Raw genomic sequence first — 144179 nt, 5'->3', positions numbered from 1 at the left:
GCATGAAGCAGGATGAGATGAACAAAAAACAAAAAACAAAAAAAGTCACAGTCTGTGACGTCTTGTTTGAGCTCTAGACACAAACTCACCTGCAGCATGCAGCCGTAGTCGGCAAAGCCTTTGAGCTCATCGGCTATGCACATGCCGAACTGCTTGGTGCCGGTCTCCATCGAGCGGCGAATCATGAGGCGGTAGCGTGGCTCAAACACGTGCAGCGGGCAGGGGATGGTGGGGAAGGCCATGGTGCACACGAAGATGGGCACTCCCTGGTTCAAGCTGCAACACAGAGCAGAGAGATCGGTGTCACCGGTGTTTCATGTGCATCGGAAAGGTTTCGATATTGACAATGTCTCATTTTATGCGTGCAGAGTCACGTCATTTATAATGCACATTTATATATCTTAGATTGACCAGAGTGCAACGCGACATCAGGCAGAAATAAAGCAAATCGGACACACTTGAAACAATTAAGCGACTCAAAACAAATTAAGCAAGAAATCCAAATTGAAAGAAAGCCAAAACAACATTCAGTCAAAGCAATACAAAGCATAAACATGAGCAGTGACTAATATCCCCCCCAAAAAACTAAATTCAAATTCAAACTGACTTGGACAACTCCTTCATCTCCTCTTCATGGATTTTCTTCCTCTCCGCCAGCTCATCTCCTAGGTAACGCTGAAGGATCTCCTCCATCAGCAGGGTCTTGCTGTAACCCCTGGTGGCCAGATACTGTAATAACAACACACAAAAGACCATGAATATGCTATTTCCACCATCATTTAATTTGTCAAAATGTTCTTGATTCAATGTAATAATTCTTTAGCCAACAAAACACAATGAAAACAGTCACTACAAACCAAATTATTTTTGTCCAATAAACAGTCCGTACCTCTACGATATTACTTTTACAATGACATAAAACAGAGAACAACAACAAAAAAATGCTCACATTTTAGAACCTGTAACCAGAAAACTTTGGTGTTTTTCACAGAGAAATGATGAACTTTTATCAAGCGGTGGCATCCCGTTTTGAATAATGAGTATTCGACCATATAAAATATGGGTGTGTACCTCAGACATATTCTCCTTGCACAGGGGGCAGTTGGGGTTGTGGTCCAGGCAGCGCTCCAGACATTTGAGGCAGAAGGTGTGTCCACAGGGAGTGGCCACGGGCTCATAGAACAATCTGGAGGACAAACGACCACGAGCTCACAACCCAACGCCAACATGCTGCACCTGCTACCACCGAGCCAGATATCCTGACCGTACGTACATACACGTGGTCATGATGCAGTCGATAACACTTAACAGGTATATTTTTGCTCTTAGTCGTGAGAAGTATAAGTGCGGGTTTCCGTGTGTGGGACTGTGTGTAGTCACCTCATGCAGAGTGAACACTCCATGTCTCCGCTGTCCAGCAGCTCAGCAGGGAACGTCCTCCCTCCACAAACTGCAGCCGACTGACAGCCGGTCGCCTCGTCTGCGTGACAAAACCACAAATCAGCCCGGCTTCTCGTGTGTGCTGTACAATCCACCCGTGAAGCGTTCGAGGTCATTTTAAAACCATAGTTTGGTGTCCTATCCTCTTCTTTTTTTTTTTGACTCACACGAAAGTCGCATTACGTAGTTGATTTTTTTTTTGTTGCGTAAGCAAAAATGACCAGGATTTATCCCTCTTGTAATAACCATTTATTGGAATCGTATTGTGATTATAATGAGGTTCAGATCACAGCAGTCATTTTCAAAGTCATTTAAAAATAATAAATGACAGAATTACATATAAATGGAACTGATCGACTAGTAAAATAAAACTAATACAATTTTAGCTATTTGGTCAATTTCAAAGCAGATCAAAACAACAATTTTGGTGTAGATTAAAAAGCTGCACTGACAGTGAACATGATGTTTTCTGGCAAGAATAGTACCAAACATGCAGGCAGATCACAGGATGACGCAGCATTTAACCGTTACAGCCAAAAAGGGCATTTCCATCAACTTAATGACAATACTCAGTGAAGAAAGTCGGTCCTTGTCCTACTTGTACCGTTTCCTGCATTCACTGGGTCATTGCTAATGATTGTCGACAACCTTTAATGATTTATTTTACTGATTGGTAGTCTGCACTGGTGGATACATTAAACAACCTTAGAAAAAAAAACAAAAAAAACTAAAGCTTAAAGATAAAGTGGCACCTCATCAGTGACACCACTCAAATATAGTCAATATTACATTACAATAAAGTCATTGAATTGGAAGCAGTGATGGGATAGTTATGGATTATTACTGGATGTGGATTGGTTGTCTTGTAAAGGCTGAATAATTTAGTTTGAAATTGCAACACAAACTCACGAGGTCTGAGAAGTTTGGAGGGGGGGTTGAAGGTTGCCGAAGGTCTGTCGCTGCTGTGTTTCCTCTTAAGGCCACTGGGGGGTGCTGGCAGTGCAGCTAAAACGTGGGACAGGCTCTTGGTGCTGCCCTCCCTTGCAGCTGGGTCCAATTTACCAGGAGACAGGACACAGAGTCTGGAGGACGAGTCGTCCACTGGAGCACTTTTACTTGCACTGAATTCCGAGTCCTGGATAAAGAGACGCGCATGCGCACACACACACACACACACACACACACACACACACACACACACACACACACACACACACACACACACACACACACAGAGAGAGAGAGAGAGAGAGAGACACCGGTAAGCGTGTTAGGCAGGGAGTATTATGAAGGGATGATCATTTTGACGGGACCTTCATTCAACATGTTGAAAAGTGTCCATGTATCGAGACACAATACATTTTTCTATATGTCTCAAATGAAATGTTATACTTTGCAAATGTGGAAAATGACCCTTTGAGACGCTGAAGTGCATTCAGATTACTGGGGTTCAAATAATGGGGTGGATGATGTGGTCCTAAAATAATATCACAACATTTCAGCAGTATTTCTGCGATGACCAATATTCTCACTGATATGACAAAATGCCAAAAAAAAAAGAAGTAATTATTCATTTCAAATGCATACATTTGCAACTTAATACGTGTTATAGATATAGGTTAGCACAAAAGTAACAGTTTACCTTCAAATGTTGAGTACAAACTAAGATATTACTGTTGCTTGTTGCACATGTGCAGCGGTCAAAATACACTCGGTAAAATGTGCTCAAATATAAACTGTCCAACAACTTGTGTACCTTTTGTGTGTGTGTGTGTGTGTGTGTGTGTGTGTGTGTGTGTGTGTGTGTGTGTGTGTGTGTGTGTGTGTAGTAACCTGTGAGGAGGATCCCGGTTTCTGCGTGAGCGGCCTCAGGGACCTGAGCAGGGCCGGGGGTTTGATGAGCCGGGTGGCCAACCCCCCCTGCAGAGGGTGCAGCGGCGTTGGCAGATCCTCATTGTCAAACACGGAGTTGAAGAGCTCGCTAAGGACCTGCAGAATAAAACAGGACAAAGCACTCGATTCATGTTCACAACCCACGCACATAAGAATAAACAAGTGCCACTGATGACTCAGACTTGTCTGTACTTGAATGTGTGTCCTTTCTCTATTTCTCTGAATAGATGCAACAGCAGCCACACTACGCATTGTAAAATTTACCAACAGCACTCACTACATTTATTTTAGAAATTAAAAGTTTTTTTTAGTTCTAAGGCAATTATTATTGGGTTTTATTATTATCATTTTCCCATAAAAAGTAGTTTTAAGGATTCTGCCCGATATCCTGAGTGAGTTATTGGTTGGCCGAGTTCATCTGATTTAGGCCGATCACAGATATATTGGGATCGGTGTTAATGTTGTATGTGCATCAAAAGGTATATGAACATGTTATATCAAGACATTATTATTATGATTATGATTTTTATTACTATTGTAAGACCACCATCAGATATTTCTATACCTTTCAAAAGAGTTGGCTGTCTTTTTCATATCTTGTTTTGCATGACCTCGAGAAATCCTGGACTGGGCTCGACTGTCGTGACGATACGAGACTATGAGACAGTATTTTTAAAGCTCAGCTATCTGACTCACTGAATCAATAAACATAGAAACTTCTTTGTTTCTCTGTTGTCTATTTCCAACAAAACTCATTACAATATTGAGATATATGTTTTGTTATTTATTTAATTTTTTTAAATGATTGTCCTTTTTGAAGGCAAATGAGACATTGAATGGAACCGGCTTACCTTCTGAGCCTCCAGTTTCACTTTGGTCCAGTCAGGCTTCAGAGCAACACACAGGAAGTACTCCTGCAAGGCCTCATCGTTCCGGCCGGCTTTACTCAGCGCCGTGGCTTTCAGACAGTGAGCCTAAAATAAAGAAAATAAGTGTGATTAAGGCGCTCAGTGACGTGCAAATACACAGAGTCAACCTCATAATCACGCATGTTGAGCGGATCCAAACTACTGGGTATGACTTTACTGCTGCTCTGACAGAGACCACATCTCTACCATGGGATGTCAAAAGCTACTGCCAAGATACACATTTACAAGTTGCAGCATCTTGTTCTTTCTATTGTAAAAAAAACATACTGCGATTTAATACATTGGAAACTGTTGTAATGTGACTGACGAGAGAATGTTTTTGTTGCTTTATGCCAAGGTGGTTACCTTCAAGCTAAGCAGTTAATATTCAGACTGGGGATCATTTGCAAATAGACCAAATTTTGGCCTAAAATTAAAAGAAATTACACATTCAATACAGTCCAACTCCTCCACTTTTTAAAAAAAATGTATTTACTTAATAAAAATGTATTTCTATCCAGACTGTGTCTTATGACACTACTACTAAATTTAAAATAAAAACTAATGAAAAACAAATGAATAAAAGTTTGTCTTTGAAACTTATTGGGAGAACAGTCAGCACACAGTTTCATTTTCTAATGAATATGAAGAAGCTTGTTGATCTTGTTGAGCAATTTCTCCACATGTTTGTGTTATTTTAGTGAAAGCGTACTCTGCTGGCCTGTTAACTGTTAACCTGCAGCAGACCGGGTCGTCTGGCAGAAGTGGAAATACATTTACTGATTCTTGTCAACATGCAATTCAAGGAAAAGATGAACAATCATTTGTATAGTAAAAACAAATGATTTCATCATGGGAAAAAAAAAAATAAGAGTAGGCCTTGAGCGTGCACGCCGGGTCTACATCTGACTCAAGCATATTTCATTTTCAAATTTTAAACTTGTGTCTCACCTTTGTCCAGAGAGGTTTTATCCTACAAAGGCTGTTGGCATCTTGCACTGCCTGGGTGAAGTTCCTCATCTCCACGTGCAGCTCAGCCCGCTGATACAGCAGTCTGCCTGACGAGGGCACTACATACCACAGGAAAACACACATCAGCTCGGGGGATAATGCTCCAGGGGATTGACTGGTTATTCAAGGTCTGGTAGAAGTAGGGCAATAATGTAACATGTGGCATAAGACCGGTTTCACGTGTTAGAGCTCTTTGTAACTTCGATGGCGACTCCAATTACTCTGATATCAATCCGACCAGTGGGACAAGTACAATTAGTCTTGTTTACGTAAAGCCTGGTCAAATGATCAAACTGTGCGTCACATTAGCAAATGTTACACAGTTTATGCGCCCGTGTTGCACTGACGTCTCTCACCGCCATCACAAGGTCCAGCCTGGTGAGTATTGAAACCACTTCGATGACATGGGTTTAATCAACAGCTGATCATAACATTTTGAAAAGTGTAAAAACCCATCTGACAGTTAAAAATAAACAAATAAATAATAAATATGTATAATTAATAAATAATCGTGATTTCAGAACACTATTAAAAATTGAACAAGACTGCAAAGAAACAGGAGAAAAGTTCTGCAGGAGTTTAGCTCTCACCGTTTCTTTTCTTCTTTTTTTTTAGTAGATGTTTACATTTCAGTGTCTGTGTGGGTGTCTTGTAGCTTTAATCATGAAACCAAACGAGTGTGCACAGGACAATGTCTCTCGGGAGCTCACTAAATTTATGACCTTTAGTGGTTCAGCTTCAAAAGAAAAACATGTTTTTGCCTTTTGGCACTTTGTGGCTGGAACTTTGGGTTCTTTGGAAAGTAATTAGAGAAACCATTTTCCAACAAGCTGGCTCGCTCATAGAGAGACCGTCTAGCCTGAACAGAGTCAGCTGAGGTCCGCCCAAACAACGGTCCAAACACCAACAAATATGTATACATCCCCAATAGATGATGCAGAAACACTACCGAGAGAAACCTGCTTCTATCAGCATAGTTTCGTTACACCTACATCGGATTTTTCTAGTTCATTTTTATCAATCTAATATTATTTCAAAAGTGTGTAGCTGTTCACAGAATTCATAGTTTGGTCTGTCTTTTGGAAAGTTTGTACTTGTGTGTGTTGTATTGCATATAAATTCTGGCAGATGAAAATTGTTTGTGCCCACATGCGGTAAGCCTAAAGGACATATTTAACAAGCAGTACCATCACTGTTGTTACAAACGTAAATCTGAAACCCGCCCGGGTATTTTCTGGGGCTCTGAATCTACAACTCTGTGTTGTATGGATGGCTCTAACCTTTCTGGAGGTTCACGTGATATTAAAAAAAATACATCAAAAATAAGTCACATAACACGGCCCTGTGTTGCATTTTCTTCATGTAGCTCTAAATCTCCAAATGCTGCAGTTGGATGAAAAAGGGCTGCAGTCTTCTCGATGTAAACAGGAGGAGGTGTTCACTTTAATCAGGTACTTACAGATTAATCCACAGTTAAGATTTTGGCCAATGTAAGCTTTACAGATACCAACCACTACTCCTCCAAAATAATTACAGATGTATATTTGCCTAGTTTACTGTATTTTGCCACTGCATCAGTGCACATAATTGACTTTTCTTCTTTTTTAAAAAAAAATTATTATTGTAACCATCAATAGGGGTGGGACAACGTCAGATATTTACAAAGACTTAAAAAAAACAAAAAAACATCTTGGTTCATATCTAGTCATAATCTTATGTTAACAAACAGTAATCTGATCCATAATAATGTCCTAAAAAACACACAGACGGGATCACTGTGAACATTATGCCAATACATCAACTTGTTTTTATGATTTTAGAAAACAAAGAAGGCTCAGAAGTAATGTCAGTGGTTATGGGTGTGAGATGTAATCATGGGCCGACATGGCATAATTACAACAGTTATCGGTCGACCTCAAAGGCAGAACAAATCCAAACAAGACGGCATTGTTCAAGTCTGTCCCAGTTGTCTCAGCTGCACTTTACAGGTACGCTGAAGCAAAATAAACTTGGAAGGGATTCTTCACTGTATCGAGTTCACTGCATGATTGTGGCAATGTATTAGATCAACTATGATGGAAAGAGGAATAAGGTAGTTCATTGAGCTGGATGTGTTTTAACAGAAACTGTTCCTGACCTACATAACCCTCATACCTTCTCACCAGTTGTTTGGCAACACAAGAGAAAATGAGTAGGAAAGATCTAGAAAGAGCAGTCACAAGAAAGTACCCTTGTACCCAGGAAGGATATCTTTTTTTTAAATTTTTTTTTTTTTTAATCATGCCTTTGCTTTTCTCCTTCCTGAAAAGTTCCAACAGTTTATTTCTTTTTGATTTTTAGGGAATATAGATCACTTATGTAATCCTAAAATTTCTGATATAAATAATCTAAAACTACAAGAAAAAGCTGTGGCTGTAGGTTGTATGTTGCACCTGTTCATTTAGCTCCCTCACACACTAGACATATCAGGACAAGTGGCAGATTACAACCACAGGGAAAAAGAATTTGCCTTAAAAGGCAAACATTGGACAAGAGGTGTATTTCTGCAGAAATGATGAGTCCGTTCCACTCATCCTACATCACAGATACCAGAAGGCCTGCCGTCGTTGTTGGCAAAACATAGGCTGGCAGTGACCAAGCTGTGAAAGCACTCTGCCCTCTTGACACCCGGAGTCCTTCCCAAGACAGAAAGCGTGAATTAATATTGATTTGGGGAGAGAAATATCTGAAATGGTGCCACTGGTATACCGGTGTATGTTCCTGTTTACCGAGCTCCGATTTCAAAATGTTCTGAACCAAAATGAGTGAATACCTGAGCTAACCGGTGGTTTGGCAGAAGATGAATCTTAAAAAATGCCTCTAATAAGTAGGCCAAACTGTGAAACAGGAGATAAGCCCTGGCCAATGATTAATGAAGCACGCTGGCATACTTTATTTAATGAGCTAATATTACAGAACGTTCTGTATTTTGTTCGGGAAGCATCTGCTTAAGTGCTTAAACAACTCTAAATTAAAAGCAAATTAAAGTCTTAAACCAAGTTCTTTTCTAATGTAGTATAAGCTACATATAGCTCATGACCATTACTTTTCCCCAAATGTTATCCAAAACAGCTTATGAAACATACCCAGGAAGGGGAGGGGTGATGTGCGAGCCAGTCTGTCACAGCTAAGGAACGCATTCATGCATTTAGCACTCGGAAAATAAAACAACATTTTGTTGATATTAAACAGATCAAACAACAGAGGACTTGTCGTCCAGAGAACTGCACATACGTTACTTCCTCATAGCGGCTCTATGGAAGCACAATAACGCTGCAAAACATAAATAGACCGCGGGGTTTGAATGTGGCACTGAAAAGCAGAAGATCAGATGTGTGCCACTTAGGTAATGAAGGTCGTGCGTCATATAACGCCTGACTTCAGAGCAATCCAGAAAGGTGGGAGTGGCGCCGCCTGTCGGTGACACCGGGAAGTTAGACTGCAAAAACTAGGTCACTTGTGCACAACTCTACAGTTTGAACTGCAACCTTTCCCATTTAACACAAAAAAAACAACAACAACCGGGTACATGAAATATGTGTGTTTGCTGTGCACTCTTACCCAGGTCCACTGCTGCATCGTACTTCTCCAAGGCATCCGAGAGCTTCTGCGTTTGCCAGGAAAGCTCTCCTTCGATCCACAGTTTTCTGGCTTTACTCTCCTTTGCAAACAGTTTGTCCAGCAGGCTGCTGAGAACCACGTTGAGTCGTCGGCCGTTCGGCAGCCGCTCTTCATTGCTCCAGTTTTGTTTGCAGTGTATACAATCTTTGACGGAGTCGTCCTCGATGCAGCGTTTGCAGAAAGTGTGTCCGCACTCCACGGTTGTGGGCTCGTGGAGCAGACACCTGCAGAGGCCACAGGAAAACAAGTCCAGGGCTTCACCCTCCTCACTGTCCCCGTTGTTTTGAAGCCCGTCTTCCCCGTCGTGTCCGTCGGACGTCACCGGGATGTTCAACTCTTTCTCGCGCAGAGTCCGAGCGATGGTTTCCACCAGGACGGGAAGCTCCTCCGGGCGCAGTTTTCCGAGGCTGGCCGCTGTGCAGTACGAGTCCAGGGCCTCGGAAACCCGCCCGGCGCGGGCGAGAGAGTCGGCCTTCCTCAGACACAAGCCCCTGTCCGGTGTCTGGAGGTCTGCGAGTTGGGAGCTGTAGATCTCCGCGGCGAAGTTAAAGTCCCCGGCCCGGCCGGCCTCCTCGGCCACCTCCAACATTTCGGGGCAGAGCCCCGAAGCCCCGGGGTTGGACAGCGGGTGGACGAAAAGCTCGCCCTGATGAGACCTTATTCCCGTTTCCATCTTCTTGGGAAAAAAAAAATCAAATCTGACACTTCAGATGATGAAAACTGTTCAAAGATAGTCTGGCAGACGAGACTCCCCGCGGTCAGAAATCATCCCTCCCACACACACACACACAGACTACCGGTACCGGTCGTTGAAAAGCAGGTGAGGACTACCTCCGGTCCGTGAGACCTCACCGGGCCGCCGGTGTGACATCGCTGCTCCGCTCACACCGGCTCCACCTTCGTGGAGGTCGAAGGTCGGCGTTGTTTACTGTCCGAGCCGGGAGCCCTTCAACAGCGAGGAGGGAGTCTGGCAGCACACAAAACACGCGTTTTATTACACGGAACCGAGTCGACATGTTGAAATCAAATCCTCCGAGCTCAGAGAGTAAGAAGCTTATTTTACTTTTGTAGTTAATCGTCCTACTTTGTGAAGACAATACAAAGTTAACGAAGACCGAGCTCAGGGTTACAACAACTTTACACGTCATGATATTATCCTGATATTATCTTGATATTATCTTGATATTATCTTGATATTATCCTGATATTATCCTGATATTATCTTGATAATATATTTATAATATATGTATAATATCTTTATATTATTATGATGTCTACAGACCTCCAGGCTCGTCTCTGCTCCGTGAAGCGGCACCTGATCACCTGTTTTCACACAAGAGTCTCCGGGAGAGAGCCAGCGGACGCCGGCCGCCGCTTTGCCGCCGGTTGAACTCTTTTCGACCGGATATTCCTAAACCTTCGTGTCTCGACGGGTCCGGGTGTCATGTCCCCCTTTTACAAGACCAGAAAAACCCACGTAAACAGAAAGCGGCCACCGAGGGACTCCATCTTGGCTGCCTCGCCAGCTAGCTCCATCCGCTAAAGGTTGCTGCTTCGCGTTTCATATACGATTCGCCTAAGCGAGCGCCGGGAGACACGTGACACGCCAGACGGGTTCCTATTGGCTCGTTATGTGGCCCACTTATATAACGCCTTGATATTGTATAACCTCCCGGAGACGCGCTGCGGGCTTTAACCAAAAACAACTTCACAGTTGTTCCTTCTTTTCGATGTTTTTACGCGTGATATCGCAATGAGATGCCTTCAGGTACAATGATAGCGAGCGATTTCGGAGGATTTATCACTGTCCTCGGTTCAACTCTTAGTTGGCCTGTCGTGGGATTGATTCATAGTTTTATGTAATGTTTTATATAAGCACTGTCTCGGGTCTGGTTTAGGAGTTTAAATGCGGACAACATACCATGACTCAGCCACACCGAAAAAAAAAAAAAAAAGAAGAAGCAGCCTGGTCCCAGATCTCTTCTTTTGGATCATTTAAGCTTTTTGTGGGGCCAATTAAATACGCAGGAGAGCTGTGACCCAGTTCAGAGACTTAGAATCCAAACGGATTTGGATCCTTTCAGAGGCTGCATGGACTGAGCCTGCCACTACCTAGTGCCCCCACCACATCCACACATACAGAAAATGAGAACGAAATTATAATCAGTTTGAAAATGGGTAATAATGATGTCTTGAGCTTGGTTGAGGCTTGGTTTGCGTGGAGATTCACAACTCATAAAGCCTCTTCCAGCTCCCAAAGTGAAGCGGCCCGAGTTGCAAGACCTGTGCCCGACTTAGGTTACCTCAAAAGCAGCCTGCTTAAATTTTATACATTTTTGAGGGGGCTGATGTGCACTTTAACGCAGGAAGTGATGTAGCCAGAGGAGCAAATCATAGCTGAGAGCAAATAACCTTAACCTTAACCTCGGCAATTTCTCAGAAAACCTGAAATAACAAAAAAATGTTTGGAAATTTGACATTAAAACTGTGTGGGTGATTTCTAAGCATAGTGTTGCGCAAAATGGTGATTGAAATGAATAATTCTTATTAGAACATCCATTCATCATCTATACCAGCTTTATCCTGAACAGGGTCAAGGGGGAGTGTGTGTGTGTGTGTGTGAGAGAGATGCATGTTTTTGGATGGTTGGAGGAAGCCGGAGTCCCCGGACTTGAACCAGGAACCTTTTTGCTGTGAGGCGACAATGCTAACCACTGCACCATGCCCTTATTAGAACAACAGTGCACATTTACTTTATCGCTTTATACATTATGGAAATGGGGCACATGTAAAGTGTATCACTGTAAATGAACTGGGACAAGTGTGCTACCAGGATTTGGTTGACATGTGTTCAGCTTTATCACAGAGAACAAACGCTCCACGTGATGACTGTTTTAACTCTTTAAAAAAAAAAAAATCTGTAATTCACAGATGTTTGAAGTTGTAAAGTCTTTTAGAAAGATTAAAATCTTTAATCGGAATGAAATCAGGAGTTTAAAATCACTTTATAGCCTATTTCTCACTCCGATCTTGGAAGTATCCACTCTACTTTGCAGGGGAGGAATTGATTGAATTAATTAAAGGAATTATTAAATTTGTTTCCCCCCATTTTTTCAACTGCATTTATCTATTTCTTTGTATCACAAATGACTACATTGATCATTGATCATTGCTGAATGTCTTGCAGCCAATCTTAGAACATAAGCTGCAATTTCTGGTTAGCGTTTTGAACTGCTGCCATGACATCATGGTCAAACGGTAATCCTGCATGGAATCTGTAAACACGCAGGTCTTGAAGTAAAGCTGGTCACCGATCAGTGAAAACCCACGAGGTTGTAATACATTTTTAAATTCAGCATATGTAATCTCATAATTATTATTCTGTCAGCCTTATGTTATTTAAAGATGCTGTAAAGTAGAAATGAAAATGAGTTTTAAGTTCATCACACCACAGAAGTATGGGTTGTTAACTACCCATCCAAATTTTAATGAAAAAAAAAACAAGTATATTAAATTAGGGTTCATAAAATCATCAGTCTTCTCTGCTCTGAGACTGAGGGGGCGTGTCCTGAAGGAGCTGAAGCTCCGCCCCCTCCCTGGGAGGTGTTCAGTGTCCTGTAGGACAGTCCTGTGGCTGCAGTTCTTTTCCCCACTAAGTGGTCCGTCTGACATCCAACCTCTCGGTGACTTTATGCATGATGTCCCACTGGTCCTCTGTCTCTCTGGTGGACGGAGCAGCCTGCTTTATGAAAACAGAATAGAATTAGAATTTATTTGTCCAATGAGGGAAACATACAGATGCAATCAAATCCAGCTTGTCCCCCTGAGCTGTAACACAGGAGTCAAACTGGACACCAGAGACAGAAGACAGTGAGTCTCCAGCTACTTCTAACGCACCTGAATTACAATAGTGGAGATAATAAGAGAGGAGGAGTTGATTTAGTTCTGTAACGACTGCAACATGCACAACGCTGCATTATATCACCTCAATTCATTATATCACCTCAATTCATTATATCACCTCAATTCATTATATCACATCAATTCATTACATCACCTCAATTCATTATATCACATCAATTCATTATATCACCTCAATTCATTACATCACCTCAATTCATTACATCACCTCAATTCATTATATCACATCAATTCATTATATCACCTCAATTCATTATATCACCTCAATTCGTTATATCACATCAATTCATTATATCACCTCAATTCATTATATCACCTCAATTCGTTATATCACATCAATTCATTACATCACCTCAATTCATTATATCACATCAATTCATTATATCACCTCAATTCATTATATCACCTCAATTCATTATATCACATCAATTCATTATATCACCTCAATTCGTTATATCACATCAATTCATTATATCACCTCAATTCGTTATATCACATCAATTCATTATATCACCTCAATTCGTTATATCACCTCAATTCATTATATCACCTCAATTCATTATATCACCTCAATTCATTACATCACCTCAATTCATTACATCACCTCAATTCATTATATCACATCAATTCATTATATCACCTCAATTCGTTATATCACCTCAATTCATTATATCACCTCAATTCGTTATATCACCTCAATTCATTACATCACCTCAATTCATTATATCACCTCAATTCATTACATCACCTCAATTCATTACATCACCTCAATTCGTTATATCACATCAATTCATTACATCACATCAATTCATTATATCACATCAATTCAAACTTTGAACCTGCTCAAGTCGAGCCGAAAGTCTTTCTCTTCCACTGATGTCCCTCCACCTGCTCTCTGCAGCCTCCTCCACATGTAGTCGGGCTCGTTTATCCGGACCGGTGCCGGTACATGTAACCGAGAGGGTCGCTGATTGTAATGTTACACCGGAGTACAAAAACAACAACCCTCATTAATCGGGAGGACTAGATATCCTCTGGTCCATGTTCACCATCACCCCGACATGTAAAATACAGAGTTACATATATTATAGCTCCTTATCGTAGCTATATTGAGCCCCGCATAAAAAAAACCCTGAGCTGAAGACAGATGAGAAACTGTTCAATGGTCTAACTCCACATTTCAGTGCGACAAAGTTTTCTAGCTTTGCACATGCTTTAAGCAACTCATTTCACACGTATATAATGTACTGAGAAGCAAATCATGGAATTTGATTTACAGCATCTTTAAGCCTCAATTCCAGCTAATGTCATTACCTGAGTTCAATACAGTTCTTTCAACTTTTGAGTGTGAACTCCAACATGTAAACCATATACTGGATACAACAAGGTCTACATCAGCACATGTAGGCTCCAGCACACTCTGGAGTTAATGATTGGCTACTGATCTGAATGTTGACCCCAAATATAGCCCACTGTAGATCTTTGGGGATAAATAACTGATTCATAAGGCATGTTTACAGTCACACGCTGTAGATGACTTTTCATAACTTGATTAAATGTAAACTTGCACCATTAGATACTCTGTAAATTCCCACAGTAATTTAAAAGAGAAACGTGGAGTCAGGTCTATACTGATTGTTTTCTTGGAGTGCAGACTGCTGTGTGTATTTGTTGGAAGGTTGACGACAGCAAAGATCTGAAATGGAGGTTTAGTTTGGGGTCCATGGTTGTTTTTTGACTAAGGGCCTACGGGTAAGATTCATGTTAAATGTTTTGACTGCCAACGGTTTCAGCTTTTTGGACTTCTTTATTGGGCCGGTCCACCCAAATTACAAAAACAAAGAAGCATTTTTCCTTCATCACACTAATGGTATCAGATAGGCTCATCGCCTCTATTCTCTCTTTCACTCTCCATGCATTATTATGCCACCACTGCATCTCATTAACTTTATGCCTTCTCTCTCCTGTAGTTTTGTGCGTTGTCTGCTGGTATCTGATCTATGGTACCGGCTTTACTAACCTACCCAGTGTCTATTGTTTGTTGTCTGTCTACGCAGATGGCTGCCCACCTCTGAGCCAAGTTCTGTTGAAAGTTAAGGCAGTTTTTTCCCTCCAGCGGTTGCTCATGCGGGAATTATTGGGATTTTCCTCTATAATGTTGTTTGGTTCTGTGTTAAAGTGCCCTTATATGACTTATGTTATGGTTTGGTGTTTTATAAATAAAACTGAATAGAATTGAATCTTAATTAGACATGACTCTTTGAGGTCTTCTGCTTTAATCCCAATAAAATGATAAACAGGATCTTGTTTGTTGACCTCAAAATAAATGAAAATTGACACTTAAAACACCGGTTGTATCTCCTCCCAGAAACAGTGACCTGATTGATTTGGATTATAGTCCTCAGTTTTCATTGCAAATATTTCTTTAATAGAATGTATTATAATTATAACTCTTAACAACAAGGTGTGTGGAGTAATCCAGATTGTCTTTCTGGAAATATATTGTTGGAGTTTTCAATGTTGTGAGCAGAAATCTGAATTATTGTCAGTCTATTCAGTGTATTTCAGATGATGCAGAAACATACAAATCTCAAAATCTATAGGTAAATACAAGTAAAACATAATACTTGTAGAAATACACAATAATACGTGTCCTGTGAAAATGTTGCTAAAATCAACAGCCATAAAGATGTAAACTGCAGGTTTGACAGCTGATATTTTAATATATTCATGTAAAAATGCTTCAGTGAAATGAACATCATTGCAGTGCAGCAAAGAAATGTGTACCAATAAATCTTGTCAGTATATAACAGCTCAGAATAAAACTTCCCTCTTGAGGAACACTTGCAGAGTTGTATAAGGATCACAAGAGTCTCTGTGACTCATTTCCCAGACACATCATAAATCTGTAGCTTTCCTTTACAGTATAACCAACACACTCTGCAGGAACTGTGTTTGTGTACTTGTACTTTATTTTTGAGGACTAGTTGCGGTTTAAGACCATCGTAGTGAGAACATTTTAAGAAAGTGATGACATTTTGGCGATTCTTCACTTCCTCACTCTCATTCAAAGAACTGTTTGAGGGTTAAAGACTTGTTTAGGGGTCAAGTTTACAGTTATGTTTTGGTTATGGTTCAGCACCGATTGTGATTGTTAAGGTTAGGGTTTATAAGACACGACCACATGCATGGCATAAAGATAGCCGTCCGTCCGTGTGTGTGTACACGTACAAGTCTTCATGGGGACCAAAGTCTGATCCTAATGAGGCATGACCTCATTTCTGAAGTCCTGGTTAAAGTTTGTGGTAATATTTGAATTGAGTTTAGGTTAAGGTTACACACACACACACACACACACACACACACACACACACACACACACACACACACACACACACACACACACACACACACACACACACACACACACACACAAGGTTAGGCAGGAATTGGTTATTGTTATGGTTTGGGTTAACCTGTTCATATTAAATTGGAAGTCAATGTCCTAACAAGGATATCAGTGCAAACTTGTGTGTGCTGAGGAGTTGTAACCAAAAGGAGAGGCAGCTCTAACAGGATGAATGTCTTGATATGATAAAACATAACAACATACTCTAACCTGAGCAGTAACACAGGCACAGATATGTGTAGAGACATATACCATCCAGGCACGCACCTGCATTGATATACAAATACACACCTCAGGGAGAGACAGTCATTGGTTGATGGTGATAGGGAGTGTCGCGATAATAACCATTTTTCGTGCTGCCTACTTTTGCTTTCTATCAAATGAGACAGCTTGAGTGACCCACAATTCAAATATTAATTCTTGGGGTTTTGTAATTTCTTGACACAGATCTTGTAAACAGGATGTCAGGATCCCTGTCTGACCCCGTGTTTTAAACTTTGTTCCTCTCTTCTCCTCGTGTGTTCTGTCATTCCCGTTTGTTGTGGTCTGCCATGTGCTTGGTGTTTTGTTCCGTTTTTCTCCACTGCCCGCCTCCAGACACGACCCATGGCCACTCCCCTGATCGGTCTGCTCAGCTACCGGCCATCGAGTTGATCACCTCGGAGGTCACCAGTCAGCTCTGGCCTGTAAGTCCTGCATCAATCCACGGAGATCGTAATCAACGTCAAGCCTGCTGCTCCCAGTGTCCCGCCTCTGGTTCCTCCACATCCGTCTCGCTGCTGCTCCACCAGTGCAGTTCGGACTCAGCCCCAGCAGGAGAGCTCTCTCTCTCTCTCTCTCTCTCTCTCTCTCTCGCCAGCACACACACACACACACACACACACACACACACACACACACACACACACACACACACACACTCCGGACCACTGGACTCCGCGTCACTGTTAAACCCTCACACTCGGACTCACCTTCAGCCTGGGAGACTTCCGGTCTTCTCCGGCCTCCACAGCCTCAGCTCAGAAGAGACTGCGGATTATACATTCACACTCCAGCTACAACTCCTGTTTACGATAAAACATTCCATTTTATTCTCACCGTCTGCGCCTCTGTCTGCTCTTAGGTCCACCACCTGCCTCATAACACAGAAAAGGTGGAACGCTTCGTGCCAAAGCCTGTCAGTTAATTGTGTCAGCACATGAGGTGTCAAAAATTAATCATTTTCCTTCCATTACTCAGCCAAACTGAGGGTGAAATTACACCAAGGCAAGTAGCAATTCAGGAGGATGTGAAGGCAGACGCTTTCTCTGTGTACGTTCAACCTAAACACCTCTGCTCTCCCAAGAATCGAAACAACCAGCTGCCAGCAACAAGGCATCTTCACCCATATTTATAGATTTTTCTCCTCTTCAGGTCAAATTAAGTACTTTGACTGTGAAACTCTACAGTTGTTATAAAAAAAAAAAGAAAGAAAAGAAACAAAGTTTCTGATTCACTGGTAATACCAGAATACAAAAGAGCATAGGCTAACGTGATAGTGTAAATCTTAAAGTCCCAAAGTTAATATGATGTTAAATTGCTGCTAATTATGCTGATTTACATGGTACAAGGTGTTTACCAAAAGGTATTCTATAATGTAGTGCTCAAATATGGGCTTTTCAGTGTTTTCTATTATTGATAAGAAGTTTGTTTATTTTTATTTTTTATTGTAACTACCCTGGTAAACATCAGGTTACCATACAGCAGCAACACTGTCAAATGCTGCTCATATAGTCGTGTAGATTTATGTAAAGTTACAGGGGAAATTTGATCAGTGTTGGGAAGGTTACTTTTGAAATGTCATAAATCATTAGTAATGTAACTATTTTAATTTCTTTAATTTCTTAAGTTCTTCAATGTAAATTGAAGTTAGACTGCCTCCCTGCATTGACAGTCTGTACTTTGTGGGTGTAAAGCCTGTGTGTGAGTGTGTAAGCTTTTTTTCCCCCCAAAGGAATTACTCTTACATTAATTTACAAATAATAAAATTGAGAGTTTGGACATGAACATTGGAAATGTTCCTGAAAAATACAGAAACGCTTAACAGGTTTTCTTTAAGTTAAGTTTAGCTTTATTTAATCAAGAGGTCTTATTGAGATTAAGATCTCCTTTGCTAGAGCGATCCAAAAACAAATGACATAGATTATACATGAAATTACAACAATATACACCAAACATTCACAACAACGCACACACGCACGCACGCCCGCCCCCCCCGCACACCCGCACGCCCGCACGCACACATTATTGAAAACTCCCACAAACATCGTTACTGTGATAGAAATTAACCTGTGATTTAAACGGAGTCCCCTTGTTTCTTCCACACTGATTAGCAGGCCACAAGATTAACACAATAATTCCATCATGGATGTAATGTGATCAGTTAAAAGTATACAGGACACTTTCATTTCTGTTTATTTTGTTTTGCAGATGTCAATAGGAGAAGCTGTAAAATGCAAATGCACATGTTAATCTTCGACTAAAATGGGTCAGTTAATGTTTATCTGTAAAGTTAAAGACTGAAACTTGAGCACACCTTTTCATTACATCACATTATATCCATGGTGACACTGGCTGATTGGTGGAGGGTTTGAGCTGCATGCATAAAGTAAGATTCAGGCATTTAAGCTTCCAAATATGAGATATCACAAATGTTACACTTTACCTACATTATCACTTCACACAAGAATCCCAGCAGTGAACAATGATGTTTAGATAATCAATCTACAGTCCTTTTTGTTTAGTCAATGTCTCAATGACTCCTTGTAGCACTGTGTCACAAGATCTATGCACAAGACTTTTTGGCCTAAATGTTTCTGACTTAAAAGCAGTGTTCACAATAGTTATGGTAATAAAAGGGTAAAAGTAGAATAAGGGAGACAATTTATATGAGCTGTTGTTTGATATCTGAGTCCTATAAGTAGAGTATAGTAGAAAAATGGTTATTAGTTCACTGAAATTTTTTAAATCAGATTTTTGTTTTTATTTTCTTTGTCAGATTAGTTTTCAGAAACCCTCAAACAAATAGATATAGTTTCCCATTTTTTTAGTCCTTATTTTAAAGAAAGAAACAAGAAATTATGACATGTATCCTTTCTCAGCCACCTGCTGCTTAATGATTATCACGGCAGCTGCATGACACTTCTTAGTTAGGACCTATTTGTTTTAATTTTTAGATTCAGGATGTCAAGCCTTGATTAGACATCTATATACGAGTTATGAGGATCTGAAGCTGCTGCATACTGCCAACACTTCATGTCTTAACCCCTGTTATACCAGAGATTACCTGAAGTCCCTCTGCAGGGCAGTGATAGGATTCTCCAAACAGTCGCTGCCAACCGAGAGAAACCCTGCTGGCAATGACTCAAAACAGCACCCAAGTGCACTTTCCACCCACAGCCTGATCTAAATCTAAAGCACTGGAAAGATTCTTTATATTAAGCGGTCTAAACTGAAATCACCTAGATAAGCATTGGGTTTACTGACAGATTGTCTGCAGTGATTTGAAAACAACAGTTTCCTCACTATACACTCTGGTCATTAGGTTTGTGTACTTCTTATTGGTCTTAAATACAAAAAAAGAACCCACACTTTATTTATTTGTTGTAAAGAATAAGAAATACATTTGTTAGAAAACCCCTTGTTGCCACTCTGAACTTAAATTGAACATTTAAGATGAAAAAAATAAAATATAATAAAAAAAACTGCCTCTAACAAACAAGTGGAGTGTTGTGACAGAAAAAGATGTTTCTTCTATTCAGGCCAGTTGGAGAGGAAGCGCTGTACGACATGAAATTAACATGAAATTGTGATAAACTGCTACTTTATTGATTATTTTGGTTTGAAGTAAAAAGCAAGTTGCCTAGAGGATGTAACAAGTGGATAGTGTTGTGTTTAACTGATTAGCCAAGCGGTGACACGTGACAGCTCGCTCTGCTGTCCTGGTCTGATGGCCTGCAGTTATTCTGCAATCTCTTACAAGACGGAAGTCTAATAGTCTCTTGAAATTCAGTATCCCTCCATTTTCGCAGCTCCTTTGTCCTGTGTGCCGCTCCCAGGGTCACAATACAATGTCAGCACACAGGGAAAGGCAGCACCTCAACAAACACATGACAGAACACGGTGACTACAAAAAAATGATCTTTGCGAAGTTAATTTCAAACACAATGGCAATTTAAGCTTCCATAATTCATAAAAGATGTACACGAGATCATCAAAAAAAAAAGAAAAGAACATGGAGAAAAACTATTTTTTTTCAGTAGTAACACATTTCAGAAAGGACCAAAAATACTTTTCACAGTAAAGTCATCAACATAAATCCTGCATTTAACTGGTTGACTGTGTGAAACGACAAAGAAAAATGTATGTAAATTCTTTTGAAGCTTAACATTGTAACGTTCATAACTTGAAGACAACTTCTGTGTAACACTGCTACTTTAATCTCCCTCCTTAGCAAACATGAACAACCTTACTACCTACCAAAACATGGCCTCATCACCTTACCACATATCACTCCGCCCAATCAAAATCAACATTACCAAACAAATAGTTTTGGTACGTGAAACAAACAAATTGTGTCTAATTTATTCCAAACCACAATCTTTCCTAAATCTAAGACTCTGTGCCAGGGCAAAATCAGAGTCAGATCACTTTCATAAAGGAGTCTCTTTCTTGCCTCCATTATTATTAATATTATTGCTTAATAAGTAATTCCATAAATAATTGCAGCCTGGAGATCTGACCTTTTTCTGTTCTGTAAATATCCACTGAATGCTCCTTTCTTTTCCTATTAATATCAAATAGCAAAAGCTGGTTGTATAACTAAAAGTCTCTGCCTCCTATCATCCATCTCTGCCAAGTGCACAGTGTCCCTCACCACCAGCACGTGGCTGCAATACCATTCAGTAAAAACATGCACACCCAGGCTGCTGACTGCCTACACACACACACACACACACACACACACACACACACACACACACACACACACACACACACACACACACACACCCAAACACCCCCCCCACACACACACACACACATAACGAGAGCCGTCAGCAGCAACACGTGAAGGCTCTTACACATGCAGCAGGAGGAGAGGGGGGGGGGCAGAGGAAGGGATGTCATGGTTGCCATGCCGCCTGTGCCAATTGCGTACCCCTCCCACAGACACACATATATACACTACATTACTACAAGAACACTGATCTACAAACCAGTATGTTGGAGTATTGGGGGAGAGATGTGGTGCATTGCAAAACATCTATTTTGAGCCAAACAATTCGGATTTTGCTTCAGTTTATTTACACGAAATATAACCTGACAATACTCATAATTAGGAAAAAAATGGATAATTAGGTACATAAGGCCAGCCCATAATAGAAAATGAAAAAAAGACCAATATGATTTGCAAGGGCAGCATACAACACAAGAAAATTGTTAGAGGGTTGAAGATAATGGATAACAGCTAAATATAAACACAAGAGTGAAGTCATTATACGTTAAAAAAAAAAAAAAGATAATATAATTTTCTATGTATTGACGTTTTAAATAGTTGAATAACTGTGTTTTTTGGACTTTATGCATAGGTTTTTCTTGAAGAAAAGCTGAAAAGACATGAATGGACCACAAGATGGCAGTGGCGAATCTGGAAAAGCTGTTTGATTTAGACATATCTGTTAGAGGTAAAGATTAGTGCACTGCATGTGGTTTGTCTGAAAAAATGCTTTGCTTTGCGTGCTTTAATAATCCTCTGAAATTTAAACTGGGTTATGCTGATGTTGCTCCCACATAGGGATCAGAAAAACTTAAATTTGAGATATTTGCCATGTAAGATAATGTTGCAGGCTTTATTAGTTTTTACTCAAAGAAACACAATTTTACTTTATATTTTTTCTGCCAGATAAATGGACTTAAAGTATGCTTAAAATATGAAATCTTCTTTAAAAACTGTCTGCAACACGTAGTATTTGTTTCTTAAATCTGTCTATATTTGCAGTCCCTCCTTTTCTTTTTCCTTTTCTGGTCACGGGTTAATTAGTTAGTCAGTTCCATTTCCTTCCCATATGATTGAATTTTTCCCCTAAATACATTTGTATTTAGACTTTCTTTGTCTTTAGTCTCAGTTTTTGGTGTTAAGACCTCCAACCTTTGACTTTATCATCACCAAAGACAAAATGCTCCTTCTCATTTTGAGCATATTAAAGTAAGACAGGTCAATGCATCTGAGACAAATTTTGAGCTGTATTTGATTATCTCATCTAAAATTCACCTTTCAGTGATTAAAAAAATATTTCCCACACAGGTTTTTTATTTTTATTTAGGGGTCTAAATTTTTGGGTTCATTATGAATTCAAATCAAATATTTAGTTGAAAGAGAACCATAACATTGGGAAATATCAAATGTTGAAAGAAAATGAGGAAACCATGAAGTTTATATTTACCTTTTGTGTTCATAATCTTACATTTTCCTTTGTAGGATTGATACATTTGATCTTGTCTTACATTTCTAATATATATTATAAAATTAACACCAGTTCTTCATTCAGATAACAGAAAACCAATTCTTCATTTACTCTCGAATAAACACAGTGAACTATAAATGTTTAAAATGTTCCCGTAGAGCGGACAAAGTCATCAAGCTGCCAATAGCTCGTGTACCAATAACATTCCTCGAGTTTTATGGTAACTTGTGTGAGCTGTTATTGATCGACGGGGATTGCTCACAAATCGATTCTTTCCAGACATACATTCACAACAATGCTGCTTCTTGGAAAGTGCTGTCACTAATTAGGATGTAATGACTGACTTTGTTTTGCTCAGCCGTGAGTCACAGCATGACTTTGTGCATTAGTAGAACACAGTCAGGAACACAATGTATATTTGACACTCTCAGGTATTATCTGTATCGGCGACAAAAAACAGTTCAAGCTGCTCGAGGCTATCAGGCATGATCAAATTGAGAGGTAACTTCACCAGTGGTTTATATAGACATAACTCCTTTGGCCTTTGACCTCTTGGTGACTTAAACCTTGGTTAAATGGTGTGTACATGCACACATTCATATTTATACACACACCACCTGATTATAAAGAGAGTCATTACACTTTATAATTAAAAGAAATCAGCAATCAAAGACAGTAACCCACATCTGCCCTGCAGATACAAACTAGAGACCCAGACATGTGAAAACTAATCCTGAAACCTTAAAAAAAAAAAAAAAAAAAAAAAAAGTCAAATTGTTTTTTATTTGGTCACAGATGAAGACTGTATTTCACCTGACGTTTGTTCCAGAAAATGTAATCATAAACATGAATAAATAATAAAACCCTTTTGGCCTTAAATGAGGAGATTTTCTTTCTTGTGGAAACAAGTTTGTGCACAATAGTTATCCATCTGCTGTGTGCCTAAAGTTTTCCTAAAGTTTCCCACCAGACATATTTTTTATAGAAATATGACAATTATTTAGCTGATATGTTTTTTTTTGCTAATAAATTCAATTCCCTTGTTAAAATTAATCTAATCACATCTTCTCATTTTCTCTCATTCAATAATCCAGAATCTATATGAATATACATATACAGCTGAAACCAGAAGTTTACATACACTGTGCAAAAAGACACATAACACTTTTTTTCTCACTGTCTGAAGTTAAATCAGACTAAACCTCTCCTGTTTCAGGTCCGTTAGGATTACCAAAATTATTTAACTTTCGCTAAATGTCACAATAATGAGAAAGAGAATATTTTAGAGAATTTTTCATTACTTTCTTCAAGGTCAAAAGTTTACATACAGTTCCTTAGTATTTAGTAGCATTGCCTTTGAACTGCATGACTTGGGTCAAACGTTTTGGGTATCCTTCCACAAGCTTCTTACAGTACTCTGCTGGAATTCTGGCCCATTCCTCCTGACAGAACTGGTGTAACTGAGTCAGGTTTGTTGGCCGCCTCGCTCGCACGCCTTTTCAGATCTGCCCACAAATTTTCGATGGGATTCAGGTCAGGGCTTTGTGATGGCCACTCCAAGACATTGACTTTGTTGTCCTCAAGCCACTTTTTAACTATTTTGGCAGTATGCTTAGGGTCATTGTCCATTTGGAAGACCCATTTGCGCCCAAGTTTTAGCTTCCTGGCTGATGTCCTGAGATGTTGCCTTAATATTTCCAGGTAATGTTCTTTCTTCATGATGCCGTCTATTTTATGAAGAGCTCCAGTTCCTGCTGCAGCAAAACAGCCCCACAACATGATGCTGCCACCTCCATGCTTCACAGTTGGGATGGTGTTTTCAGGTCTACAAGCTTCCCCCTTTTTCCTCCAAATGTAACGGTGGTCATTATGGCCAAACAGCTCCACTTTAGTTTCATCAGACCACAGGACATGTCTCCAGAAGTTAAGGTCTTTGTCTTGGTGTCTTTTTGCAAACTGTAATTTGGCTTTTTTATGTTTCTTTAGGAGTAATGGCTTCCTTCTTGCTGAGTAGCCTTTCAGCCCATGTCGGTGCAGGACTCGTCTTACTGTGGATAATGACACTTTCTTACCAGCTTCAGCCATCATCTTCACAAGGTCTTTAGCTTTTGTTCTGGGGTTGATTTGCACATGTCGGACCAAAACACGTTCATCTCTGGGACACAGAGCCCGTCTCCTTCCTGAGCGGTGTGATGGCTGGACATTCCCATGTTTATACTTGCGTATAATTGTTTGCACAGATGAACGTGGCACCTTCAAGCATCTGGAAATTGCACCCAAGGATGAACCAGACTTGTGGAGCTCCACGATTCTCTCCCTGATTTCTTGGCTGATTTCTTTTGACTTTCCCATGATTTCAAACAAGGAAGCAGAGTGTTTGAGGTGTGGCCTTAAAATACATCCCCAGGTGTGCCTTCAATTAACTCACATGTTGTCAGTTAACCTATCAGGAGCTTCAAAAGCCATGACATCATCATCTGGGCTTGCCCACGTTGTTTAAAGACATAGTACTTTTGGTGTATGTAAACTTTTGACCTCAAAGAAAGTAATATAAAATTCTCTAAGAAATGCTCTTTCTCATTATTGTGACATTTAGCAAAAGTTAAATAATTTTGGTAATCCTAACGGACCTGAAACAGGAGAGGTTTAGTCTGATTTAACTTCAGACAGTGAGAAAAAAAGTGTTATGTGTCTTTTTGCACAGTGTATGTAAACTTCTGGTTTCAACTGTATTGTTTTTCTGAAGCTTCACTACTGGACACAAGAGGTCTCTTTTTTCCCCCGGAAAAGTCCCTTCTCAGTGTGTGTATGATGGAGGTTTCAAGTTTTCACATCACTTAGAAACTTGAAAATGCAGCGATGTGGTCTAACTTATCTTGTATAATGATCAAGAAACTACACTGGTTGGCCTATTTTCCAATTTAGGTCATGGCAGTTTTGCAGAGAATGAACAGCTGCTAGTTGGGAATGAATAATATTATCATCTTTATTGGTGGAAATGGAATATCGGATCCACCCTCATCAACACTAATGTACAGTATTTTAGTGAAAGCGGATGTGTTTTCTCAATGACCCTTGAATCATGAGAGATCAGGCTCGAGAAACATCACTGTTAATGAACCTGCTGTGAGTCACCACTCAACACTGTCGTCGAAGATCACACTTTCCTTTCTTTCATTTCTGTTGCTTGCTACAATGGCTTCTGACTGAGTGTGTGAGCCTAATGAGACCAAATGTGATAGGTGATGGTGACGTGAACTTTAAAAGAAGCTGAACTGTTCAGGTTTGGAGATGTCAAACGCATCCTACAACGTGTTCCTGCACACGCGATGGACTGGGACTGGAATGCAGTAGAATTCACATCAAAGAGAAAAAAACAAAACTCAGGCGAACCCAAGAGCTGGACAGTGTATATAGCACTAGAGGGCATTTCATTCAAAACGAAGGCTTTTCATTTTAAATGGATGCAGGTATCTTTGAAGCAAAATACTCCAACTTCCTGTTTTTGTGGCCTCACAACTTTATCATAAGGAAATACACCTGCCAAGTACTTTATCAGGAGCCCCACTGTAGTTGCTTCTGCTTATTCATGCAATTATCCAATCAGCCAATCACATGGCAGCAGTGCAGCACATACAATCAAGCCTGCAGGTCAGGAGTTTCAGTTCATGTTTACATGTCAGACATAAGAATTGCAGAAAACATTTGATCTCAAGTGCTCAGTGAGTGTATTCTGCTTTCTACCCAATTCATATATATAGTCATATTATCACATATTTCAGTTCTTATCAAACAGATCTGCATCAATGTCACACAGTTTGGGGATATTTACCCTCTTGGTGACAAAGTTTGGTTTTGCCTCTGTTTCCCTAGTAAAAGTGCTTTTATTGAAGCAGTGAGTGAGGTGCTTCATCAGCTCGACTAATATTGTATTTATGTGTAAACCTTTACTGCTCATCTGAGCGAGCGCCAAAGATTTGCTTATTGAAAGTTCAAATCATGCAGCAGGTTGGAGATTTCACAATTTGCTTGCAAGCAAGTCTGTCAAACTGAACTTCTTCCTTTTGTGCCCTGATAGGCTGCTGGGGCGTTGATAGAACAAAACCTAATTGGATATGTGATCATTTACTTGACAGGGAAAAATAATGGGAAAAAAAATAATCTACGCTGACGCATGCCTATAGAGCACACATACTATCTATACTTGTTCCACACATCATTTTCAAAACTTTCTGCTGTTTTTTGGATGTAATGAACAATCACTTGAGTTGGGTTGAAATGTCATTTTTCAGCCAAATGGTCTCAATAACCAAGTCATCTTTGCACACTACTGTTTGTGTTTCCACTGCATCTAAAGGACTTTGATAATTATTTTATATTGAATATAATCAAACGCAACAACATTTTGTCAGATTTTTTTGTAATGAAACATATTTTCATCATTTTGTTCTTTATAGTTTATTAATGTGTGACCACAGTATTTCTAAATGTTGGAAAGTCACCATTTGTAGCCTGTAACTCAAACTGGAAAAGGCTCAAAGAGACTGATGAATATGTTAGTTTTAGTCTCTAAAGAACAGTGGTTAGAATCAGAAAGTGCAATCTTTACAACACACAGCAGGATTTATGTTGTTCTGAAGTCAGAATTACCCAAATTAAATATTTGTTTTAGAAGGGATTAATTGTTGTTTTATGGCTTTAAAGTGTGATTTGTTGACAAAAGCCCTATCTCTCCAGTTCAGAACCTACAGTACAGTATATCAGTGGGGCAATAACTAAATAAGGAAAACATACCTCTGGATAAACTAACTACTGTTACAGCAGATAAAGACTACATAATTTGTAATATTCATAGATTTGGATCACCAACATGCATCAAAATGTAAGGTTTTGGTAGAATATTACTTTAAGGAATACAAGTAGTGCAGTGGTCTATCGACCACTTGTTAAAAGCTAAAACTAGTGACACATACAGGACTATTTAAAACAGATCATTATTGTCCTTTTTTTTTAAATTTATTTTTTTACAGTTGATTTTAGTTTATGAACTCTTTTTTTTATTTCTTTAAAAAAAAAAAAAAAAAAATCATTATTGACTTCATTAAGTTCAGGAGCAACAACTCCATTTAAATTTTTATCAACTTAGTATGTTTGTCAGTTCTCTTATTCATGCATCCCCCTGACCAGCGGAGGGTGTTGCTGCCCTCTGACTCATGCTGACTGAGCTGCATCTGTGTGTTAACAAAGGACATCTGTCTCCCACCACAGAGCTGACTCAATGTTAGTTTCTCCGCTGTTAGAGCAGAATCATGATGATGCAATGTACCCAGAGACGCATCATCAGACAGATTAAAGTGATGTAACTTAATCAAACACGCATTTATATGTACAAGCGCAGTCTCCTGGGAAAGGAGGTTGATTAGTTTGGCTGTTTTAATTAGGTACTCATGAAATAAAAAAAACTAAAAATCACATGCTGCTTTGTGGCACAAAGGCATACATGTGTGCAAAATTTTAATCAGACAGGACGAGCATTGAAATGAAGCTCTGAACACAACAGTGCTTGTTGTTGCTCTGCACAGTCAGACTTCAATATCTTACAAACAAATCACAAGTTTACCATGTTTATTACATGGATACGTGATCACATGTATGACATGTTACCACAAGTTGCAACATATGATAACATAAAAATATGTGTAAAAGGTTTTCCAAATGTTGTATGTGGTAGCAGGTGCAGCATGTGGAAAACAAGTGCGGTTTTGTGAGCACTGACAAACACAACGGTTCAGCAATGTTAATAAATTATATCAGTACAAAAAAAACCTTTATAAAGACAGGACATATACTACATCTTCTCAGGAGAAAAGGGAAGGGAGAGAAGATAGAGCCTTGACAAAGGCAAAGTGAAGCTATAGTGAACGGTGAAAATGCCAGAATTCTTTACCTGCTTAATTAGATTTTTGGGTCATTTTGATGGACAGTTCTGTCAGTACATCTCCATTGCATGCTTAAAAATAAAAACTTGATTTGGCTAACATACTTGTTTCATGTAATCCCATGGGTTTCACCTAGGTAACTGTATTGTGTTTCACTTGGGAATATACATGGGCTTAGTGCACCATTAAAATGTTCCAAAAACAATGTTTTCCATGGGTCAAATACATGTTTCACATGTGGAAGCACATGTGCTTTAAATATTTCACCTGTTTTCAACATGTTGACACATGTATGCAGTCACATGTGATCACGTGTTTTTGCACATGTCAAATTCATGTTTTTCTCAGACTCCTGTAATTTGCTCCATAAGAGAGGTACAAACTAAGTCATTTTCCCAATTGTAATTTTAAAGTATGTGAACATAGTATTTCTATTTTATGCTATCTTATACTCCCTGTTGTTTGAAGCTTCATCATATATTTTCTCTTTTTAACCCTCCTTAATTATAATGACCTTACCTGACCTTTAATGAAAGAGATTAATACTAATGTGCATCAAATTCTTGTCTTTTTCCTCCATAATCAAATCGGAAGAAGTTCGACAGGTGGAATTGACATTGGTACTACCAAGTGAACTTCCTTCAGTGGATAAAAAAGGTAATTTGATCACAAATCATGGTCAATGAAAAGTGTTGAGCAATGCGCTCTCAACCGAGTGTGCTTTCATGTTCCCTGAGCTGCACTTGAGCTGCATCGACCATGTGCGATGAGAGACAGTGGGTCATTTTAAAGGTGAAATCGGCTGCCGAGGCGAGCTGAGTTATGGTGCTAATAACGGGTAGGCCATTGATGTGCCTCAACAACAAAGTGATGTGGACTCGCTCATTAATGCCACAGCCTGATAAAACACCCCGACAAAAAACAGCAGACCACCAGGAATCCTTTTTCTCGTAAAAGTCACCTCAGGAGAAGGTTTACTGGTACCTTTCAGAGACAATGGTACAATTAAGGCTTCCGACACACTGTCACTCAATTTTAACATATAAAGCCTGACAGTGGGTACTTTAAGGGTAAGGCTGGCATTGTCTGATATTTTTCATATTGTTAAAATCCTACATCTCTGAATGCATTCAGACTTTGTGGTGGCTGATACAGCCTCAAGCCAATTATTCACTACTGAAAATCTTTACAAGTGTCTCAAATGGTGGAATTAAATCCATCCATCTATTATCTATAACTGCTTATTGCTGCACAGGGTCACCAGCAAGCTGTAGTCGATCCCAATAAACTTTGGGCGAAGGCGCGGTAGCCCCCGTATAGGTCGCCTGTCCATCACAGGGCCAATGCAGAAAGATGGAAAACCAATCATGCTCACATTCACACCTACGGACCAATTAACCTAGCGCCTTTGGAAAGTGGGAGGAAGCTGGAGCACTCGGAGAAAACCCATGCAGGCACAGGGAGAACATACAGAAAGGCCCAGGTAATAGGGGTGTAATTAAAAAAAAAAAAAAAATCCAAGTAATTTTCTAAAACAGTTGGATGCAGTACACAGCAAAGGTTACTCAATTATGAGTAAATTACACATCTGCCAGGGAGTTTTTTCAGTGGCTTGTTAATACATATTTGATGCTCTTGTGAGTATTTCCAGCAGCATGCAGGACATTAAATGTGTAATTGACTCAAAATTAACTTCTGTCACGGTTTGTGTCAAGACAGCAGGGAGGAGGAGTGACGCTCAGACTGAACATAGCAGTCAGGAAGGGTTGTAAAGTGGTACCATTGTAAAATGCAATAAACAGAAGCTCACAGGCAGGTAATCAATTTCAGAGCAAATAAATCCAGAGGGCAAGGTAGAGATTGTGGTAAAAAAAAAAAGAGGTCAAACAGGTGAGGAGGGTGTGGCAGACAGGTGACGTGGAACAGAATGAAAGTCTGAGGACAACTGGTGGATAAATGGGTTCAAGCATGGAGTGAAACAATGAACATAAAACGGAGCTCAGGAAAAACGTTTTGTGTATTCGCTCACGGTAATGAAGGAACCTGTCAACTAGTGCAATAAGTTTGCTCACGGAGCTCTGATGCACAGAGGCATTGGACAAACGCACACACTGTTGTGATCTTTTGAGTCTCTGACCGATGCGCTGGAGAAAAACCTTGTGTTTATTTGCACAAACATATGCAATCAAACAGCAACACTTCAAAACTTTGGGATGATGTGGCAGCAAATCAAACATACGTACACACAAAGGGAGGCAGCAATCAGAGACTATCCAAAAGCAGAACATCTCGACACATCCACGGTGATGAAGCAGCTTCTGCAACGAACCAATCAGTCTAAAAGGCTGTACTGGAAACGACCAGATTGCAGAAGTCTTCCCCATGGCGCCATTTTGCTGGTGAGTGCATCTCACAGTCGCAGCCGTACCAGGCATCACACACGTGTCAACAGTATGTATTGTATATGACCAGAGGGAGATAGCTTGCGCAGCTAATGGGCAATATTTGTTGAGGAACGTATCAGCCATCATGTTGTCCCGAGACACCGGTACTAATCGTACAATCACACATGCTTCCAGTGTGTCATCAAATAGATTTAAAAAAAAAAAGGAAAGGAGAAAGCGAAAGGCAGGAAATGTCAGCGTGTCCTCTTTGTCACGGCATTAAATATTGCCGTTTGGTCAAAGCTGTTGGCATCAGAGATGTGCAAAACGCTCCCTTTGGCATTAGCACCGTGGTCAAAGAAGGAAGTCACGTGATGGAGTGGAAAGAGTGACAAAGTCCATGCAGGGACGAGGTTGGGGTGGGTAGATGGAACAAGCGCAGGGACATTTGTCCAAGAGACCATTGTTGAAATTCATGAGGAAGCAAAAGTCATCAAAGATTTATTTTCGTGGTGTGACATAAAGTAACTTACAAAATGTACATAATATTACTCACGTAAAATGACTTATTTGAACCCAAACCAAGATCTTTCTCCAGTCCTACCAAAGTAGCTGTGGTGCCTAAACCATAACCAAGTAGCAATGATATCACATTTACCCCAAACTATAATCTTTTCCTAGCGTGGCTCCACAGTTTTCCACTGTGTTCACAGTTTAGATATGCTGTTTGCATTAAGGTGCTCTCACACACTCTGAAGTGCTGATTGGTCTCAATCAGCGACCAGTGTCAGTGGTGAAGTGCAATGATGAGGAAGTTGAGCGGTTTTTTTGTAGTTGCAGCGGTGGTAGAGTTTTGGCCAGTTTTGTTGCATACCGATTGGTTAAAACGGCTTCAGCTAAAAACGCTCCAAACTTTTTAAATTATCCAGAGGTCTATGACCAGGATGCAACGACTGCAAATGATTACCAATTGAGCGTAGCCAGACTCATGTATTCACACTTGGGTCTGGAAACACAAAGCTAATCTTTTACTCGACGTAACCACAATGTTTTTGATTAGTAATTCTAAGACACCGTGTTTGTGGCTGAGACACCAGCATGGTGTGACAAAAAGGCACGAGAATGGGTTAGAAGGGTTCAGTATCCATATATTGGCGCTGAAAGTTTTTAATGAATGTTGGTAGAAAGCTATAGAGCTGAATTTATATTCTCACCTAGACTACATGAGCAAGCGGTAAAAAGTCAGATCTAGAGGTGAGAGAGGGGCAGATTCTCTGACAGAGACTAAACAGTTTCTTACTATGGCTGACTTGTTTAATACAGTAAACTATACATCATGGGTCTGCAAGAGCTCCACCCAAACCAGCTAAATAAGCTTCTTTTATGTAAACAATAACAAATTGATACTCAACACACATTTTGCATCACAACAGCTTAAATTCAATAGCATGTGCGTGCTTTTTCTTGCATGCTTTTAATTTGAAAACTCAGCAATATGCAGACCAGCAGTGTAACATTGATCTCTTACTCACTCAGTGACAGACACTCCTTGTATAGTCCTGGCCCTGCTGTTGTGGTCCATCTATAAATATTATATTTTTCCAATTGATGAGCACCCGTTTCCTTCCAGTTCAGAGTGAGAGTCTCTGCTGTGTTTTGCAAGCATGTTGCAGTCTGTAGTTTCTGTCCTCTGATCTCTGTGTTTCATGAAGGGTGGAGCTCAACTCTGCCTGTTTCCCCTCCGTTTCACTGACGGTGCGGCACAGACACAGGTGAAGGGAGCGTGGGGAGATTGTCCTCTCATTAATCGATCGTGTTGATAGTGTCGTTCTCTCGGACATGTTAAAAAAATAAAAAAATAAATAACCTTGGCGACCCACCCTAGAAAGTCTATTGGAAACACTGCATATTGTTTGAACCTTCAGCGAGCTACTCAGAAACAGGTAACGAGCTACTGGTAGCTCGTGAGCGACAGGTAAGAGAACCGTGCTTTAAAGTATATCCTGGTGCTCGAGTTCTTTTGCTCTTAAACAGTCCAATGGCACACATGAGAGAAAAATCATCAACTTTACTTTGTCTCTGTCAGAGGAAGCCAGACGATGTACTGCTATGTACCAAAGCAAATTTTCCAAGTACCACTTGTAAATTCACAGATTTAGTCTCACAGTAGCCTCAGAAGGGCTAAATAAGAACAACATAAAGCTCCTCAGAAGTCTAATCCAACTGCATCAAGCTACCATCAGCATTATACGATGTCAGACATGATGTGACTTCACCCTACCACAGGAACACTTTCTAGAGTATTTAAATGATTAACAACAACAAAAAATGTTTACGTTATTGTAATGTGACGTGTCCCTGTAATAATTTGGTGTTTGTAATAAAATATAATTTAAATCAAATTATTAATAAAACAATTAAATTACAATTATTTTGGTCTGCAGTTGGTGACCGTGACAAACAAACATGGGTATGCTCCAGCAAAGGCCGTGAACAAGAAGACTGTCAGCCAGCACACAAAACAAATGCATATTTTCACAGATTTAAATATTCACTTTTGTAAATGTTTTATGGGAAATCCACTGAATATATTTATTAGACCTTGAGGAAACCAATAAATCAATTTGGAGAGAAAAACTTACAGCAAAAGTAATGTTCCTTTGTTTAGAGATGAGAAAGACTCTACAGAACACTTAATATTAATGTGCACTTGGACTTCCTGGAAAAAGCTATTCATCTTCAGTGGGGACTTCATGTTGCACTAACAAAAAGCCTCTCCCTCACCTCTGAATCACCACTGACATCCAATATTACTTCATCCTTTTCAACAGGTCAGGTGTTGCATTTACTGTCTGGTGCTGCATTTACTATCTAGTGCGTCCACAGTTGGAAAAACAATTCACCAATCAGAGGTTTTTGAGCATGGCAACCTAATTTTTTGCGCCAGTGAATCTAAACCTGACAAAAATGGCTATAAATGCTGTTTAAAAAAAAAAAGAAAAAAAAAAAGAAATGCTGTGGAAAAAATATCCCCTCTCCCAAACAGAAAATGTCCAACACGACCTTGTGTTCCCTGTTAGCTAAAACATTTGCCTATTTGAAGATCACCTGAGAATTTCCTAATCATGGCTGTAAAGTCGAAGACTGTTTGACAGGGTGACATCTATAAGCGGCTCAGTGAAACTTAATGAAACACTTTTCTGTTCACACATATATGTGTAACAGTGAAAGGCAGTTAATGAGAACTAGACCCTAGAGCAATCTCTGGTCTGTAAGTGGCCACCGCGAGAAACCCTAGCATCCTTTAATTCACAGCAGCAAGAGAAGCTGTTTAAGGAGCCTTTTTTATATATATATATATATATATATATACTTATATTGCTACTTACAGTCACATGAAGTCACAGAGTCAACAAGAACATCTGCTGCTACTCATTAACTTTAATGTTCTGGACAATATTTTATACAGCAATAAATTACACTGGTTGTTTTGTACACAACTAGTTCTTGTCTTTGACATCAGGATCTGAAGCTTAACTGCAGTTCATTTTACAGCAGAATTAACTCTAATATTAACTACTCATGCACTATTATTAGTTTATGGCTTTGATCCACTCTGCCTGGCCTGGGTGACCACCCACAGATGGAGCCCCCAATAATTCAGTGGCTCTGATGTTTGAAGTCATGTTTTAGTAATGTAAGGTAAGATAATGTGTATTGTATCTGATTGCACTCACGTGCACAATTCATTTGATATTAGACCTTAAACATTGGTATGTTTGTTGTCTGTTTGATTGACAGGTCTGTGGTGCAGTCAGGTTTTCACTATATATTCTGGCTCCAAACCACTCCACACTAGCAAGATGGCCCAGGCAGAAAAGTCAAGCTCCAGGCTCCATAACCGCAGTACACAAACCAATGGGTGACGTCACTGTTGGATGCCACTTGATCAAAATATGTTCTGCTTGCTGGTCATTGAAAAGGATCCTTCAAAGTTGCAACCAACAGAAATGGTAGCCAAAGTAACATATATTGATTTATATAACAAACAAAAAGGTAAATGCAAAAATGGGTATGGAAATAATACATAAGTACACAGTAGACAGATAGAACTGCTGTAGTAGGGACTTGCTAAGTACAACCAGTGATGCTGTTTTTCTCATTAGGACCGTCATCACTTTATATTCTACATCAAACACTTGTTTTTGTGAAAGTACCGAGGAATGGAGCATGTCCATTTTTCAAAATGAGAAAGTCAATGAGAAGCTCTTCAGCTGCTACTCTGGGACTCAGTAATTCCTATTTCCTCTGTTTTTGTACAGGCCAATCATACAAGATGTCCTGTGATTACCAGATCTTCAAATATGACGCACATTGACTGGGAAGACTCAAAGGTCAACAGTGTTTAAGGCTATTGTTTTATTTTTATTTTTATATCTCTGTCACATGACAGGGAAGCTGGCTCAATCAATCTGCTCAACGGCTCTTTTTTACTTTGATTTGAGTGTACTGTTACGCACAGTCAGGCAAAATAAGATATAACCAGTGGCATTAATAGACAAATAGGCAAATTTAAAACAAAAAAAACTGATAGGAATAAATATATTTTTTAATACTTTGAAAAAAAAGTTGAATTAAATTTTCATTAAGTTTTAGAATGTCCTTTTTCGAAGGCATTAACAAATGATGTCATCCTGTCATCAACATGATCAGAAAACACACTGCCAAGGGCCGCATTGCAACACACTGCCGGGATAGGTGGCGTCATGATAAGATGCTTCTATCTCTTGCTGACACACCAGAGCGGGAGAGTTGCAAGAAAAAGCCAGGCGGCGTGGACTTGAGGAAGGCGATCAACTTCATCAAGGAAGGAGCCATGGGCCTTTTTCAAACCAAAAGACCAAAGTCCAATTCTCTGCAAACTGCCAGGTCCTGGGAGATAAGGGCCATTGTGAAAAGGAGGCAGCAGTTCAAAAGGGGGTGCACACTACCCTCCATCCAGACATTGTATTGTGGTCAACCAAAGACCAAAAAATAATCCTAGGTGAGCTGTGGGAGTAAAGATGAGAAGAGGTACATGGAAGAAGGAGCTTGAAGTAAGAGCCTTTAGTCCAGGAGTGCGAGGACAAGGGATGGCCAGCACCGTTGTTCCCTATGGAGATTGACAGCAGAGGTTTCCCAGCCAGATAAGCATGGGGATTTTTGTCAGCCCTTCATGGGCCTGGATAAAAAGAACAGAAAACAAGCAGCTCAAAGGCTGGGGAGGAGGCAGAACAAATCTCTTGCTGGATATGGAGATGGCGAGACCAAGAAAGCTGGAAGTCAGGGGCAGATGTGTTGTGATTTGACCACCACTGCCGGCCCACCAACTGGAGAGTGTGGTGGTTAAGGGTCAAAACAGTTAACCACAACAGTGAAAGTTGGGTTCCACCTGAAGACATCTGCTCCTGGCTGAGGGTTACCTCATCAGGCAGCGAGAGAAGTCACCCCAACAGGTGTATGTCTCAGGTTATGTGTCTTTGTAGAGGGCAAGAACAACAGTGTGTTTTAGTGGTTGGGTTGATGCTTCGCTTTCTTGATAGTCACCAACATCTTAGAGGTTACAGCTGCCTGATGCTGGTTTATGAGAGAGTGCGAAATTTCACCTTGATTTTAATATACCAAAAAAACAAAACATTGAGTTAAAAAAAACAATCAGCTCCAGAGTTAGATAATGACTCTCTACTGAATTATATGTATATGTCACCACAAGTGACCATTACTAATGCTCCAAGCAATATAAATGATATGACATGGTGTGATTATTGGATAAAACTGTTATGGTAACACAGAGGCTACTTATATCACTAAATAGGGTAAATAAACACACGTGGTATTTTAGCAAAGGAAGCTACTGATTAGTTGTGTTTCAATTTACTGGGAGTCCGATTCAAAGCAATGGATTCTGGGTTTCACCTTTGCCAAACTCCCTCTGAACAAACAATGCAATGATTCATTGATTGTATTGATTGGCGGCTCAAGTAGCAGTCAATCTTTCATGTTTTTCCAAGTACAACTTGTACATTAAAAGCATGAACTTACCTCTACATGTACCTGTTTCCTTCTCCCAGTGTGTTTAAGGGGATTAAGCACCTTCTTATAGTTCCGCAGGGTATAACAACAGGAAGTGGATAGGGGGAAGTTTAGTTCTTCCGTGCTGGGGTATTTATTTATGTAAGATATTTATTGATATTTATTAGATTTTAAGTGTGTGTAAATTGTTGTTAATATTGTATGTATGTTTGGTTATTGGTTATGTGTAAATATGTATTGTACATTGTATATATTAGTTTAGTTCAGTGTGTGTAAATTACCTGAAGATGGTAGGTGCCAGCTGATTAGAGCAGACTCTGGTATATAAGGGACTCAGTGTGTGTGTTTGGTAAGTTGGTAGGTGATGGAAAACCTGTGTGCTTATGGTGCAAGAACTTAAAAAAAAAGAAACTGATGATAAAAAAGATTTGTCTCTTCCTCTTGTTTGCATTGTGGCTCCGGAAAGTCTCTCGTCAAGCAGGCTCCGAAAAGTCTCTTTTGTTTTCGCTCTTATTTGCAAGTGATTCCTTTTGTTTTACTTTCCACATCTAATTGACGACTCCCCGGTGTCCTTATCTTGTGACCTACAACCAATTCTGTATTACCATACGAAAGCAGATACAAAGGGAATAGGGGTGACTGTCAACTGTTTGTCACACTGTATAAAAGCTGCTTTATGGAGGAGATCTGGGGGCACTGCTGGGGGGACCACTGCTGGACACCTCTCTTTGAGGGTGCATGTATTTGCTCCTTCTTGCAAGAATAAATGTCCGATATGTTTGATTTTGAACCAAGCCTCTGAGTAATTTTTCTAACAGAAACAAAAAAATTTCAGCTGAACTCCTGCCCTGCTCATTTGCCTCCTTGAACAGAGGCATGCTAGCATTACATTGGATTCATTTTTATTACACTAATTTATTAGTGAATGTTTTCTCATTAAAATGGGAAAATAACATTTTATTTAAAGCGTTTCTCTTTTTTATACTTTTGATAAAATAAAATAAAAAAAACGACAGAAAGTCTGTGGTCGCACCATATATCTATGGTAGGCGATAGTTTTAGAGTCATAATGGTCCCTCATTATCAGATTTTAAAAAAGGGGTGCTGACGAAAAAAGGTTTGTGAAAGGCAAAAGGTCAGAGGGCAGAGATACTGCCTAAAATATGACTCAAGGTTATTTTTGTAACCAAGGGAGCCACTTGTCTATTTTAATATACTGTTCATGTACTAAAAGAAAATTAAACATGTAAATACATTTTTCACTTTCATACCCACAATCATCTTCCAACAAATACATTGAAAAGCAGAGCAGTACGCAGTCTGATGTCGAGCGAAAATGTGGAGTGACCTTCACTTTCTCGAGACAGATTTTGGCGTAGAATCAGGCCGAAATGTGAGCGCCGAGCCGCCTGCAGTCTACCAGATCAGAGCAGTTAATCCCTGAACAGAACAACATACAGTGTCCACATCAGGGACACCTGACAACAGTGATCAGTTGAATAAAACAAGCAATCAGTCTGCCGCATTCACATGCAGCAGCAGAGGAAGCCTTTCTTTTGTTTTTTTTTTTACCCCACAGTAGGAGGGATATCGCTTTACTTAACATTTTAACATAAGGACAATGCACATAAATTAATTGCATTTTAATAAAAATGTGGCCATTTAAATCTTTAGGTTAAAGTTGGAAGCAAAGCTCAAGTGGCAAAGAAGAACATTGAAACACATATAGCAGCGAGATCAATATTGAAACACTAACTGGGAATGGTGAACCTTCATCCCTGAAGAGTTGTGGCCAGATGGTTGTGGGGGCTTGAACTTAAAAAAAACTGCTGGTGGATAGTAGCAGTGAAATACGTTGTCAATATGAGGACCATGTTTTCTGGATTTTCCTAAAGCAGATAATTATGGGCAGACTTTGTCAGATTAAGCTCGAAAACATTGCAAGGCCCCAGGTTTGCTGTGCGGTAAATTGATATAGCACAAATATTTTAAGAATATGAATAATCTAGCAGAAGCCACTTTAAGGCATTGTCAGTTTATATTATACTTCTGTTGCTTTTAAAAGCTTTTTATCCACTGTGTCAAATCGTCATCTGAAATGAAACTAAAGCTGTTAATAAATGTAATGAAGTAGGAAGTACAATATTTCCTTAGTGGATGGAAGTAAAAAGCAGCATCAAATGAAATGACTCAAGTGTGATACAAAGTAGACCTACCTCAAAATTGTACTAAAAAAGTACAGTTGTACTTGAGTAAATGTAGCCTACTCATACTTTCTACCACTGTCCATTTCCCTGAAGCTGAAGGACACGCGTCATCATTTCCACACCAACATACTGACGTCAGTACGTAGTTAAATCAGTTGTCTGTGTAAAAACAACAACAACACACTATTCCCAGTACTCATAATCAAAGTGCACGAGTATTTTATTGTCTGTGTATGTGTGTGAGTGTTTGTGTGGAGAGAGAGAGAGAGAGAGAGAGAGCAAGGTTTGTTGGATTTGCGCAAACCGGTGCGCTGAGACCTGATCGGTGTGTGATTGGTCACCTGAGAAGATGCATGTCAGCACAACAAAGTTGGCTGCTTTTAAAGTGCTGCGGGCAGAGGGCACAACATTCACACCACACAACTGTTTGGGAGCCGAGATCAGCTAACCGAGCCGAACCGAGCCGAGCGGACCGGTCCTCTCTAAACAGCGCGCAAATACAGAGGAAGAGGAGCGAAGGGAGCAGTGGAGACATGACTCTGCCGACTGTGCGACAACTTTATCTTTTATGTTTATTCGGCTTCTTTGGATGTTGGAGCACAACAGGTAGGTGAAACAAGGACTAACTCAGTTAATGCAGGCTTATACCTACTTTCAGTAATAAAACAAGCAATACAATTTGGATTTACGAGTTTATGTGCTCTTACCTGTAAATTAAGTCACCAAAAATAGGGGGGGGGGGGGCTTAAAAAAAAATGGGTTGACGTATTTTGTCTTCAAGGATACAGTAACCTGCTTTGTGTTTGATTTGTTTACATTTGTTTTAAATTCATCAGATGGACATTTTAAACTCTTATATCCTGGAAATCAAGTAATCAACAGCCGATTAACATGAACAGCTGTAAATATATTACTGCTGTGGAAGGTTTACTACTAGATTATGTGATTATTCATAGCGTTTTAAATTCTATCTCTGGAAGAAAGGTGCAATTCAAACATTGTCCTACATAAATTGACAAATGGCAATGTGAGAAACATCTATTATTCCTTAATACCACCTAATACCACCATGTCTGCAGTTACAGCTCATTAATACAAAGTCACGGGTTTCCTACTTTAAAGCAGACATTAAGCAATTTCAGTGCATTATTTAAAGTGCCTCTGTAGTCTGGATGCTCTGCAGTTAAGTGGTCCAATCGAACTTCTTTGACATCATATCAGAGTAAAAGAAGTAGGATACTCAGATTCTCTACAGTCCTTTATAATTTACAAACTCTTTTTTGCTTTACAAATCAATATAAAATCGACTTTATTACAAACATTAATTATAGTTTATTAATACTAACAAAAGTCAGTAAATTCATGAAGTAGATACTTCTTTTTGAAATGAAGTAGACAGGCTACTGTAAGGTGCTTAACAGTGATAATTACAGTAACTTAAAATGCATATCTCTGACCTCTTCCTGTGGAAAGTTTGAGCTGCATTAGACCTCCACAAAACCCACAGCAGCAATGGTGTTAGGATACTAAACACATCCTGAGTACACAGCGACATCACTGCAACAAGATGAGAGCTTCAACCAGAGAGTCCGACAAATGTTAAGTTACTCTGAGGGAATTCCTGAAAAACACAATATTTGGATTTGAGAGCATTATTTAAAAGGTTTAAAGATGCTGTACTGACACTCTTTGCCTCCGAATCTTTATTAATATGTAATTTGTTATGTCCATCTGTTCAGCAGTGGCAGCTACGTTCCTAACTGCTCATACAAACAGAATAAACTATAGCATCAAAGATACACTGGCAGGCTCTGAAGAGGCTGTTAGAGTAGGTTTTGATTGAAATGTTCTGTTGAAGTGATAGTGTAATTGAATATTTTCGTCAGAATAATTGAAATGCTGCCCTACAGACTGAATATATTAACATATCCTCACATGTGCTCCTTATCCAGATGCCAGTCCTTTGGATGAGTGGGAAGACGGCATAGCGTTACGAAAGGTAGTAAATCCTCCCGTCTGCATTCACATTCATCCACATTTTAAACATCTCCTCATCACTGACATCTAAGTCTGATTTCTACATGTGATCTTTAAGCCTGTTAATGAGAAGTTATATTCAGGCTATGAGTAAAAAATAATGTTGTAACGTTGTAAAGAGAAGGGCAGTAAAACAAAATCAATCAATCACTTGAATTGATCAACAGCTCTACCACAGCTTTAACTTCTGGCCATACAGTCTTTCGTGATCATCATCACTAATGGCCAGTTTGAAAAACAATATGCAAGACTGTAAGCAACAAATATTCAGTCGAAGGAGCAGCTCCAAGGAAATAATCTGGCGCTGACTCTGACGTTAATGAAAGATTTTCCTGTGACTCGACTTCCAGTCCGGATGTCCTGAGCACGGATATGATTATTGATTATTGATTATTATGATAAATAATCGTTCTTTTTTTTTCTCTTGGAAAAATCACCGGTCAGTGTTGAGACTCAGATGCTGTGTTGCATTAATTCCCAATAAATAATTCATAAATTGTTTGTCTGCAGGTGCGAGGCATCCAAAGCGATGGCCTGGGTGATGTGTTGTGGAGAGGCCAGAATGAGGTAGGCACCACTAACACTCTAAAGTCACTTAAAGGCACATTATACATAGTTTCTACCAGATGTAACCTATCTCAGTCTTGGTATAATTACTGTAATTTGAGACTATGGTGCATATGAGAAGACTGAGATGTTACCTGTAACCCTCAGCAGTGATTCTGATAACATTAAAGTTTAAAACAATGAGGTACTACATTTCCCAACAGCCTTGATGCTGACTCTTTGTTTACGGGCAATTAATGTGAGCATCATGTGCCGATCATCTAATGATACACAGAGCATCTTTGAGGCTGGTGGGCGGGGTCTTTACGAAGTTTAGCGTGGCGCAGCGTAGTCTGCGTTGTTACATTGGTGGACAATGCAAAACGGGTACTTTCACAATAAGAGCTCTAAAAGTGGGAGATGCAGATGAGACTGGGTTTTCGAAGGTCATTATAAAAGGGTGAAAAGGGTGCAGATTGGAGGTGGTTGGATGTTCAAACACGAGACTTTAACCCTGGGGACACGTGTTCCAGACTGTGTGAAAGCAAAAAAAAATCAATGAAGATTTATTTTATGTAACATAAGTAAGTTAAGGTTACATAATGTACTTAACTTAGATACGTACCATATGTCAGTAACATCAACCTAAACCATGATCTTTTACTGACATGATTTTAGGCACCTTGTATCTCTGAAACACTAGCAGGCCTTGCTGTCAGACACATTATGTGGAAGCGGGACGGTAGAAAAGAATGAGCCAAGAAAACAAAGGCATCTCATAATTTGTGAGCTTTTATTGTGAAAGTACTTCCACTGTGAAATAACGTAGCTGTTACATATTTTAAAGTGAGTCTAGGTGTTTGCTTATTACTATAAAATAAGGGGTTTGTTAAGAAACATGTTTCAGGATTCTGGTAATCAAAACTTTATGTAGGATTTGGATCTGCTACGTTAAAGGCCAGCGACTCGGCTTCGTAACTCTAATATCAAGGTCTCTTCATATGATCATGGAAATGTTACACTACAGCTTGTTTTTTTTAACTGACTTGTAATTTTGACAAGCAAAATAAAATAAGAAGCATCCAGACATCAAAACAAATATTTACCTTCAACTTTTAGCTTAAATTTTAAAATAGATCTTAAAATATCCAACAAGTTCAATAAGTATTTAACTGTTCTCAGTGTAACTATAGAAGCAATGAGAAAAAGGGGGGAAAAAAAAAAATCTTCGCAATATAACGGAACACTTCTGTAACCTGCATGTCAGAAAGGACAGAGTTGAAATCAGTAAGCGGCTTCCTAGGTATTGTGGGAGTTGTTGTTATCGTGTTCGCCTATTATTAAAAGTAATGGTAATGCATGTGGAAGTAGGAGAGTGGGAGCAAGTATAAGTGGATAATGGTGTTTTTCAGGAATGTTTAAACTGTGATTTTTACATACCACAGGATCAAGCCCAGAATGTTTTCAAAAGAGTAAGTTTTCCTCTCCAATTTATTTAAATTTATTTTTCTGGTTTTGATATTTGTTCCGTTGCAGCTCTTTGACTTTGGTATTTCTCCTTTTTTTCAGTTCCTGTTTCATTACTCCAAAGCACGAAACTCTGTTGGAGCTGTACAGCATGAGGTGAGCGGGGAAATAAACAAACCACTGATAGTGTCTTCTTTTCCATTAATGTGCGTCTTAAAATGTCATTTTCAGAAATATCTGTGTAAATATGAAGGTCCCCTATTGTAGTCTATACATTTCCATTCTTTCTTACACATAAAGCAGGTCCAGGTGTGTGAAAAGTGCTGTTTGGCTTCTGTACGTTCGTGGTGTCACAAAGCACGCTCAAAAGTTGGATGTCCACCCTCAGCACAGTTGATACTAGATTGGATCAGCCGGAGTGATGCACGCTCTAAACTCTACGTTGCTGTGATTGGATGTTTCACTGTCAATCAACTGCTCCCTAACCCCCATCCCTAATCCTAACCTTAACCTTCCCACAACATAATAACCAATCACAGGCAAAGCAGCCCTCCCATTGATCCAATCGAGCCCATCCCAATGTCAAACCTTTTCTGCGGAAGAAAACACGGAGCCTTCATTTCAAATCGGTGCAAGCAAGCGATAACCTGTGATTGATCTGGGTTAGGGGGCGGGGTCACTCAGAAGAGTCAGCCAATCAGAAGAGATGCTCATTGACATCAATGTCATCAAAGTCACAGAGGTAAACTCCAGCCCCCCCCCCCCCCCCCCCCCCCCCCGTGACCCTGTACATTGTAAAGCGGGTGTAGATGGATATAGGAAGTCTGCAAATACAAACTCAGGAAAAGTGTAAAATATGGGACCTTTAATGACTCCATGTGGTTCCACACTAACTTTTCTCTTTCTTCTCTAGTCTCACTCAGTTCACCCTCTGCTACGACTTTCAACCAAACTTCCCCAGAGGAGGAAGAAGAAGGTGATACTTCTGGTGAGAAAACTTAACACACACAAACTCTTTAACTGTTGGCTTCTTAGAAGATAGTGATGCACAGGGGAAGTGTTTATAGAAGATGAAACGGGACTCTGCATATGAAAATACAGAAGAAGGAAGATGGTACTATCCATAAGAAACAGACGTGCCAAAAGCAAAGCAAACACTGTAAAAACATCACAGGCACCTGAAGAGAACTCTTATTTTTACAGCTGAAATATCTTGATTTAAGAAGTTTCACAACCGAAGCTCCAAACATTTAAAAAAAAAAAAAAAAAAAAAGAGGCAATTCTGACAGATTGGATATGTCTCTAAGTTTTGAGCTCAGCTGGGAATACTTTTCTTCTCTCATGGTTTGTTTCATCTAAATATCTGTTAGGAAGCCTAAAGAGGTAAACTGATCCAGTATTTAAAATAGCTCAAAATTTGGGGGAAATACTTGATTTATTTTCTAAAGAGTTCAGTAGATGAGAACATCAATACGACACAATCGATACCACAGCCCGACTGTCACCTGAAGACTTAACCTTTTCAGGAGGCCTCATTGTCAGGGAGTGAAGAAGCAGTGAATGAGGCAGCATTAATCACATTACTGTTCAGGATCCGTTTAATGCTGACACTGACTTTTCTCTTTCTCTTGCTAATCAAACAGAAGATTCGAGGTCTGCCGGAGGGGCTGTTGTAAAAGAAACATCTAAACAAAACAAACAGGAAATTACAGCGTGCAGAAGAAGAGCAGCTGGGAGCTCCGCCTCCGGACGCTCAAAACGACGCTCTGACACGACCCCCCTGATAGAAACATTACTTTTTGTTCAAAGAAAATTAATTATTGTACAGATAAAAACCATCCTGCTCCTTCCAGATGTGAACTGGGCTACCTGAATGAGAGCTGTTTCCGAAGTGCAAATTTGGCATGTTGTCCTGCTACACAAGAAACAGGTGTTGTAGGGGAAAAAAAACTGGCATTGATTTCTGTGGCAAAGAGGTGAACTCACGTTTAATTTAACAGAGGTGAACGTACGTGTACATTTTGTGACATAATTCTCATGAAACGCAATAAAAAAAAAAGTTAAAAGTCGCCTCTGATGCTTTTGTAAAGATGGATTACAGATGACTGATTGTTTCTGAAATGTACAGGTGGTTTGATTCCCTCCAGCCTGTCCAGGTGCCCTTGAGCAGGACTGAGCTCTGCACATGAGCGCCACCTACATGGTTAAAATACGACATGAACCTGCTGATGAAGGAGATGCTGTCCTCTCTCTGTCCCTGCTCGGGAGTTTTAAGGTCTTCTGAGTGTTTTCCATGTAGCAACCAGATGCTCTGTCTGGTTTGGAGTGACGTTTTTTTTTTTTTTTTTTTTTTAATAGTCCTCGTCCTCAGAGTCACCATCCTTTTGTGTAGGAAGCGAACTTCTGATGGATGACATGAGTTTGTCTTCGATTTGTTTCTTGGGGTTTTCCTCCAGGTCTGTCTTCACCGCCCCGGTCTCTGATAGCCTCCATTCCAGCTCTGGGTGGGACACACGAGACAGATTATACAATATGGTGAAAATAAACAGAACGCAAATGTTATACTGTCAGTGGTGTAAAATATCAGGAGCGCAATACAGTCCAAAAAACATGACAAACTAAAGCTCCCAAAAACGGTCCTGAATTTGAATCCACAGCTCTTTAAAACCTGATGAAAGGTCTCTGCAGAGTTTAAATAAAACTCAACTAAAATCTACATTAGTGACTTAATTTCACTTACAATAAATACTGGGGGGAAGGGTGCTGATGCTGCACTTGTTTTCTTAAGATTTCTGTTCCATTTAAAACCAATTTCAGTTAAAGTAAAGCTTCCTGAAGTTAAAAAAACAAACAAATGGTTATCATCACAGAGGCTTTTAAGGTAATAACAACTGTATTTAGGAAAAGATGCAAAACTACTCAAATTCAGCAGAAACAACTCAAGTCTACTCAAAAAAGCTCCCATAATAATCTTATTTACCTTTTCATCACCACAACATCAGTCGAGTCAGAGTTTGTTAGATGATCTGAAAACTAGTTCAGATCATCAGTAGGTGGCGCTGTGCACCTTTAAAGTAGGCTTGCGATCCACCAATAACTCAAAAAGATGAGGACATTGTTGAAGTATGTTCTCTTTACAAGAAGCAATATGGTGTTCTGTGGCTTGTGACAGGTTCCTTCTGTCATGCATCCCTTTACACTGGTAAATTGTTTGAGCATATTTCCGGGATAAGGAGCATCTTTGTTTCAGACAGGACTATAAAAGGTTTTTTTGTTGATGGCTGATCAGGTACCAATGAGCCCGATGGCCAGTACACAACTGATCGCAGAAAGACATAACTTTGTGTTTCGCACAAGTAACCGGTGGAGGCTGCACAGGGAAGGACAAATATCTACTGACAAGGATCATTTGTAAAATGCTCTATCGGGGCTGATTAACTGGCCAAACTGAATTATCGGTCAACCTTTAAAAACAAGTCAACATTTTTGAATCCTATGAGAAAGCCCAAATTGTCTGACGAAAACTGCAACAATTGAAAGATTCAGATGAGACTACACGAGCGCTTTTTCACACCAAATCAAAATTAAATGCTAAAAATAAGGTGAGACCTTTACGGTTTTGAAGTAAGTTATGAAAAACTTTCGAATCACCTTCCACCTAATTTTTTCCAGTTAAAAACAGACAAACATCTATTGAGAGATGTTTGTAGCTTTGCTGGATTTCCACTGGATTAGAAGACGGCACTGTGCGAATGACGAGCCCTGAAGATTTGAACATGCACAAAGTCCCGGTTTTCTAAGTCAGCAAGTCGTGTCGTACCGTCAACTTTGAGGTTCATGCCTCCAAAGACCAGCGGACCGATGAACTGGCCCTTCATCCCCCCCTCGAAGTAGACGAAGATGGTGGGCAGGTTGCGGTCGGGGTAGTTGGGGATGCAGGTGGTGGAGATGGACTTGAGGAACTTGGTCTGAGGGAATTTCCTGGCCAACACACTCAGGTGCTGGTTGATGAGGGTGCACAGAGGGATGCTGGGAAATGAACGGAGAGAAACCATCAGACAGACTGCTAGTGCTGAACTTTGTGTTTGAAGAGCATCGGGACTTTGATCGTAACGGAAACACTGACAGACTGACAGCTACAACAAATAATCATTTTGAATATCTTTCATGGTTTTGACCGTTTAGGTCACATGTTATCAGAGCTCCACATGATCTCTCCAAGCTGCTTATTTTGTCTGACCAACAGTATAGAATAAAAAAAGAAAGAGAAAGAGTCAAGTAACAATATATCAAACAAACACTGAGATTTATGCAGCTGGAACCAGAGAACATTTATATTTATGCTCAATAAACAAATATCATTATCCATATTGTTTTTTGTTATTTAAATAATTACAAAATTAACTTTTGGCTACTACAAATAACAACATTTAAAGTGTTTGCAGGTCACCTGCTTAATATGTATGGATTCACATCTCACTATAAAGTATTAGAATTAAGATTACACTTTTACACATAAACACATGCTAATTCTAACTTTATGTCAATGAACATTTCAAATAAACAAATAAAAGACTCAAAAATATAGCCTACATATCCAACATATAAAATGAAAAAAATAAACGGCAGTGTTCTCCTGGAAAGATTAAAGAAGACGCAAGATAACCAAAAATACTCATACACGCATGTAATCTTTACTGAGATGAAATGGTCTAAAGGGTTAATACAATCTGATCAGAGAGCAGCAGCAAAAACGGACATGAAAAACCTAATGGAACTAAATTCTCCGTCCTTTGAGACTAAATATATTTCCCTCTGTGTTTCCATCTCGCTCTTGTTCCAGTAGTTACTGCGGCTGGATGAACGTACCCCTGTTTGAAGAGGTGCAGCACCACCCAGATGCCTTCTCCGGCCTTGTTGACCTCCTTGACGTAGTCCTGGCCGGAGATCTCCTCCAACTCCCCGAACACGTTCTTCATCTGAGTTGCTTTCCACTCAGCGAGACGTTTCTGTCTGGAAGGAGGCAACGCTCACACATCAGTGTCAGTCACAGATTCAAAGAGCATCTTAACATTTCCTCAGATGACAAGATCTGAAACTGATGATTCAAAACCCAAACCTCAACACCTGATTCCCATTATTTATTCATTAAACCGTGCTGGCATCAGAATGAGTGAATAAAATATTAGACATGAAATAGAAATGTTCAAAAATACTTTAGTAATGATTAAATGACAAACCTATCAGACCTCAGTGTCAAAGCAGGGCCTCTGGTGGACAAACAGGGTACTGATCAAACTGGACCAGCTTGCGACTGACTGATTTGGTGACCACCAGCTAAAGGCTGCAACTATTACCTTTGCTGTTTTACTCTACTGGTATCACTTTAGGAAGCACAACAGACCTGCTAATAATCTCCACCTACCTGTACATCTCGATGGCCGCCTCGTCCTCCTCACCGAACTCATCTTCATTCTCCTCCAGTTCCTCCAGACTCATGCTCTCATATGTTTTAACTGTTCAGAGAAACAACAACAACAACAGTTAGCAACTGATTACATCAACTGAAAATAATGCAACACTCAGTGATCAGATGAATAGGGTCAAATTAGCCTTAAATTAACTATTAAAACATTAAATATTATATTTCAAATATGTAAATATGCGGTAAAATTATTTGGGAAACATTTTAAACCGTGTTTATAAAGTAAAAACATTTGTACGTCAGATTAAGCCACAAACAAATACTGATATTTATCCCAAACGGTCTCTCTTACCGACAGACTGCTGTTGGAGGGCCAGCTCGTCCTCTTCCTCATCTTTCGGGATCTCTTTGGGAGGAAGGATGCCCTTCTTCCTCAGGATATCGTTCCACTCGGTGTCTTCATTCGGGTCCTTTGGAGAAAACCAAGTATTCACACTGCTGTTATTCTGAGGTGTTTTGTTTATTTTCATTTGCAGCTCAGGTATGTGATGTATTTCTGTTTTTGTTAGCAGAAGAGTGAAACATATCTCAAAACTTAAAGACCAAGTTACCAAGATTAGGGGGTGAATGTTTCAGTCTTTGTGCAAAAATACTTCCTCCCCGTGTTGAATTATTCTGACACATGAGCAGGAAATGAGTCACGGTCTCTGAGCGTGTGCACCAAATGTATGAAATGAGCTTGTGTTCGGTCTGGTCGTCAGATTTGTAAAACTGGACTGAAGACGGAGAAAATGTAACCGAGGCGCTGCGCCTAAAACTTTAAGGTTTAGAAGTTGCTGAACATCTCTGTGCTTTGCTTATTATAGTAACACCTGCCGATGAACAGCTCAACAATGATCACTGAAGATGAAGGACGGTAGCTCCCTGATATTCTGCAGACGGAAAGCCAATATTGAAACGTCGCCGAACCATCTGACCCATTTCACAGAAAGCGAGTATGTGAGGACTTCAGTGTGCTCCTGCACTCAGGCGGGTCCCATTTTAAAACTACGTCCTCGGGACTTTTACATATTGTGATTACACATTGGAGCATCTTCCTCACCGAGGAGGAAATGTTTGCAAATGTTCACTTGATTCTTCTTCTCTGTGTTTTCTTTTCAGTGAACTCCTCAGGAGATGAGGCCCGAGACGAGAGGCCCACATTAAATCACCTACTACCAGGCTTACAGAGTACATATCTGCTGACAGGTCAAATTGTCATCACTTATATTCCTGTCTAGTAACCAGTAGCAGCTAATTACACGGCGACGTGTCTTTCTTTGTGTCTTTTTCGAGGTTTGTGGGTTTAAACTCCGAGCGAGCAAAGAGGAAATGTCCCATTTGAGCTGTTGACCCGCCCGACGACACAGCTCGCTGTGTCCAAACTCTGCTCTCAAAAATACACAACTACGACATCAACGGATGTTTAATCGTCTCTTTAACCCACGTTTAACCACAGCTTTTTAAAAGACTGGCAAAGTTTCACTGACCTGCATTTTGAAAGATAAAACGAGTCCTCTGAAATCACACCGCTGCTCTCCTCCCAGACACGGAAACAGAAGGACCGCACGCGGACTGATTCCGGCAGAAAACAAAAAAACCTGCGACACTTTCAAATAAGCACACAAAACGGCCAGTGTTCAAATAAACCCCGTTAACTGAACAAATGTGTTAAGTCAAATATATACGGTATGTTTATATTTTCATATGGTGATAAACGTCGGTAAATATTTGTTTAAAAAGATTAGGAACAACTATTTTATCGATCGGACAATAATAAAAGCAACACCAACTTCCTTTTGAGGCTCAATATGACCATATAAGGAGAGGGACCGGAGCATTCCATTTGTGGGTGCTCGGAGCGCGACCAAACAGGTGCTGCTCACACACACACACACACACACACACACACACACACACACACACACACACACACACACACACACACACACACACACACACACACACACACACACACGATGTGAGAAGTTTAGAAGTGTAAAATATAATGGACCTGATCTTTGTATTACTTTTTAAACAAGTATCAAGAGTGTTACTGCATGTTGCAAATTTATTAAACACTGGTAAACTCCGTCATCCTTTCTTTGTGTGGAAATGTTTTGTACTTTTGGTAGACTGGAAAGCAATTTCAAACAAATCTAATGGAGAAAAAAATACAATATTTACTCTTAAAATGTAAAAGTACAAAAGGACAAAACAGCTCTAGGCTACATTACTTATATTAAAGAGACATAGATTAACATCCTATTAACAATTAATTTAAAGGAAAAGATATTTGTCTCATTAAACACACAGAACAATACAGACATTTAAACTGGAGAAAGAAAAGATTTTGTGATGTCAGAGATGTCACAAATTTTGTGTAAAATCACAAAACTCTATAAGCTTCAAAAGATTGTGACAACATGTGTTGCCTGGTGAGTTTATAAATAGGACCCATAACATTCAAGAAGTACTTGAATGTTTTCTCTCTCTCTCTTTTTTTTTTAGGTGGAGTCCAAAATAGGAAGACCTGGAAAAACCTCTAAATATTTTGCAACAACCAACTCTCACACCTCTGAGAACAGTTTTACAATGTTTCAGACTGTTTTACATTCAGAAACATTCAGAAACAGTTTAAAACAGTTTAAAACAGTTTGAAACATTCTGAAACCGTTTGAAACATTCTGAAACAGTTTAAAATAGTTTAAAACCGTTTGAAACATTCGGAAACAGTTTAAAACAGTTTAAAACAGTTTGAAACATTCTGAAACAGTTTTAAATAGTTTAAAACCGTTTGAAACATTCGGAAACAGTTTAAAATAGTTTAAAACCGTTTGAAACATTCGGAAACAGTTTAAAACAGTTTAAAACAGTTTGAAACATTCTGAAACAGTTTAAAACAGTTTAAAACAGTTTGAAACATTCTGAAACAGTTTAAAACAGTTTAAAACATTCTGAAACATTCTGAAACAGTTTAAAACAGTTTAAAACAGTCTGAAACATTCTGAAACAGTTTAAAACAGTTTAAAACAGTCTGAAACATTCTGAAACAGTTTAAAACAGTTTAAAACAGTTCGAAACATTCTGAAACAGTTTGAAACATTCTGAAACAGTTTAAAATAGTTTAAAACCGTTTGAAACATTCTGAAACAGTTTAAAACAGTTTAAAACATTCTGAAACAGTTTTAAATAGTTTAAAACATTCTGAAACAGTTTAAAACAGTTTGAAACATTCTGAAACAGTTTAGAACAGTTTGAAACATTCTGAAACAGTTTAAAACAGTTTAAAACAGTTTGAAACATTCTGAAACAGTTTAAAATAGTTTAAAACCGTTTGAAACATTTGGAAACAGTTTAAAACAGTTTGAAACATTCTGAAACAGTTTAAAACAGTTTAAAACAGTTTAAAACAGTCTGAAACATTCTGAAACAGTTTAAAACAGCTTGAAACATTCTGAAACAGTTTAAAACAGTTTGAAACAGTCTGAAACAGTTTAAAACAGTCTGAAGCATTCTGAAACAGTTTAAAACAGTTTGAAACATTCTGAAACAGTTTAAAACAGTTTGAAACATTCGGAAACAGTTTAAAACAGTTTAAAACAGTTTGAAACATTCTGAAACAGTTTAAAATAGTTTAAAACCGTTTGAAACATTCTGAAACAGTTTAAAACAGTTTAAAACAGTTTGAAACATTCTGAAACAGTTTAAAACAGCTTAAAACAGTTTAAAACAGTCTGAAACATTCTGAAACAGTTTAAAACAGTTTAAAACAGTTCGAAACATTCTGAAATAGTTTGAAACATTCTGAAACAGTTTAAAATAGTTTAAAACCGTTTGAAACATTCTGAAACAGTTTAAAATAGTTTAAAACCGTTTGAAACATTTGGAAACAGTTTAAAACAGTTTGAAACATTATGAAACAGTTTAAAACAGTTTAAAACAGTTTAAAACAGTCTGAAACATTCTGAAACAGTTTAAAACAGCTTGAAACATTCTGAAACAGTTTAAAACAGTTTAAAACAGTCTGAAACATTCTGAAACATTCTGAAACAGTTTAAAACAGTTTAAAACAGTTTGAAACATTCAGAAACAGTTTAAAACAGCTTGAAACATTCTGAAACAGTTTAAAACAGTTTAAAACAGTCTGAAACATTCTGAAACAGTTTTAAATAGTTTAAAACATTCTGAAACAGTTTAAAACAGTTTGAAACATTCTGAAACAGTTTAGAACAGTTTGAAACATTCTGAAACAGTTTAAAACAGTTTAAAACAGTTTGAAACAGTCTGAAACAGTTTAAAACAGTCTGAAACATTCTGAAACAGTTTTAAATAGTTTAAAACATTCTGAAACAGTTTAAAACAGTCTGAAACATTCTGAAACAGTTTAGAACAGTTTGAAACATTCTGAAACAGTTTAAAACAGTTTAAAACAGTTTGAAACATTCTGAAACAGTTTAAAATAGTTTAAAACAGTTTGAAACATTCTGAAACAGTTTAAAATAGTTTAAAACCGTTTGAAACATTCGGAAACAGTTTAAAACAGTTTAAAACAGTTTGAAACATTCTGAAACAGTTTAAAACAGTTTAAAACATTCTGAAACATTCTGAAACAGTTTAAAACAGTTTAAAACAGTCTGAAACATTCTGAAACAGTTTAAAACAGTTTAAAAGAGTTCGAAACATTCTGAAACATTTTGAAACATTCTGAAACAGTTTAAAATAGTTTAAAACCGTTTGAAACATTCTGAAACAGTTTAAAACAGTTTGAAACAGTCTGAAACAGTTTAAAACAGTCTGAAACATTCTGAAACAGTTTAGAACAGTTTGAAACATTCTGAAACAGTTTAAAATAGTTTAAAACAGTTTGAAACATTCTGAAACAGTTTAAAATAGTTTAAAACCGTTTGAAACATTTGGAAACAGTTTAAAACAGTTTAAAACAGTTTGAAACATTCAGAAACAGTTTGAAACAGTTTTAAACAGTCTGAAACAGTTTAAAACAGTTTAAAACAGTCTGAAACATTCTGAAACAGTTTAAAATAGTTTAAAACCGTTTGAAACATTCTGAAACAGTTTAAAATAGTTTAAAACCGTTTGAAACATTCTGAAACAGTTTAAAACAGTTTAAAACAGTTTGAAGCATTCTGAAACAGTTTAAAACATTCTGAAACAGTTTAAAATAGTTTGAAACATTCTGAAACAGTTTAAAACAGTTTAAAACATTCTGAAACAGTGAAAACAGTTTGAAACATTCTGAAACAGTTTAAAACAGTTTAAAACATTCAAAAACAGACAGTTCATGTTTTTTCTCTCGCTCTCTCTTTTTTCGGTGGAGTGAAAAATAGGAGGATCGCCCCAAAAACCCCAGACTATGGACTCTGAGGAAGTACCGAGTCCCCAAAGGATCACATAGAGCTTTTTTTTTGGGGGGGGGGGGGGGGGGGGGGGGGGGGGGCTTTGTTCCCTTACAATATGTTTTTCTTAACCTCAGAATGTTTTGAATTTCCATGTAATGCTTTTGTGGTACCTTGTATTACTTTTGCATGGATGAAAAGAATGAAATGGACTGCCATTTTATTAAAAAGACCACAAGTTTAATGGACACTTGACGTCTGCCAGCTGGGGACCTGCAAGTCTTCCTGCGCATTGTCAAAGTTAGACTGGCACTACAGGGAGGCAACACCTTATGATGTCATTGATTATGTTACAATTATTGTTACATACTTATCATTTATGTGATGTATCAGTATTTGTGACATTTTGCAGTTATCATATTTTTCAGATTCTGGTTAGCATGTCAGTAGGTACATGGGAATCTTTCCCATCTCCACCATTCACCCATGGTTTATGTTACATTATCACATGTGGTGGGAGCCATTTTTCACATGGACAAGATCAAATGTCAAAGTAGTTTTGACCAAGTAGATCAATATTGATACTGCAATACTGATCCAGTTTTGTATGGATGACAATTGGGGATGTCACTAAATATTTACACATTGGGATTTTTAAAATTTTTTTTTAGCAATCTCATGACACAAGATATTAAAAAAAGCCACAACAGCAACATTACATAATGTCAAATCCCTGTAACACAAACACAAATGTGACATCATAGAATCCTATAATATATAAGGAATTGTGATATCATCAGTGACATTATAAATATTCTTGGAGAGTTTATAATTAAGACTCATTACGTACAAGAACTGTTTTAAAGTTTTTATTTAGTAAGAGATTTACTTATACTGTCAGTTATGTAGAAAGGTTAATATAGCTATATAAAGTAGACCATACAACGTGCCATTTGTGTTTGTGTGATAATGATCGTACAGAGCACCTGAACATAGTTGGAACAACCAATGACAGAACGGCCAGTGATCTTTACCGGAACTGGCTGAAGCGAAAGTTGGTGAAATACGGAACAGAAGAAAACAAAATGAAGATCTCTCACTCTGTCCCTGTTTTTCAAGAACCACACACATACCATGTTTTCACAAAGATTTGAAAGAAAAAAAACAGACTTTGCAAATTTCTGTTTGAGCTGCTTCCTAGTGTAGAGGTTGATTTGTTCTGCTTTAGTTGCTTGGCTTCAAAACTATTTTGTTTTCAGAATGACGTTGTGGTCCAATTTTTGGGCAAATAGATGAACAACACTTTGGTTGAAAATGAAATAAGAATGACTTGTAGATGCTTACACTGAAAGTTTTAGAGAAGCGCTCTTGGCATGAACAAAAGCTATCCAAATTATTGCAACAAAAACCTTTCATTATTTTATTTGATCAAAACAACACAGAGGAGCTGTAATGAAAATCACAAATTTAAGTAACAATAAAAAGAAGATAAACTAAAACTTTTGTTCGAGCAGTTGCATGTTTGGATTTATTTTACTACCCGTATAGCCTACTTTTTACATGAGATTAGAAAACTGTAAATCTGGCATTCTAATAATTTTGAGATTAAAATTATTTAGCGCATCACGTGCTGCAGTCATTGTAAATCTTCTAATACAGCATTCTTTGGGAACTTCTGCTTATCCTTTTTTTAAATTGTTTTTTATTGAGTTTACTTTCAGTTTGTGATTTAAAAAATTCTACTCTTTTGAAGTTAGTGAAAGTAGAAGCAGAAGTTGCGCAGACGGTGCTTACTTGTTCCTCAAACTCAAACAGAAAAAAACAACCTTATTACAGTTTAGTTTAGCATTTCATTGCCATCCAACAGAAGGTTTTTTTTTTTTTAAATAACAATTATATTTACACACTAACAATTATCAAAGAGAAGATGGTCAATAGTCTGGAACAAGATTTGATATAATGTTTATAGCTTACTGCTATCATCATAGCCCATCTATCAACAAAAACATACTAAGAGCTACATTTGCAACATCCTTTTAATTTCTTATTAGGTGTATACTAGGCTATAAAATAGACTGTACAATACTCAGATAGGCCTAATATTGCATTTTATTCATAAAGACACCTTCACTCTGACAAACTTCGGGATTCAGCTACAGAGTGAGACATTCTCCTGCACAGACGATCTTCGTCTGGTGTGTACAGCTGCTGTAAATCGGGCGTGAGGGAGTAGACGTGAAGCGAGCAAGTCTGAAGCCTGCAGCTGTCGGGAGCGCAGGAAGATCATGGAGAACGCGGAAAACCCGCCGCTGTAGGATCGATCGGGCCGCTGCCGAGCCGCAGGACGGGCAGACAAAAGTTTCCTCACCGCCGCTGCAGACACCGAGACGGCGGAGCGCTTCCTCCGCTCCCCTCCTGCTGGAAGAAATGTGGCTGAAACCGGAGGAAGTTCTGCTGAAAAACGCTCTGAAGCTCTGGGTGACCGAGAGGAGCAACGACTTCTTCCTCCTGCAGAGGAGGAGAGGCCATGGGGAGCCAACGAGCAGGATCACAGGTAAACAAAAACAACCACAACACACACCAAAAATATAATAAAATAAACTATGGAGAGGCCAAAAGCAGCGTCAGGTTAACAGTGTCAACCAGTTGTCAGGAAAACAAACAAAAACAGGAACAATACAAGAAAAAAAAGACAGCAGGCAGGAGCACAGGTAAACAAACAAGTGTGTATCCTGAATGGGGGCTGGGGGACTATCCCAGATTACACCGGATTACACAGATAACTAGAACAGTTCAATCAAAATTCAGGGAAAACCCGGATTATTGTGGTCACGGGGTTCACAGGAAAACCCCTTTACCACATACCTGAACTGCACTGTCTGTGTTACTATGGCAATTGATGCCTTGAAGCTGGTTTTACCAGGTTAACTCAACGCTTAATTTGGCCTGAAACCGTTTTTTTTAGGGTCCAGATCTTAATTTTGGAGTTTAACTTTGTGAGCAGACTGATTTCCATAAAGTCTTCAACGATCCTTTGAGTCATCGCTACATGTTCTACCTTCCTACAAAGACAAATGTGTCACAGCAGGTCTCAAAAACCAGATTAGGAGGGCAGGTTGGATCTCTGACACATCTCACTGGAGCACAGAGAGGCAGTCTGAAGTGGACTGAACACTTTAGGGGAGCCCAAACTCAAAGAAAACAGAAGAACGTCACAGCCAAACTTGTCCTAATTTATTACTCCGGCTCCTCTTTTGTCTAAGTGACAGAAAATATATTTGTAGCAGGTAAAATTAATAATTATTTCAGTAATTTTGCAAGATTCATCTCTGGTTGTTGCTCCTCTGTCTTGTGTTTTAGATCTTTGTAAACTCAATATCTCTGTGGGATTTTTTTTTGGCCTCTGTCATACAAAACAAGTCACTTAATACTCAATATTTGATATGTAGATTAAAGTTATAGAAGTCATTCTTACTATTGTTCATGGTGTTTGACTGCTAATTAACTAATTCAAAATTAATTCATAAAGAATATAAAAATAGACAGTAGTTCTGTTCTCTATTAAAGATAATGTAAACCACAGCTCGACTGAAACTGGATTTTTGGGGGCCGATATTTAGTGAGTAAAATAAATATACAATATTGATATACAGGGTGAAACGTGACTAACAAACACTTGACAAAAAGTATTGGACGCAGGATATTTTTCGGTTTAATCTTTAAACTTTATTGTCCAAAAATGGCACAAGTGCGCTGAAACAATGAGGAAGTGTAATAATTTGAACTTTAAATAGAAAGAAAAAACACAAATAGACAATTTTTAAATCACCTGTAGCCTACCTAAGCATTTTTTTCTGCACTGTTTCATTGTGGATTTTGCATATTGTGTTGTATACACTATGCTGCATTTTGATATTTGTACGTTTGTACAGTCGCTACCTTGGTGAGGTCTCCCTTGTAAACAGATTTTTGACCCTAAATGTAAAATAAGTAATAAGATCCTAATGGGCCAATATGTCGGTTGGGATCCAACATGAGCTGCAGCAATCCTGGAATAAAACATGCAATAAAAACTGTACAGTAATAAAAACAGGCATAAAAAACTACGAATATCAAGAAGAGTATTGTTGTGCTTGCTCAGGAGACAGAGACACCATAAATACCACGAGGTCACTGTTCAGACACACTTTGGCCTGTCTCTCGTCGTACTTTGAAAAATCCCCAAACAGAAGTCAGTTTGAATCCGCGCTTTGTCCGCGTCTGGAGGACTGAGCTCTCACTGTAACTTCCTGTTGGAGAATAACAGGCATCCTCGTGTTGAGGGATTCTCGTTGTGTTGAAGGTTGTGAAAACGCTGTGTTCAGACTTCAACGTTTCACCAGCTTCTGTTCCTGTATTTTAGTGGTTATTATCACACATATTTCTGACTGTGTGTTTGCTGCAGCTGTTGCCTGTCTGACTGCTTCTCACTGCTGGGATTCACAATGTGGCATGTTTGCTGTTTCCTCTATCTGTCTTCCTCTCAGTGGTTTTGGATCTGTTCGACGGGCTTTTTATTGCCACACCGCTCAGTAATTCTCAGGGATGAGTGACGTTTTATTACAATAAACAAGCCAAAGAGTCCGTACCGCATCTCCTTTCTGCTCTTCCTCCTTCCCTCTGGACAAACCCGGCCAGAGTTCTTGTCATAAAAGAGAATAGTAGGAACTTCCTGTGACGTGGGTTTTACTTTGTGTTTGTTTCTGCTGTTTCCATAGCAAGAGGAGGTGAAAGGTCAAGTCCTGCTGTCATGTCATATAACATTAACTAATGATCACTTTAGTATTCCTGCCACACAAACGCAGAAAACGGCACAGGGCAGGTTTGACTTCTTTTTCGTTTCCAGCTATGAAGAAGAAAGGAAAAACTGGAAGTCAGTGTGGTCTCAGAGCTGTGGAAACACACTCTCTCGCTCCTATCACACCCGTGATGACATACTTTCTGCAGGATTTCTGAGAAGGGCTGGGCAACTAAACATCTGCAGCTGATCAGTCTCTTCACACCACTGTTTGTTTTTACATTTTTCTCTATAAAACCAAAGTATCTTGTCTTTAAATGTTTCTGCATTTGGATTTATTTAACACTGACATACAGCACCACAAATCAAAGACATAAAGACAATTAATCGTGATGCATTCAAGAGCAAACAGACGTTTTGCTTCTCTCTGAACCTCCAGTGTGTGACCAAAGGTGCTGATTCATTTTGACTCACTTCACTTTTTCTGGACGGTTTATCAGTATAAAACCCTTTCTGGAGGTTGGGGGTGACAGACGGATGGTTTTCTGCGTTGCCAAGCTGCCTGGTTAGCAGCTCCAGGCAGCTCCACTTCGATGTGGGTTCACATTTGGCCGAGAGTCGAGTTGTCTGCTGATCTTCACACTTGCTCCACCAATATGGGCTTTAACAGGCCTGATAGAACTGGGTTGGTGGTAGATGGTATTTTATGCTGATACATGACCCTGAAACTGATTATTATGATGGTATAAACAAAAACAAAAAATCTGTAAGTTTGGAAAAAATACTTGCAGGGTCAGTTGTTTTGTTTTTTTGGTAGTGAGGCAGTTTCACAGCCGCTTTTATAGGCTGACGAGCCTGAAGCAGTTAAATCATATACTCGGCCTCCAGTGTGAGAGTGGGGTGATACTGATTCCTCTTCTGTGCATGTGTTTACTGTTTTTGAGTATGTGTACCAGGAGAAGGATAAAGATCTGACTGCCCTCATGTTCAGTCATAACTTCGAGATGCAGGGTTGTACTATGGTGTGGCAGGCTGGGCTGGGCAAAATTGTTTACTAGATTAAAGTAAAGCTGAGTGACAGACTTCAAATTCACTGGTATTGTTAATAAGTCACTATTTCTTTTCTGGGCTGTTACCTAACTGGTAAGAAACTGCATTCAAGTACAGTCCTAACCTTTGATTTGAAAAAAAATCCTTCATAAAAAGTTGACCTGAAGATCTTTGTAGAGGCTAAATGAACAAACTGATTCTTAATTGGACCACAGTAACAGTATGTCGACCTGCCTTCAAGCTCTGAACCAGCCAATAGCAGCCCTCCACAGGAGATGTGTCATGGCTATATCACAGAACCATACACACCTTTTCATGATTAGAGCTACTCATAATTCACTGTATCCAAGGTTTGAATGCTGATATAGTGAGCCATGTAATTTATAGTTTATCTAGAATAATATTTATGAACATTTTTAAACAAGTTGAAAATCATTTGTTGTATAGAGGTTGTTTGTTAATTACATTACATTTAGCTGATGCGACTTACAACACACCAATGGTACATCATCAGGAGCAACTTAGGGTTCAGGGTCTTGCTCAGGGACACTTAGGCATGTGGACAGGAGGAGCTGGGGATTGAACCACCAACCTTCCGATTAGTGTGCAACCCACTCTACCGTCTGAGCCACAGCCTCCCTCTCACAGCCTCATTCAATCTGTGTTTAATTGTTGATGTTTCACCAGGGCATGGGAATATGGACAAAATCAAATATCACAATATTTGACATGCAGTTATACTGTAGAAATAATCACGATTGGTATTTTCTGAAAATGTTTATATAATGAGTTTTTATTAAATAATTATCAGTAATGTCGATATAATGACTAAGTGGGTAAAGGCAAATAATAGAACAGCTACTACAGACTAGTTAGTTCAGAAAATGACATCAGCCTTTAAAACCAGGAAAAGACATTTGTGTGGGTGTTCACTTTGATTAAATTATCATTACCATATAAAGAAAGCGTCAGTGGTTACCCCTATTTGAGACCTCTGGAGTTCCTTTAAATAATTTGGGACTGTAAATTAGATACTTATTACTCTTATTTTACAGTGATTTTTTTTTCCCCCTCAGTGGTGTGGTCATACTGTGTACAGTGCTCCAAGTCTTTACACCGGTTAAACTCAAAGACAAGCAGTGAGTGAAAATGATGGTGGAAGTTTGGATGGTGGTTAAACCATCAAATGTTTGTGATAGTCATGTCATAAGGATGAACATTTAAAATCAGCTGAGAGAGTCAACGTTTTTTTGACTTTACAGTCCTTAATGTGGACAAATGGATCTGTTCTTTCAAAGAGGAAAATGTCAAATCAAAGCATCACCACGAGAGGAGTTATAGGAGAAGCATGATGCAGATTAGTGATGGTTCAGGAAGATGAAATCCTGATGACAGTAGCCGTTTTGAGACCCAGAGCCTCAGGCCATCAACAGTTTGTGGATTTGTGTGTTCTTTGTCTGGTTTTTTGTTTGCCTGATGGTTCAAATGCATGAAGTCATTTAACATGATCGGTGTTTCGGGGGACATTTTTAGTCTTGTGAACATCTGTAGCTGTAGAGACTCATGCTGGATTTCAGCATTAAAACATAACTGATTGACTGTTTTATTTTGTCCACTGAAGAGACAGGAGTCATTACCTGCCTGATTACATACTGAGGTCCTTCTGCTTTTAAATGAGACTAATCTAAACTATAATAAGGTTGGATCTGTCCTCCCTGCAGTGTCGGCTATCTGCCTGGAGAACCTGTTTTTGCTGCTCTGTATTTATACATTTATGTCTTTGCGTGAGGCCAATCTACATGTTTTCCCAGCAAGTTTCTATTGCTTGTAAATGTTGCAACACTTTGCGTATGGCCAACATCTCAGATAACTATGGTCTCATCTTTATCTAAGGCATATTTAATGATAACATCTTTTTAATTGTATATATACTATAGTTGCAGTTGAATTAGTTTACCTCAGGAAGGGATGTTGAATGACTACTACTGTTTTACTGAGTGATATTATGGAATCATAAGATTAATATTTAAATCTGCTTCAGCTGTGTTGCACAACATGCAGGCAGCATATATGTGTCAGTTTGTAACTGTGTATCAAATTGTTCTTTCACTGCTGTAAAATCAGGTTTTTAACCATGTTAAAATGTCCAAGTGGTGCTTTTTATATCCTACAAGACATGTCATGAGTGAAATAACCAGTAAATATGTAAAAAAAAAACCAGATTCAGACACTCAGGGTTTTCAGCTCAAGCTGGAGCTGCTCAAGCAGAACGCTGGATGAAGATAAAGGCAGGAACTATTTGCATACTCATAGATCCGCATGCACAGAATGAAAGCAAAGGTGTTGAGTTACATGAAAGCCACTCTAAAGCATTAGGGTATTTTTTATCTTGTAAAAAAACATCTAAATGTTTAATTGGGATGAATAGAGATACGCGTTTGGTTTCATCGATGGCAGGAGGGGAAAGACAAGAGGCAGTTTATTGTGTTGTCAAAAAATAAAGATACCTCTCTGCCCATTGTTGGCCCATTTTCAGTCCAATATACCCAGAGTGAGTTGTAATGATTTCTTAAGAGCATTCAGACATAAAATAATGGACAATTTACCGTGCTCTGACTGGATAAAACCAATAGAAATATGGCTGCTTCCTGAGCTCTGTCTCTGGGATATGTTGGCATAATTTCAACTGATTGACACTGATTCTGTGTTTTGTCGTCTCCGCAGGTCTCCTGGTGGGGGCGCTGGACACGATGCTGGACTCCAATGCCAGGGTCACACCTTTCCGCATCCTCCTCCAGGTTCCCGGCTCCCAGATCAGCTGGGTCATCGCCAGTGGTGAGAGGAGCCCTCATGTCTCCACCTCCCTGCTGCCTCTTTTTTGGGGTTTCTTTTATCAGTTCATCTCAAATATGTAGTTGTTTTTGTCTGCATGCTTCTTTTATCGTCCTGATTCGCCCGGGAAGTTTTCCATGTGTACTGTACCCTCAGCTGACTCATTAAATGGGTCCCAGCTGGTAAATTCCCTCCCTGTCCTGTCTTTGTGCTCACCAGGGGCTGCCATTGAGGAGGTGAACAAGCACTGGGATTGGCTGGTCCACAACCTGCTTCACTCTCTGTCTGTGTTTGAGAACAAGCAGGATGTTGCCAGCTTTGTCAAAGGAAAAGTCAAGGTCTGAAACGTGCTGGCATGAATACTCACAGGAGAGTTTTAGATTTTGACAAAGATTTTCTTGTAGATACAAAAAGGGTTTGAGGCATATGTGGGTTCAAAGTAAAGCATCGGCCTCACTGTAGTCATTGTGATGTCGATGAACACTGAAATTCTTGGCTTTGTAGGGTCTTATTGCAGAAGAGGTCCGGGGTCGTCAGGCCGCCCAGGAGGAGGATCCGGAGAAGTTCAGGGAGGTGCTGCTGAAGTTCGAGCTGCACTTTGGCCTCCCTCCATCGGAGAAGCTGGTGACCTACTACTCCTGCTGCTGCTGGAAGGGCCGGGTGCCTCGGCAGGGCTTCCTCTACCTCAGCATCAACCACATGGCCTTCTACTCCTTCCTGCTGGGGAAGGAAGGTCTGTACACCAAAGTGAGGGCTCTGATTTTCAAAGCCAAAGATCGAATGCCAACTCGGTTACTTAGTGATCCACCACAGTTTATTTGAGTGTATACTCTAAATATATATTTCAATCTAAATTTACAAACCCATGCATGTGTTTTACTTGTGTTTCAAATCAAAAATAATTCTACTCCCCTGAAAATCTCTGTTTTGAGTAGCAGATACTCATTATACATTTTTTTGATAGTACAACATCAGGTACATCAACATAGTTTACATCAGGACCTGAGGTACACACTGGTATGTGCACATTTCTGATTTCATTATGGACTTGAGGAGAGAGTGCATGTTAAATTTTGAGTCAATTTTTTTAGGAACAGAAAGAATTCACAGGGTGCCAAATCCAGTTAGTGGGTGTGGAGGGAGCAACGATTGTGTTATTGTAGGTCAGAAATTTTCATGTTGGAAAACCCCAGTGCACCACAGTTCAGTTCGTGTGTCCAAATGTTTTCCATCATTCACCACAGAACGTCACAGTAGAACTCAGTATAGAGCAGGCTTCTCCAACCGTTTTTCCTCTGAGAGCTACTTCGATAAAAGTGTCCAAGAGCTACTCATGTTTAGTAACATTTACTCATAGCCAAGCAACATTACCTCGCCTGGCTCACTGCTTTATTGCTACAGACTTTCTGAAACATTGTAAGGGTCTCTGTTGCCGATTTCCAGAGTTTGGTGTGCGCTCTCTACTCAAGTTCATGGTGAAATCGCAAATGTGCACATGCCACTGGTCACAAAAACGTGGGTAGCTCAGGTGCGGATGTTGATCAAGTGATGTAACTTAAAATATGTACTCACGAAGGTTATTGCTTCCTTTTGCTCATCAAGGACAGTCCTGGAACTGTTTGATCACATGTTGTTTTTGAAAGAATTGCTTCAAATCTGCGAGGAAACAACCGTAAAGTAGTTCACAGGTCAAGTAGTCTCTGAGACATACAGTCTGTCTCAAAAAAACTCAAATATTTTACTCTCCTCTTTGTTCACCAGTCAAGTTTGTGATTCCCTGGGCGGAGGTAACGCGTTTGGAGCAGGTCTCCACCGGTCTCATGACGGAGGAAATCCGGGTCAACACACGACAGCGGCAGAGGGAGTTCTCCATGTTCCTGAACCTGGACGAGGCCTTCGGGGTCATAGGTCAGCTGGCTGACATTGCCCTGAGGCGGCTGCTGGACAGCGAAGGCCTGGAGCTGGACCGAGTGCTGCAGCAGCCCGCACGCATCACCAAGAGGTCAGTGCTAGTGTCTGTTACCAGAATCAGCTGACTGTGTCACCTTGGTGTAACCTCTCCTGTTTGTTTCAGCTGGTTTCAGTTCACATTTCAAGTTACTTACAAATACTTGTCTAATTTGATGATGCAGGAATGTAAAGAGTGAAAAAAGAGAGGTGTTCAAGCCCTGGCTCCTTTCTTGACTTCAATAGTATCCATCACAGTAGAAAGTGTGTGTCTGACGCAGCGCCCCCTCAAGTTGGAACGGTCCAAAGCTTTGATAAGCAGTTTGGAGAAAGCATACTGGCAGCTTGAGATTGTGTTTCAAATCACATACTTCCCCTGAGGACACTCACTTATAATACTCTTACATGTTCGGACTCTTACTTGTGTAGCACTTGAATTTCAACACGATAGTCTCAAATCACACACTGCTGTACTGCACTTACCGGAAAATAACATTTGAATGCATCACCTGCCCATATATCTGCTGGTTTTAATTATTTTTATGCAGAAATGAATGTGTTTTTGTGCCCTCTGTTTAACACACACAATCCAACAGCAGAAACACGTTTGTGAGGTGTTCAGCTGCAGCTTCCTCAGACGCCTTAATTTAATAATTCTTTATGTTGGTGGTCCCTTTTTTTCTTCTCCGTAGCAAAGATGGCGACCGTGGAGGGTGAAAAGTTTTCACTATTTCAAACTAAATATTTGGTCTGTTTTGAGTGCATCATCTGGGCATTGTAGTCCACTGCATGTTTCCATACTTGTCATTGTGAACGCACTTATGCACTCAAAATAGTGAGTGAAAGTATGTAAGCATGCCATTTTGGAACACAGACACATTTTTGATTTACTGTGTTGTACGGCGCTGTACATGTGTTTTTTTTGGAGAGGATTTTGAAACAAACCGGACTTGCCTTCATTACACAAACAACGCTGTACGCCACACAGTGTCCTCCTCTGATGCCACAATGTTACCCACGGTTATCTATTTCTGTCTATGTAAAGACCTCAAAAAAACAAACAGGAAGTTGAGTTAAAAGTAAACTGCCTGAACTGCAGTAAAGTAAAGTTACTGCTGAGACTCTCTCGTCTTCAGTTACAACTCGTCTTCCTTCCTTTTCCTTGCTTATTGGCTGACTTGCATCAACGCAACCTAAAAGAGAAAAAAAATTTACTTAGTAGACTGAAACTTCCTGTAAACAAAGTTTGTGCTGAACACAAATTAGTTGTGCCCTTTGAGAAATTACCTTGAAACCAGAAAATTACCTCCTGTCATGTGTTGGATCTTGTGTTCAGTGATCTTCCTTTTGTGCAGGAAATTAGGACATTTGGGTCACAGTGAAGAGGAAAAACAAACAAATATCCATGTTTAAAGTTGAATTCATCCCCGCAGGGTTCGAAGCAGACTTTGGCTCCTCTCTCATAGCCCGGAGGTAAACCCCCCTCCACACACACTCCCCCCACTCCGCCTCATAGCCAACCATATGTGCACAATCCATATGTAACTACAAAAAAGACCTCACTTCTCAAAGTTGGCAAAGAATTGAGTCATGCATTTCCAGGACAGCAGAATGAACTCAAACTGGATTTCTTGTGTTCACTGGACACACTGCAGCTCTCAGGTCCGTTTTTTTTTAGGCTCTACGAGCCAGATGGAGAAGCTTTAAAGTGTTAGATGACTGAACTAGAAACCCTTGTTCTGTACATAAAAAATGACCAGTTGCATGTGGTGGCTGGAAAACAAGGCCATGTTACATCTCCTTTTTGCTTGTATTTGTTGTGAATTTGTTGCCACAATCTTGGACTCTCGATTGAATGTCACACTTCAGCCTTTCCCAAAACTTGAGCACTTGTTCAGTTCAGGCGGTGCTCTGCAAACATTTTTATAGCAACGGCTGCTTCATACATACTTCCTCATCAGTGCCTCACTTAAAGCCTGACCCATCGCCATTACTTTCTGTATAGTTTTTGCTGTTACCACTCTTTCCAGGACTCCAACCACATCCTCAAGTGCTGAGATTTTAATATTGTTGATTTTGCTACACTTTAAATGTTCATGTTTGAGTTTGTTCATTCTTGTCATGCCCCTTGAACAGCAGAGCCTTGTATCTATTTATCAGAAATGTACAGTACAATCCCTAATGTAAGTGCCTAACCTGCCTGTGAGCACAAGTAAAGTGCTGAATCACAGAAACAAAATGGTTTCTCAGCCAGAAGTGATGTGTTTTATTTTCCTTTTCAGTAGTTCTTAGCCAAAGTGAATGAGACGAATCCATTTTAATGCAGCTCTATACATTGTCTGAGTGGGCCTGAAGTCTCACTGATGGGAATATGTCTGTGTCTGTTTGTTTTGTTTCCTAATGACCATCAATTCCATCCAAACCTCTTCTTTAAGCTGCCTCCTCTGAGTGTCTTCACCTGACTCCTCCTCCCATCCTCCTCTCTGCAGGATCCTGGAGGAACAGGCCCTGAGGGAGTACGTCCTGGCTCTGTTTCGGCTCCCGCGCGGTGAAAAACTCTTCGAGGTGGCGTCCTGCTCGGTGTGGACACCGCACACCCGCTGCCACACAGCCGGGACTCTCTACACCACCGACAGCTATCTGTGCTTCTCCAGCCGAGAGGAAGGCAGCTGCATCCTCCTCGTCCCCCTCTCAGAGGTACAGTCCACCTGCCGTCAGACATATTAGGACGTTAATGTAGTCAGTGAAGGAATAGACCAGGTTTATGGCAAAGTGTTGGCCATCTGGTAAATACACACATGATCTCTATAAAGTTGTAACCATAGGACATAAAACTTACTCCCTGACCACCTAACAGAAAAGCTACTGGTGCATTTAGGTAGTTTTCATCAGGTACAAAAAATGACACTCATGTATGTACATTTTAAATGGATCATAAAATGATAATGAATTAACATGTTGCACAGTAATCCAGGTCAAATGTACTGTACTGTATATACAGCAATATGATTTTTATTTATTTATGATACCGTAAAGGCCTACAGGAAGTAACGGAAAATTACAAAACCATCAGCACATTGGTCCATGTTCATGTGAAACAGTTATCAGTGAGTGAATATAAAGGGATATTTCCTGGTCTCTCGTCTGACTTAGAACTCATCTACCAATAAAACCAGTGACTTTTTAAAAATCTAGACTAATATATCGGCCAGTCAGTTTTATCGGACGATATTGGCCTATGACAGATATAACGGTATCTGCTCGGGCGACCAGCCTCCACCAGACTAAATGTGGGACAAAGAGTATGTTTATGTGGAACAATGTGGGACATGTGCCAATACTGACATTTTTTGACATCTATCCAAGTTAAAACTTAAAAATACACGATAGATAATGCATGACCTCTGAGGTCAGTGTCTTCCGTAATGGAAAGGTACCTTTAGGGGCGTTTTCCTGTGTTTACTCTGCCAGGTGCTGGTTAAAGAGTGACCCATGGACTGCTTTCATGTGGTTAATAAAGTTGACATGCAAACACATTACATTGCAGAAGGTAATGAAGACAATACCTCATCTTCCTGCATTAAAAATACATCATTGTCCTGCATGAGTTAATCAATACGTAGCAGCATTTAGGATTTTCAGTAAGGAAATGTGGGGTGTAAATAATGAGACAAAGCTCTCAATTAAATATATCATTTCGGGGGAAATTCTTTAGCTCTTTGCTAAGAATTGTAAATTCTGGCTTTATTCTTGGCCCATGTGACTATGTATGATCATCATCCAGCTAGTTAGTCCACTGATGAACCGTGAGGATTATCACATACTTTTCTTCCCTCCAACTCTGTGCTCTCATCCTCTATTTCCTCTGCTTTTCTATTGATGCATTGTCTGTAGAAAAGTCTAATCACTTCCACCCACCTAATCTGTTACTGTGAGTAATGAGTTATTTCCTGCTCCTCTGGATTCTCTTTAGCCTCTATTGTCTCTTTCGGTCCTGCACATTTCCTGTAGAGCTGGAAACTGCTTTTAATATTTTGTAGAAACACAAAACAAAATATTGTTGGGATTTTGGTCATGTAGCTTTTATTCTAAAAATATAATAATTTGTCTCCGCCATTAATAAAAGCAGTATACTGAGCAACTGTGATCAAGCAGGGTTTTTTGTTAAAGTTTGTATTTCAAATTTTTTGTATAACTTGTAAATATGTAGGTATTACGTAAAATATTATATACAAATATTAATATAGCTGACTTTGCCCACTGTTGCCTAAATATAATGGCAAAAGTTAGGTTAAGTTGCAGGTTTATTTCTTATTCAGACTGTTTATGTTGCTGAACTGAGTGGCAAAATTAATTTGATGTAAACAAATATTATTGATTGTGCGACTATGATTTAACACCTTTTTTTTTTTTTTTTTTTTTTTTTTTAGTAACTTGAATTCAGTAGAGTCTCTATTATCTCCAGTTTTTGCTCGTTTTTTTTTCCCTCTAAATCCATTTTCATCTTCAGAAACAGAGCTACTTTTCCGGTATTAACTGACTGTGTGTTTGGATGTCTTGTTTCTCATCAGGTGTTGTCCATAGAAAAAGCAGAGAGCACCAGCCCGCTGCCCAACCCCGTCATCGTGAGCCTTCGCACTAAAAAGGCCTTCCAGCTGATCGAGCTGCAGGACAGAAACGAGCTGGTGGAGAGCCTGAACTCCCGACTCCGAGCTCTGCAGTGGAAACAGTCCATGTTCCGCTGCAAGAAAAATGGCAGGAGGAGTGTGGTAAGTTTATTAATTTAAATTTCCATCTGCTTAATGTGAATTTCACTGAGAAATCCCAGAACTGATTTTTCTAGTAGAGTACGCTGATTGGACACAGAGGGGTCTTAGTCCCAATGGCCAAGTGGTTAGGGAACATACCATCAGCAGTGAGTCCGGTTTAATTCCCGTCCGGCTGAATCTTTACTGCATGTCATTCCTTCTGCTCTCTTTCTCTACATCTTCTGTCTGTCTGCACGCTCTGAGTAAAAGCAAAAATGCATCTTTTTTATGCGTGCAACCTGTCATTTATGTGGGGTGAGGTTTAGTTTAGATTTACACGATGGCAGTTTGAGTAGATCAGACCAGATAACATCTTTAACATTTACTGCACAAGAACACTTTGTTTGTTTAAAGAGGCGAATAAGAACAAAGTTCCAGCTGTTTACAGTGTGAAGAACTAGCAAAATGATTAACATAGAAGTTTGTGAGCAAAAAATAGCAATATAAGGACGTAGGTCATAAATGAGACTGAATAAATGACCTTTCAAATAACATCTGATGCAAAGTCAGATGGTATTTCATTATCACCACATCCAGTTTATGAGTTTCAGTGAGAGTGGAGACACTTTTTACTGATCTCCAACAATGATAAATCTAAAATTTCCATCTAATTTAAACCGCCACATATGTCGCTGGTAAATCTTCTGTTATATGATAGACAGAACGGCTGCAAGTGCTTTTTAGCTCTGACTATTTTTGCATGGATGTGATGCTAATGAAGATATTTCTTGACTCTCAGTCTCAGAGGGGGTCATATCACAGCTGTATATGTTTAGTTAAGTTCTGCTAGTATTTGTGTTTATTTTACATGTAATTTAAACGTCAGTTTTTTATATAACAGGAAATATGAGCCTGATTATGAAAAACTGTAAATAAAGTCAAGCTTTTAATGCTAAATTATAGAACATTTTCATCAAGAAACTCATTTTTGTCATATTTTCCTCAGAGCTCCCCAACACCCTACTACACTTTCTACTATGACACTGGTTACTCTGATGAAGAGGAGATGGAGGAGCAGGTCCTGCGTAACACTGTCAACAGTGAAGCTCTCATGACGGCCTTCCACCAAAACAAACCAGGAACCAATAGCAACGAGGTGGGTGGATTCTCATGGTTCAGCTTTCTCTTTCAAAATTGAATGAATTACCAAATTAAATGAGCATCAGTTCAGAGGCCACAGTCACCTTTTAAAAGGCGGTTAATCCATAATAATGAAAACGGTTTTATCGAACTCAAGTGTTGCCTTGCCATAGTTTTGAATTTTGTTTCTTAAAGAAGGACGAGAGAAAGACAATACCCACCAGTTAGATGTAGTTCATGAGCCGGAATCAAGTGTTTCACAGTTTGTCTGTGACCCTGCGTGTCGGTGTCAGAGCGTGGAGCAGGTGAAGGAGCAGCTGTGGGAGGATCACTTCTCCGAGTTCGGCCGCGGCGTCCACATGTTTCGCACAGAGAAGATCCAAAGGCTGGTTGCCATGGGGATACCAGATTCACTGCGAGGGGAGCTGTGGATGACACTTTCGGGTAAGAGAAGAGATATTGACTAAACTTACACGGTTAACTTAGACAGGGCTTTATGGTTGACACTTGGATTTAGGATTATGGGTTGGCACACTAACTGATAATATTCTGTATCACTGCAACAATATGAGCTGATATTATAGTTTTTTTTTAATATTTCATATAAAAGTCACGAGCACAAAATGGGGAATCAAAACCTCTTTATATAGTAGCTCCTCTGTAATTATGACTGAGACCCTGCTGTGTGGTGGGTGATCGACTTGGTGTGACTGTCGGCCAAAATAGACACTGTGTGGTCTTAAATGTCAGCAGATAGACCGGTGTGTGTGTGTGTGTGTGTGTGTGTGTGTGTGTGTGTGTGTGTGTGTGTGTGTGTGTGTGTGTGTGTGTGTGTGTGTGTGTGTGTGTGTGTGTGTGTGTGATAGAGCACAGCTCATGCTTCACATCCTCTTCTCTCCATCTGCTCTGCCTCCTACGACGGCACCTTTTCAGTCAAAGACCAATCTGCTGGATGTTATTTTGGTTTCTGGTCTGTTCCTCTGCTCAGTCTCACTTCCTTGTGTTAAACGGTCACCGTCTGCCATTAAGGAGAAATAATCAGTCAGTATCTTTGTTATGTTTACAGACTATTCCGCTTTTCCACCCTTTTGTTTTTGAGGTGATGGGGGTTGGACACAAATATTTTTGATCAGTAATGTTAATCTAATTTAACAAACTTTAGTTACTTTAAAATAGAGAATGACCTCTTTCCTACATGGGGAAAAAACTCAACATGGAGTGGCTGGATTTTGCTATGTGAAATCAGGTACTTCCCCTCGGGGCAGGTGATGTTTATTACTCTGCACATGATGCAGTCCTGTATGTCCACATGATGTCCTGATGATCACTTGTGCAAGCATCAGGACTTCTTTGGTCAATAAGTGTCACTTAAAGAAGGCGGGGTCTGTGGTGGTTCGAGCATTGTACTTTTGTTTCATTTTTAGCCGAGCGGGAAAAAAAAAACTTCGGTGCCATTAGTGTTGTGCAACCGCCTAAATATATTAATTTTACTTATCAGTCAGAGATTCTTCAATTCACAATCATCTGTCCCTTATTTGAATCAATTATGCTTCACAATAAAATACAAATGAATTGTCTCCAGGCCAATTTCAGATGGCTGTGATCTTTGGGCCCTGAGGATCCACTGCATGAAAAACAGACACCAATCTGTCATAGAAATCATTACATGGGCTCAGGAACACTTCCAAATTGTTGATAATGATCTAACTCATTTGTCTTACCACCCAGGCAGCCACGTGTTTCTCTTTATATGAGTTCAATATGACAATCAATTAAAGAAGCTTGAAAAAGGTACATAATCAACGACTGTAAATAACTCATCTTCTCTGTTTTTTTGGTTTTTTTTTTTAAAGCTATGTCAGGATGAATTAAAAGAGATGGGTGTTTGTGGGAGGTAAGCCATCCTCTGCTAGCAACACTTTCTAATTTGTAAGTATCCCTACCTGTGGTGTGTGCAGACGCGTCCTCCGATCTAGAGTCCCACCAGGGCTACTACACCGGCCTGGTTCAGAAGTCAATGGGCCACAGCAACCTGGCCACAGAAGAGATTGAGCGGGACCTGCACCGGTCTCTGCCGGACCATCCGGCTTTCCAAAACCCCACCGGCATCGCTGCACTCAGGCGTGTCCTCACTGCGTACGCTCACCGCAACCCAAAGATCGGATACTGTCAGGTAAAAATGTTTAAACAGTATGAGAGCACATAGATACTAGTGGAAATGCAACATTAGCAGTTGCACTGGTAGTTGAAGATTAAAAGAGGAGAATGACGTTTATTGGCTGTATCCTCTGATCTTTGCGTGTATTTTATGTCGTACTGTCCTCACGTCTCCCTGTCTAGTCGATGAACATCCTGGCATCGGTGCTGCTGCTCTATGCCAAAGAAGAAGCAGCTTTTTGGCTGCTGGTGGCTGTTTGTGAGAGGATGCTACCCGACTACTTCAACCGCAGGGTCATAGGTGAGAGGCCTGAAGTCAAGAAAACAAGAGTGGTGACACCTTTTTTTAAGTTTCATTTCCTCATCCTCCACTTAAAGTAGCTTCTCCTGTTTTTAAAGCACACGGGTCATGATTGTGCTGTTGTCATATCGTCACCAAACAACTCTTATTTCTGGCCTCTAAAATAAGGGCTTATTTCCTGTGTCTGTAAAGCTGTTTTATTTTTGACATGTAAAGTGCATTTGAAACAATTTCCTCTTCCTTGTGATGTCCAGATGTTTGTGGGCGTCTTTCACCTTTGAAATAGTAGTGATTGTGTTCTGGAGAATCTGTATGTGGGCACTTAAAGATAAGTGGAGTTGTTTTTGTTTTTATCTTTTTTATTAGTGTTAACACTTTCCTTATTTGTGACCCAAGAGAGACAAAAACAATGCTGAATTTATCCTGCTGATAACCTGTCTGTGTAGCTCCCTGAATAAGGATGTGCATCACTGTTAATCATTTTTGTCTGACATTATAGTTCTATAGCAAAGCATATAAGCATTATCGTGTGGCTACACAGTCAAACTCAAAACACATTGCAGTTACAAAAGAACATACAGCAAGCAAATGAAAAAATAAACAACTACATCAATGTTAAAGAAAGGGATAGGATAATATGGTACCATAAGGTTTTTAAGATATGATAGATGTTGGTCATTAAGGGGCTTTGTAAGTAATAAAAAGGATTTTAACCCTCGTGTTGTCCTCGGGTCAAAATGACCCGCAGCTGTGTTCAACCAAGTTCTATTTTATTTCTATATATTTTTGGATCATTGGTGATCATTCTTTAAAGAAACCCTCACAGCCTCCTTGTCACCAATGATCCCCAAAAATATGAAAATAAAATAGAACTTGGTTGAACACAGCTGCGGGTCATTTTGACCAGAGGACAACACGAGGGTTAAATTCCTGATTTTACCAGAAGCCGATGAAAAGAAGCTGATATGGGAGAAATATGATCTGTCATGATAAACCTTTTCAGTACTCCCGCTGCAGCATTTTGGCTCAGCTGTGGGATTATTAGAGTTATTTGGATAAAAAGGAATTGCAATAGTCCAGCCTGGAAGTAACAAATGCACGACTAGTTTTACAGCATCACTCTGACAGAGGATGTTCCTGATTTTGGCAATATTGCGCAGGTGAAAGAAGGCAGTCTTAGAGACTTGCTTTATGTATGAGTTAAGGGACATATCATGGTAAAAAAAACCAACTTCAAGGTTCCTCACAGTAGCACTGGAGACCAAGGGAATGCATTCCAGAGTAACTATATGGTTGGATAAAGAGTTTCTTAGTTGTTTAGAGCCAAATACCAGAACTTCAGTTTTGTCTGATTTTAGCAGTCAGTACCTCTCTGTGCCTTTACGGTTTTATTGATATTATTAGAATGATGAATTCTCATTAGCGTTACCTATTTTACAGCAGACACTAGTTGCTCAGCAAAGATATATAATCCTGTTATGTGACAATCATTGTGTAGGGTCCATTCAGAACAACACTCAGACTGAATGTTTAGATCTTGCTCCCATCTAGTGGTCAAAACCATGAAAAGCAACTAAAAAGTAAAATGCATACACTCATCTGCAAACTATCTAAAGCAAAACAGTAAAGTAGCAAAAGTTGACATCACGTCTGGTCAGATGACTCATTTTGTTTGAATATTTCTTTGATCAGTCAGTTCCTCGTTGTGATCAAAGTACTTTTAAAACTGTATTTAATTAGGAAGAAGAAAGAGTATGTTTTGGTATGACACTTGACAGACACGACACAAACACACCTCTGCACGCCCGATGCCCATTTGACTCCACAACTCCACCCTGCAGGAGCTCAGGTGGACCAGTCGGTGTTCGAGGAGCTGATCAGGGAGCGTCTGCCCGAGCTGGCCGAACACGTCCCGGACCTCTCCACCCTGTCCTCCGTCTCCCTCTCCTGGTTCCTCACCCTCTTCCTCAGCGTGCTGCCCTTCCGCAGCGCCATCTGCGTGGTCGACTCCTTCTTCTTCCACGGAATCAAAGCCATCTTCCAGCTGGGTCTGGCCGTGCTGGAGGCCAACGCCGCACAGCTCTGTGCCAGCACAGACGACGGACAGGCACTCATGATTCTCACAAGGTAGACTGCTGTGTTAATGTCGGACAGCATCTTGAAAGACAGTTAACTAAAACTCTTGCACACGTAACACAAATCTTTGTACAACATTTCTGGATGCAGTTGATTTACATGAATTACTTCCTTGTTAATGTATCACGTATGTAAAAAAAATAGTTTTCTAAGAAGGTCTTTTGCGTCCAGTGTGATATTCTGTTTTCTTAAGGCATGTAATATTTACAGATCAGCTCTCTACTATCAATTGAATGTAAGCGGCTCAGCCAATCAGAGAGGAGCAGATGTGATTGCTTATATATTTGAAAGTGACTGTAAATGTCATGTTTGAACTACGTGACTTGAACAGACTGTGAACCCTCTGCTCTGCTCTGCAGTTTTCTAGACCAGGTTGGAAGTGAGGAGTCGTCCCGTGCTCCGTCCTCCCCGCCTGCTGCAGAGGAGAACAGCTTCAGCGACGCTGATAGTCCTGCTGCGGGACACACAAATATCACCAACCTCATCAACCAGTCCTATGAGGTGAGACACCCACAAATATGATGCTGTTTGGGGCCTTTAATTAATAGTTTTCTGGACATTTTATGTGTCAATTTCATATTTTATAGCAAATATTTTACTCTAAAAGCAATAATACATGACTTATGACTAATTGAGGTGGTCAAGCTTGGCTAATTCATGTAAATTTAGCTGAACTGACCCTTTAAGCCCCATACATTCTTCATTAGTCATGTTGCCTTCGATTTGCCTTCGATTTCTCGTGATTCTCTGATATTTGTGTTTCTCCCGTCAGAAATTCGGAGACCTGACGGTGCGGCAGATCGAGAGGCTTCGCTGTCGACACAGAATCCGAGTGCTGCAGGCTCATGAAGACACCATCAAAGAAAACGCTGTGAGAAAATAAAACACCTTTAAAACTGATTAAAGTTTAAGTTGACCAGTTTTGGATCGTGTTGTATGCCCTGCTCACAACAATGTATAACTTTAGACGGTCACCTTCCTCTGTGTGTCTGTGCAGTTGAGAGTGGTGACTCCAGAAGTTTCCATCTCTCCAGAGAACTTGGCTGATGTCTATGACCTTTTCAAGGTACCTCTTCATGCCTCTTTATTGTCTGTCTTCATTGTCAGACAAGTTCATGTGTAAAAGGAAATGTAAATAATCTTTCTTGTTAATAATTTTTTAATATGTTTCTCCTCCGTCCCGCAGACGGAGCACTTCATCAGTCTGTACTGGGGTGACAGCAGCTCTGCAGCAGCAGCCGAGGCGGCGGCGTGGCAGTACGGGGACTCGGGTCGCTCCTTCGTGGAGCGGCAGTATCGGCTGGACCGACCGCAGTTTAAAAGCCTGTACGGGCTGCTGGCGCCGTGGCCCGGCGGCACCAACCAGCACACTGACACCGTGGCCAACCGCACCTTCACCCTGCTGGACCAGGACCGAGACAACCTGGTCACCTTCAGAGAGTTTGCCAGCTGGCTGGGTAGGGGGAGGGAGGACCGAACGTCCAATACTCTTCATTGTTTTAAATAAAAAACGCAAATAAGAGCTAACTGTGCCCCCCTTATGTGTTTCAGACACTTTGTACTGTGAAGATCTGAATGAGAAAATAAGGCTTCTGTACCGACTTCACATCCCTCCAGGTTATTCAGTCTGTTAGCACAATGAAAGTAAGTCTCAAGCTGCAGACGAGGCAGCAGTTGATTAACTTCACCGTGTGTTTACGTCCGCAGCTCTGACAGAAAGTGAGGATGACCCCTCTCTGATGAAGAGCCCTCTGGTGTCCACAAACAGACCTCTCTATGTAAATCTGCCCTCTGGTCAGTCCAAACACACTTTGATTCATCAGCTATGATCGATTGGCTCAACACAACATATACCGAGTGTTGATGTGAATGTATAAAATAATTTGAGGGTTTTTTGGGGTCCGGTTGAAGTAGATCTGTGCCACTGTTGTTCCAGATGATGAAGGTGAAGTGAAAAACTACCAGGAGCAGCTGAAGCAGATGCTGCAGGATTTGGCCAAAGAGAAGGAGAAAGATGTGGAGAAGCCGCTGCCACTCATGAACCAGGTACTGAAAACTAGAAAAAGGTCCGAGACGGCTCCTGTTGTGAACACAGTGCAGCGGTGACCTGCATGGAGCGGGGGGAAGTAATAACTCTAATGAAGGCATACCAACGATGATGTAATCAGTGTTGGTTAACTGTTCCAGCGCTTGTTTTGGGGTATACGTTTGTATAATATACAAAAAATTGGAATTACATAATTTGATGAAACACTGATATAAATGCTCTTCGTCTCTTCCTCTCCAGCGGGAATTCATCCAGTTCTGTAAAACGCTCTACAGCATGTTCCACAGCGACCCGGAGGAGAACGACCTCTTCCAAGCCATTGCCAAGGTAACCAGCCTCGTGCTGCAGATTGGCGAGGCCAGCCACCAGGGCCATAGCTCGGGGTCAGAGGTCACCAGCCAAGAGGAGTTCAAAGCAGCAAAAGCCACCCAGGCGACCGCCGAAGGCGAAGGGAGCTCGACGGCGGAGAGCGAGTGGACGGTGAGCTACGCTCAGATCCTGGCGTCGCTGCTGACCGAACAGGTGCTGGTGACCTTCTTCGAGAAGCCGGTGGATCTGTCGGTAACAATGACCGAGGCTAAGGAGAATCAGTACCACCAGCGGGCGGGTTTGCTCACGGTGCAGCAAGGAAGGAGCTGACTTCAGTGTGAACGGAGCACTCGGAGCCACAGCACAAGCCAAATGAAGAAAAACCACACTAATATTATCATCTGACAGAATGTGACACAACGCAGCAGCTTCAGAATCAGAAGTTAAAGAGCCTCAACATTATCTGTGACATTCACCATGCAGACAGCACGATGCGACTGCAGCGCTGCAGACAGACTGCCAGGACGACACCGACTCCTCACCGTCTCTAACCTGTAACTGACAACAGAAAGACTTTGAGACAAAAACTGTGCCGACACTCAGCAGCTGTCCATCTAAAGGTCGACTCACTGGTATCATTAGGAATATCAAATTATATTTTGGATTTAGTGCTACAGGCTTTTTTACGGATCCCTGTAGTTAAACTGTTATGGGCAAATAATCGTTCTAATAAGGTGTTCTTTATATGTTTAAAGGTAATAAAAGGTAAATAAATCACACTTTTATAATTCAGTTCTAAGCTTTTGATCTCACACACTCACTCCTTTTCCAGAAGGTTGCCTTATTACAAAGTTTTATCAGGAAACCTTACAAACAACAGTTAAGGACAAATCTAGCATGCGATGAGCGTTCTTTTTTTTTCTATTAATTTTATTACTTATTTTTCTTTAATACCAAATGTTTCATATACACGTACCTCGATAAATGATATTTGTAAACCTATTTAGAATTATTGGAAAATAATAAATTATAAAGTTGACACTGCTGGAACTTCTTTTAAATAAAAGATACTGCAGAAAGAAATCACTTGTTTTCTCTTCTAGAAAAGTAAAACTAGGCAAAGAGTCAGAATGATTTTCTTGAATTATTCTGCCTAATATTTGTGGGTGTTTTAAAGCTGCTTACTATTTGGAAATGTGTTCTTTTGCCTGTGCAGCTACAGCAGCCAGGTTTCTGGCTCTGGAACTACAAAGATGAATTCCCCTCTGAAACAAGACCACGAGGGTAAAACCACGTTCATATCTCTGAATATGGTGTTGAAATCTGGGGTCTGGTTCACAGAAACATCTTACAGACATAGTCACTGTTACCTGAAGTGCCATTAGCTGCGCAATGTTAATTCTGTGAGCCTCGAAATAAAACCCCTTTTTCTTTAGGTCTGTAGCTTTGTATGCTGCAGCAGTACTGTCTGTCAGATAGCAGTAGTTTACCGTAAACCTCACAGTTATACTTTCATATCATACCAATACTGTGAACGTCTGATGTCTGAATCCGCACGTGAAGCATTCAGAGGTGATCCAACTTTTAAAATGACCAACAGTACACAGTTTGTCCACCAGGGAGAGCTGACAAGTGTAACGTCTGTCGATCAGTGTTTATCTTAGATTATGTCAAAGTTTGTCATTACAAGTAGAAAATTTATATTTTTGGTAGACGTTTCAAAATGTGCAATATTAATGTCTGCCTTAAAATTCCAGTTTTGTGGTCCTTTTGATTGAACCTGTGTGGATTTGACTGGAGGGGGACACCTCCCTGGTGTTGTTCAACACTATACAGTACAAGACCCATTTAGTGGCGACCCGGTGTAGACTGCTGAGAGGGGAACGATGAAGAAAAGTGAAGGAAGATGACACCCAAAGTGAAAGTTCAGAGTGAAAAGAAGGAGGCAGAGTGCAGCAGGAGCTCGGTGTGCTTTATTAGCTACTGGTTAAAGGTGGAGGACGTGCCTGAGCCAGGACCTAAATAATCAGAAGAAACAAAACACACATTCGACTAGTGGCCAGCCTTCGTTATAAAGGAGGGAAGACCGAGGCTTGTCTCATTCAACTCTTCAGGAGCGGTGTCATCGTGGAGGAGGTAGAAGGGAACTGACTCCTTCTAAGTTTCATTATTTGATTTTTATTTCTCTCCACTCAGGACAGAACTGGAACTATCTGAGGCCATTGTTTTTAGGAGATAATACTCACACTACCACTCAGACAAAACTGTGAGATTGAATAATGTGTATTCAACGTTTGAAATGTACAAAATCATGGGCCAGGTTGTATGTTTTTGAGTCGTGTTTTTCAACAATCCAACATACTCATAGTAGGCATATTATGTATCATCAGAAATATTTATATGAGTCAGGCCATGAAGCTTCCATCACATCCACAGGTGACAGGGGCAGCAGCGCATGAATGAGATCAGACTTACCGACGACAATTACAACACAGTTAAATACAATAACACAGAAACTAAGAGCAACACATTGCAGTAAGCCACAGCAGTGACCGCGGGAGGAGCGATCGGTTCGCCCTGTGGATGTGTCTCGCCCACTCTGGAGGGACGATGGGCAGGCTTTGTCTTTAAATTGCTTCAACGTAGTTGGCCGGCAGCATGCCGGTCTTGCCGGTGCGCTGCACGGTACCGTACATCCAGCCCTCGTCGATGGACTGCACGTTGACGATGACGTCGCCGTCCTTGAAGGACACCTCGTCGTTGTCGGCTCCACCGTAGTCGTACATGGCACGCACGGTTTTCTGAGGAGAAGGAGGCAATCAGAAGAGCAGGAGGGAAGTTTGAGTGAAGTTTAACGGAAAAGGTTTGTTAATAGTTTATATTTTGGTTATTTGAAAAAAAAAAAAAAAATCCCACAAACACTAATGTTACTCTGAAACTGTGAGGGAGATTTCTTAACTCGCAGGTCTCAAAATCTCATTAACAGCGCAATAATATACCTTTCAATCATTTTACAAACATGTCAAAAGAGAGTAGAGATCTTTATTTCCTCTCAGGCTGTAATATAATGCAACTGCCAATTTACTAAAACTCTCAACTGAACAGCAATTGCCCAGTCAGAGCACTGCTACAACATGATTCATTGATAACGTCTTGACTCATTTATCTTGTGAATGTATGTAAGTTCATTTCAGGCCACAGTGTGACTTTGTAAAATACACCAAACAGCAAAATGAGGTGGAACTGTTTAATAATGCAAAGAATAATTGATCAAAAGGCTGAAAAGCTGTGGTTCACTGCCATCACTGGTTGAAAGTTTCAAATCTGATCACACCTTGAGTCATCGTTTGTCTGCCTCTTGTTGTCCACCAATCCTTCCACCTACCAGAGGCCCCAGTTCGTATGTGTCTCTCTGTCTCCGTTCAGTCTCCTGCCTGCGGTTGCCAACCTCGTCTGTTCCCAGTTTCTCAGTATACATACTCCCCTTCAGCCATTCCTCATTATTCAGACTGAATTCTGTTGGGACTCTGAACTCTGTTTTTCCCAACACATTTTAATAGAATTCTTTAATTTGCTTCAACCTCCATCTTTTTTGTTGTGCGTTGTGATCCTCTTCTGCTTAACTGTTATACCAACCATCGCTGAGGGATGTGGTCACGTGTGGTCAGGAATGTGCTTTGTCACACCTGTAACCCCCCCCCCCCCCACACAGTGATGTCATAGGGTCCTGTAGTACACCTGTACATCCCTGCAGCCAGCTGAGATGTTAAACCAGCGTAGGTCAGCAGCAGTGCGTGTAGTCTGAATGTGTGTTACTTACCCCGGTGGTTGAGGGGTGTGAGGGGACGGAGGACACTGTGGTCTGCTGGGTGGCCACTGATGATGACCTCTGCTGCAGCTCCACAGTCTTAGCATGCTGGTAGCCTGCACATGTTGCAACACAGATAAGGTACAGTCTCATCACTGATCCCATTGCTGTGTGTAGATGTAAAACCCCCACACACTTGATCTGCGGTGTTTGGTAGAATACTCTGGGCATGCCAATAAACCCCTCATAAAATAAACAATGTATTTTGTGCTGATTCTTGGTCGTCACCTGTAGAGGAGGCCATGAAGCCGTTGCTGTAGAGGGACATGTGGTGGTCGGCGTCCTGGGACACCTCAGACTTCTCATCGGCCACGCCGCTCAGGGCGCTGGTGGAGCGGGAGTGCTCCTTGCTGCGACGCTGAGCTTGCACTTTCGGGGAACACAGAGAGGCTTCTTTAAGACTTTATGTGAAATAAAGTCAGATTTAGGGAATTAAATCACCGTTTTCAAAAGTGAAGTGACTGCCCTGAACGGCATGTTGTTGTGCCACATTGGCAACATAGTTGTGAAATCTGATATGAATTTGCCTTCATATTCCCTAGATTTATCTGACCTTAATTAAGTGTTTATTTGTTGCTTATGAATTCTAAAAGGGGGTTAAAATTTCACAGTTATTTTGGATCATGACAAAACAAATGGTAAAATTGTATTTAATAGTTATTTGAATATCTACATGATGGGTAGAGACAGTGAAGCATACTCAGCACATTCTCCCCCCTCAGGCCAAAATGTCCGCTTTGCACACAAGATGCAAAATCTGATAATCCTTTAAAAAAACAATTAATTACAACAACATTTGCTGATCATGTGAGGATGAACTAAAATCCTGCTTACTGATCATAAACATAACCAAAACCTTTGATCTGTGAAGTGTTTCCTGAGTGCTTCAGCTCACCCGACATCATGTGCAGACTCCTGGACTGGATGTTGTCCTCAGCAGGGTCGTAGTCAAACACAGAGCCGGGGTTTGTGCGCCACACACGCAGATCTGAGGAGGACAAGGACATCGCTGAATCAGTCAAACAATTAACTGAAAGTATCGTATCTCAGTCTGGCACTGAAAGTACTGTGTGTCCAGAATGCAAAAGGACTCTGGATAAAAAAACATTTAATCTGCTGTAAAACAGGGATTTTTATACACTCTATTGTGTATAAGATACCAAATATTTCAGTTCATTTTTGGCTCATGTTATGAAATTGAGCACAAGGATATTCATTACCTCATTACAATGTTTATCTCTCAGGCAGAAATCATGCATCGCCCTGTAACTAAATGTGTCCTTAACAATCTGTAGCATTTCTGTTTTATCTGCAACGGCATCACAATGTCGTCACAATCAAGAATAATTTTTTTTTACCATTCATTTAAAAGTCCACATTTTCTGTCGAAGATTTTTACTTTCATATCTTAATATTTTTTTTTTGCCAACACGCCAACATCTGAAGATCAGCTGTGTGCATGCTTGTAACTGTACCGGTGATGGTCTCCTGGTCGTGCTCGATGGCGCGCCTCCTCTCCATCTCCACCACACGCCTCTGGATGCCACGGTAGTTGATGTCGCTGAACTCCTGCGTGTTCTTCTTCACGCGCTCAATCACTGGGTCAGAGGTGGTGGGAGTGAAGCTGCCCTTGGTCTTCTCAAAGTCCTCGTGGTATCTCACCTGGTAGAGCACAAATCACAACAAGTGAAACCACAGTTAATACATGAAAGGAGACGCAGGATACAAGCTTGATCAGACAGGCTGTACACGGGACAACAATGGAGACAGATTGTATAAGCCACTATGTTTGCCAGTAGAACTGAACCTGTTATGTCAATGACAATCCCTCATTGTATGATGTTGCACACTAAGATTTCAGCTATTAAAGCATTGAAATATAAAATGTTATTACAATGGACTAAACAAAGACAATAAGACTCACATTTTAAACTTAAAAAATATATTATGCTTAATGTATAAAATGTGCAGATATTTACTGTATGTATACAACCTTGTTTATGGTGGGAAACGTTAGACAGCGTCATATTTTTCTTCTCGTCAACCTTTCCCATTAAAACACTGATACAAACAATGACTTTATTCAAATGACATGTATCATCTGTTTAGCTGAAAAAAAGCCACTCTGATTCAACCCTTCATACACTGTCCAGCTGCCTTAAATACTTCAAAACACAAGAGCAACTGATGTGAATGAATCCTTTCCTGAAAATAGTCCGTAACATATGAAATATTTACTCCTGATTGAATGATGTTTTCTAAAATCTGTCGCTGTTGGAAATTAAATACTGAGCCTTTCTTACGAATTAAAGTATACATTTGTGACTAATTGTTAATTATTAAGTCTTCAGAAGGAAGATATTGGTTCAAAGCGGAGAATGAAAACTTTGGAAGATTATAAATTCTTCAGATACTGACCACTGGTTTTGGTCTGTCGAAAGGTTTTGGTGAAGACAAGAAAGAAAAAAAAAATAACAGCAGTATAACCCTGTAAGTAGACAAGTAGAAAAAGAAGTACCTGGAGTACCTTTCTAGAGTAAAAATAAATGCAGTCTTACTCCTGAAATGATGCGTTGGGTCTCCCTGACGCGCCTCATCTCAGGTGTGTCCAGAATGAAGGCAGCCTTGCCCTGCACCTGCTTCCTGAAGCTGTCGGAGTACAGCACCTGGTGGGGACAGACACACAGTAAGCCTCTGAAAATGTCTCAAGCCTGAAGCCATGGTTCAGTAGCTGTTAGCATCCACAGCACAAGACGTGTGGCAGGGAGACTTAGTGCCAAGAGGACACACACAGCTGCTGGCAGAGATGAGCGAGGACATTACTGGGATTTCAGACGGATGGAATAGCAGGGAGATGTTTATTAAGAAGTGGAAGAATTAAACAACATAGAGTTAAGTTCCAACCTTCAGTGGTAGAAAGGCGGGGGAACAAGATGGAGTGGAGTAGTTTGAACAACAGGAGAGGTTAGCAGTGAAGATGTGCACCACAGCTTGTGGTATTAAACACATTTAAAAAAAAAAAAAGAGTGCAGAGAGAATTAATACGATTAACTGGAGGCAGGGGACAAGTCAGTTAGACAAGGGGTTAAGAGGGGGTAGAAGGAGAACATTTCTCAGGTAGAACATGTTCTTTTGCTTCTGAAGGTACCGAGCTAATGTTCTCTTGGTTCCTTTTGACTCGCTCCATCTCTGGAGTGAACACCACGGGAGTTCCTTTGGCTGAACTGTCTTTATACAACACCTACAGGAGAGAAGCACAGCACACAGTACAGTCAGACACGGTAAGCTCGCACAAACACATCTATAGGACTGCTTTCAGAGACCGCATCCTTGAACTCTTAGACAGAAGATGCAGACAGATTGATCTCAGAGAAGTTACTGCTTTTAGTTTTGGGGTTTTTTCTTTTGGATTATGTTGAAGCAGTCTGAGAAATTGGTCCTATAGAGTGAATCATCCTGGCAGCTCCTGTTGAACAGCCAGGACTCTACTTGAGGAACAAACAGGTGCAGACCGACTGTCAGGTCGTCACGCTTCAGCAGGAGATTTTTAGCGTGCCATTTGCTGTGAAGTGGAAAATTAACAGCAGCACAGAGCTGTGGGTTAGAAAAATACTGTTTTCACAAGCTAAAGAGGTGGGTTTCACTCAGCTGGAGGGACGGATGGTTGAGGATTAAAGATGGTTTAAAGAGGAAAAGGAGAATAAAAGCGACGATGGAAATTAAGGCTGCATTAGTGTCGGAGTGGCGATGATGGCAAACGGCAGTCTGTGCCTTGAAGATGGATGAGATGAGCAAGAGATGATGAGATGATCGCAGGAAGGGCGGGAGCAGGAAAAGGGGCTTATGATGGGAATTACTAATGGTCAATACTATCCACTCGAAACAGTTAGCAGCACACGTGGTTCGGTTTGGCTCCTCTACCGAGCTGATGTGCTTCTGGGTTTGTTTGACCCGCTGCACCTCCGGGAGATCCGGTATAGCCGTGCCGCGACCCGGAGAGTCCTTGTACTTTATCTACCCAACAAACGTTTTGGGTTTTATTGCATAGAAAATGGAGGAAGAAGTGAAGAGCAGATCGTTAACAAACCGTAACACAAAGACAGAAATAGACAGCACGGCAACAAACAAACAAAATCACAACAGACATGAAACATGGAATCAAACACACACTTTTGTTTCCTGAGAAATGAAGAAGCAGGTTGTGTTAGAGAGACAGTGGAGTGTAGCTGACTCCACAGGGCTGACTGCTGTTATATCTGCGTGGTGGGTGTGATGCGACAAGCTATTCGAATGGAGAGGGCTGAGTGGAGGTGTTATGACAGTGTTTGAAGGATGTAAAGAGTGATGTCGAGGGACGGACGAATACAAATGAATGCACAGCATAGGAGAAATACAGCATCACTGCATTGGAGTACCGTGCTAATATTTTGCTGATTGCGTTTAACTCTCTCCATCTCTGGGGTCTCTGACACGGACGTGCCTTGTCCCACTCCCGCTTTGTATTGATGCTTTGAATGAGACAGCACAAAAAAAGTCACATATGCCGGCAGCACACTCAAAGGTAGATTAGTTTTTAATTTAGGAGGGGAGGAAACTCCAAAATGGAAAAATAAATAAAAATAAAAAATATCCAAGGAAGTTCAGACTAATTAGGGGGAAAAAGGGGGAAGTTATGACAAGAATCATATCTGGTAAAAATGAATGATTCATGGACCGTAGTTAGGATGGAGGAGAGAAAACCAGCACTAAAAACAGGGATGGTAAGGTTTCCTGAATGAGTAGGACATCAGGTCAGAGGGAGATCTGGGGAATGATTATAAGGAGAGAAGGGTCATTGAGGTTCGTTTTCTCTACCAGGCTGATATTCTTCTGGGTTTCTCGGACCCGCTTCACCTCGGGGAGATCTGGTATGGCTGTGCCTTGACCCACAGAATCCTTGTACTGTATCTGCCCGTGGCATAATTACACAGGTACAGAATAAGACAGTGACAAACAAAAGCACAGCATGTACTGTCGACGCAGACATGTCCATCCATTCATAACAACTAGAAAGTAGTTACTCACTGCTTTTCAGTGGCAGGTGGATATGTAGGTACGTAGTAAGTAATGGTGTAAAATATGAAGGCTGCTTTCAAAATGGATGATACTTCATTCATTATTACTAAAGGGTTTAGATTAGATTAATTATGAGTAATCATAAGAGCCCCCAAAGTCCCAATAGATGATGTAAATGTTAACTTGTGTGGAAACAAAGGTTCAATTACATTATATGGCCAAAAGTATGGGGACACCAAAACAATACGCCCAAATATTGTTTCAGCATGTCATTTCACAACAATGGACATTACTGTGTTGTCTCCACTAATTTTTTAATTCAGGGATTTTCTCCCATTCATCCACAAGAGCATTAATAATGTGGACCACTGATGCTGTGTGATGGACTGTGCACATAGACATTGTCATGATCTCTTAACTGAACAAAGAAACACACCATTGTCATAACCTGCTGTAGCATCAAGATTTATCTTACTTAAAAAAGAAAAAGCTCCGGTTAATTTGATCCATGATATTTTTGTGATGGAGAAACTAACTTTTTTTTAAGACTTGAACAAGAAAAGTTTGAAAGCTGTGGGAAATATTGAATTGTAATCCAATTTTTTTTTTTTTTTCTTTTTTTTTTTTTAGCTACTCCAGTGTTCAATTCCATATTTTTAACTTGAACTTTTTTTAATGAGTTATTTTTACTTTAATCTTTTCCCTTCTCACCCATAAGATAATATAGCAATGTCATGTAAACATGCTTTACAGGATGATATGCACCATAAAATAAAACTTTCAATAAAAAAAAAAAAAAAAAAAAAAAAAAGAGAAAAAGCTCCTAAGACAAAGCACAAAAATGACTGTATGTGGGCAGTGGTATCCACATACTGTTGACCATAGTGTATCATTAAACCAAACTATTATCTTGAAGAAATTTGATTTGGCAAAAAGGTCCCAACATCTAAATGTTACTGTAACTGTTAACAAAAATAATTTGGGTCTTTTCAGGGCTCCATAAAATACTGTAATTAGGACAAAAAACTTGAATAAACAGCAAAATAATAAGTATGAAAAACAGGTTTCTGTAAAATTAAATTAAAAAGGGTCATTTCAAAAGATGACATGTTAAGTCAGGTCTGGTTTAATTCTTGGATACTGGATGGGGAGGAAAATATGGAGGGAGGCGTGGTTGAGGAGGAGATGAGGGAGAACAGGGTCACTCTTTGAGTACCGTGCTAATGTTCCGCTGGTTACGTTTAACTCGCTCCATCTCAGGGGTCTCGGGCAAAGCTGTTCCTCCTCCCAAATCCTCTTTGTACTGTATCTTTATATGGACGAGGAATGAAAGCATGAACCAGTGGTTAGCCTGATTTCTACTCATGGATAATGAGGACTAGGTGCTCAATTTAACTTCTTATCTGCACGTGATTCAGTCATATCGCACCTTGCGAGCACACATCAACAAAAACACAGAATCAGACAATATACACAAACATTTAAAGGCACACATTTTGTTCTTGCACAACACATGAACACAGCTTTTAACACACAAGCACTGCACTAACAAGTATAAATGTTACACTATAGAACCAGGTGTCAAGGGTTAGTTGCGTGAATTAAAATCTGCATATTTTTCTGAGTTAAAAAATATCTGAGTGTTCCAAGAAAACGAAGGCTGCATGTCAGAGTTTGTTAAAAATGAGGAAGGAAAGGCTGAATTAAATCAAAGAAAATTGTAAAAAAAAAACGTGTTAGATAACATTTGAAATATTATACCAAGCTGAAATTCTTTGTATTCTCTTTAACACGGAGCATTTCAGGAGTATCCTTTATAGAAGACACTTTGCCCTTTATGTTTTTAAGGTCAGTCTGGTACTGAAGCTACAAGGAGAAAAACAAAAGTGCAGTTAAAATGTTTCACAATAATCAAGACAGAAAGCCAGAAGAGAAAATACTTGGAAAAAAAAAAAAGGTACCTTATTTTTTGCTCTGGATTTGAATGCTAGATATTTTCACTGACATCCCAGAGTAAAACATACACTTCTGATCTGAGCACAAAAACTGACACCAAACACTTAACTGGAGTCAAATCCACCACACAAAGGACAGAACAAAACTATAAAGTGTTGAAGGTACTATTTTACAGCAGACAGAGACATACACAGAACCACCAGACACTAGAGGAACCTCCGACTTCATCGTCGAGGTCCAATAAGACACTGACCTGGTACGAAACAGCATGATTTGTCCTTTATTACTTACAGTGCTGAAGTTCTTCTGGTTCTCACGGACTCTCTGCATCTCCGGAGTGTCCAGGACGGGGACATAGTGAGACATGGTTTTCTCAGCCTCCTCTCTGTACTTTTTCTGTTTGGACAAAGATATAGTCAGCAGCAATCTAAATGAAAATAGAGACTCTCGAATACTTAAAAATGTGTCCACAGGTAAGAAAACTGGAAGTAGATATGTTTTGATTGAATAACGTACCTTGCTGACCATGTTCCTCATCTGCTGAGCATGGATGATGTCAGGGGTGTCGATGACACTCGTGTAGCTGGCCCTGTCCATCTCGGCAGTGTGCTTGTACTTAGTCTAAAGAACAAAACACTGTCAGTCAGCGCTCATTCTGATCCTAACGTTACAGAAAACAATAGATCAACCCAGTAAGATCCAGACCTGACTGAGGATGTCAGTGGCGTTCCTGGCTCTCATGAAGTCCGGGGTGTCTGTAGCCAAAGCCAACATTCCCTTGCCCTTGATCTCCTCTTCCAGTGACCTCTTGTACTGTCTCTGTAAACCACACAGTGACAAAGCAGTTACATACAATCACTGTTTTTGTTCACAGTAGATTATTATAAAAATAAAACCAAACACCTAAAGGAACAGTGAATACAACAGGTTAGAGATTTTGTTAAGGGAACGGAAATGGTAATTGGACATCAGATTGTGTGAAGGTCAACTGAAAACTGAGAAAAAACAAAAACGATTGTAGTCAGTAGGTCTAGAGTAAAGGCTAATTAGTTATGTTCACCAACCTACAGTACATTTTCTCTTTCTTCAGTTTATTCATTAAAAGAAAATCGATATCTATCTTAAAATCAACCTCAAAAGTACCCGGAGAAAATATCAACTAACTAAATGGAAATGACCGAAATTCATGCCGCTTTGTAAACAGCTTTGACACATTGCTTGTTTTATCAGAAAACAAGAGAAAATAAGAAATGCTTTGAGAATATTTGAGGTTGATCTTTGAACTATTTACCAGGCAATGGGGAAATTGCAGAATAACGCTAAGTTACTCTGACAGAAAAACCATGAGTTTCCCATGTTTTTCACATGGGACACATCTGGTAACACATTTGACACCTGACACGTTTTCCTCATGTTGATAACATGGAGAAAATATGTGGATACATTTTGGAAATCTACGTGGGCCTCATACATTACACCATGAAAATGTTCCAAATCCACATGTTTTCAATGGGCAAAATACACACTTCACATGTGCAGAGTCACGTGTGTATGTGATCACATGTGAAATTGATGTAGTTTTTCTGTGAGCACATACTTATGGCAAGGTTTTATATATATTAGAAAAAGGAAAGTGCCGGAAAATTAGTAAAGTCATAAAGCAGGGACAAGAGGAGGAGTCAAACCCAGCAGTCGCCCTTTTAGTGTGATGGTGAAGCTTAGTTAAAGAGGGGATGGGATTCACCAAGAGCGGGATTGTGGGAAGTCAGTCGGATGAGAGCGTAATGCCACTTCCATCACCTCTCAGTCAGCCCTACCTCACACAGGATTTGAGTGGCATTCCTTGCTCTTAAAAGCTCCGGAGTTTCCTCTAGTGCAGTTAGCCCTTTACCCTTCACCCCCTCCTCTAGATCCTTCCTGTACTCTTTCTACAGGATGGAAAAAGAACAGAGAGACTGCAGAGAAGGGGCACACAGGCAGGCCAGGCCAAGGCATACAGACAGACAATACAGTGGACAAGCTCTGCTGCTTGTCACTTAAGCACAAAGTCACCAAGTCTCAAGTAACTTAAGCATTGATAGAGTGAATGTTTATGTCTATTATAAGTAAAGCAGTAAAGACAGTGGAGACTTTGGTGACTTTGGCAGGAATTCTTATAAAAGACAACATGAAATACATTTTTTCAAACAGAGCCTTTAAAACAACATCAAATGGATAAGAAGTAAACTATTCAAGAAAGTCAGCATTTCACCTGAAAAATATATTGCATCACTCATGATGACATGCATGCATGCAGGCTGTTGTTACATAAAGTCTTCTACAGCACTGACTGATAGTGAAATGAAGGTGTCGATGAACACACGAATAAATACAGAGAAATCCTACAACATCCAGTGACTACTTTTCTGCAAGACACGCAATGGATGGAAGGTGGATTAATGTTGCATTGTTATCAGTCGAGGTCTGTGGAATGAATCATGCAAAAGAGCTAAAACTATACTTCTGATGATCCTACAAAAGGCTTAGAGAGAAGAAAACACTTGAGTGATCAATTAAAAGTGGTGAAAAGAGGGAATGTGGTTGTGATGTCATCTTAGTATGATTATAAAGCATGGCTGAAGTAAAAACAAAAATTTTATTAAAAAAAAGAGGGGAGATTGTCAGGGATAAATTGTCCTTTAGTTACCTCACTGGCTATTTTGGTGGCATGTCTGACATGAATCATGGCTGGGGTGACCTCCAAGCCTGTGAGGTTCTTTCCCCTCATGGACTCCTCAAAGTCCTTCCTATAGTCTTTCTATTGGCCGCAAAGATAAGACAAGCAGACAGACAGCGCTCAGACAACCACATGCAAGCAGTGCTGGTTCACAATGCAGTTACCTCGTTCTCCTTTACTCCATTCTGCTTATAATGACACTCATTTCTGTATGTGCAGTCTTTAAATGTGGGTATTTGAGTGCAGTTATGGAGTGTGCACCCCAACACAATATTGTTTTTTATAATAAATGCATCAATAGATTGTAAATAACTGCAGTAAACAGGCTCATAGCAGAGACTGTGACAAACATATACTTTACCGTTGTCATCCCTGCATCATGAGAGGACCATTCAGCTGTCACAGCTTTAGCGAACAATACACAGGCTGCTGGGTGAGTTTAATTTCAACACATTTTACACTGCCTGCTACTAGTTTTCATACCAAGACCAGTTACTTAAAAGCAGAAAGTGTGAAGAAATAATAGCAAATAATTTGCTATGAATTAATTGACAAAACATAAAAGTAACAAATCAACAAATCAAAAGATATAAACAGCATATAGGCTGAGATGCTTTAAACTAGCTTTACAGGCACTGTAATATGTTGTTCCAAACTTCAGAGACATTCTGTGAGTGTAAACAACAGCTTGACATCCAACGAGCTTATCAACATACAACAAGAGGCGATACGATACGATACGATACAGGTTAATCTATGGAACAAGGAGGCACCTCAGAGTCTGGAGAGGTGCAGACAGGCCTGTGAAGGAAAGTGTGTTGTGTCTGTAACCACTGAATTCACAGACTGGGTATTTACCTGGCTCTGCATGTGCTGGGCCTCCTTGGCAGTCACGTATGTGGGTGTCTCAAAGTCCAGCATGGGTTTTCCCTTCTCCTTCTCATACTTCTCCTTGTACTTCACCTGGAAAGGCCCACACAAGTGTCATGTTTTCAACTGAGAGAGTGAGCTATATTATGCAGGCACATCATGTTCTGGTTTCTATTCATTTCTGTGCACGAGTTGTGTGATCTACCACAGAAAAAAATGTAAGCCGGCACAGTTGTACTACTGTGTGTGTGATGATAATGCAGCTAGCTTTGAAACGTCTGCACTGCCTGGTCAATGTGATGGACTACACAGCAGGCATGTTTCGTGGATTTAAACATGATTAAAGACGTATGGCTGTCTCGAAGGAAGGAAAAACACATGACAAAATCTAAAACACTCGACCATAAAATGCTAAATGCTCAACGGCAAGCTTTCAAAATCCAGTACAGAACTTTAAAGAATGAATAAATTCATATATCTTTAAAAAAAAAAAAATCTTTCTAACTTTATCATCTTCAAACATTTAGAAATGAATTATAATTCTAGCAGTTTAATTGTTATTTAGTCAGTCAAAAACTAAATCAAGAAAGACTATGCTCTGTTGTATATGTTACAATTTCATGTATTGTTAATGAGCTAAAAGCATATTTATTACCCACTGGTAAGTTATGTTTTTCCCAAACTTAAATTACAAAATTCTAACTTTTATTTTGTCCCACTAACATGGGTGGACATATTCATGCATGTCAAACAATGCTTCAAGGGTTGACTCACTCAATGTTACTGCCTATCTTCACCAATCAAAAGGCTTTCTAACTAATAGGATGCTATGCTAACATTACCTCAATATCACCACACACATTACTCATACAACCAATTAAGATACTATATTGTACAAAACCCCAACAGCAAGCTGAGTGTGTGGTATCTCTCTGGGGTTTTTAAAGTGGGCACCTCCCTTCACTGGTGTTAAATAAGGCTGTTATTACATCTACAAATTTACCTATATGATGTACAAGTTCATGATTTTTTTGTCTATATTTGAATACAATTAAAAAAAACAACTATGGGTGATAGAGAGATTCTGAAAACACATTTGGAGTCAGCGTGCAAGAGGAAACAGGTATTTTCTTCTTCTTTTTTTTAACGGGCAAAATCTCTGAGCCAGTGTTATCAACAAGTGCAGCAGCATCCTTCTCGAAGGAAGGAAATAAAGGATCTGAGACATCGAGTACAAATCTGTGGAAACCCACAAGAGTGTCGTTGGGTGGGTGCAGTGTCTGTTGCCCCCCCGGTGTCTGTACCACTTACGTTGCTCTGAAGTTCAGATGCCTCCTTGAGGTGAAGCTGTTCTGGTGTGTCAGCAATCATGTGGTAGTGACCCTTACTCTCCTCAAATTTCTTCTTGTAGCAGTACTATGGGGAATTTCCAGTAAAGTAAGGCAGCTCAGTACAGCAAAATGAGAAGAAGAGTGTCCGTCTGGAGTTCACTTTCATCATTCATAGAACAAAAAAGTCTAATATTTTATGATAGAAATAAAAATAGGAAGTTTAAAATCTAAAGGAGTTGTTAAATATTATGGGATAAAACATCTAACCGGGTTAAGTGATTATTAATAAAAGACTGGTTTTAAGAGAAAAACAGTAGAGCAGTAGAGGTTATAGAGGGTGATAGTATGGGAAGGTCAAAGGTCAAGAGGTGAGAGGGGTAAGGATCACTACCAGATGAAGTGTCACAGAGTAATGGATGTTTGGATGATGTAGTTTAGTGGATGAATCCATGAGATGGCCAGTGGTCGACCATATTGTTTGTTACTGTTGGGCTGATGGAAACACTGAGTTCAGACACAGTTCAGTGAACCACAGACGGTGCACTGAAGGTGAACTGAGCCCCAGTGGCTTCCTGGGTGGGAGTATGAGAGGGTTAAAGGTGGATGGCGGCTTACGTTGCTGGACAGTTTGCTGGTGCTCAGGTTGTGCTGCATGGACAGAGACTCGGCCATGTCAGTCACAGGTTTGTGAATCTTCTTCAAGTCACCCTTGTACTTCACCTGAGGGTTGACATAATAGATGCCATGGTGGTTATAATCTTACATAAATTACAGCAGGTGATCCTTGAATTTGAAATGGTGAATTCCTCATATAATCATAGATTTGTAAAAAAAAAAAAAGTCTTGAGTCTTACTACTATAAGAGTTTAATTAATTTCATTTTTAAAGGGTTTATTATGTATGTGAGGAACTTTTATTCAGTTTTTTTAATTTTATTTTCATAAATAGACAAACAGTGACCCATATGCTACAGATAGAAATTATACAAAACTAAATAAATATGGAAAAAATAAATAACGAAGCCAAATGATTCAGAATTTATGTTTTTGATTTAAATTCAAATTTAGCAGTTTGTGGGGAATCTCAGCTAAAAATGTATGCGAACCAGAGTGAGACAAAGCTGCTGGACTTCATAGATACTTTACGCTGAATAGTAAGATTAGCCTTGGCTAGCTTACTTTTTTTTTCTTACTGTTAACAGTCAAAATACCTGCAAATGAATTAAAATTGCACCTATAACTTTGTTCCCACTGTGGTGCAGCAGTAAAAAGTCCCCAAACAGGCCACTATATCCTATCCATAAGAAAGGTTGACAGAATGAGGCTTTCTTGTTACATTAAAAGTAATGCTGTGTGATGATGTCAGTTGTATGAACACCTACCTCGCTTGCCAGATCATTGGCATCCTTCAAAGTCTGGTAAATCTTACTATTCTTCAGGTCATATTGCGGTCTCTTTCCTTTCACCTCCTTATCAAACTTCTCTTTGTACTTCACCTATTTGTGTGAGAGATATGTAAAAGTTAGTGTGAGCAGTTACTCGGGAGACCAACACCAGCCGAAGATTTACAGACTGTCACAGTGGAAACAACTAAAGGACAACATCATGGTTTTTGGTAGCGTATACACAGAGGTTAGTTACTCGGACTCCTTACAGGTAGACATGCTGTGTACCATATGTTAAGTATCAAAATGCAACTTAAGTTTCTATCCTTTTGATATACAAGAAAAAAAATAACTGTGGTCAAATTGTGTATCTTTAAAACATTAATGTTGTTTACATGAATTCATTTATTTCTCACTTTTATTCAGCAGTCGTACTGCTCATTAGTCCAAGATGGCAAGAAAGTCTCAAAGGGCGCATTAACACCTGCAGTTTGATTCCAGAGTTGAAAAGGAAATATTTTACTGCTGTGTTTCATTCCCTGTTTTTAAACCTTCTCAGAATCAACATTATTTACGTGACAGTGTTGTTGTATTGTCATATTGTCCGAGTTATTCAATCATGTCACATATCCCATAACTCTGTGGTTGGTCTGCATTATTCTCTCAACGCATCCAAATGCTCTAGAGTCTGATTAGAGGTTGTTCTGTTGCTGTTTGCCCGACAGGATTCACAGTTATTCTAACAATCACTTTAATACGACAGGCTCTTTAAAAATTAGACAAAACTGTCCAGGTGTGGAGACGCCTTGACGCCCTGTTCAGACCTACTGTGCTTAGATTCATTTGAGAAGGATTCCAGTTCATTGTTGACATTAAAATGCATCCCATTCAATCAATTTCACTTATCTGCTAGCATTTGATTTGATCTGTTTAGGATTGTTCCTAACCTGTGAAGTGGAAATATTGTTTCTGGACCTGAGATGCAACTCAGTAATACTTACAAATTGTTAAAGTTAACACCACACAGTATGGTAGCTTGCAGTGTTGAATACTTCCCTCTTCTTTTCAGAACGTATTTTTGCTGCTCAAAGCTATCCACTTTTGATCTGATCAAACAAGATGCATTTGAGTGTAAACGAATACAGCATTCTGCGATAAACAAACACACACACATGGACTTCCTATTTCATAATTATAGATGAAAGAGTGTGATAGTGGTCATATTTCAGGGAAGAGGTTTGTTTTCTTTCAGTCCACAGATCAACCAGCTTCAGGGAGAAGGTGAGACTTACTTACTTAAACAGTGTATTAGAAAAATCTAACACAAAAAACATGTGTATATCTAGTAATAAGAAAGTATTAATCTTCACTGTTACCACATGTGTAGGGCTTACACTGCCTTCTAGTGTTCACATCAGATAACTACTGGATATACACATGTTTTCAAGAAGAATTCAGGTGCAACAGTTTGTTCTTTTACAGAGAAATCTACTATTTCAACACTCAGAGACAGACACACTGACTGAGAGACCCAGGGGAAATTATGAGCATATAAATAAACATACAATATTAGCAGTAATGCACTTGAATAAAGCAATTGAAGTGCAGCTTGTCACAAAAGCAGAGGCTGCACACAATGCTAAACTGCACAAAAAAGTGTGAAGCCAAATAGAAATCATAACTTTGTAAGATTTGATCATGTGAATCGGCATTTTTATAAATGTTCTGCATGGATTGTATTAAAGGCTTAGTGAACCTTGTAGTCAAATCAGGATTCACTACTCAGTCAGTTTATGGGTTTACAGGACAGGAACATAAAGACAGAGGAGACAGACATGTAGCAGCAGCCCTTCAGTTTCAGGGCGTGAACCTCCTTACATCACTAGTCACTGCACTCATTTTCTTAATGTGGCGCATCTGGGGGGTATCATAGGAAGCTGCTCCATGGAGGGAGGTCTTGGCCTCCACCTACGAAGCGCAGTGAGATGGAGGGATGAGAACACACAGACTAGGGCTTTATGGAAGTAGAATAGAGAAAGGAAAGAGATTCGGAAGCAGGAGTAAAGTACAGAAGGATGGAGGAGGAGAACAGGTTTAAGGATGGAGGTGGGACATGGACAATGACATGAGCAGGTAAACATGTACATGTACTTAATGGAGTCACAGTGACAGATTAAGACATGGATTATAATGCAGGATGGCAGATGAAGCGCTATGGAAGAGCTGCTAGTTGTTTCATTAGGCCAACAGGATGGCTGCATAGCGTCAAACACAGCAATACTCGTCTTCAATATTAGCTTCTGGAAGCTGATCTCACAATCAAATCCGGGCAGCGGATCTTTGGTGGTGTAATGTCGCTGCCTCTGATGGATTCCAGCAATCTTATAAGTAAATGAATGAATAAATAAACAAAGGAAATGTCTTCTAGTTGCGGGTAATTGGAAGGAACCAGTGGGAAAGCAACCGGACTGGCTCAGGGCTTCATGAGACAGATGGTTAATTTGCTTCGGGGTACCTGGCTGGTCAGCTTGGACACCTCGGTTGCCAAGGCGATGTCTGGGCGGTGGGCCAGAGAACCTCCACGGCTGGCCTCTTCACGGGCCTTTTCACGGTAGCCAACCTGATGACCGTCCAAAGACCAAACAACAATCAGTGGACCATAACAGACTACAGTGACGGGCATGTGGTCCTGGCTGTCTATTTGTTGTTTATTTCTAGTTCTAGGCAATTATTGTTGTATTGTAATTTTTCAGTCAAATTGTTTAATATACAACAATTTTTCAATAATTATATTTACTTAATACTTGTGCTGAGGATTTTGGAGGACTATGACAATGCATCATATTTGCACCTCATTTCCTCTTAGCGGTTCAGTAAAAGGCCTAATAATTTGAAATGAGCAGTTGAGACTTGGAAATTATTTATATGCAAATATCTGTTTCATGGTGAGTCTAGATCTATGTGACCTGTAGGAGGGAAAATCAGAGGCAAAAACGTTACCTAATTTTTAACCTACAAATACTTTTACGCATTTACCTCACTGATTAGTTTGGCAGCCTGGGTAGCCTTCCTGATGTCGGGACGGTCGACTATAGGGGTGTAGTGCAAGTTGGCTTTGGCATCTTTCTTGTAGGCAACCTGTGGAGTTGGACAGAAGCGCAGAGAGAATATTATGTATCAAATCCTGACTGTCGCCCCAAGAGGTGAATTAGAGAAGCTGTGAAACTTGCTTGTGAATTAGATTATTAAAAGCTGAGTTTAGCACAGCTGTGGGAATGACTCACGTTGCTCTGATTCTTGGCCACATCCATGGCATGCTGAACATCAGGTGGCACGATCATGTTGTTATACACTGACTTGCCCTTTTCCTTCTCAAACTTGGCTTTGTACAGTTTCTATAACGAGAGAGCAGAACATCAGGGCCAGCTGCACAGAAATACTCCAGGATGATGCTCATTTTGTGAAACATATGAGATAGTTGTACCCCGCTGACAAGCTTGTTGATCTCCTTGCTGTGGGCGGTGTCACGAGTCTCAGACAGGGTGGTGAATGAACCAGACTGCATTTCCTTCTTACTGGCCTGCTTGTATTTGCTCTAAGGGAGAATATAGAGAACACACAAATTGTTTCAGACATAACAACACCTGTTTCGGTCTTATTTTTACTTTACCTGACAAAGATTTCTCAAAGGTGTACACATTTTCTACAGAAGGGCTCTTACCTCTGAAGTCATAGTTCGCACAGCCTTGGCATGGAGAATCTGAGGAGTGTCCACAACAGGCACGTACTGGCCTTTCGACTTTTCATACTTCTGTTTGTACTTCACCTGTATGAAAAATAATTAATAAAATATTAGTTTACAAGAAGTTAAACATTAATAATTTTATTTAATCACAGCATAGTTAAAAAAAGAGGGAAAACTTACATAACTGGCCATTTCAGAATTGTTCTTGTACATGAGTGTGTACTTGTCGCTAGCCACAGGAATCACACAGCCCTTCATCATCTCTTTGTCATACTTGTACTCAACCTGAGGAGGAAATAATGGGAGACAAATCAGAGCAACGTTGTTGCATGTCGCTAAAACTAAAAACTCAAATCACACATTTAAAGGAGAAGCTCCAACTCACATCACTCTGCTGCAGGGTGTTCTTTGCAGCATTGAGAAAGTCAGGTCTGTCTGTGGTCCAGATCCACTTGTTTTTGGTTGCTTCATACTTCTTTTTGTAGTCAAGCTAAAAACAAAAATAAAATAAAAATAATTTATCATTAATATTTACTGGTAAGTTCAGTTCTGTTTGAGTGAATCGGTAATACGAATAAATTCCTGATACTGTCACTAAAAACGCTCACATTGCTGATGTTCTTGTAGGCCTCCTTGGCAGCACGAATCTCATGAGCCTCAGGGTCCATGTTGATCTGGGCCTTGCTCTTCTCATATACCTCTCTGTACTTCAGCTGCAAGATACATAAAAAAAAACAACACACAATCAAACACAAACATGTTTTATATTTTCAGACTTCCTGTCAGGAAGTCAGAAAAAGAAAACAGCATTAAAAGCACAGCCCGTCTGAGTGGGACTTACATTGCTGGTGAGCTCCCTGACTTTCTTCATGTGCTGCTGGTGTGGAGTGTCAAAAGGCAAGGTGTATCCCTTCGCCTTGGTCTTGTTGTACTCCATCTTGTAGATGATCTAAGGACAAATCATCACACAGTCAGAAGAAATTCAAAACAAACCAAAATGAATCAACATATCAAGGAGGAATTTTTTACCTTAAAAAAAACTCAAAATAAAACCTAGTGAGACATGAAATAAAACTTACATCGCCGATCTTCTTGCTGCGTTTGTGGGCCTCATACTCGGGTGTCTCCAGAACAGAGGTGAACTTGTCCTTGGCACGTTCATACTGCTCCCTGTACTTCCACTGATGGAGGAGGATGACGTGTAAATACAAAAAAGTTAGTATCACATATAATGAAATTGCTACGGTAATCATTTTATTTTTTATGTGTATTCGTACAACTTGTCTTTTTTTTTTTCCTATATATGCAACTAAAGTAAAGACAAAAACTATCCAAGAGAAGAGGTGACACATTGAATCGCTCTTTGCATAATATTACTAAATTATTAAGATGTTTAACAAAGCAATAGACAAAGTGTCATTTTAGCATCAAATGATGTCATCTCCAGAGTCAATTCAGATGATGACATCACTTGACTTTAAGAAAAAAAATACTGCTATTATTACATAATAAAGTTAAGGTGAAAGACATTTTTTAAATCACTTTGTTTTTGGTTGTGTTTTTTCTTGGATAGTTTTTTTTTTAAAGCATCAGAACACAGTCAGAAACAATTAACTAGCATGTAGTGTGTAACCTGTGTGTGTAGTGTGTAACCTGTGTGTGTAGTGTGTAACCTGTGTGTGTAGTGTGTAACCTGTGTGTGTAGTGTGTAACCTGTCACTACCTACAGCATGTCTACAGAGTGAAATGGTGCCATGCAGAGGGTGGTGAAAACATGCTTCAAGAAACACACAAACATAGATGGAGTTATCTTCCAGGTGAAAATGAAGACATGAACACGTGTTACGACTGTTCGGTCATGGAGGTCTGCAGTGCTCACGTGGTTCAAGGTGACCAGCAGTTCATCTGTATGTACAGACTGAACGTACAGATCACTTAATCTGAGGCGGATATACTGTAATGCACAATGTGGCTTTAATAAAAAAGAAGTTTACAAAAGTGAAGACATTGAAAGTAAAGTATTTCTAAAATGGTTAATTCTAAAAACTAAATCTATCTGAAAACAAAACTTTATAGGAATTAAAACGGTTTAGAAACTGTATGACAGGTGACTAATGTAGAGACAAATGATGCCTGCGGCTTTTGGTTCTTGCAATATGCTGCATTACTGACCCTTGATATGTAGATATGCAGTTGGACAACTTCTGCACTGCATTCTGTGAAAAGTTAAAGTTTCAGTAATCATGAAGTGAACAAGTTATGGAGAGATTAGAGCATGGAAAAAATTAGGTGGAATGTGTAGAAGTTTTAAGTGGACTGAATGGATGTAAAGAGTTTCTACAGGATGAGCATTTGATGTGATGAGACCATGATGAAACAGCAGGGAGGAGCAAAGTAACCTGATGACTTCTATCTGTGTATTATCTGCCTGTTTGTGGACAGGAGAGTTCACTGCTCTCTGGCTGTTTACCTTACTGCCCGTAATGGACTGGTAAAGGGCCGTGAGGATGTCAGGGCGGAGCAGCTCATTGCAACCATTCTTTAGTAGATCCTTTGCTTTGGATTTGTACATGGCCTGTCCACACACAACGACAACAAACACACACACACACACACACACAGCATGCCAGAGTTGAGGACATGAGTGAAAAACACAACAATAACACTGGGAGGACTGGAGGAGAACTCCGGAGATCCGAGTGAGTTGTTTGTCCTCATCTGTACTCTCAGAGCGACAGAAATCATCTTCACTGCTGCTAAGTTTGAATAATATTAGCATCTGCTTAGCGGCTTGTTTGGACATATTTATAATTTAAAAAGTGGATATTAACTAAAAGTAAAACGTGATTAAACTGTCTCTCTGATTGAACAGATAAAGGAGAGTTTGCTCAATCAAAGCAGCATTTCAGCTGTTTGAGTGGCGCTCTTTACAACAACCTGTGAGGGATGAAAAGAAAGAAAGAGAGAGAAAGGGCAGAGACTGATAGGAGAAGAAGAGATATTTTTAGGAGTCAGAAGAACTGTCTTAGCCATGCGACAACCACCAGCAGGTCTGTCGGCAACCTCATGCACCAGAGTCAGAGGTCTGGAGGACCGGACCGGAGGTGGCGGTGGAGGCAGGAGGCTGGCCGTACGACACAACCAGGACGGTTACCTGGCTCATCTTGTTGTTCTCTCTGGCCAGTTGGTATCTAGGATCTTCAGTAGTTATGGTGAACTTATTCCTGCTCTTCACGTAATTAGCTGTGTAAGCCCTCTGCTCAACAATGTCAGAAGGTAGTTAGAAACAAATGGCCAGAAAAACAATGCGGCTGTCATGTGTTGAAACTTTTTAGGGAACAAAAGGAGGTTAAAAACAGAACAATCGACATGTTTCAAACATTTCACAGTTGCACGTAAAAAGAAATGGTCATAAACATTATAATCAATAATCAAATAATACCAAGTCACATTATTTTACCTCCAAGCTGAGAGTCCAATAGAGATGCACAAAGACATAGAAATGTGGTTATGGATTTTATGGTCTATTTTACAAATAGTATTCAACAAACTAAATGAATCAATTACTGCACTGAGTTAAAGAATGAAGGGACTCACGTCATTGATGAGGATGGAGGCGTTCTTGGCGGCCTGGAAGAACGGAGTGTCGGAAGTATACTTGAAGTTTCCTCTGTTCTTCTCAGAGGAGGCTTTGTACAGTCTCTGTTAGCAAAAAAAAAATTAATATTATTAGGAAAATACAGAAAATATATCACACCTTCAAAGACTAACTATAGATGCATTATTACTTGTAATATTAATATCAGCCATCATAAGACTTTTATTTCATATGAAAAAAAAACAACTAATATTTTGTACAATATTTGATCAATTATTGATGATGATGATGAATTTAATTGATCCTTCACCTCACTGTACAGCGTCTTGTTCTTCTCAGCCTGCACCAGCTCAGGTGTGTCCCACACGAAGCAGCCGATACCCTTCAGCCAATCCAGGTCCTCCTTGTACTTGACCTATAATAAGACATTAAAAGGGATTTAATTTGAATAGTGTGTCAGTGATGCTATACTGCATGTCCTTCTATCTATTGTAAATATTTTTGACATTTTGTATCATTTACTAACATTGCTGATGTTATCATTGGCAATTTTGCTGTATAAGAACTCAGGCCGGTCAGGGATGGACTTCCATGTACCCAGAGAGTTGATGTACTTCTCTCTGTATTTGACCTGAGGTAGAAAGATGGAGAGAGAGGAAAGAGCTCAACTGAAAATGATCTTAAAATTGAATGTCTAAACATAAAAGCGTAAAGACATTCATAACAAATAAGGAACCAGCTGATTGAATTGCTGACCTCACTGATGTCATCAGTGACTCTGCGGTGGCAGATGATGTCCAGAGCATCCTTGACTGTGTGGTAATGGCCCTTGGCAAGCTCAAAGGTTTCTTTGTAACGCAGCTGAAGACAAGAAGGAAGAAATATGTTAGATGTTAATCAAACCCAAATGTATACGATATAGGGGTATTTATAGCATCTTATTTCTATCCGTCATAATTTTTGAAAGGAAATAGCCACACATTTTTTCACTGATTTGTACAGGTAGTATCTGGTGGTATGGTAAAAAGTTATAATCAAACAAACAAAAACAATATTTAAACTGTAAGAGGTGAAGAAATGTCCTCATTACCTTCCCGAAATTCTTACTAGTTAATATCGAAATTTTACTCAAAATACTTTAACGTTATGATATTTCTTCAAAGTAAACCAAAGGTGTAATTTCAATGAGCAAACTCACATCACTGGACTGGAGGTAAGCTTTCTTGGCACGGACCAGGGAAGGTGTATCAGCAATGGCAGTGTACCTGTGCTTCATCTTCTCATACTGCTCTTTGTATTTGTTCTAAGGGAAGAAATTATTTATGAAACACATCAGCAATTTGTTTCAGAAGAGAGTTTTGACAACTGACTTAACTGAGAACATTTACAATGACTTTTATTCTGTAGGAGAAACCATGATACATAATGTCATTTGATAAAAACACAAATTATTATTGTACTTTAAATTCTACTGAGGTGAGAGGTAACGAAGGAAGCACTGAACTAAATACTAAGGAAAAACACAAAGGAGAGATGAGGAAGGGGAAGACTTACCTCACTCTGGACCACTTTCATTTTTCTGGCGTGGCCCATATTTGGAGTTTCCATTTCTGGAGTGTAATGAGCTCTCTCCTTCGATGCCAGATCTGTGTACTTGTACTAAAGAGAAAAGGACAAAATAATGATTAGATTATCAGGAAATATACATATTTACAGTATATCCAATGAGAAAGGTTGTATTTAGGCCTGCCTTGTTGGTCAGCTGCTGGGCCCACTTTACTCTCTGAATGTCCACACTGTCCAAGGTGGTGGTGACCTTAGCCATCTCCTCCTTACTCTGGGCTTTGTAGATCAGCTGAAAAGAGAGAAGCAGATAAAGTCAAAAGCTCGACCAAACCTGCTGTAATATTCATTATCTGAAAAACCAAAGAAGCTACTGGACGCTATTCCAGTGAAGTCGTTTGATCATGTGAAGTCTATTATAATGTGATATCGTGTGTTTGGGAAACAACTCACGTTGCTCATGTGTGTCTTCAGCTCAGTCACACGTGTGTACTCCGGTGTGTCCAGGACCACGGAGAAGGTATTGAGGTTCTTCTTCGCCTCCACTGGATAGTTTGTCTATAAGAGTGAACAACAGGTCGTACAAATGATGGCAATGACACAGGTACAAGCTGAGTATGCATTGAAGACGAAGAATAGAAATATAAAGGCATATTCCATCTAAAAAGGAAAACATACCCTGAAATTCCTGATGTTGCGGACGTGGACCATCTCCGGGGTGTCGTACAAGAAGCAGCCGATGCCTCTCATCCACAGCAGATCCTCTTTGTATTTCAGCTAAAAATACAAAAGGATTTGAACCAACATTTCTGTAAAAAAGTTTATTTTGTAAAGATTTGTGTCAGAATGATTTGTTTTTTAGCCGTACCTCGCTGGTGATCTCATTGACGTGGTAGCAGTGCATGAGCCCAGGCGTTACGGCCATAGAGATCAGCTGGCCCTTGGTGTTGTTGTATTTTTCTCTGTAGCAAAGCTAGAATGAGAAGAGAACAAAAAGGTGGCATGAATATGAAATATTTAACTCCATAAAACAACGTGAATAGGAGCATGAATGACATAAACACATACCTCACTGAGGTGCTCCTGGTTCATCTTGACTTGTTTGATATCAGGAGTGTGGTAGGTTGTGTGGATCTTGTCCTTTTGCTTCTGGTACTCCTCACGATACAGACGCTGGGGAAGCAAACAGCCCATATATGAGAATAATCTGTCCAATAAAAGTATCTCAAGTTTATAATGTAAATCTCCATCAACACTAATGAATCTGGTTAAACAATACCGGCAGTGTGTTATCTTACGTCATTGGTGAGCTTGTTCGCATTCCTTGCGAGAACAAAGTTGACCCCCTGTGGGTGAAGAGTGTAGTTCTTCGCCTTCATCATCTCATAGGCCTCCTTGTATTTGTACTATCAAAATAAGAGCAAATGTTTGTGATTCAGTAACATCAAAACGCGATTAGCAATATTACTTAAATAAAAATGAGATACTTGAATTTTTAAGACTGGGAAAGACTCACGTTGCTGGTGACGACGGTGTTCATCTTCGCCTGCTTGATGAGCGGGGTGTCGTGGGGCAGGGAGTAACCAGTGGGCATGAAGTTCTTGTTGGCCTCCTTGTAGGAGTTCTGAGAGATGCCAACAGACAGGGTGAGATGGGGGTGTTTTTCAGCTTGAGAAACATGCCGTAACACTGTATATACACCAATAAATATGTGGGAATACACCTACTGAATGAGCAAAGTCAAAACTCTGACAGTATACTCTTAAAAGTAAACCAAACAGCTTTTTTTTATTTATTTTGTTGATATTTGTCTGCTTTTTTAGCCAATTTGAAAATAAATGTATCTCCTGTGCACTTGTAGTGTTGCAGTTCTTTTTTACTGCTACTGGATAGGTGGAGATGACTAAGAGAGGGCTGTCAAAAAATTAGAAACAAGGGAATAGTAGGAGTACAGATTATGAATCATCGTATAAAAATTAAAGACTTATTCATTAACTATATTTTTTTTTAATAGTTAAAAAAGTAAGATCTAAATCTAAAATAACCCCCCATTTGATAACAACCACATAGTGCACTAAGTGTGAAATTAATGCAATATAATGCGCGGCCCACTACAACAATTCTCATATCAGAATTGAAAATTTAGTCTAACATCTGCCAAGTGTGTCACAGATCTCAAAATACTTCCCACTATATCATAAACAGTAGTGTCTATATGTGTCGGGTGCTCCTTCCCGCCAGAATATGTGATAATATTACAGTATTAATACTTTACATGTGAGATGGTAATGGTTATAGCTTAATGATATTAAGAAGTATTCTCTTACATCACTCTGGATGTAGTTGGCCAGACGTGCTCTTTCTGTCTCAATGGTAACAGCAGGAGCGGTGTTCGTGCCCTTGATGTTGGCGTTGTAATCGAAGCGGTAGTGCAGCTGGAAAAAGAACAAATAAATTAGATGTATGGTCTGGATTTTATACTTTGTAATGTATATAGCAGTTAAGATAATTAAGTAAATGGAGAAAAACCATGATGATATATTAAAAACAAAATACAGTCACTTACATCGCTCAGGTTCACAGCGTTCTGCTTGGCCGTCTCGTACACTGGAGTATCCGTCACCACAGAATACTCCTTAAAGGCCTCCACACCTTTGGCTCTGTACTTGTGCTGGAATAACAACATGACAATCAGCGTCGTTATGATTAAATAATTATGTAGTGTGAGAAGTCTGTTGAGGATGAACAGGAAGAGAATGGAGGATAATAAAAGCTATATGTCAAAGAGGAATATGAAGAAAAAAAAGATCCAAAATAATGGTTTTATATAAGTAATGGAAAATATTGGATGGACTGACCTCGCTCTGAAGTTGACCAGCATTCTTGACACGGAGGATCTCCGGTGTGTCCCAGGCGTAGCAGCCGATGCCCTTCAGCCAGTTCAGATCATCCTTGTAGAAGATCTGGGGGAGGAGATACACAAGTGAGGTTATTTTCGACATGATGTGTTTATATAGCAAACGGTTGAAACCTGACATTTTTATGATTCAAAAACCATTTTTCCCAGTCCTTGTGATATCTTTGAATTTTAATATATATTTTTTTTTTATAATAAAGACAAATAAAGCGCAAGTTATGTTCAAATATGAAAATATTTTTCACTGTACATGAATGTGTCAGTACCCTTGTATCTGTATCTATGTGTAACTATGCAGAAACAAGCACAGAATAGAAAGCTGAGGAGAGATACTCACGTCACTGAGCTGTTCATTGACTTTGCGTGCTTGGACGTACATCTGCATGTCGGGCAGGCACATCCACTGATGCAGAAACTTGCGGTAGTGGATCCCGCTGACGGTGGACTGGGTATTGCGGGCAGACAGGATCTCCAGCATGTCTGCAGGGATGTGGTTCTTGGCCTTGGTCTTCTCATAATTCTCCTTGTACAGACGCTGTGCAGACGGACAACAGATGGCTCGTTCATTTCTCGCACCGTGTATGCGCAATAAATTAACACAGCTGGATGAGTATTTGTTAAAACTGAGCTTGTCTTACAGAGCAGCCCCTGTATCTGCTGACATGTGGAAGATAAAACAAATTTAACTTACATCAAGGACCAGCTTTCCAGCCTTGACGCAGCGAGCAGTGGCAGGATCGTCCTCGAGTGACTTGGGTAGACTGTAGAGGGATTTGAACTTCTCATAATCCTCCTTGTACTTCACCTAAGGGGGCAAAATGATTCATATTATCAATATTCAAACTCAGATGTGAAGAAAAGCCCAAAATTGTAATAATAAGGAATTAAATCTATTGGCCTCTGAGTTGAACTTACATTGCTGAGAATAATCTTTTGCGTTTTGGCGTGTTTCAGGGCGTGGGAGTCGTGAGGAATGTGGTAGCTCTTTGCCTTGACTTTGTCCCAGGCAGCAGTGTAGTTTTTCTGTCGAGAACACGTTATTGCACGTTAACATGACGTTTACAAATCAGATATCTTAAATCTAGAAACGAAGATATATTCATCCTCACTTACGTTGCTGAAGAAGTATTTGAAGTTGTGGCATTTGGCATAATCGTAGGTGTCCAGAACAGTGGTGTACAAGTGCTTCTCCTTATGATATGCCTCCCTGTAGTTGAGCTGTGAATGACAAAATTGAATTAATACACTCACGAAGGTTTTTTTTTAACTCAAAAACTATAAATACTCTTTTAAAAATGCAGCTCACTCACATCACTGGCCCAGGTGTGACCCAGGACAGCAGTCACATAAGCTGGGGTGTCTGTCACAATGGAGTAATTGTTGAACTCTTTCTTGGCCTGGTCTCTGTATTTCAGCTATATGGGAGTATAGTAAACAGGTAAATTATCACAGATCATTTATGAATAAACCACACAGTATGAATAATGTTTCACAAGTCATCCATGCTGATACTCACTTCACTTTGCAGCTCGTAGGACTTCTTGGCACGAAGGATCTCTGGTGTGTCCCAGGCGTAGCAGCCGATACCCTTCATCCAGTTCAAGTCTTCCTTGTAGAAGACCTGTTGAATGATAACAGGAAACAGCCCACAATTATATGTTCAATAATGGAGAGGGTATTTCGATTTTTGTATAACGTCTTGCTCTGAGAGATTCATGTAATATTGTTTGGAATGTATATTTTAATGACTACTGACAGTGATAATCTTTTGTCTTTGGATAGAGCTGCTTATCACACACACTGTAGGGGCCCAAAAAAAAGTCTCACATTGAGAAGGACTTTAAGATTTGCATATGAAAATAACTCTTAAATAAGAGACCCTTTATACAATATAAATCAACCACATATGACATATACAAATACTGAGTATACTGCCTGTCTGTCTAATTTCAAAGCAGTTGATGTGAGTTTGTTTAATCGTTTGTCACAGGATTTTGCACAACAATCAATTACAAGCAGGGAGCATATGTGCACAGAAGAAATACCGACATCACTGAGAATCTCATTGGTCTTGCGAGCACGAATGACGTCCTCCTGATCAGGGTGGCAGGTCCACTGGTGCAGGTAGGTGCGGTAGAGGACGTCGCTCAGCATGTCCTGGCACCGCTTGGCCACCTTGTTAGCGATGATGTCAGATGGGAGGTGGATCTTGGTCTTGTTTTGATGATAGTCCTTCTGGTAGCGCCTCTGTAAAGATGCACATATCATAGAAAGTTATTGATTTGACAATGAGAAACAGATCAACCTGAAATTAAGCTGATGTGAAGTTGAACAAACTGAATCATAATCTCTGGTATAAAAGCAATTTGAAAGCTTAAAAATACAACGCAAAGACAACAAGCAAGCCACATGTCTTCTATCCTTGATTAAAGTGAAAAAGAGAATGAATTATGAATTTGTTAATTAACACAATTTCCCCTCCTCTGTATTTCCATATACAGTCCCTTATGTTTGTTATGCAGCTAAGACAGAAGATGATCTTCTGACTAGAAAATGATCATTCTCTTCAATCCATCTATTTAAAAATGTAACTTTTTTTTTAATTATTATTATTGACAAGAATTCTCTACATCTTGTGTTGCTAGTGTTATCTGTTTAATGTAACTTTTCAAAAATCGGGCTTGCCTTTTTTGTGCCTTGCAAAAGTATAAAGATGCCTTCACAGTTTATGCATGAAATAGATGGACAAACTATAATCGATATCTTACCAGCCCCTTGTTCTTCTCCTGATCTACCAAGCGCATCACTTCAGGGAAGTCCACCAGAGTTCCAGCCATGTAGTGACCCTTGGCTTTCTCATGGGCATTCTTGTACTTGGCCTAATAGGATCCAAAACAATAAAAGATTCAGTTTTCTTTACATACAGTCAGAGGAAAACATTACCATGGTCTTTTGCTTTAGCAGCCCTCATAACTATAAAGCAATCTTAAGGTACTCACATCACTAGCAATGTCCCTGCCCTTCTTGCCGGAGACCAGTGGGATGTATTCCTGGTTCAGCTGGTAGCCAGTAGCCTTTGACTCGTCCCATTGCAATTTGTATAATTTCTGAAATTAAACAAAGTAGGCACAAAGGTTAAGAAAAGGCTGATATAATATGTGTTGTACAAACAACAAATATTAGAAATGAAAAGATGAATTAATCAGCTCATAATTTAACTTTACCTCACTGATGTTCTTGGACACCTCCCTGCTGTGGGCCAGCTGAGGAGTATCCTCTGAACCAATGTAATGACCCTTCTCTGCATTGAAAGTCTCTTTGTACTTCAGCTATAGAAGAAAAAAGAACAACAAGATTTACATTTCATTATTACTTATTAATATGCTTTTGTACATCAGCCATTTAAATGTGAGGTTTTACATACATCACTGAGGTTGTCAGCATTCGTCTTTGCCAAGAGGATCTCAGGGCGGTCCACAATCAGTGTGAATTTTCCAAAGCAGTCTTTGGCATTTTTCTTGTAAAGCCTCTGTAAATGAAATAATATATTATAGTATTAAGGTAAGATACAAAACGGGCAACAGTGATAACAGAGGAAGAACAGCAAAATCCAAATCCTGAATGTAATACAGGAAAAACATACCTCGTTGAGAATCTCCTGGGCCTTCCTGACCTTCACGTGGTCAACAGATTCTGCAGCCACCCAGCCGCAGCCACGAATCCATTCCATATCAGCCTTGTAAATGAACTGCGCACAGATACCAAGATGCATGTTAGAAAGTGAAGACAGAACCTTCTATGAATTTATTGCATGAATGTGATAAATTAGTTCCAATTTTTGTGCTCACATTGCTTTGCAGATCGTAAGCTTTGCGGGCCTGGATGACGTCGCTCTGATCTGGCAGGCAGGTCCAGTTGTGCAGGCGGGTTCTGTAGCGGTCGTCATTGACTTGTATCTGGCACTTCTTGGCCAGTTCAAACTGCAGCATGTCCACTGGCAGGTTGAACTTGGTCTTGGAGTTGTTGAAGTCCTTCTTGTACAGAGCGTCACTGGCAATCTTGGCTGAGTTCAGAGCCAGCATGAGCAGAGGGTCGTCCTGCACACAGTGGGCACCGATGTGGTGACCCACCTGCTTGCGATATGACTCCAAGTACTTGTGCTAAAGGACAGACATAAATCATTAGAGCCACACTGACAATTTCTCAGTTAAATTAACAGAACAGTGAAATAAACAGATGCGATTTTTACCCACTACTCACCTGACTCTGCACTTTAGATGTATGGATGCACTGCTTGATTGGCACAGCATCTCCAGGCATGAAGTACCCTGTGGCTTTGATTTTGTCCCATGCTTTGGTGTACAGTTTCTAAAAGAGATTGCCACATTTATCATATGTTTCTCATGATGTGTCAGTTATCCAGCTAATAATAAGATGGGGAAAGATTGGTATAAGGTATATTGTTGAAATATGAATCAAATTCCTCCCATTAGAAGCACATCTTACCGGGTGAACGTTCTTAGCCACCTCTCTGGCTGTGGCCAGAGATGGAGTATCCGACAGTGTGTAATTGGTCTTCTCCTTTTGCCAGGCCTCACGATATTTGGCCTAGAGCAGAATGGGACATAAAAAAATTCAGCTACCAAAAAAAACCAACCTAAAATCTGACACTGAAACTCTAAAGAAAAAACTTAAAACAGCATCTGAATAGGAGAGTCATTCTCACCTCATTGAGGACTTCAGCAGCATTCTTGGCACAGATCAAATCAACTCTGTCAACTGGAACAATGAACTTCTGATTATCCAACTTGACACGGTAGCCTTTGTTCTGTAGAACAACAAGAGAGATGTGTAAGAAAAGTGATTCATAGTTTACTAAATATAAACTCCCCCCCCCCAAAAAAAACCACCTCATAAGATGTGACATTTTTAAGTGTGTGTCTCAACATGAGGTGTTAAACTTACTTCAGACACGATCGCCTGTGCATTCTTCACCTTCATAACCTCCACAGACTCATGTGGGAACCATCCACATCCACGTATCCACTCCATATCAGCTTTGTACACGGCCTGAGGGAACAAAGAAGGCACATTTGTTCATGTTTTTCCAAGGCGTGTAAACGTATGTAAGTGTATGTGAATTAATACTATCCATGTGCACCCCTATGAACCTACATCACTCTGGAGGTCGTAAGCCTTTCTGGCCTGCACCACATCGGTGGAGTCTGGCAAACAGGTCCACTGATGCAGATGAGTTCTGTAGTTGAAGTCATTGACTTGTTTCTGGCATTTCTTGGCCAGCTCAAGATTGAGCATGTCCACTGGCAGGTGGAACTTGGTCTTGGACTTGTTGAAGTCCTTCTTGTACAGAACATCACTGGCGATCTTGCCTGAGTTCAGAGCCAGCACGATCAGAGGGTCGTCCTGGACACTGAGGGCTCCGATGTGATGACCGACCTGCCTACGGTATCCTGTCTTATACTTGAACTAAAGGAGAGGATAAAAAAGGTGAATGAAAATTCAGCAAGTAGATAATTTATTGATGCGAGAATGTTTTTTTCTTACATCACTAATGATATCTCTGGAGGCTTTAGCCTTAAGCACAGAGATAGCATCCTCCTTGATATGGAAGCCTTTGGCCTTCTGGTCATCCCATGACTTTGTGTACAGTTTCTGCACGGAACAAGAAACATGACTTAAACATTTTTATTTTAACTGAATGTGATATTTATCAACATTTAACATATTTATACTATGTGAATACTGTGGTACTATTTTTTAATATTACAGACTTACATTGCTGATATTGATTGCATTGGCCTTGGACAGTTCAAAACCAGGGGCGTTAGGTGGCAGATGAAAGTTGAGCTTCTCTCGATCCCAGACTTCCCTGTATTTCCACTGTCACAAAGAAGAAAACAGCATGATTAACTTCAGATATTTGTACAAAATATTCATTGATAAGTTTGAAATTCACTTGCTGCATTTAAAAAAAAGATGCTATTACTCACATCACTGATGTTGTGTGCATTTTGCTTGGACAATACAATAGCTGGGAGGTCAACAGCGCTGGTGAACTTGACAGTGCTTGGTGGCTGGCGGTAGAGGCGGTCGTTGATAATAGTCTGGGCATGGCGAGCTTTGACGACATCCACAGAGTCCTGAGGTGACCAGCCGCATCCTCTCAACCACTCCATATCAGCTTTGTACACGGCCTAAAAAACAAATATCAGCTTTAACTCCACTAAATACAGTTATATTTAAGTCGTTTTTACATTTTTTTTTCTGACTGCAGGTTGTCTCAAAATGGAATTAGGTACTTCCATTAAATTGATCAGACACAGATCTAGGTTTATGTCTGAATACATGTGAACCTCTAACAGCTTTAAATAGTCAAGAAAACAGTTTTATTATGGTATTGGTGCTTGGTGTATGATTAGTGTATCAATAAGCACAAGAAAAGAACAAACAACACACTCCAAAAAGCCCTCCCTTACTTATGTACTTACATCACTCTGCAAGTCGTAGACCTTTCTGGCCTGAACCACATCGTTGGAGTCTGGCAGGCACGTCCACTGGTGTAAGTGAGTCCTGTAGTTGAAGTCGTTGACTTGTATCTGACATTTCTTGGCCAGTTCAATTGTCAGCATGTCCACTGGCAGGTGGAACTTGGTCTTGTTCTTGTTGAAGTCCTTCTTATAAATGTTGTCACTGGAGATCTTGGCTGCATGAGCGGCCAACAAACACAACGGGTCATCGTTAACGCTGAGGGCGCCGATGTGATGGCCGCACTGCTTACGGAAACCAGCTTTGTATTTGTACTGAAAATTGGAGTAGAAATATTTCGATCAGTTTCGTGCCATGATGATAAAAAATTGTCGTGGGAATGCAGCTTGTAAAATCAAAAGAGAAGGAAATATGATAATTTTTTAAAGAAAGGATACAAACTTACATCACTGACGATGTCTCTGGAGGCCCTGGCTGATAGAACAGAAATTGCATCCTTGGGAAGGTAGTAGCCCTTATTAATGGTGTCCATAAAACCTTCCTTGTAATATTTCTGGGGAAACAAGAATGAGGCTGTTAGGGTGTTATATACACTATGTGATTTTTATCATAATACAAAATACAGTAATTGTGAAGACAATTACCTTCATACTAGACTACAGTAATGTATTACGATGTATTAAAACAAGTTAACAATTCCTGATAAGATAATAATGTACAGATTTGTTATACAGCAACGTGAAGAGACACTACATTACCAGACTGGTGTTGAGTTTATTCTGCTTTGCCAGGATGATCTCTGGGGTATCAGGCATTACGTGAATGTCGGTCTTGTCCTTCTCCCAGGCAGCAATGTATGCTTTCTGTAAACAGGAACATATAATAAAATATTAATTATAATTATAAATACATAATTTATGAAAAGGGACTTCATATAAGTCACAAAGCATTATTGTAAAACAAACAAAAAGTTATTTTTTTGGAGTCACACTTTTTAGTGAGGAATTTGGTATCATTTTTCTTAGAGTCCTTCCACCCACTGAGACAACTGTAAATAAGATCTGCCATCTGTACCTTGTTCATGACCTCGGCATTGGCCTGAGCGAGGGCATATGGCATGTCACTAGTCTTGGCAGTGAACTTGAAGTTGGTGGGAGGCTGACGGTACTTCCTCTCGCTCAGAATCTCTCCTGCTTTCTTGGCTTTCTCCACATCGATCGACCCGATGGGCACCCATCCCATTCCCCTGATCCATTCCATGTCAGCTTGGTACACAGCCTACGAGGAGGAGCAAAGGGGAGTGACACATAATTTTCCTTTTTAAGAAACAACTATGAAAACAGTGTTTAGCAAATATAGTATGAGAAGGTTTTAATATTTACATCACTCTGCAGGTCGTAAGCCTTTCTGGCCTGCACCACATCGGTGGAGTCTGGCAGACAGGTCCAGTTGTGCAGATGAGTTCTGTAGTTGAAGTCATTGACTTGTTTCTGGCATTTCTTGGCCAGCTCAAGATTGAGCATGTCCACTGGCAGGTGGAACTTGGTCTTGGACTTGTTGAAGTCCTTCTTGTACAGAAAATCACTGGCGATCTTGCCTGAGTTCAGAGCCAGCACGATCAGAGGGTCGTCCTGGACACTGAGGGCTCCGATGTGATGACCGACCTGCTTACGGTAACCCGTCTTGTACTTGTACTGTGCAGAGAGAAAGAGTGAAGTATTAAATACAAGCACATGTCAAAAACAAGAGACAGAAAGCCTTTAATTATATGTTACATACATCACTGATGATATTTCTTCCATGTTTGGCAGCAACAACAGCGACAGCGTCGCTCTTGAGGTCGTAGCCCTTTCTGAAGATCTCCTCAACAGCTTCCCTGTACAGTTTCTGAGAAAAGAAATGTCAATTGATTAATTATAATATGAAATAGGAATGTATAAACTAGATTTGACCAAAACAGACCAAACATACCCTGCTGATGTTGGCAGCATTAGCTTTGGCAAGCACCAGCTCAGGCAGGTCAGGGGTCACATGAGTCTTAATCTTTTCAGCCTCCCAAGCAGCAATGTAGTTTTTCTGTGTTGGGAAACAGAAAAAGAAAAAAACACAATTTGTACTCACCAGGAAAAGATTGAATAAATGAACTGGAAAACAAAAAGACAAATATGATATTCTTTACCTTATTGATAATTTCAGCATTTGCTTTGGCTAGGACCATGGGCATGGCATTCATGTCAGACTTATATTTCAGTGTTTCTGGTCTCTGCTTGTAGAGACGATCGCTGAGAATTTTTCCAGCATGTTTGGCCTTCAACACATCCAGTGAACCGATGGGGATCCATCCGACGCCTACAATCTCCTCCAAGTCAGCTTTGTATACAGCCTAGTGGGAAAAAAACCCTCATTAATGTAACATAAAAAAACAACACAAGAACAGTCAGATGGACCAAGACATTGAATATGTCAGAGAAGGGCTCACATCGCTCTGGAGATCGTAGGCTTTCCTGGCCTGGCGGACGTCGTTGGAGTCCGGCAGGCAGGTCCAGTTGTGCAGGCGGGTGATGTAGTTGGCGTGGTTGAACTGAATCTGGCATTTCTTGGCCAGCTCAATATTGAGCATGTCCACTGGCAGGTGGAACTTCGTCTTGGACTTGTTGAAGTCCTTCTTGTACAGAGCATCACTGGCGATCTTGGCTGAGTTCAGAGCCAGCATGATCAGAGGGTCGTCCTGCACGCAGCGAGCGCCGATGTGGTGGCCGACCTGCTTACGGTATCCTGTCTTGTACTTGTACTGATTAAATCAGAAGAAAATGGTTTGTTTGAACAACTAGAACACATTATATCAGTGTGAATCCTTTACACAGAAACATGGTACAGTATGCATCACTCACGTCACTGATGATGTCCCTGCCGGCCTTTGCAGACTTGACAGAGATTGCATCCACAGGAAGGAAATAGCCTTTTTTGATGGTGGCTTCAAATCCTTCTCTGTATTGTTTCTGCAAAATAAGACATATATAAATACTTTTGACGGCTTTAACAAACAAGAGTCCTGCAAGTGGCATCTAATTACATGTTGTAAAGGCTAATTATAGGCTGGTAGGGTTTGCGATAGGGCTTCAATCAAGGGACCACATTCATAGAAATCCACTGTAAAAATCTCATCTGGCTGGTACTTCAAGTGTGTGTAATCTGAATGAGGCTTGAGGTGGTTCATATGTGAACACGACTGCCAAAGAGAGGTTTCTGAATTCTGTGCAAATGACTGTAAATGGTTAAAACATTGAAACATTAAAATATCTTCTGATCATGTGTAGAAGGAAGTACACTAACCCTACTCATGTTGATCGCATTTTGTTGAGAGAGGATGATCTCAGGAGTGTCAGCTTTAATGTGCAGCTTAGTCTTGTCCTTCTCCCATGCCTCGATGTAGAGACGCTGAAACAAAACAAAAATAATCACAGTGTTAATTAATGCTATTGACTCAAGACGCAACCAGAGTGAAATCTTTGTCTTCACATTCTCCCAGTTTTCACAATATGCTTTCTGCAGACATGGACAAAATGAGAGAGGTTATTTAAATTATAAACCACAGAGTAATGCATTTTTATAAGAGAAGAATTTTCTATTATTCCAGTATAAGTAGTCGAACAAAGTTATTTTGTGTCATTTACGGCTAACAGCACATTGAGGATGGATGATTTCATACCTGGTTCATAACCTGAGCATTGGCCTTAGCCAGCACCATGGGCATGTCTTCAGTAGTGATTTTGAACTTGTAGTTGCTCGGGTGCTTACGATACAGATTGTCACTCAGGATCTCACCGGCTTTCTTCGCCTTCTCAACATCCAGTGAACCTATAGGCACCCATCCAATACCCTGCAGCGTCTTCAGCTCCTCCTTGTAAACAGCCTGGGGAAAAAAGAAAAAGGTTTAGGGTGTTGAAATAGTGTATCTTCCCAATTTTTTTAAATATAGATTAATTAAAAGGAAAACATTCCACAGTTTAAACGCAAGGATTCAGACTTACATCACTCTGGAGGTCGTATGCATGTCTGGCCTGGCGGACGTCGTTGGAGTCCGGCAGGCAGGTCCAGTTGTGTAGGCGGGTGATGTAGTTGGCGTGGTTGACCTGAATTTGGTTCTTCTTGGCCAGCTCAAAGGCCATCATGTCCACTGGCAGGTTGAACTTGGTCTTGGACTTGTTGAAGTCCTTCTTGTACAGAAAATCACTGGCGATCTTGGCTGAGTTCAGAGCCAGCATGAGCAGAGGGTCGTCCTGGACGCTGCGAGCTCCGATGTGGTGACCCACCTGCTTACGGTATCCTGTCTTGTACTTGTACTGAGGAAAAAAAGTTAAGTCAATAAAGTTTCATATTTACAGGCTAGGTGATAAAATTAGAGTTACTGTTTATAATCGGTGAAATCCAGCAGCTTACATCACTGGCAATGTCCCTGGTAGCCCTGGCTGCGATGATGGAAATAGCATCGTTGCGCAGATCGTAGCCCTTCTTCTTGGCATCTTCATTTGCCTGTTTGTACTTTTTCTGTAAACAAACACAGATATGAGGTATATAAACTGATCATTGAAGGAAATACATACATTTGTACACCGTGGCTGGTTATTCTTCACATACCAAGCTGTAGTTGACATTGTTTGCTTTGGCTAGAAGAACATCCATTGCATCAGGCATGACATGGATCTTCGTCTTATCCTTCTCCCAGACTTCAATGTATGCTTTCTGCAGTCACAGAAACAAACAAAATGAGAATGTATTTACATTTTGAACTATGCCAGTATTAATTCTTTATAAAAAATTCCTTTCATACCATATTTGTATACAGTCGATAGAGTTCTTTGAATGTGATTTTTCATACCTGGTTCATAACCTGAGCATTGGCCTTAGCCAGCACCATGGGCATGTCTTCAGTAGTGATTTTGAACTTGTAGTTGCTCGGGTGCTTACGATACAGATTGTCACTCAGGATCTCACCGGCTTTCTTCGCCTTCTCAACATCCAGTGAACCTATAGGCACCCATCCAATACCCTGCAGCGTCTTCAGCTCCTCCTTGTAAACAGCCTGGGGAAAAAAAGAAAAAGGTTTAGGGTGTTGAAATAGTGTATCTTCCCAATTTTTTTAAATATAGATTAATTAAAAGGAAAACATTCCACAGTTTAAACGCAAGGATTCAGACTTACATCACTCTGGAGGTCATATGCATGTCTGGCCTGGCGGACGTCGTTGGAATCCGGCAGGCAGGTCCAGTTGTGTAGGCGGGTGATGTAGTTGGCGTGGTTGACCTGAATTTGGTTCTTCTTGGCCAGCTCAAAGGCCATCATGTCCACTGGCAGGTTGAACTTGGTCTTGGACTTGTTGAAGTCCTTCTTGTACAGAAAATCACTGGCGATCTTGGCTGAGTTCAGAGCCAGCATGAGCAGAGGGTCGTCCTGGACGCTGCGAGCTCCGATGTGGTGACCCACCTGCTTACGGTATCCTGTCTTGTACTTGTACTGAGGAAAAAAAGTTAAGTCAATAAAGTTTCATATTTACAGGTTAAGTGATAAACTTAGAGTTACTGTTTATAATCGGTGAAATCCAGCAGCTTACATCACTGGCAATGTCCCTGGTAGCCCTGGCTGCGATGATGGAAATAGCATCGTTGCGCAGATCGTAGCCCTTCTTCTTGGCATCTTCATTTGCCTGTTTGTACTTTTTCTGAAAGTGATCACAAACATCCCGTAGGTGTTAAATATACAAACTTTTCTATCTCAAGTGTGAAGGGGTGAAGTTTGTACTTATTTAACTTGAGGTCAGATATTATCATAATATACCATTAAAGTCAGTTTTCTGCACTGATGATTCAAGGCTAACTGTCCTAAAAAGTAAGTTTTTCAGGTTTTTGTGTTATACATGAAGAGTTTGTTGGATGTAGTGCAACACAGTTCATTTCACTGAACATTTAGTTGACTGTCTTATACAACCCTGTTTACAAAAGCATTGGGACGCTGTGTAGATGTAAATAAAGACGCAATGCAAATATTTGCAAATCATATAAACCAATATTTAATTGCAAATAGAAAAGAGACAACATATCAAATGTTGAAAATGAGAAATTATTTTGTTTTATAGAAAATATGTTCTTATTTTGAATTTGATGCCAGCAACACATCTCAAAAACGTTGGGACAGGGGTATGTTTACAACTGTTTTCCATCACTTCTTTTTACAACACTCTGTAAATGTTTGGTAACTGAAGAGTCCAGTTTCTGGAGTTTTGCAAGTGAAATGTCCCATTCTTGCCTGATATATGATTTCAGCTGCTCAACGGTTCAGGGTCTGCCTTTGTTGTATTTTTCATTTCATGATGCACCAAATCTTTGAAATGGGTGACTGGTCTGGACTGCAGGGAGGCCAGTTTTGGTGTTGCTGTGGCCAGTTGCTCTTTATGCAGAACGCAGTTTGACATTGTTTTGCTGAAATAAGCAAGACCTTCCCTGAAAGACACTGCCTGGATGGCGGCATATGTTGCTCCAAAACCTGTGTAGCATTCATGGACCCTTCCCAAATGTGCAGCTACCGATGCCATGTGCACTAATGCACCCACATACCATCATGGATGCTGGTTTTTGAACTGCGCACTGATAACCATCTGGATGATCCCTCTCCTCTTTAGCCCAGAGGATGCAGCATCCATGATTTCCAAAAAGAATTACAAATTTTGATTTGTCAGACTTCAGGACAGTTTTCCACTTCACCTCAGTCCATCTTAAATGAGCTCGGGCCCAGAGAAGGCGATGGTTTTCTGGATCATGTTTATATCTGGTTTCTTCTTTGCATGGTAGAGTTTAACCAGCATTTGTGGTTGCAGCAATGAACTGTGTTCACAGACAATGTTTTTCAGAAGTGTTCCTGAGCCCATGCAGTGGTTTTCACGACAGAATTGTGTCTGTTTTTAATGCAGTGCTGCCTGAGGGCCTGAAGATCACAGCCATCTAATAATGGTTTTCTTCCTTGTCCCTTGCATACCGAGATTTCTCTGGATTCTCTGAATCTTTTTAATGATACTATGTACCATAAATGATGAAATCCACAAATTCTTTGTAATTTTACCCTGAGGAACATGATTTTGTTCCTCAACGTGGTAATTCTAGTGGTGAACCCCTCCACATCTTCTCTGCTAAAACGCTATTTCTCTCTGGAATGCTGTTTTTATACCGAGTCATGTTACTGACCTGTTAACAATTAACCAAATTAGTTGAGATGTTCCATCAGGTTTTTCTTTTAACGTTACACAACTTTTTCAGTCTTTTGTTGCCTCTGTTCTAACTTTTTTGAGATGTGTTTCTGGCATCAAATTCAAAATGAGCATATATTTTCAATAAAACATTACAAGTTTTCCATTTCAACATTTAAAATGTTGCCTTTGATCTATTTCAAATTAAGTATGGGTTTATATGATTTGCAAATCATCGCATTCTGTTTTGATTTACATTTCATACAGTGTCCAAACATTTTTGGAAATGGGGTTGTACATAATTTCATATGCATCATTCACCTTGATAGAATTGTACTGTATTATAAAACATCTTTAGAAATGTGGCAATATTGATGTTAACCATGTGACCAGACCCTTGTTAAAATTAATTCATATACAAAAGCTGATTAGACGTTATGAATAGTATAATTCTTTACTTACCACACTGAAGTTGACATTGTTTGCTTTGGCTAGGAGTATGTCCATTGCATCAGGCATGATATGGATCTTTGTCTTCACATTCTCCCAGTTTTCACAATATGCTTTCTGCAGACGTGGACAAAATGAGAGAGGTTATTTAAATTATAAACCACAGAGTAATGCATTTTTATAAGAGAAGAATTTTCTATTATTCCAGTATAAGTAGTCGAACAAAGTTATTTTGTGTCATTTACAGCTAACAGCACATTGAGGATGGATGAATTCATACCTGGTTCATAACCTGAGCATTGGCCTTAGCCAGCACCATGGGCATGTCTTCAGTAGTGATTTTGAACTTGTAGTTGCTCGGGTGCTTACGATACAGATTGTCACTCAGGATCTCACCGGCTTTCTTCGCCTTCTCAACATCCAGTGAACCTATAGGCACCCATCCAATACCCTGCAGCGTCTTCAGCTCCTCCTTGTAAACAGCCTGAGAAAACAACAAAATGATTATGGTAAAAGTTGTCTCATAAATAAAACAATATACATTCATTGACATGATAACTTCCAACAATATAAATTTAAAAAGAATTATACTCACGTCACTCTGGAGGTCGTATGCATGTCTGGCCTGGCGGACGTCATTGGAGTCCGGCAGGCAGGTCCAGTTGTGTAGGCGGGTGATGTAGTTGGCGTGGTTGACCTGAATTTGGTTCTTCTTGGCCAGCTCAAAGGCCATCATGTCCACTGGCAGGTTGAACTTGGTCTTGGACTTGTTGAAGTCCTTCTTGTACAGAAAATCACTGGCGATCTTGGCTGAGTTCAGAGCCAGCATGAGCAGAGGGTCGTCCTGGACGCTGCGAGCTCCGATGTGGTGACCCACCTGCTTACGGTATCCTGTCTTGTACTTGTACTTCAAACGAAGAACAAAACATCTCATCAATATATTAAGGGTATAGTAAAGCATTAATATCAAGCACAACATTGTTTTTAAACTTTGCTGAAGATCAGTTCTGGGAAACATTAAAAATGTAATCATGGATCTTTAACATTCTCAGAGGAAATATTATTTGCAAAAAGTGTAAATTAAATTATTTTACGTCGCTGGCAATATCCCTCCGAGCCTTCGCAGCAATGATGGAAATGGCATCGTTACGTAGGTCATATCCCTTCTTTTTGGCCTCTTCATTTGCTTGCTTGTACATTTTCTGCATAGAGGAGAAAATACAAAAAGGAAGTTAAAGCATCTTCTAAAGAATATATTATGAAGTATGTTGTTTCAAAGGCTGCGGCAACAACTTCACTTGTAAAAGGGTGTTTGAGAAAGACTCACCACACTGTAGTTGGGTTTGTTTGCTTTGGCCAGCTGAATGTCCATGGCATCAGGCATGATATGGATGGTAGTCTTGTCCTTCTCCCAAGCTTGAATGTAAGCATGCTGTAAAAGTTAAATAAAAAAATTAAAAAAAACATTTAAAAAGTTGCATTGGCACGTATTCATGATTAAATTAATGCTGATCTCTCAGAAATATTTCTGCTGACTAGATGACAACTGCTGCATTTAATCAATTAAACTGAATCTAGTTACACAGAGACATGTCTGGACAGTCAGCTGGAACTTTCCCTCAGTTTCATACACATTCAGGTTGAGCTCAGGCAGTTACAGTATATCAAATGGATTAAAACTTTACTGTATAAAAAGTTTAAAATAGCAGCTATCACAACTAGGCCTCATTCAGATGTCCTTTCTTTAAGTAGAAGCACAACACAAAGTTGTTCTTTATCACCATTATTGTTTGCACTGATCACTGAACCTTTCAGTTCAATTGTAAGAGCTACACAAATATTTAAGTATAAACATCAGATAAAGTAAATATGTGCTATATGACTATGCAGATGATGTGATTATATTCTTCAGTGCTTGTTCTTTCAATATATTTGGAACCATTTTCATGGTGAAACTAATATTATTACACTCATATATTCAATAAGGTTAAATCAAATGTTATGAACTGATCGACTGATGTTATGATTTGTTTATTTTAAGAGCTGTTTTGTTATCTGCCTCATTATGTTTTTTAAGAACTGAACAAAATGATCATAAACATGTGTTGTAAAAATACAAATGATAAATAAGAAGATCTATGAAATATTAGATAGACATAATTGATAAAGTCATACCTGGTTCATAACCTGGGCATTGGCCTTAGCCAGCACCATGGGCATGTCTTCAGTAGTGATTTTGAACTTGTAGTTGCTCGGGTGCTTACGATACAGATTGTCACTCAGTATCTCTCCGGCTTTCTTCGCCTTCTCAACATCCAGTGAACCTATAGGCACCCATCCAATACCCTGCAGCGTCTTCAGCTCCTCCTTGTAAACAGCCTGGGGAAAAAAGAAAAAGGTTTAGGGTGTTGAAATAGTGTATCTTCCCAAATTTTTTAAATATAGATTGATTAAAAGGAAAACATTCCACAGTGTAAACGCAAGGATTCAGACTTACATCACTCTGGAGGTCGTATGCATGTCTGGCCTGGCGGACGTCGTTGGAGTCCGGCAGGCAGGTCCAGTTGTGCAGGCGGGTGATGTAGTTGGCGTGGTTGACCTGAATTTGGTTCTTCTTGGCCAGCTCAAAGGCCATCATGTCCACTGGCAGGTTGAACTTGGTCTTGGACTTGTTGAAGTCCTTCTTGTACAGAAAATCACTGGCGATCTTGGCTGAGTTCAGAGCCAGCATGAGCAGAGGGTCGTCCTGGATGCTGCGAGCTCCTATGTGGTGACCCACCTGCTTACGGTATCCTGTCTTGTACTTGTACTACAGAAAGCAAACGTGAGAGTTTAGATCACCGAACTCGGGTGTGGGGACAAATCACAAGAAATGACATGTACAGCAGATTGTATAGAGACACACACAGTTACTTACATCACTGGCAATAGCAGTGGAGGATTTGGCAGCCTTGACTGCAATGGCATCAGCACGAACATTGTGGCCCTTCTTCTTGGACAGCTCATTATCCAATTTGTACCGTTTCTAATGAGAGAAAGAAAATGTACAATTGTCTACTTCAAATGAAAATTTTAATTTGTGTATCCCCTTCCGCTTTGTCAGAATCTCTAAGTGTTGGCCCACATTTTCTGATTACGAATCAAGACAGATCTGGGGGAAAAAAAAGTAAAATTAAAGTATCCCACTGTACCTCACTGTAGTTTATCTTGTTTCCTTTGGCCAGAACAATGTCCATTGCATCAGGCATGATGTGGATCGAAGTCTTGTCCTTTTCCCAGGCTTGCAAGTAGGATTTCTCAACACAAAAAATATAGTTTTTGATTGGATTTTAAAGACATAAATAAAAAAGATATTTCTGTCAAATTCATCATAAATCCCATCAAGTACCTTATCCATTATCTGGTTGTTGGCAGTGGCCAGAACCACATCCATAGACTGCATGTCTTTGGTGAATTTGAAGTTGCTGGGATGCTGACGGTAACGATGCTCACTCAAGGCCAGTCCGGCTGTTTTTGCTTTCTCAACATCCAACGATCCGATAGGAATCCATCCTGTTCCTTTAATGTAGTGATCGTACTCACTCTTGTACTGGTTCTGAGGTTGAACATCAACAAAAGAAGGACTTATTTATCAGTGCAGCAAAGCTACATACAATAATGGCAATATTAATGTGAAATTGTGGTTTTTAATCTTAAAAAAAGTTCCAATAAATAAATTAAATTTTAAGATTATTGAGTGGGGTTTTCTTCATACATCACTGGCGATGAACTGCATGTTACGAGCCAGTTCCAGGTTCATGGCATCGGGCAGCACAGTGTAGCGGGAGTTAATCTGTTTGTATCCTGTCATGGTCTGAGCAGCAGAGGCCTGCTTGGCGTGGACAACGCTCATCATGTCCACTGGGGTGTGGTACTTCAGCTTGGACTTGTGGTAGTCCTTCTTGTAGTTCTTGTCGCTCTGCAGTCTGGCGATTTCCATGTAGTGAACCAGCAGAGGATCATCCTGGACGCTGCGTAAGCCAACATGGTGGCCTCTGGCCTTCTCATAGGCCAGCTTATACTTGTACTGTGATGGCAAACACACATTTTGTTGTTCACGGAGACTTTACTGTGACACAATATGAATTTAAGTAAATGTATTATCAATATTGCTGTCATGAAGGGAGTGGTTTACAACTTACATTACTGGCAATAGTGGTACCAGACTTGGCGGCCACAATTTGGATGGCATCTGGTTTGAGGTTGTAGCCTTTATTGGCCATCTCTACAACACCGGCTTTGTAAAGTTTCTGAGGAAAACATAAAAGTAAGATAAGAGTGAAATAAAGCAGTATTTAAATTGACAAACCTATCATCATTAACACTGTATAGTATTGGCTATAACAAGCAGTTAATGTATCAGTTGAAAAGGTTCCTCTTACCTTGCTCATGTTTAGAGCGTTAGCCTTGGCCAGGACAATCTCTGGAGCATCTGGCATGACATGGACGGACAGTTTGTCCTTCTCCCACGCTGCGGTGTATGCTTGCTGTAAACGAAGACATCAGGAAAACAAATGAATTATGATGGTTATGAACAATACTATTAACCACATTTTGTAGCTCTGCACTTCAGAGTAAATTTAAAAAGCTTGCACCTTGTTCATGATCTGGTTGTTGGCAGTAGCCAGAGCAATGTCCATGGAGTCCATCAGTTTGCTGAACTTGAAGTTTGATGGATGAGTGCGGTACTTGGTCTCACTCTGAATGTCACCACCAACTTTAGCAGTTTCAACTGCAATAGAACCAATGGGGACCCATCCAGTACCTCTGACATAGTTATTCCAGTCAGACTTGTAGTCACACTGAAAAGAAATGCAAGACATCATATATCAAGAGATTATACCAAGATTATTCATGGTATGAGCCTATAAAGTTGATAATGATTGTGAGTATATCACTGCAGGTGTTTCCACATTTCAAACTCACATCACTAGCCTGGGTGCTCATGGTGCGAGCGAGCGCCAGGTTCATGGCATCAGGGAGGAGCGCGTAACTGTGCTGCATCTTTCTATATCCAGTCATAGTCTGCACTTTTGAGGCCTGCTTGGCTTGCACCACGCTCATCATGTCCACTGGGGTGTGATACTTCAGCTTGGACTTGTGGTAGTCCTTCGTGTAGTTCCTGTTGCTCTGCATCTTGGCCACCTGCATGTAGTGAACCAGCAGAGGATCGTCCTGGATGCTGCGGAAGCCAACATGGTGGCCTCTGGCCTTCTCATAGGCCAGCTTGTACTTGTACTGTAATGATAATAAAATACTTGTTTACCATGTGTGATGGGCTGTAGGAAACTAACATCTTGATTTGGTACAGGAATGTATTTCCGACTTACATTACTGGCAATAGTGGTACCAGACTTGGCAGCCAAAATGGAGATGGCGTCAGCTTTTAGATTGTGGCCCTTATTGGCCATCTCCACAACACCGGCTTTGTAAAGTTTCTGGGGAAAACATTATAAATTCAGGTTATTATATACTCTGGACAGTGACGGAAAGGTTATATTTGCATTTACTGACTGCATAAGCAGTAGATTTTATTGATATGAATTTTGTAGTGCCTTACCTTGCTCATGTTTAGAGCATTAGCCTTGGCCAGGACAATCTCTGGAGCATCTGGCATGACATGGACGGACAGTTTGTCCTTCTCCCACGCTGCGGTGTATGCTTGCTGTAAACGAAGACATCAGGAAAACAAATGAATTATGATGGTTATGAACAATACTATTAACCACATTTTGTAGCTCTGCACTTCAGAGTAAATTTAAAAAGCTTGCACCTTGTTCATGATCTGGTTGTTGGCAGTAGCCAGAGCAATGTCCATGGAGTCCATCAGTTTGCTGAACTTGAAGTTTGATGGATGAGTGCGGTACTTGGTCTCACTCTGAATGTCACCACCAACTTTAGCAGTTTCAACTGCAATAGAACCAATGGGGACCCATCCAGTACCTCTGACATAGTTATTCCAGTCAGACTTGTAGTCACACTGAAAAGAAATGCAAGACATCATATATCAAGAGATTATACCAAGATTATTCATGGTATGAGCCTATAAAGTTGATAATGATTGTGAGTATATCACTGCAGGTGTTTCCACATTTCAAACTCACATCACTAGCCTGGGTGCTCATGGTGCGAGCGAGTGCCAGGTTCATGGCATCAGGGAGGAGCGCGTAACTGTGCTGGATCTTTCTATATCCAGTCATAGTCTGCACTTTTGAGGCCTGCTTGGCTTGCACCACACTCATCATGTCCACTGGGGTGTGATACTTCAGCTTGGACTTGTGGTAGTCCTTCATGTAGTTCTTGTTGCTCTGCATCTTGGCCACCTGCATGTAGTGAACCAGCAGAGGATCGTCCTGGATGCTGCGGAAGCCAACATGGTGGCCTCTGGCCTTCTCATAGGCCTTTTTATATTGGACCTAAAAGAAATAGGAAAATGAGACAGTTATGTTTCAACAATATAGGGAATCGGTTGAGCTTAATAGACTCTATGGTAGATTTAAGATATCCTTTTATTACATACATTGCTGGCAATATGTCTCCCATGCTTTGCATGCAAGACAGAAATAGCATCAGGCTTCATGTCGTATCCCTTGGCAATGTCTTCCAGCCACTTCTGCTTGTAATGACTCTGCAAACAAACAGCAAAGTGTTACAACAATGTTGTGTGCACAGATGATGCTGTTGATGATGTGTGTATATGTAATGTATATGTAATGTGTATATATGTAATTTCAGGCAAGTCATATTCCTTTGACTTTCATATGTGGCTTTAAAATTTTACATTAAAATAATCTGTTCTCTCACCTCACTCATGGTCTGAGCATTGAATTTAGCCTGGAGGAACTCAGGGCAGTCGGCTGGCAGATTGTAGGTGTGCATGAACTTCTCACCAGAAGATCTGTATACAGCCTAGTGGGAAGAAAAAAGAACGGTTAGTTTCGAGAGGATACATAGAAATAACCTTTGGTCAACATTTCCACCTATTTCAGGAGATGAAAAAGCATTGCATCTTCTATAAAGAGAGGGCACTCTTACATTGTCCATCGTCTTCGAGTTGGCCAGAGCCAGAGCCATGTGCATGCCATCGGTCTTGCTTGTAAATTTGAAAGTGCTTGGATGCTGCCGGTAGCTTCTTTCATCCAGGGCAGCTTTAGCAACCTTGGCTTTCTCAACTTCCACGGAACCAATAGGGACCCATCCTGTACCTTTACTGAAGCTGTTGTAATCGGACTTGTAGACATTCTGTGGACGTACAGATAAAAACACACGTATAGAAGGATTTAATGTAGATATATACTGATGCTTGAATTACACCATGGTAATATGAAGGTGAAAAAAGTGAGAACATACATCACTCTGAATCTCCATCATGCTGCGACACAGCTGCAAGTGTATGCTGTCAGGAAGAAGCATGAAGTTGTGAGGTATCTTTCTATATCCAATCATAGTCTGCACTTTTGAGGCCTGCTTGGCTTGCACCACGCTCATCATGTCCACTGGGGTGTGATACTTCAGCTTGGACTTGTGGTAGTCCTTCATGTAGTTCTTGTTGCTCTGCATCTTGGCCACCTGCATGTAGTGAACCAGCAGAGGATCGTCCTGGATGCTGCGGAAGCCAACATGGTGGCCTCTGGCCTTCTCATAGGCCAGCTTATACTTGTACTATTTAAAAAAAGAAAAAGGTATTATGAATAACATTGTTGAATACAGTAACATTTGATTACTATTAATCACAACAATATATTCACAACTTACATTACTGGCAATGTCTCTGGAAGATTTTGCTGCAACAATGGAAATGGCATCTTCCTTCACGTGATGTCCTTTGAGCACATCTTGACGATGAGCATAGGTGTAATGATTCTAAATAAACAGATCATTTGTTATTTTACAAATATAGTACCAATTTTATTTCTGTATATATTTTATAAAGGAATAAAGGCTGGAAAATATTATACATTAATCTGCAACTAACCTGGCTGATGTTGACAGCATTGTATCTGGCTTGCATCAGTTCAGGGACATCAGCAGGGAGATGGTAGGTGTGCTTGAACTTCTCTCCGCTGGCTTTATATTCTTTCTGCAGAATTACAATGAAAAGACAGATTTACATCTATTCTTAAAAGGCAATCATACACTACAATTATCAGCTTTACATTAGAAGAAATCAGGGAGTTATTCTTGTTCGTCCTCCTCACCATATTCATGATCTTGGCATTGGTCTTAGCCAGCTCCATGCTCATGGAGTCAGTGGTGCTGGTGAATTTGAGAGTGGCAGGGTGCTGCCGGTACTTCTTCTCTTCCATAGCTGCTCCTGCTGCCTTGGCTTTTTCCACCTCCACGGAACCAAGAGGAACCCAACCAATTCCCTTGACTGAGGTCTCATAATCCAGTTTGTAGTTGAACTGGAAAGTAAGAGATGTAAAATAACTATCATTAGATCAAATAACAACTTTAAGACAAACAAAAATGTATTTGCCCACATTACGTCAAAAATACCTCTGAAGGGACAATTAAAACTTACATTGCTGGCGTTGTAGTTCATGGTGCGAGCAAGGTCCAGACTCATAGAGTCAGGCAGAAGACAGTAGTTATGGTGGTGCTTCTTGTAGCCTGTAAAGGTCTGCACTTTTGAGGCATGTTTGGCATGAGCAAGACTCATCATGTCCACTGGGGTGTGATACTTCAGCTTGGACTTGTGGTAGTCCTTCGTGTAGTTTCTGTTGCTCTGCATTTTGGCCACCTGCATGTAGTGAACCAGCAGAGGATCGTCCTGGATGCTGCGGAAGCCAACATGGTGGCCTCTGGCCTTCTCATAGGCCTTTTTATACTGGACCTAGGAGTTAAATCACATATAGCATCTCTAATTATCTATTTAAAAAATTTTAATGATCGTGTGATGCATAAAGAAGTACAGCACATTTGGCATATTAAAATGGAGCTTGAGCATGCCTCTTCAGTCTTTATTAAAACTTACATCACTGGCAGCATGTCTGGCAGCTTTGGCAGCGATAACAGAGATAGCATCCGGCTTCATGTCATAACCTTTAGCAATTATCTCCTGCCAGGCGAGCTTGTAGTAGTTCTGAAATTACAGATATAAACAACAAAACATGAATGCCGATAGAGGCATTGATCTATAACATATTTACACACACACTGTTGCACCTACAGTATCTACAATAGTAGCTAATGAATCCTTATGTACTCAAAATTCCTATGAGAAAATACTTGGTTTATATAATTAAAAACATGCAATCTCTCAATCTCTGTATTTGTATGCATCACCTTGCTGATGTTGTAGGCATTGCACTTGGCCTGAAGGAACTCAGGGACATCAGGAGGCAGAGAGTACTTCTGATGGATCTCCTCGAGACCTCTCTTGTAGAACAGCTATAAGGACAGTAGGCCGCGAGGTCAGAAATGAAGTAAAAACAAAAAAACTCTTCTTAAAAGTGATCTAAAAGTGCAGAGGGATTCTTCTCACTCAGAATTAACAGAGAACGTGAAAAGGGACTCACATCGCTCCTCTGAAGCTGGTTGACTTTGGCCTGCATCATGATGGGGTGGTCATCAATTGGCGTGAAAGGGATGGTGTCTGGGTGTTGTCTGTATTTTTTCTGAGGAAGATAAGTAAATCAAAGCTATCAGATATTTCCTTTATTAATGTCAATTGTGCAGTTTTAAATCGGAGGAAAGTATGTAACTGAAGACTAATGCAATCCTGTTGAGCACTTACCTCATTGAGGACCGCAGCAGCATTCTTCGCCCTCTCCACATCTATGGAGCCATAGGGGATCCATGGGCTACCCTTGGTGTAGCTGTTGTAGTCAGACTTGTACTCATTCTTTGATGCAGAAAAACAAAACAAAAACAACAACAAAATGTTGTTTGTGAATACATATTTTAACCTCCTATGTAAGAACAAGTTTCAATATCATGATTAAAACCGAAAACCTACCTGTCAGCAGTAAGACCTTGTGAAGTGAGTCTGTACTTACGTCACTCTGGATGATGTTGGCTTTCTTGGCCAGGTCCAGCAGCACGCTGTCATAAGGCAGGAAGAAGTTGGGGTTGATGCGCTTGTATCCAGCCATGCTGGCGATCGCCTGGGACTTCTTGGCCAAGGTGACGGACATCATGTCCAGTGGTGCATGGTACTTGGTCTTTATCTTTTCATAGTCCTTCTTATATTCACGCTGTGAAGATGTCAGGAAGAGATTGTTCAGGTGTGCTTTTTTTCTCTGCTCTAATAAATTGATATTCAGGGAAATGTAACAGATTTTTGTGAAACTAAGCAAATGACTCACATCACTCTGGATTTTGGCCACGTGAACGGAGTGCAAGATCTTTGGATCGTCATTAATGCTGAGCGCTCCAACCATCTGCCCCTTGTTCTTCTCATACTCCTTTTTGTACTTAACCTGCGAGGATGCACAAAACATTATCATGGGTTCAGCACTAAAAGTACAGAAATACAAAGTAAGCAAAAAAATGCTGGAAAACCATAAAGGCTGAAATACTGTAGCATACTTACATCACTGGCAATGTTTGTGTGAGCACGGGCAGCCAGGATCGAGATGGTATCGCCCTTGATATCAAACTTTTTAGCTTTAGATTTCTCCCAGTCGTACTTATAACAATTCTGCAAAGAAGAAAAAGATTGCATTTGGGAAATTTAAAGTTTATTCCAAATGAAAGCTGAAAGCATGAGCATGATATCAGCAGTTACTTACATCACTGAGGTTAAAAGCGTTAACTCTGGACTGGATGAAGAAGGGATAGTCTGGGGGCAGACTACACTTGAACTTTGTTTCCTCGTACTTTGCCTTGTAGTTCAACTGCAAAAAGAACACAGTGAAAACATTATGTTTCATTTCAAAACACTTTTAATTTCCTTCTTTCTTTCTCTTCCCTACGGTACAGCTTAGTTTAGGGTAGAGTACTTTTAAAACAGATGTTTAGTTAAGTGTTATTTTATTTTCTGTCAGTGGAGGGCAGTCGTGCATTAGCCGGACTCCCTCAGAGACTTATCGACTGCTCCTCTCCCTGCCTCCCCAGCCCCTCTCTGATCACAGGGTTTATTCTGGGCCAACTGAGTGCTTGTTTCTATTTATACTACAGAGAAATGGCTCTCCAGTTTCCATGGTGCCCATACAAAGACAGCTGGGCTACATGGATGATTGGGCACATTTAAAGGTGATCTCCATATCGACGAGAATTTGATCTACAGCATTAGCTGATGATTGCAGCAGTTTCAATCAATAAATGGGCAACATGGAAAATAATTACATTCACCACAAGCTCAAATTAATCACTCATGATATGAAAATGACAGCAACATTGTTTGGTTTTTATTATATCACCTTGCAGTCATGATCCAATGAAACTAGAAGTAATAATGTGCATATTTAAATTATAATACATTTTGATTCAACAGCAAGAGGAAATGGTCTAAAAACGATACGCACGTCACTTAGCTGTTTGGCGTTGATGGCGGCTTGAACCATAACTGGCGAGTCCATCACTTGTGTGAATTTCACTGTGTTTGGATGCTGACGGTAAACATTCTGAAAACCATAAGCAAGGAAAAAAAGTGTGTCATACATATATACGTATACTAAAAGAATATTAATGTGAATATATTCTACAACAAAGAAGTATTTTATTAGGAGCAGCTGCTCACATCAGTACACTTCTGAAGCTTCTTCGTGACTTCATATTCAGGCGTAATAGTTTGAGGGAAGAAGCATCGAGTTTTTATGTCTTCGTATTCAGCTTTATATGATTGCTGTGAGACAAAAAAATGCAAATAGTGAGGACAGTTATAATGAAAAATAAAATACATTTTTAATCCAGTAATTCAATGTAGGAAACTGCACAATCACATACCTCGCTCTTCATTTCCTCGACTTTCTGGCAGTGAAGCATATAGAGGTCTTCATAGCTGCCAATGTAGTGGCCCTTCACCTCATTTTCATACTTATCTTTGTAATGTGCCTAAAAATGTGAATCAAAATTTCTGTATTTAAAAAAATTGTTTTGGCTTATATCAATAGAAAGTCTTTAAATTCATTGAGCATTCTTACATCATTGAACTTCTTAAGTACAGAGTCCATCTGAAACTTGGGCGTGTCACAGTAGTTGATGCTGAAACCACGGGATTTCTCATAGCTAGATTTATATACTTTCTGCAAAGAAGATAACAAACAAATAATGAGCAGAAAATCCCAAACAAATCGCAACAAAGACTTGAAAATACTTGAACAGTTGCATAAATAATCTGTTCATATGGTAAAGTACACAAAGTTGATGACACACTCAGAAGCTAACTACAAAAAAAATGTAAACAAAACTGACAACTTGATATAATTAAATCTTTTTTAGTTAACTGAGTGTAAGAGGGTACTGAATGTGACTTCCAGATGATTTAATTAACACCACTAATATGTCAATCTACTAAAAGGAACTGCATGTCAAACACCATATTCTATTGTCTAACAACAGTAACTGTCAAATATATGCAAGCAGACTCTCTGTCTACACAAGAAACAAACTTAGAGACCAGCTATGCAATCATTTGTTATCTTTCTTTGAAACAACTCTACATAAGGCTCTTCTGACACCTACATCACTGAGGATGGTGCCGGCATATCTGAGCTGTCTCAGTAGAGGATTCTCTGTGGCGGGGAGCGTGTTGTAGTCACATTGCGCTTTTGCCTTCTCGTATTCCTTCTTGTATTGGACCTGAAAACAAAAGCAGATCAGTGTGAGTAAAAAGAGATGAAAGTGGGTTGATGAGGTGTATCGACATGATTCATAAGTGTCTCTTTATCGTTTGCATTGTGCGTGATTGTGTGGGTGGCTGTGAGGTATACAGGAGCTGAAAAGCCTCTTCACACAGTCTCATATATTGTTACTGCGTATGGGGGAAACTGCACACTGAATCTGTGCGGCGACACTGAACCAAATGTAGATCTCTCAGTCATGCCGTGTGGGCACAATACAGTGTCCCTGCGTCAGAGTGGACTCAGCCTGTTGACTCACACACTGCTCTGAGACATGGGTCAACTCTCTGTCGTGTCTTCCACATGAGATAGGACTTACAAAAATACTTTGACACCTTTGTGTTTGTGCACTTACCTCACTTGCAGCAAAACGAGCTTTCTTCTGTGTGTTGTAGACGGGCGTGTCGGTTTGCATGAAATAAATTTGGTCTTTTGTGTTTTCAAATTCTTGCGTGTATTTTCTCTGAAAAGAAAATACCCAACAGTTAAATACAGAAAAAGGAAAAAAACATATTGCTTTCATAATGATGTCCTTTGTAGTAGTGATCTCTTACAGTGCTGAGGTTCTCCATCGCCACCCTGGCAGTGGCCACGTCAAAATAGGGTGTCTCGCACCACTGACCCTTCACATTTTTATTGTAATCTTCCTTGTACTTAAGCTGTGGGGAACAAAAAACAGTCAACATTAGAAGATGTTATCTTCAGTCTTTATTAAAACATTTATTCACTATACTAATGTCTCTTCGTTTATTAAAAGCCATTAGGAATGATTGAAATCCCTGCAATTTGAACCCATTCTTCGCCTCTCCCGTCCAGCTTAGTGTGGCTACTAATATCAGAGAGCAGGTGGCCGGTTATCTCTTGCAGTGGCTCTGGGTGGGCTGGTGTCTGAAGGCTCTGTCTATATGGGAATGCACTGGCAGTCATCATGATGGGGTACCTGATCCTAACCACTGCACAGATAATGTTTGACGATGTATTCTTTATAATTGCACACCATTTCCAAGACTGCTGTGGGGGAACCACACATGAAGAGCAATAGAATTACAATAAGCACATTTCTATAACCATTGCACACTGTCCATTGTGCATTCACTTATGAATGAAAAAAGAACACTGTGAGTGCATGAAAATTCATGTGCTTAGTATTTCTAGTTTTTTAATCCTTACACTGAATATTGCTTACAGTAAGTATGTATTTGTGTGTTTACTGTATGGCTAATGTATGCGGAAAGCTTCATTGAGAACGACTAAGGAAATGGTTGAATTCATCACTTTCTCTTCCTCACCCTTCCTGTTTTCTGTTTGTTTCACATTTATACAATGTGTTTGCAAGTCAGTTTAAAACTGTCCTACTTACATCACTGCGCTGATTGGCCGCTTTCTTGGCCAGCTCCATTTCAGGAGGATCAGCTAAGGAGGTGTACTTGGCCTTGCGCTTATCATGACCCTTCTTATAGTGAACCTGTGGGGGCACACACACAGCAGGATTTGAAATTACTGATTGGGTTCATTCTTCAAAATCAATATTTGACGTTTGACATCAGCAGAAAAGGTTAAACACAACCAAACACAAGAAGAGGGACTCTGAAAAAAACTGTTGCTGCCTTAATGATTGATGCTGTGTTACAATCTACCAGCAATGGCAGAAATGATTAATTATGTAAATATGTGATTGAAAACATAATTGTGCACTCTGATGACTCAAAAAAAGTTCCCTAACTGCTTAAAGTCAAACCTCAGTCACCTCAGACAGCATCAAACGACAGTCACAGACAAAATGTCTTATAGTTATCGTTTTATACCAGCATTTATGTAATTATATTGTAAGTTAGTATATTTTTTTGAGAATCAATTCGAAAGCAAACTTGGCGAGAAAGTTTTTGTTTGGATATTAAACAATGTCCTACACCTCCAGTTTTACGGTCCTGCTTACTGATTTGCATCACAGTTAGCAATGACATCTAATACCAGAGATGTTAAAGGTAAGCCTAAGAGACGAGATGTTTTTGGCATTTAAAACCATAAAAACATCTTCTCATGGATAGCATGACTGCAAAAAAAAAGAGTGTCAAATATTGTACCTTTAAAACCTCAGAACACATTTTGTAAAAAAAAAAAAAAAAACAACTTCCTAACTGTTGACAAAACTCTCCTAATTTATCATAAAATGTAATGTTATATTGACCAACTTTGAGAGGTTTTTTACAGAAAAGTATTAATGCCACAAAACTTTTAAAGATATTTGAAACACACCCTTTCAAAACAAAAGGTGCCACATTATCTATTTTCATTTACTGCAGTTGAGAAATGGGCATTGGAAGTAAATTGAGCTTACATCACTGAGGACCTGCTGAGCCTTGGCCACCCTGCGCAGCTCAGGGCTGTCACTGTAAGGGTAGTACATGGTCTTCTCCTCATCCCAGCACTCGGTGTAAAGTTTCTGAACAAGGTGTAAAGTCATGAATTACTCCATGCATGTAAAACATTTTGACAGATGGTTTTTATATCACACACAATAAGATGGAGTTCTAACATCAGCAAAAATGATTTTTTTTTTCTTTGCCGAAATGAGCAACATAAGACTTACTTTGCTGTAGTTAGCAGCATTCTTCACAGCCAGCACCAGCTCAGGAGCATCAGGAGGCAGCAGGTACCGGTCCTTAGTCTCATCCCACTTCTGTCTATACAGAACCTAGAAGAGACAACCAAACACAGTGATGTTAAACAGTTAGATTTAACATTAAATTTAGATTTTAATTTTCAAACCTTAGTGTATTCGTATAAACGCAGGTAACTTACCTTGCTGATCAGATCAGATACACGCTTGACGTGGGCGATCTCTTTGGCCTCACCATCGTACAAGCTTGTTGTCCGAGTTTTATTTCCCTCCATTCGGTATTTAACCTGACAATATGTTTATTTCACATTATTCCCAACTACAGCAAGATCAAGTCAAGTTTGAGGCACTATACTTTACTTTGATCTTTATTTAATCACAGTGAAATTGTGCAGAATCTCTCCTCCACATTCATATTTCACACTCAATCTACTGCTGGCCACAGAAGTTAATTTCATTTTAGTAATTTCACAAAAGGGATTCAAGCCAGCAAACCTTTAATTTCAATAACTTTCCAGCTCTCATCCTTAAAATTTGTTGAAAACTATCCCCACAGTCCCCAGTAGTACCTCACTCAGCTGCGCCTGGGCCTTCCTGATGCGAATCATTTCAGGGGTATCAGTAATGAAGGCAGGAGGCGCCCCTCTGGACAAGTCGTAAGCCTGGCGATACTTATTCTGTCACAGACAACGGTCAGTTGATAAAATAGAATAGTTGTCAATAACAACTGAAAGTAGTCAAATTTAAATAATTTCATTAAAAAAAAATGTGCTCTAAATACTTTACACATACTAGTGACTACAGGGCCTGGGTTTTAAACATGTTTCTTACGTGGCTGAACTGGTCCAGCATCTTCTGGCTGTGGGCCAGGTATGGAGTCATGAACTTGGAAGTATCCACCTTGACCTTCTTCCTGGTCTTCCTGGTGGGCAAGCCAGACTGGGGGAGGACAAAGGAGAATACAATGAACTATCAAACTGACAAAATGACTGACATTTGCTGATTACAGGAAATATATTGGCCAGGAAGTATAAATAAATCCACAAAGGAATCAAGTCCTTAGAGATACTTTCACAAAACACATTTTTTAAGAAATATTGTGACTATTGCAAATTTGTTTATTAAATGTCAAGATGAAGTGAGAGCCTCTTGCCAAACGAATATAATTTCTGTGAGTCTGCAGTACACCCATTAGTCTAATCACTCACCTCCAGTAACTGAAGTGATTCAAGTCAAGATTTATTCAGCTCTAATATATTCTACATGGAAGTCAGTGAGTCAGAGTAATGGAATTATTGTGTACTAAGATCATGCTGGATGAAGGGTGACTGAAGGACAGACAAACCCAAAGCAAGCAGAAAGAGAATACAAAGTAACACCTACAATATCCATGAGCTCTATTTGCTGCATGCAGTGTCAGGCTCAGCATCACGTTAAGAGTTACACAGTAAGTGCAGTATCTCATTTGTTGGCCACATAAAACCAAATCATCACACCAACAACTGCAGCAACAAAAAAAAGTAGGTCACATTAGCATGTTATGGTCATGCTGAGTTTTAACTGATATAACTAACTTAAAGGGGACTATGCACTCTATGAGACACGCAGACAACAAGGGGGGTGCACCATAAAGGAGACAACATTATTATATCCTGCTTGAGCTGCCTTGGGAGGAGGTGCTTTACCTGAAGTAACTGAGTCTTGTGCTCAGTACCAGACGTCGTTGTGCTCTGCTCGACATATTACAAATATGGGACACACTCTGGGTTTTCAAAACTTCCACAAGTTATGGGAGAAACAGCACAGTAGTTTTGGATTGAGGGTGATTTTTCCACAGCTCTGGTGCTCATTAATAGCTGTCACTGACACCTACAGTACAACGAGTTGCATATCACTCTGCACTGCATTACATTAGTAGCTGTTCTTACAAATGTCCCTAAAAAGTCCATTAACAGTAAAAAAAAAAATAAAAAAAATTTAAAAAGCAGAGCGGCCTGTCAGCAGGGATTTTTGATGTAACTTGTAATAAACTTATTACCTCTCCACTCAAATAGTGTCACTGACCGAAGGAAAAAAATCCTGAGAGGTGACCACAGTATGATGCAAATGTGAGTGCAGTCTAATTAAGCTTGTATTATACTGAGGATAAAGGAGTATTAATATTCTCCGCACTATGTGAGCCTGGCCGCTCTGAATCTTTGATCCTCTGACAGTGTCTCTAAACAGCCGGCGCTCACATGACCACGACTCTATTCTTATTAGTCGGTTCATAGAACATTGATCCTCTTATCAGTTGCTACAGCACACAGAAGTAAACAAGCTGTTTAGACAGCTTTGTAAATCTCCATGGCTGTTCACACGCAGCGCTCATGGGTTTAAAGGACCGTTTCACCCAAATTGCAAACACATATTTTCCCCTTTAACCTCTAATGGGATCTGTCCACGGGGGAAGTTTTGGTTTTATATGCTCAGCTTTTTAAATATATGCCCTGGAAATTTCTGCATTCAGGCCAATATAATGCAAAGCGGGGGGAATTAGTTTGTGGTGGAAATTACACTAATAAATAACACCAACTTGTCTTTCTAGTGAGAGTACCATGGCTACTCTGGAAAATCTGTGAACTGTTTTTATTGGATGTATTTTCTATTAAAGCATGTTATATCCTTTAGTCCCCCACTATTCCAACAGGGCGACTCTCTCTGAATGCAGGCTTACGTGTAGTTCTGAGAGTTTCCTAAAGTAGACTGTGAGGCAGAGCCTTAAGCTATCAGGCTCCTCTCCGGTGGAAGACCTCCAGTTTGAGATCAGGAAGCAGACACCCTCTCTACTTTTAAGATCAAGTTTTAGATTGTCCTTTTTAAAAGTTTATAATCAAGGCTATCCCAGGTGACCCTGAACAATACCTTTGCTATGCTTTCTTTTTTTTTTTCTCTCTATGCATTTGCTACTTCTACACAATGTTTTAAAATGTCCTTAACTTTAATTGTTTATCAATATTGATATATTAACATTGATAATTTAATGTGGTTGTCGGTAATTTTATTGATTGTAATTGAAAGCCAAGTCCCTTAGTTTTGCTCACTTTTTGCTCTCCATGCAGGTGTATGCTACTACTGCATGTTCTTTTAACTTTAACTTGACACTTATATTTTAATGTGGGTTTCTTTTATTCTGTTCACTGTAATTGTAAAGTGTATCAGAACTGTTTTATGCTGATTTTACACTGTAAATAAAACTGAATTGAATAAAGATTGTGTTGGAATGGAGGCTGCTATTTTAAAAGTTACATAAACATATATATGTGTATATAGGCCCTACTAGAGTTAGGTTTTGTTATTTGGATGAACCAGACCTTTAATGATAAAACTTTCTGTTCTAGTGACTTGTCACTCTACAGCAAGTGACAGCTCTCACCTATATATACTGATCCATGAATAACTGACAGACTGTCTAAAATACACTTCCCTATACTTAGGAAGTAGACCAGTGAAACTTTTAAGGTTGAAACATTGAGGTTAGAAGCTAACCAAATATCCTTCAAGCCTAATAACCAGAGCTGAGAGAAAGAACATCTCAATCACTTTAATCAACATTTGTAAGAGGCTTCAATATCTGAATCTATCAGACAGGAGAGAACCATAGGTGTAGATGAAACCACCAGAACTATCCATCCCTACAATGTAACACAAAAACAACCTCTCTCTGACAGCCTTGTTTTTTCCTTGAGCAAATTTCTAGCAGTGTGATGTTAACATGCTCGGGGCTATCACAGTGTGATTTACAGCACAGTGGCTCGTCTCGTTTTCTCCTCTCTCTCTCTCTCTTTCTCTCTTTACCTCTTCCTCATCTGCATCTCGCTGCCAACATGCTGTACAAGTCCATTTCTAAATTTGTCTGAATGCCAGACAGAGAACTCTACACTCCACCTCTTCATGACCTTAGAAGCTAAGTCATTTTATTAAATTAGGAGGAAGAAAATACTCAACATCAAACTGGTTTATGAAGTCGATCATTATCCAATAAAACAAACAAAAAAAACATAGAAACATCAGCACATCTTTTGAAAGGAGTAAATACCCAAACAAGGACTTCCAAGATTCTTTATTGTGTTTTTAACTGTATAAATATGTTATGTATGACCTGAACAGCACTATGTTTCTCCCCATTCTGTAGATTAAATAAGAAGCCATCTTACTTCTTACTGAAAACAATGCAACTTTTCTCCACAGTATAGATGAAAGTGCTAGTGAAATCAGAGTGTATTGATTTTTGTAGGTAACTATCTGTCCCACCTCCCATACGATTTACATCTTTGCAGTAAAGATGGTAAATCCACTTGAAACAGTTGATATGTTATATGGGAGTGAAATGATGAAAAGTGATTGCTTGGTATGATTAGCTAACAGTGTGACAGCCAAGAACAATCATTCAGACTCCCCTATAAAATATCAGCAATATTAAGTATTTGTGCAAATACAAGGTTAACTTTAATCCTATTTCACCAGGAAATATGGGATTAAGTGTTAGCCTTCTGCTTTCACTCTTCCATCGGACACTGGCACTGAGACCATGAACATGACAATATTTCATACACAAAATGGACTCTAAATGTAGCATAAAATATCATGAAGTCACGGGGCTGTGAGGTTTAATCACATAATCTGGAGGAAAATATGACCGGAGATTAGCCATTTACACAAAATTACATAATTGAAGTGAAGTGTCATGAAGAATTTCAACAGGTCATTTGAGGCTAAAGACTAAATGGTAACTTCCAGAACTGGCACCCCTCCAAATTAAATGTAATCCAATTTTAGCTCTAGGTATTCTATTCAGGAAGGTTTCCATGGTGATCTGGGGACCATTACATCATTGGAAAACATGTTCATCAATAGGTTAGATAAATATATATACTCTATTTAGATATAGATATGGAGAAAGCTGATTGTCTGCAACAAAATATTTAAATAATTGCTGTAATTTAATATGCAGAGGTCTTTGGAAAAAACAACTTATCTGGCAGTTGTAGCATTATTACATCACGAGACCTCAATTTTTTTTTATCTTGTGTGGCTTTCTGCCTCGAGACAGAGGCTCAGGTTAAAGTATCTGCACTTTTAGCAACATATTAATTTAATGTATAGTTGACTGTTAAGTGCAACCCATCAGAGGTTTTAAGTCCTGGACTGCACTTAAGAGGGTGCAGTTCAGTCAGAGGGTGTCTGTCTGAAACAGGATATACCGGCAGACATGGATGTCCCGCACTGTGAGCTGCTGACTAGAAGGGGTATCGTCACTAACTTCACTATTCATAGTGTCTGCCTTTGGAACTGCCGATCCAGTGAAAAAATAATATCTACTGAATTAAATAAAATCTCAAGTCTAAATTGTATTTGGGCAGAAAACAACAAAAACTGACTGAACATATTGATGGAATTAAAGAAAATGAATCTTGCATTTTATGATTAATGTACACAGCCTCTTACCTCGCTGATCGTGTACTCCACCTCCTCCTCCTCATATTCATACTCTTCTTGGTCATCAGCAGTGTCCGCCATTTTGGGACTGATTTAGAGGTTCTACACAAAACACATATCACAGTTAAGCGTTTTAACTCTGAACAAGCAATAATTGGCTTTAAACACTGAAAATAATTTCTGATGGTGGAAGCATACAATGTTCTGCATGTTCTATCAGTAGCATCACATCACAACAGTATAAACTGGGGTCTAGATGAGGGATCAAAGGACAACTGCACCAGGGATATTTTAGGATGCTTCCAGTCATCGTCTGTTAAACCCAGACGATTATTTAAAAAAAAAAAAGGTATAATAAAAAGCAAATACATGCCGGAAAATATAACACCGGCATATTGATGTTCAACCAATGTGCTTGCCATACTAGCAAAAGATTCCCGCCGTATTACCTGACAGTTACGAGGCCTCACTTGACATCCGCTAGGGTCTCAACCTGATTCCTCCTGACTTTGTGGTTTGCCTCAATCCTAAACAAAATAACAAAATGTGTGAGACACCTCTCAGAAGTGTAAACCAACAATTACACAGGGAGATTAGGAAAGGTGATGCACTGAGCGATTTACAGCAAGCATCTGCCATTCAGTGTGACAGCTGCCCCTCCTCCTTGCATACCACAACACAGCTCAAAGAACTGTACTGGCTGAAGGTTGGCGACAGCTGCCGAACAGTGCCTCAGCTATTTGACATGTAAGCTAATGCCACATCCTGATTGGTTGACTCTGTTTAGTAAATGGAGATGCAATGCCTTCTGAGGCTGCAGGTTAAATATAGGATGGCATACTAACTACCTTTTTTAGCACTTGATTGCACTCTCTTTGTATTAAAATATGAACTTCTCTGTAAAATAAAGAAGAGAAATATGTAGAAGAGATGAGGTAGAAGGACAAAACAGCCAGACAGGTGCTGAGATTTTGGAAAAAAGACAAGAAGGCCAGGCGGCTGCTGAAATGTCAGATACATCCAAAGGTAGGCTTGGTCTGATCTTGAGTCTTCTGAATTGTTTAGTTACTCCTTGAATGTGCAACAGAGCATTTCACACTCCTTATTCCTCAATCAGCTTCTCCTGGATCCGGATGGTAGCAGAGGATGGAGACTATGGATGTCCGAGCAGATGGAAAGCCATGCAGGGTGTAGAAAAACAAGAAAATTTGAGGTTTTTATCCTTCCTTTGCTTACCAGTTATGTTAAAATGTAATGGTCTCCCAAGCCGCCAAAGCCTCCCCAGCTTCCCTCCAGAGAAACGCTGGACAACAGCACACAGCTGCAGTTTCTACCCAGGTTATCATGTGGCTGACGCAGCCAATCACAGGCCAGGTCTCTCAGGTTTCAAAATCTAAATATACCTAAGTGATCCTTTCAGAAACGAACACCTGTTGGGCCTAATGCATCAGCGGTACAGTTATGAGGAAGGCAGTGGGGCAGGAGAGGCGGAGTCTCAAGAAAACAAGAGTGAACCCAAACTATGGCAGTGTCACCCAGCGTGAACGGCTTTGTGGTGGCAGTGATGTTGACAACTATTTTTTGTGGAGGATTTGGAATAAAGACAGATGGCAGCTAATAATACGAGTATGAGACGGAGACTGAAGGCCCAGCGTGGCTGACAGTCGCATCTGTTGAGGTCATCTATCAGCTGACCCTGAGAGAAATACATCCTGTCAAGAATCAGGTCAACGTCAAATTAATGACCTGTGAGACAAGACAAAAAAAACAACGATGATAATATGACTCCATAAACATAAAAAACACAGCCACTCAAAGTTTTCAAAAATAAGTCTAATAGATACCCTGTGGATTAAGGATGAGCCTGTAAAACAATAACAAGTTACCCTTTGCAAGTCATGACAATTGTTTCGAAATAAATCTTGAGGACATCTGACATTTTGGACCACTGCGAGCTACTTTACTGTCCTTACATGTGTATATTTTCATGTTATCTCCCCTTATTAAACCCTCTTCAATAAACTCTTGAAGAGCTTTAAGGTTGTTGGATTCATATAATTCCTGACTGTCTGACTGTATCAGCTTGTTCCGTCTCTTCATTAAATCTATATGACGTTTACAGATTGTATTACACAAAAACTCACTCAAGTTGTTATTGAGTGCCACCTTCGGTAACTGATTCATATTTTTGCACTTGAGCACCAGCTTTCTCATTAAGGAGCGGGTGCGCTTGGTTTGGAATCTTTTTTATGGACATGTCATTTAAATGGGAATATTTTGTATTTCTTATATCTCCATTTGAAGACATCTGAAGTGTGAACATGCCATCAAATGCATAAAATTTGATAATATTAGATAATTATAACATTGTTCCGGAAATTTTCATATATCTTCT

General features: G+C 39.9%; 6 protein-coding genes and 1 long non-coding RNA gene across 8 annotated transcripts in view; 2 read left to right on the top strand and 5 right to left on the bottom strand.

Moving 5' to 3' along the window:
- Positions 1-10459, bottom strand: part of lonrf2 (LON peptidase N-terminal domain and ring finger 2) — a 15509-nt gene extending 5050 nt beyond the window's left edge. Inside the window, exons 1-10 of the mRNA XM_069155002.1 lie at positions 10195-10459; positions 8853-9879; positions 5193-5311; positions 4185-4307; positions 3274-3429; positions 2350-2575; positions 1381-1480; positions 1072-1186; positions 608-729; positions 90-276 (exon numbers count right to left, since the gene is read on the bottom strand). Of these exons, the coding sequence (XP_069011103.1) occupies positions 90-276; positions 608-729; positions 1072-1186; positions 1381-1480; positions 2350-2575; positions 3274-3429; positions 4185-4307; positions 5193-5311; positions 8853-9585 (1881 nt within the window). The 5' untranslated portion in view covers positions 9586-9879; positions 10195-10459. The remainder of the gene's footprint in view (positions 1-89; positions 277-607; positions 730-1071; positions 1187-1380; positions 1481-2349; positions 2576-3273; positions 3430-4184; positions 4308-5192; positions 5312-8852; positions 9880-10194) is intronic.
- Positions 10460-39750: 29291 nt separating this feature from the next.
- On the top strand, positions 39751-45763 carry nms (neuromedin S). The gene is made up of 7 exons (XM_069155001.1): positions 39751-39953; positions 41300-41346; positions 41895-41951; positions 43376-43402; positions 43500-43553; positions 44311-44385; positions 45041-45763. The coding sequence occupies exons 1-7, from the start codon at positions 39881-39883 to the stop codon at positions 45071-45073; spliced, it is 366 nt and encodes a 121-aa protein (XP_069011102.1). The 5' UTR covers positions 39751-39880; the 3' UTR covers positions 45074-45763.
- On the bottom strand, positions 45358-50433 carry pdcl3 (phosducin-like 3). Its single transcript, XM_069155000.1, has 6 exons — positions 50352-50433; positions 49175-49292; positions 48823-48913; positions 48267-48410; positions 47218-47426; positions 45358-45897 (listed from the first exon to the last, which is right to left on the bottom strand). The coding sequence occupies exons 1-6, from the start codon at positions 50355-50357 to the stop codon at positions 45749-45751; spliced, it is 717 nt and encodes a 238-aa protein (XP_069011101.1). The 5' UTR covers positions 50358-50433; the 3' UTR covers positions 45358-45748.
- A 6014-nt stretch (positions 50434-56447) lies between these two features.
- Positions 56448-78787, top strand: LOC138201470 (TBC1 domain family member 8). Of its 2 annotated transcripts, XM_069154998.1 has the most exons (20): positions 56448-56772; positions 62770-62880; positions 63097-63215; positions 63382-63610; positions 64639-64879; positions 67314-67521; positions 69396-69593; positions 70579-70728; positions 71006-71156; positions 72671-72885; positions 73053-73170; positions 75012-75297; positions 75666-75807; positions 76079-76177; positions 76304-76372; positions 76493-76763; positions 76858-76923; positions 77014-77100; positions 77243-77352; positions 77594-78787. In XM_069154998.1, exons 1-20 carry the CDS (start codon positions 56646-56648, stop codon positions 77990-77992), a joined length of 3396 nt encoding a protein of 1131 aa, XP_069011099.1. In that variant the 5' UTR covers positions 56448-56645; the 3' UTR covers positions 77993-78787. The 2 variants fall into 2 exon arrangements, with proteins under 2 accessions (XP_069011099.1, XP_069011100.1); XM_069154999.1 differs by lacking the exons at positions 56448-56772; positions 62770-62880; positions 63097-63215 and having other exon boundaries at positions 63257-63624; positions 77594-78786.
- On the bottom strand, positions 69478-71025 carry LOC138201471 (uncharacterized). The gene is made up of 3 exons (XR_011178487.1): positions 70934-71025; positions 69732-69831; positions 69478-69565 (listed from the first exon to the last, which is right to left on the bottom strand). It is a non-coding gene; the product is annotated as an uncharacterized lncRNA (long non-coding RNA).
- Positions 78788-79613: 826 nt separating the features above from the next.
- LOC138201469 (nebulette-like) lies at positions 79614-86050 on the bottom strand. The gene is made up of 9 exons (XM_069154997.1): positions 85946-86050; positions 85452-85544; positions 84679-84771; positions 84089-84196; positions 83006-83192; positions 82426-82518; positions 81759-81899; positions 81483-81586; positions 79614-80463 (listed from the first exon to the last, which is right to left on the bottom strand). Exons 1-9 carry the CDS (start codon positions 85982-85984, stop codon positions 80290-80292), a joined length of 1032 nt encoding a protein of 343 aa, XP_069011098.1. The 5' UTR covers positions 85985-86050; the 3' UTR covers positions 79614-80289.
- Positions 86051-86103: 53 nt separating this feature from the next.
- Positions 86104-143123, bottom strand: neb (nebulin). The gene is made up of 131 exons (XM_069154995.1): positions 143021-143123; positions 142234-142311; positions 141794-141886; positions 137992-138036; positions 137138-137245; positions 136876-136983; positions 136489-136593; positions 136277-136381; positions 136025-136129; positions 135047-135151; positions 134241-134345; positions 134042-134149; positions 133529-133645; positions 132988-133089; positions 132791-132898; positions 132585-132689; positions 132370-132468; positions 131635-131739; positions 131436-131543; positions 131209-131322; positions 130900-131097; positions 130638-130745; positions 130420-130518; positions 130187-130291; positions 129876-129983; positions 129423-129734; positions 129097-129303; positions 128874-128978; positions 128654-128761; positions 128249-128560; positions 127934-128140; positions 127703-127807; positions 127419-127526; positions 127003-127314; positions 126672-126878; positions 126459-126563; positions 126229-126336; positions 125825-126136; positions 125494-125700; positions 125281-125385; positions 125041-125148; positions 124614-124925; positions 124248-124454; positions 124051-124155; positions 123777-123884; positions 123357-123668; positions 123035-123238; positions 122187-122291; positions 121954-122061; positions 121455-121766; positions 121140-121343; positions 120872-120976; positions 118784-118891; positions 118375-118686; positions 118052-118255; positions 117811-117915; positions 117613-117720; positions 117204-117515; positions 116882-117085; positions 116506-116610; positions 116064-116171; positions 115652-115963; positions 115352-115555; positions 115144-115248; positions 114952-115059; positions 114555-114866; positions 114247-114450; positions 113931-114035; positions 113618-113725; positions 113175-113486; positions 112677-112880; positions 112462-112566; positions 112231-112338; positions 111841-112152; positions 111631-111735; positions 111392-111493; positions 111172-111273; positions 110926-111033; positions 110514-110825; positions 110309-110413; positions 110090-110194; positions 109890-109994; positions 109665-109772; positions 109434-109544; positions 108715-108912; positions 108182-108286; positions 107976-108080; positions 107779-107883; positions 107581-107688; positions 107357-107470; positions 107003-107200; positions 106607-106711; positions 106315-106419; positions 106076-106183; positions 105265-105372; positions 105047-105154; positions 104817-104921; positions 104617-104721; positions 104427-104525; positions 104202-104306; positions 103936-104040; positions 103740-103844; positions 103384-103488; positions 102942-103046; positions 102712-102816; positions 102496-102600; positions 102185-102289; positions 101058-101162; positions 99667-99768; positions 99429-99536; positions 99196-99300; positions 98973-99077; positions 98768-98872; positions 98564-98668; positions 98327-98437; positions 98127-98237; positions 97879-97980; positions 97358-97462; positions 96721-96810; positions 94840-94953; positions 94074-94178; positions 93439-93543; positions 92116-92220; positions 91228-91338; positions 90359-90469; positions 89247-89360; positions 89058-89162; positions 88833-88937; positions 88347-88451; positions 87802-87894; positions 86104-86477 (listed from the first exon to the last, which is right to left on the bottom strand). Exons 3-131 carry the CDS (start codon positions 141863-141865, stop codon positions 86322-86324), a joined length of 17979 nt encoding a protein of 5992 aa, XP_069011096.1. The 5' UTR covers positions 141866-141886; positions 142234-142311; positions 143021-143123; the 3' UTR covers positions 86104-86321.
- Between the last annotated feature and the right edge of the window lie 1056 nt (positions 143124-144179).

This window comes from Embiotoca jacksoni, unplaced genomic scaffold (genome assembly GCF_022577435.1).
Source record: "Embiotoca jacksoni isolate LCO1_2020_lvr unplaced genomic scaffold, fEmbJac1.0.p SCAF_2, whole genome shotgun sequence".
NCBI classification, from domain to species: domain Eukaryota; kingdom Metazoa; phylum Chordata; class Actinopteri; family Embiotocidae; genus Embiotoca; species Embiotoca jacksoni.
Note: the sequence above shows the minus strand (reverse complement) of the source record. Positions and strands in the feature narration are given on the sequence as shown.

Coding starts and splice junctions, on each gene's coding strand:
- pdcl3 (XM_069155000.1), bottom strand. Junction 48,411..48,822: donor GCGGCCATCGAGATGTACAG/GTAGGTGGAGAT, acceptor GCCTCCTTCCAG/ACAGAAACGTCTCGCTGAGT. Junction 45,898..47,217: donor CATGAACCTCAAAGTTGACG/GTACGACACGAC, acceptor TGTCCCACCCAG/AGCTGGAATGGAGGCTATCA.
- neb (XM_069154995.1), bottom strand. CDS start 141,865: ATGGCGGACACTGCTGATGACCAAGAAGAGTATGAATATGAGGAGGAG. Junction 132,690..132,790: donor TCGAGGAAATGAAGAGCGAG/GTATGTGATTGT, acceptor TTTGTCTCACAG/CAATCATATAAAGCTGAATA. Junction 127,315..127,418: donor GGAGACATATTGCCAGCAAT/GTATGTAATAAA, acceptor TATTTCTTTTAG/GTCCAATATAAAAAGGCCTA.
- nms (XM_069155001.1), top strand. CDS start 39,881: ATGACTCTGCCGACTGTGCGACAACTTTATCTTTTATGTTTATTCGGC. Junction 41,347..41,894: donor ACGGCATAGCGTTACGAAAG/GTAGTAAATCCT, acceptor GTTTGTCTGCAG/GTGCGAGGCATCCAAAGCGA. Junction 44,386..45,040: donor AGAAGAAGGTGATACTTCTG/GTGAGAAAACTT, acceptor CTAATCAAACAG/AAGATTCGAGGTCTGCCGGA.
- LOC138201469 (XM_069154997.1), bottom strand. CDS start 85,984: ATGGAGAGAGTTAAACGCAATCAGCAAAATATTAGCACG. Junction 81,900..82,425: donor GAGTCTGCACATGATGTCGG/GTGAGCTGAAGC, acceptor GTTCCCCGAAAG/TGCAAGCTCAGCGTCGCAGC. Junction 81,587..81,758: donor CTTCATGGCCTCCTCTACAG/GTGACGACCAAG, acceptor CAACATGTGCAG/GCTACCAGCATGCTAAGACT.
- LOC138201470 (XM_069154998.1), top strand. CDS start 56,646: ATGTGGCTGAAACCGGAGGAAGTTCTGCTGAAAAACGCTCTGAAGCTC. Junction 77,101..77,242: donor CTATGTAAATCTGCCCTCTG/GTCAGTCCAAAC, acceptor CTGTTGTTCCAG/ATGATGAAGGTGAAGTGAAA. Junction 77,353..77,593: donor CGCTGCCACTCATGAACCAG/GTACTGAAAACT, acceptor CTTCCTCTCCAG/CGGGAATTCATCCAGTTCTG.